The following is a 144,179-nucleotide window of genomic DNA, read 5'->3' as shown; positions in this document are numbered from 1 at the left end:
ATTTATATTTACTAAGTCTTTTGTGAAATCGTTTGGGTGTCTTAATTAAATTTCTCCATAGCCCAAGACCTTATCTGTTATTATTAGGCCATTACTTGAGTATCTATTGTCCTTTTTGATTTTTTACTTTTCCAAAGTTATTATATGTATAAAGATTTTAGCACTCTCACGTTAAATAATGTATTATATATGTACGCACGTATTTCTCACGTTTAGTACACTGATTTTTTTCAAAAATTTCAATAAGACCCAAAATTCACATATATACACATAATAACATATTATATACATAATTCTAACATATTATTGAATAAAAATAATATGTATTTAAAAAAAATCTCAATCTCCCTAATTGTTTTTAAAAAAAAATAGTATAGCCGTTCGGCTATATAGCGTTTTAAATTTTTAATATAAATAGTGCAGCAGCCCGGCTGTACTATTTGACACGTGGCGCATAAGAATTAGGAGGTGCAAAAACCGTATAGCCGGCCGGCTATACTAGATTCCTCCCGAATTTTCTTTAAGAAATAGTACAGCCGTTCGGCCATATGCGACTTTGCTCCCAATTTGTTTTCAATATAGTATAGCCGGCCGGGTTTACTTTTTTGACAAGTGGCACCGATTCTTTGTGCGCGTCCCTTTTTAATAGATAAATAGTATAGCCGTTCGGCTATACTATTTAGGAAGAAAATTTAATCTGGGACAGATTTTTTTTCTTTTTTTTTCATTTTTAAATATAAAAGAATAAGTTTATTTAGTTTTGTTTTTTGGCCTTCTTCTTTAATTAAACATATGTAATTGAGCAATGTCTTAGCCTTTTTGAATTACTTTAATTAGTGCTTATATTTTAATTATTATTTAATATAAAAAATTAAAGAAAAAGTCCACCAAATAATTAATTTATATTTACTAAGTCTTTTGTGAAATCGTTTGGGTGTCTTAATTAAATTTCTCCATAGCCCAAGACCTTATCTGTTATTATTAGGCCATTACTTGAGTATCTATTGTCTCTTTTTGATTTTTTACTTTTCAAAGTTATTACCCGTATAAAGATTTTAGCATTCTCACGTTTAATAATGTATGATATACGTATGCACGTATTTCACATGTTTAGTACACTGATTTTTTTCAAAAATTTCAATAAGACCCAAAATTCACATATTATACACATAATTCTAACATATTATTGAATAAAAGTAATATGTATTTAAAAAAAATCTCAATCTCCCTAATTGTTTTTAAAAAATAGTATAGCCGTTCGGCTATAAGCGTTTTAAATTTTTTAAATATAAATAGTGCAGCAGCCCGGCTGTACTATTTGACACGTGGCGCATAGGCATTATGGGGTGTAAAAACCGTAAGCCGACCGGCTATATAATTCCTCCTGAATTTTCTTTAAGAAATAGTATAGCCGTGCGGCTATACGCCTTTCTCCCAATTTGTTTTCAAAATAGTATAGCCGGCCGGGTTTACTTTTTTGACAAGTGGCACCGATTCTTTGTGCGCGTCCCTTTTTAATAGATAAATAGTATAGCCGTGTCGGCTATACTATTTTAGAAGAAAATTTAATCTGGGACAGGTTTTTTTTTTTTTTTTTCATTTTTAAATATAAAAGAATAAGTTTATTTAGTTTTGTTTTTTGGCCTTCTTCTTTAATTAAACATATGTAATTGAGCAATGTCTTAGCGTTTTTGAATTACTTTAATTAGTCTTATATTTTAATTATTATTTAATATAAAAAATTAAAGAAAAAGTCCACCAAATAATTAATTTATATTTATTAAGTCTTTTGTGAAATCGTTTGGGTGTCTTAATTAAATTTCTCCATAGCCCAAAGATCTTATCTGTTATTATTAGGCCATTACTTGAGTATCTATTGTCCCTTTTTGATTTTTTACTTTTTCAAAGTTATTACCCGTATAAAGATTTTAGCACTCTCACGTTAAATAATGTATTATATACGTACGCACGTATTTCCCACGTTTAGTACACTGATTTTTTTCAAAAATTTCAATAAGACCCAAAATTCACATATTATACACATAATTCTAACATATTATTGAATAAAAGTAATATGTATTTAAAAAAAATCTCAATCTCCCTAATTGTTTTTAAAAAATAGTATAGCCGTTCGGCTATAAAGCGTTTTAAAATTTTTTTAAATATAAATAGTGCAGCAGCCCGGCTGTACTATTTGACACGTGGCGCATAGGCATTATGGGGGGTGTAACCGTAAACCGTATAATTCCTCCTGAATTTTCTTTAAGAAATAGTATAGCCGTGCGGCTATACGCCTTTCTCCCAATTTGTTTTCAAAATAGTATAGCCGGCCGGGTTTACTTTTTTGACAAGTGGCACCGATTCTTTGTGCGCGTCCCTTTTTAATAGATAAATAGTATAGCCGTGCGGCTATACTATTTAAGAAGAAAATTTAATCTTGTACTGGTTTTTTTTTTTTTTTTCATTTTTAAAGTATAAAAGAATAAGTTTATTTAGTTTTGTTTGTTGGCCTTCTTCTTTAATTAAACATATGTAATTGAGCAATGTCTTAGACGTTTTTGAATTACTTTAATTAGTGCTTATATTTTAATTATTATTTAATATAAAAAATTAAAGAAAAAGTCCACCAAATAATTAATTTATATTTATTAAGTCTTTTGTGAAATCGTTTGGGTGTCTTAATTAAATTTTCTCCATAGCCCAAGACCTTATCTGTTATTATTAGGCCATTACTTGAGTATCTATTGTCCCTTTTTGATTTTTTACTTTTCCAAAGTTATTACCCGTATAAAGATTTTAGCACTCTTTACTTTTTCAAAGTTATTACCCGTATAAATAGTATTGTCCCTTCTCTGTTATTATATGTACGCACGTATTTCTCATGTTTAGTACACTGATTTTTTACAAAAATTTCAATAAGACACAAAATTCACATATTATACACATAATTCTAAGCAAGTCAAGGTGCAAATGTACTCCGCCTCTATTATTGGTGCGCCCGGACAAAAAATTATCAGTATGCATCTAAACAGAACTTACGACAAATGTATAAACTAGAAAAGATGCTTTGAAGAACCCACATGATACAACAATGCCAAAATACCAATTATTATTATTATTATTATTATTATTTTATGGATGGATTATACAACTACATTATATATGATATATAAGAGGTATATAATTAGTAGGCATTTTAATTAATTATTAATTCATTCTATATAGATATATATTATCTTATTTTGAAGAAAAAGAAAACGTTAAAAACTGACGCACATGAAGGCCAGGGACCAAAACTGTACAACCCAGGCTCAGATAGCACAAAGGAAAGCATTCATATTAAAGCCAACCAGAAGAAAGCAACAACGCCAAAGACAGCCAACACACCTTTTAATAATTTAAGGTAAGATGTATTTTAGTATCATATAATAATTTCACGAGGCTGTATTTCAGTATTATATAATAATGTTACATTAATTGTTATTAATGTAATTTAAAGAGAGAGGATATCATGTGATGATGTAAAATTAAAAAAAGTTTCCTATGAAAAATTGTAAGAAATTATAAGTAAAAAGAAATATATCTATAGCCTAATTAATTAAGGGTAGGTACAAAATGTTTCATTTTTTATACAAAGAAACAACCTCTCGTATGCTAATGCCATCTTTCTTGCAGTAAACATGGAATTTGCATATTCTCGGCATGCCATTCCTCTTTGGGCAGCCCTTTTTGACCCTTCCTTCACACCCAATTCCAAAGCCTCCAACAACGACTCTACGTTTGGCGAAAACATAAAGCCAAACTCATCATCCACAACAATCGTACCTTTGATGCTTGGAAACCTTGACGCCATAACCGGCTTCCCGCTCATCATCGCCTCCATGAGAGTCAGATCGAGACCCTGCGGTCGCAGCGTCGGATTCACAAAAATATCGATGCCGTTGTAAAACGCATGTAACTTAGATGGACTCATAGACCCAAGAACTAGAACTTGAGGTCCCAAATCCTTATACCTTTGCTCCCATGGCCCCGAACCGGCCACGACCAAATACACATTCGGGTACTTTTGGATTAGCTTGGAGAATGCTTCATAAAGTATAGGATGGCCCTTGTCCTTCACCAATCTACCAGCCACTCCAAACACCAAACTCACATTTTTCGATATGCCGATCAACGACCTAAACTCTTGGCCAAGTTTTTTATCTACGCTAAAGTCAGCTTCATTGACACCATTAACAATCACATGGACTCTTTTATTTGGTATTTGGTACACATCCCTTAGCATCTCCCCACAGCTATCACTTATAGCAACATGATGGGCATAGTTATGGAAGAACCTTATCTCATTCAACACCTTTGGCACAACCCCTTGAATGCTTCTGTTGAAATCTGGGGAGATAGGCTCTGTAGGCTTACGTGTCAAGTCTTGGAATATGCTTGAGTGCAGGCTCTCTAGAGCAATCCCATGCCATGACACCGCCAGGTTTGGTAGGTTCCGGGCCAGCCAATGGGGAAGCGCCACGCTTTCGGAGTGAACCACATCGAATTTTTCACGCTGGTCTTCTTCCAGAAACTGCTCCCATGCTTTGTTGTAACGCCAGCGGCCGGGCTCGCCCTCGTGGAAGTGGATGTGTGGGGATGATGAGCTAGTGCTTCCTTGTTGAGTCTCGAGTTTGAGCTCTTGAGGGAGGACTGGGGAGGTGAACACGTGGACTTGGTGGCCGAGGAGAGAGAGGGCTGTGTGTAAAGTGTGAGCATGGCGTTCCATGCCGCCTGGGACCGTGCCGACAGGCCATTTCCTCGAGAACACGGCGATCTTGAGGGAGACCGGTCGAGGACGGTCCAGAGGGAAGGAGAGGCGGTTCCAGGAGAACTCCGCGGTTCGAAGATCGCCGGACCAAGGGCTGGGAGGGGTGGAGTAAGTGGTGCAGTGAGAAGTTGTGGTGGGTGTGTGGAGGAGAAAAAGGGCAGGGATGGTGAAGAGGACAATGAAGAAGAGGGTGGTGCAAAGATTTGATTGGGAAGAGGAAATGAGTTTCTTGGGTTTGATAATGTTAGAGGCCATATTTTGTTGGGAATTGAGTGGGGGAAAGGGGGAAATTGGGGGGGTGGGGGGGTTAGGTTTCGGTAGATCGATGTTTGGTTCCTGTGTTTTGAATTTTACAATTTGTACTGCTGTATGGGAAAGTGGGGGAGGTGCCCACGCACTGAAGCAAGTGCGTCGACTAGTTGGAATTTCTTTGAGTGCGTTTCCCACGCCCCTTTTCTAAAAAAAAAAAGAATATTCATGTGCCATATGCATTTCTTGTGACTTCTTTTAAGGGTTTGACTGAATTATAAATTAAATTCTCCCGCAATAATGAAAATGAGACAAATTCTATTTGCGTGGGGCAGTGAGGAAAACTGAAGCTTGTTTTATACGAGAGTTACATAATGAGTCAGAAACAATGATAGATTTACAGAAAGACAAATGTTTTACATAATGAGTTGGGAATTGTGACGGATTTATAAAGGGACAAACATGACTGAGCGAGGATAGTTTCAAATGAAAAGTTCTGGAGTCCAAATAAAATTGGCCGAGGCATAGAGAGAAGACCTGTCACATGTGTTGTGGTTTGGTTGCGTTTGACTTAGAAGACTTTAAGTAGACGTATCTGCATGTGGACTTTGACTTAGGGGAGGCGTCACATAACTCTAAGTCAGGTTTTTGGGTGATTTGTGAGGCACGCATTTGATTTTAATCCAATCCAAGCACATTGGACTTTTTGAGTCCCATGCTTAATTCCTTTCACTTTTGTTAATGTTAGTCAACCATATAATATTTTGCTTTGCAACGAAGCAGTTACCCCTTTGCTTTCCCTTTGTATATCCAGCCAATTCCAAGGTACGTATATAGATGTGTATCCGTTTGTAAATAATGATCACATGCTGCTTCTTATACTTGAATAAATATTTTGGATTTTCCATTCATGTCAACTACCATTTAGGTCATACGTACTGTGAATGATTTCACTGCTACTCTTCTGTAAAATAAAAAATTTTTTTAAAAATAAAAAAACGAAATTATGGTCATAAAATAAAACGTATACCGTGAATAATTTCACTACTAATCTTATAAAAACAAATAAATCTAAATATTTGATGGGATTGAAAGAAAAATAAATCTCACTTTTTGAGGTAGTGATTTCAGCTGTGTGATCTTCCTATGAGATTCTACCTATTGAAAGAAAAGTTGAATTTCTTAATAGCTCAACATGCAATATGCTATAAGTCAAAAGACAATTGTTGTTGGTGTGAGCCATAATTTAGGGATTTTATGATCCTTGATTTTCTTGTGTAATTCATGTTACCTAATTAGAATAATTACTTCATTAGGATTCTTTGTAATTAGCTAATTACTTTTCCTTGTAGGAAAAGTCAATTGTACTTGTGTATACAGTGGCGTTGCCAGATTTTTATGTGTTGGGTGGCCAACATATAAACCAAATAAGAAATTAAAAAATTTCAAATTTTCAACGTTAACAATGTTTGGAAAAATAAAAGGCAAAAAATAATTGTTTATTTCAATTAGGTGTCAAAATAACACTTGTCGTTCTTTCACATCTCGAAAACCATCTATGATTGAGTCAATGATAAACTTTTCTACAATTTCCCTTTCGATGTACATAATCAAAGAGTCTGTGAGAAATTTGTCTTCCATCTTGTTATGAAGCCTAGTTTTTACTATACACATAGCAAAAAATAATCGCTCTTCAGTTGCAATAGAAACATGAAGAGTAAGCACAAGCACAACCACTCTATAAACAAGTGGATATGTCATTGATCTTCTAGTCGTTACCATCCATTAAGATAGATCAGAAATTGTTGACAAGTTTTTGAACTCTGGAAGTCGAAGGATGTCACTCTCAAAATGTTGAAGTTGTCTTCTCAAACCTATCTTCGTATGATCTTCGAAGTCTTGGGGGTAGAACTTATATACCAATTGACAAATATCATCAATTCCTAAAAGATTTATTCACTTCATGGGGATCCAAAGTCGACCCCAAAATAAGCAGCTATGTTGTTTGATCACTAAATTAGATATTTAATTCTTGGAGTTGAGAATCTATTGCAAGATTAAAAAAAAAAATAGGGAAATAGCTCAAAATGCCACCCTTTTTATAATTTTAACTGAAAATACACCCTTCCCCAATTTTTTTGCAACTATCACCTATAAATATATACTAGCCCCAACGCATGTGCCAATTGGTTTTCTTTTCTTTTTTTATATTTTATTTTTAGAATTAAGAAAAGATAACATGGGTAGTTATGTTCCATAAAAGTAGGACCTATTATCTGATTTGTTTTTAATTTTTAATTTTTTTAAGTATGAAAACATGTGAATTTACCATATTATCCTCATTTAATTAATAATTTCAATTCTTAATGTTTGAATTAACCAAGGGCATTTTCTAGTATTTTGAATGTTTCACGATTCTCTGCCTTTTGCTTTATATATATATATATATATATTTATTGTCCACTTATTGCACACATATATCACTTATGCTGAAATTTTGTTTTCTGCGCATCTTTTGTGAAATTGTTTGAGTGTCTTAAATTAAATTTCTCCATAGCCCAAGACCTTATCCGTTATTATTTGGCCATCACTCAAGTATCTATTGTCCTTAATTTTCCAAATTTATAAAGATTTTACTTTTCCAAAGGCCCATCTTTTGATTAATATATATATATATATATATATAATTAACCATTGACCCAACTAATTAGGCATTTACCTAAAAGGCCATACCTCACAAACCACTCAATTGGGCCACTTGCATAGCCAATACAAACTATTCTATTTCCAAGAGTAAGTCTTATAAAGACCTCCAAGAAACTCTAGTATTCCAATGTGAGAACTCAAACATGTTTGCAATGCCTATCAAAACTAACAAAACTAAATTACGTTACTGCACACATTATTTTTCGTAGAGAATTGTTGTTCTGGTTGGTAAAGAGATTGCAAAATCACCATCTTGCATTTTTGTTACAAGTAGGTAGAATGAAAAACCTTGAATTTCTCACCCAAATTTCCTCAATTCTCAAGAAACAGGACCACTTGGTCGTGGTATAATTACTAAAACTTATGATTTTCCTTCTTCCTTTCATGGCAGAATACAAAGAGCTCAAATCTGATCAGTCCCGAAACTTATGTCGATTCTACCCTGGCAGAATACAAAGAGCATTAAGGGTAATATTGACGTTTCATATTGACTAGATTTCAGATTCGTTGTACATCCAACGGTCCAAAACTCATCCCCATAGCCAAAGGCCCATTCAACCGTTGGATCTGATCGGCAGCTGCAATGAAAGAATGAAAATTTAATCTTGTAGCAAAATGCAACAAAGTTGAAATTTGAGGCAGCTGAAAGCACAAATCTTTCAATAATGAAACAAACCATCATAGGAAAATATTCAATTTCTTTATGAAATAATTATATTGTTGGGTTGGGATGGGAAAGAAAAGAAATCAAGGTTTTGGGTATTTAGTAAATGTATAATTGCATTTGCCAATGTGTATACAAATTTTGTCTGGTTATGTGTTTTAATGTTTTGAATTGGTGGAATTGTAAGGTATATATGGACTTGTTGGAGTTGATAATTGATATTTTAATCTGTCATTGTAGTTTTGGGGGAAGTTTCAGTTGGGGAGAGCTATTTCTGGGGAATTTGGGGAAGAAAAATCTAAATTTCATTATGATTGGGATCAGCCAATTGACAGTGTTGAAGACTGTTGGCCTCTTTAGGTCAACTGGTGTGTGTCATCCACATAGTTTGTTTAATAAATCTGCATTTCTTAAGAAAGAAAAAGACAATGTTAGGCTTTTGGCCTGTAAATGATTTAGCTGTCAATATCATTATTCTGTTGCCTCTTTTCATAAGAAGCTTCTTATTTCTAGTAGTTTTGTTTCAAAATTATGATTTCCATCTGCACTATGCAGGTTATTATGAAGGCTTAAACATTTGACAGCATGGGAAGAAAAATCTACATGCAATCCAAGTGCATATCTCACCACTGCCTCCCTGGGATGTGACTAGAACAAAATTTCAAACTTTTGGTAGCAATACCCTCTGCAAACCTTTGAAGGTATTTAAGAAAAATCTACATGCAATCCGAACTTTCCATTTACTTGAAAAATCTACATGCAATCCAAGTGCATATCTCACCACATAATGTTTGCTTACCAGCCATCAGTCTTCTACCACCAGTTTGGAGTGTCCATGGCCAAATTAGGGAATGTTCAAGTCCTCACCGAGCAAAACGAAGGCGAAATTCGAACCAATTGCAATTTTGTCAACTCTTATTAAGTGACCTTTTAATTCTAATGACAAGCAGCCTCAAATCCTCACCTTGTTTTTTTTTTTGCTTAACCATATGATATCTTTGAAATTGTTGTTGTTTTTGAACGTTTATGTACCACCTTACAGGTTACAGCTAACAAAGCTGGCTTGATATGATATGGAATTTACTTGTTGACTCATGTTCAACCTTTCTTGCCTCTCTAAAAATTGAGTTACATATAGTTTTTGCACCCAAAGCCCTCAATCAATGGACAGAAAATGGGCCTATGAGAAAGGAAATCTTCTCTCTCAAGCCCCTTCTTCTCTTTTACTTTCCCTTCATCTATTAGCTGGGTAGTGGTGAAAGGTCACTGTTGTGAGAAACTTTATGGATCTGAAAAATCATATAAGGGCCTGGTATTAATTGAAACACCGTCGTGGTCGTGGACCTAAAATGATATATGAAAAGAATATTTTGAGACCTTTATCTGCCTCAAGCGTTAGCATCTCTGACTCATACTCTGTGGGCTCTATTTTGTCTTCTTTTCAAGGAACTAGGTTTTTCCAAAGGTTTTGTAGGTTTTAGACAAAAAGGTCAAAAAAACTGTCACTTTTTGGAGCAAACTCTCTCTTTAAATCTAATCTTACTTATTCACACTGTTATAAGACATCAATGTATATCTAAATAAAATTGCAAAAAAGCTACTACTGTAATAGTTTGGAGTAATTACTCATTCATCTTTTGTTCTTCCTTTTAAATATTTTTCCCCTCTCTCCTCCAAAAACAAAATATTATATATCTTCATAAAATTAATATGTTTCAAGGTCATATTAACATCTAATTTTGTAAGTTTATCAAAAAAGATAAAAGAGATTACCTCTTATTAATTCTAATCTTAATCACACTATAAGACATACAAATATCTAAATAAAATTTAAAGCAGACAGGAGCTACTGTGTAATGGTTTGGGTAATTGTTCATTCAGGTATTTATATACTTAGGTTTGAGTTCATTTGGAGAATCATCAAACATGTAGTAGTACATTTACATAATGTTTGAGTAATTCATATTATAAAACAAAATTGATATTGTTGAAAAACTAAATATTCTGCAAATAAATTTCATGATGGTGATGCTTTCTTTAGTCGCAAGCAATTTTTACCTTGTCAAATTATATTTTTCAGTTTGAAGTCAAAAGTCAAATATACAAAAATTATACATATATATATATATAGATATAATTTTTTTTAATTATTGTTTTACTTGATCCCTGAAAAACCTAGAATTATATAGAGTGAGCTTTGCTCTTTTAACAATGTTTCGATTAATCTTGGGAAGCCCAAAAACAAATATCATAATTTTATTTTTCATTAAAAAAAAGAATTTTCTTTATTTTCTTTTTATTATTGTTTTAAATCTTTTTATTTTTGCCAGATATTGCTATAAATCTTTGAATCGGGTGTAGCATTTATTTATCTTTTAGGTCAAAAAACCCATTTAAATTTAAATATTATAAGAATTATTTTTTAGTACGATACAGAACCAAACATGGGTCTTCACTATTTTTACAATCCAGCTTCTTAGTGCTCGTTTGGTATTACTTATTTGGGGCAAAAATCACTTTCTTCAAAAATTTTGCTACAAAACCTGTTTGGTAAAGAGAGAGAAATCTGCATTTTATGAGAAATTTGCTTATGCGGAAAGCGGAATGAGAACCGGTGGCGTTTAATGAAATTTTCTAAAATGCCAACAATATCCTTATCAATTTAAACAAATTACATCAATTATCCTTCATTTTCTTTCTTACATACCTGCACGATTTACCTCTCCCCGCAAGCTCTTTTCAGAATTTCAAGGAGAAAACTATCCAATTTGATTACTTATTAAATTTTCTCAAACCCTCGAATATAATTAGGTAAAGAGATTCTATTTAAACTCCTACATCTTTCCATTTGCAAAACAGACTGCCCACAAAAACAAAAACCAGAAAAATATGATTCGGATGATGAAAGGAACTCAAACTGTTTTTGGCAAACTCAGAAAAAGCTCTGTATTATGTATAGCAGAGGAACCTGGAAGAAGAATGATATGTCATCTGGAAGAATAAAAAAGCTGAGGATTGTTCAGCCCAATCTCGATCCAAAGAATTTTAGGCATTTTCTATTTCTTTTTTTAAAATTTATTTATTAAGGGAGAGAGGAAGGAAGATCAGAGACGTTGCCAATGATGAATACATTTGAGAAACAAAAGCGCATTTGAGGCTGGTCAATAGATAATAGAAGCTTCAAGAATATTTGAGGTGGCAAACGTGCAGTACAAATAAGTTCACAACTTGTTATTTGTTTACCTTTATTATTTTATAGTTCAAATATTTTTGAGGTGTGTAATATTTTTTTGGTACAAGCTTTGCATAAATTAAAGTGAAAATATTTTCTTTACTAAATAGTTAAATAAAAAGTTATTTTCAGTATAATGTCTATTTTAGTCATTATACATAACTATAATGCTTTTATATCGTAGTTTACCAAACGCTCAGAAAACTGATTTTTGTACCCACATCACTTCTAGCATATAGTTTACCAAACACTCAATTGCTTTAATTCACAGATGATTTCTATTATAGTAAATTGAAAGTGATTTTTTTAACAGTACAGCAATGCCAAACTTGACGCATCACCAAATGTAGGTTAATACTTAATCTAGTTTAGGCCAATCCGAGCTAATCCGAGACAGTCTCAGGATTTAGTCCAGTCCATGAAAGTCCGCCGTGCCAAAGGACCCCTTATTAGTTTGGATAGAGATTGTACCTTTTCCTTTTGTCTCTACCAGTGCTCCATTTCCCAATTTTACTTGGGATTTACGAACTTGTCTATGTTGGAGAAGATGCTTTCATCTCCAATCATGAGGTTACTACAGTCGCCATCAATATACCATTTTTTGTTGTTTCCTTTTGATGTGGCTTGAGGAGCATAAAACACATGCTCAATTTTCTTACTTTCTTGTGAGTAATTGGCTTCATAGTTCTTGGTATGACAGTCTTTTTCTATGTGCCCAAATTTGTTACAAGACATTTGGGCTTGCCACGGAACCAACAATATTTTTCTAGGTGGTTTGTATTTTTACACACCCTGTAGGGAGGATAGTTTTTCCTCTCTTTCATTTCATTTTTTTTAAAATTTCCCTAATAAGATTGGATTTATAATCTTCTCTGCTAGAACTTTCTCCAATTTTTTTTCCCTTCTTTAGTATTCTGAGACCTTAAATTAAGTTTTGATTGAAAGGCGCTTTCAACTGAATTTTCATTTCGCCTACTCAATCTTTTATCATGCTTCCTTTGCAGTTGTGGCTCCCATAATCCTTGGAAAAGTCATATCATGCAAGGCATATAAGGCCCTGGCTAGTGGTAGACATGATGAAGGACTTGAGTGAACCAACTCCCAAGGTTGATCGGAACAAGCTCTGATACCACTGTTAGTCTATGGGAGAAGAGGTTTGTGACACGTTAGGGTTAATCTGAATATCAGGGATTACTTTGTATTACACTGAGTACGTAAGCAGAGAACTAAATATCGATAATTTCGCCGATATTTCGGCAAAATTATCATTTTTTTGGGGCAGCGATATTTTAGCACATTTCCATCTATATATCGTCAATTTATCGATAATTTCGCCGATATTTAAGTTACAATATTTTCGTTCAATTGTCAGTGGCAAATGGTCAATATATCGCGATATTATTGATAATATTGCGATAATATGGCGATATGAACTTTCAAAAATTAAACGCTGAAAACTCACTCACGCTCGCACATAGTGGGGTTCGAACCCCTCTCCACTCCGAAATCAGTAGCCACTTAACCACCACGCTGGTCATAACTTTGTGATTATAAACTATGGAATCTAGTATATAAAATACTTGCGAGCTGTTTTTCAAAATAGAAATTAACATAATTACTTATTGTTTTATATTGTTGATCAGTTACTTAATTACTAAATATAATTTATTTATTTTCTATTTAATCCATTTAATGTTATTGATTATTTTATTATTCATTATAAGTACTTACATTACTAAATTCTCCTTCCAATTGTTGCTTAATTACTTAAGTCTCTATAATCATTTTCATTTTTTACTATTTAATTCTTCCTTGGATAAATTTATTTATGTTCGTAGTTAATTTTCAATCTTCACTATTATTTTTTAAGCATGGTAAAGTGCCTAATTTTCATGAAAAATCAAATTGGTTTACATCTTTAATTATTTTTCAATTTTTGATAAACAATAAATATAAAAACGCGTACCATGTCCAGTATATAACGTGAAATAAATTGTTGCTTAATCACTTAAATCTCTATAATCATTTTCTTTATTTCCTATTTAATTCTTCCTTAGATAAATTTATTTATGTTCTTAGTTAATTTTCAATCTTCACTATTATTTTTTAAGCATGGTAGAGTGCCTAAATTTCATGACAAATCAAGTTGGTTCACATCTTTAATTATTTTTCAATTTTTGATAAAATAATAAATATAACAATGTGTACAATGTCCAATGAATAACGTGAAATAAGGTTACTTGTGTATCTTATCATGCAATTTATAAAGTGTAAAATATTTTACTAAAAAATGATAAATAAATTACTAAGGGATGTTTAATTCTCTTTCATTAATTACTCCAAATTTTCTAAGTCACAGAGTTTGTCAGTTCGCAATATAATCAACTTAAATCACTCAAACCCACTATGCAATGCATTTCCTTCCAATTTTTTGTGTCAAAATGATAGATGATTGACTAAATAAACTTCTTCTAAAGTTTCATTAAAAATTTCCATGTATTTATCACAATTTCCATGGGTTTTATCCAATTTTTATTGATATCGATATTTTCCCGATATTTCCATCGATATTTCTGTATTTTTGAACTACCGATATTTCCAAAACTATCGATATTTAAGACATTGTACGTAAGTGAGGTCTCTTGGGTTGTATCTATTTGTAGGGGTTCACACACGTCTAGTTTTAACATCAAAGAAAGCTAAAAATAGCAGGTTAATGAAGTACTTTCCAAACTGTATGGGATGCTTCCTTGATACATATCTAACGGATGGTTTCCGTAAATGACTTTTTGAATTAAAATTTAGAGAAGAGTTAAAAACTCTCAACTTCAACTATGCTTCATGTTCATCTCCTAAAATAAGTAGAAAAGCGTTGTTATATGGAAGGGTCAGTTTAAGATATAAGGGATAAGGGAAAAGATATGTATTATCTTTAATCTTGCTAACACATCATCCGGCATTTAGATAAGGTTGATATCTTTCTTAGCCAGGCAAGAAGTTAGAAATTATCATTAGTGGCTTTGCTCAAGAAATCGAGGGGTTCCAAGACCACAAAGATATATAATATAAGGCATAAATAATATTAGCCATGCTCAATTCGAGTACCATTTATATGTGTTGTATTATTCATAGTAGGAAGATTAATACATCCCCATAGCCCATAGCCACTTGTTAATAATCCAACACTTAAGTTGCACCTCTCTAGATTGGACCAATAGCCATCAATTCACGCCTACGCATATGCATTTCCCATTAATACATTTGAGGGTTCCCGATTGACATAGGAAATTAATTTTGTCGCAGTCCTTCTGACTGGAACATGGTCTTTCATTTTCAGTTGTCTGGGCGGAGCCGTCACTATTTGGTATTTTGCATTCGCACTTCCCATTAACACATTTGAGGGTTCCCGATCGACATAGGAAGTTAATTTTGTCGCAGTCCTTCTGACTGGAACATGATCTTTCATTTTCAGTTGTCTGGGTGGAGCCATCACTATTTGGTATTTTGCATTCGCACTTCCCATTAACACATTTGAGGGTTCCCGATCGACATAGGAAATTAATTTTGTCGCAGTCCTTCTGACTGGAACATGATTTTTCATTTTCAGTTGTCTGGGCGGAGCCATCACTATTTGGTATTTTGCATTCGCACAAGTTGTCAATGCAAATCTTTTTAAACTCTCTTGAGTAACAGGGAAACGTTTCGCAGTCAGCGGCAGTAGAGCATCTTCGCTTAATCACCATGGCTTCTGAGAAGAATGGTACACCTGCCCCCCAAAAAACAAAATATAATCGATTAGAGACCTTATATAATACAGTGTTCTGCTACAACAAGATATATATGAAGAAAAAAAACTCACAAGATGCAATGACCAAGAAGACGATGAAAATAGCTGCCTTAGATGTTGCCTTCTCCATGTCTGATTTTGATTTTGTCACCTGAGATGGATGGATGTGAATCGTGATGATCAACTTCTCCAAGGTTTTCGTTTTGCGCTATAGTAAGAAGCCCCTTGGGCTATATTTATACTATAGGCGTGTCGACATTTGTGGTAGTTTTAACGCCAGAGAAATCTAATATGTAATTTTTTCAAACTTTATGGAAATAATATGAAATTTCCAGATAATACAGTCCAACTTTTGGCTTTGATAATATGGATTATCTTTAATCTTGTTAACTAATCAAGAAATATAGCATCCCTTAATAGGCATTTCTGTATAAGTAGAGTGCAATGAACCCCACACTAATACATATGAACATATACAACATTAATGAGCTTGATATAATCTTTTTAAAATTTTTTTTTTTTTTAATTAAATTGTTGCCAGGTAGGATGTTAGAAATTCTGATTATGTAGCCTTGTGCCTTTATTGTCAGGCATTGCCCAAATCAAGACATTCGATAGTTCCTAAAGTTCATGGAATTCCTGTGCAATCAGCCGAATTGGAACATTGATCCTCATTTGGATGTGCAGGTCCAGTATTTGAGAGTAGGCATTCGCAATAGTTGTCACAACAAATCTTTGTGGATCAACCACATGGAAACGTTTTGCAGTCGGCGTTTGAAGAACATTTTTGAGCATTCATCCTGGCTTCTGCTCTCCTGCTACACCTGACAAAAAATATATATTAGGTTATATTTGGAGACTTTTAATTATGTAAAACAAAAAATGTGGTGCTAAGAGATACTAATTACAAGTGAGAAAGCAAAAAGATATATTTTGCATTTTATCCTCATTTTTCCTTCAATAAAGTTCAAGACGTGGTGTTCCAATAATCACAAACATATATATATATATATATATAGTTCCCTTCTATTGAGGGATTCCTCAAATAATTATTTGAGAGACGCCATTTAGGGTACCCTACAAATTTTTTCCCAATGATCCAAACCATCTATTTTTTAGGTTTTCATTCATAGATCATCCTTACAAAAAATTAGACAAATCGGAAACCGTTTCGACATTCAATTGTGTCTTACAAAATCAATGAACACGGTGCTTCAAGAAAGTACTAAAATTTCAATAACTTAAATGAGTTGTCACGCCCCAGACCCGGGGGTCGGTGGAAATCCCGCGCTCAGTGCGTGAGAAAGTAAAAATTAAAATAAAATAAAAAGAAAGCCTAAACAGGGTTTAAAATAAACTTTTCTTATAAAAATAGCTCCCAAAATGTTACAAATTTACAAGAAATAAATAAAGTTCTATCACTATTATCTAATTCAGCCTCAACTGATTTAGTTCTTGTCTTGCCCACTAAATCATCTGAAAAGTTAAATAGGGTGAGGGGTGAGCAACCACAGCTCAGTAAGGACATGAGACCTTACCACAGTAGATTGATATAACTAAATTAAATGACATGCAATCACATAACCAAAAGATACTTCCCACTACCCTCTTTTCCGTACTTTCTTTATCAACCCAAGAATTCTAGCTATCACCGATAACGTATGATCATGTCAATATTAATAATGATAATTAACAACACTTAAACACCTAATATCAATACTAATCAAAAATAATATCATGCATAAATATAGAGCTCACAAAATTTAATTAAATCAATCTTATGTAAAGGCTCCCAAGAAATCCCTACCTCGTTTTCAAAGCTAATTCCAAATTTAAGAAAATACACAAGCTGTGACCTCTACTTTTCCAGGAACTATATCACCACTAGCTCTCTTCTCTCTCTCTCTCTCTCTCTCTCTCCCAAGAAATCTTACTTTGCATGCAATGTGTAACCTCAATTAATACACAAGGTTTGTGAAAAGATTCAACAGATAGGCCTATTTATACTAGAAGAAGTCGGTTCCTACTAGCTTCTTATTGGTGTAATAACTAAAGCAACTATTAAACAATTAAAAGATATCTTGAGTACTTATTCTCCGGAATCGAACCTACTTATTCTCCAAGGAAATACAAATATCTACTATATTTAAAGACTAAGTATTTGCATGTGTGTGCATGTGTCAATAGGATGAATTTGGACTAGCCACCTTAAGTTAAAATGAGTTCCTACGTGTTGCTGTACCAAAATTCTATTACTAAGAATGCATGTAAAACCTCCACGTACTAACTCCAAGTCATGGGTTGTTGATAAGGAAAAAGTAGCTTGATAAAACACAAACTACACGTCCACTTTAGAGCTAGTTAATACATATAAGTATATAAAGCACCCAATAACCATGCAATGGCATCTCAAGCAATAATAAATAAATATATAATTTAAATAAACTTTTTTTTTTATTTCAAAAGAACATATATATATATATATATATATATAATAGAATAATATATATAACTATTGAAATGGTATTATAAAAGTAAAACAACTATCAATATACTTTTCCTTCTTACTAAGCTAATTACTTAAAAATATATAATAACATTTATTTTTCTTTATTTAACATTTAAGAAAACGGACTCTCACAATCTACCCTTCTTAAAGAAATTTCGTGCTCGAAATTTAAAAAGTAAAACTTACTGGAATCAGAGAAAAATTTATGGGCACTTCTTATGCATTTCAGTTTCTAATTCCTATGTAGCTTCCTTTGTATTCCCATGTACCCAAAGAACTTTGACCAATGGTATTGTTTTCGTATGTAACACTTGTTCCTTGTGTTCCAAATTATGTACTGGTTTTTCCTCAAATGACAGTTCTTCATCTAAATTGAGCTCTCCCCAATCTAGAACATGGGTTGGATCAGGCTCATACTTCCGAAGCATAGAAACATGGAAAACATTATGTATATTCGAAAGTTGAGGTGGTAATGCTAGCTTATAAGCTACTTCACCAATCCTTTCTAGGATTTCAAATGGTCCAATAAATCTTGGTACTAATTTTCCAGTCTTTCCAAACCTTGTTACTCCTCTTCGTGGTGAGAGTTTAAGAAATACATAATCTCCTACATTAAAACTTAATGGTTTCCTTCTTCGGTCAGCTTAGTTCTTTTGTTGACTTGAGCAGTTAAAAGACTTTGCTTGATAAGTTTAATCTTTTCAGTTGTCTCATGTACCAAATCAGGTCCTAGCAACACAGTTTCTCCTACTTCAGTCTAACATATAGGTGACCGACAGGGTCTTCCATATAAAGCTTCATAAGGTGCCATTTGAATACTAGATTGATAACTGTTGTTGTAGGCGAATTCTGCCAACACCAAATGATCTTCCCAACTTCCCCCAAAATCTAGAATACAGGCTCTCAACATGTCCTCTAAAATTTGAATGCTTCTCTCTGACTGTCCATCAGTTTGGGGATGAAAAGCAGTACTAAAATTTAGTTGCGTACCCAACGCTTTTTGTAAACTTCCCCAAAATTTGGAAGTAAACTTGGAATCTCTATCTGATACAATCAAAATAGGAATTTCATGTAATCTTACTATCTCTCGAATGCAAAGCTTGCGAAGACTTTCAGTGGAATATGTTGTTTTGACCGGTAGGAAATGTGCAAATTTGTTTAAACGATCCACTATAACCCATACTGCACACAAGTCCTTTTGGAGATTTAGGTAAACCTATAACAAAATCCATAGTTATATGACCTCATTTCCATTCTACTACTGGTAATGGTTGTAATGAACCTGATGGTTTCTGATGTTTAGCTTTCACTTCTGACATGTAAGATACTTTGGTACAAATTTTTCTATATCTCCCTTCATGCGCTCCACCAAAAGTTAAGTTTCAGGTCATGATACATCTTTGTCCCTTCAGGATGAATTGTATAAGACGAATGATGTCCTCATTTCAAAACTTCCTTTCTTAGACCAGAAATTTCTTATACATACAATCTAAATATCTTAATCTACTATCTGTGTGGACATTCCATCCATGTGGTGTTTCTCCAGTTATAATCTTAGTTCGAATGTCTTTAGACATAGAATCAGATTCTTATGCCTGTTGATTAATAGGACCAACAATGATAACAAAATCCTGAGTTTTGAGTTGCCTCAAATGATCTTGGATTTTGATACCAAGAACAAGAGGGGAAAAAAATCTTTGGCGTTTACTACTTTGTCTCCCGTTACGATTCTTAGGTTCCAAAATTCTCTTAGAACTAAGTATCCTTTGTTCAATTGTTAAGGCACGATCAACAACTTTAGCATACTTCTTCAACTTAAAAAGTTCCATTTCTCCTTGACCTCCAGTCTCAAATTTCTTTGCTTTTGTAAACTCGTCAGGAATCATGTAAGGAGCAAAATGCACCAGTTCTTCAAACTTAGCTTGATATTATCCCACAGTCATATCACCTTGATAAGGATTAGTAATTCACGTACCTTCATGGATTTCATTGTTTCAGAAAAATATTTCTCCAGAAATATTATCTCATGGGCAACCCAAGTTGCATTCTCAACATCAGCCATAGCCAAGACAGATTCCAACTAAAGATAAGCTTGTCCTTCCAAATAGGTAGAAGCAATGGCCACTCTCAGATTTCTAGGAACTCTTCGTTCATTCATCTTTCTCCTCATTTTTCTTAACCATACTTCTGCTGCCATAGGGTTTGGATCACCCTTAAACATAGGTGGCCGTGTCTACGAAATTTTCCTTGAATCCTCTTTAGTTCATCGTCCTAAGTTTCCTAATGGGGCTCATAGTTATTTGGATTTGTTTCGAGAATAGCATAGGTCATATCCTGAATGGTTAGTATTACCCTCATACTACCATTTTCATCATTGTCATGTTGCCTACACTTATCCATAAAAATAAGTGTGCCCCTGAAAATCTATTGACTTACTTCATCAGTTCTAGCTTATTTTGTAGTAATATCATGCCACAGTTCCCAAGGTTATCTAATCCCTAAAGCTCTGATACCATTTTGTCACGCCCCGGACCCGGGGGTCGGTGGAAATCCTGCGCCCGGTGCATAAGAAAGTAAAAATTAAAATAAAATAAAAAGAAAGCCTAAACAGGGTTTAAAATAAACTTCTCTTATAAAAATAGCTCCCAAAATGTTACAACTTTACAAGAAATAAATAAAGTTCTATCACTATCATCTAATTCAGCCTCAACCAGTTTAGTCCTTGTCTTGCCCACTAAATCGTCTGAAAAGTTAAATAGGGTAAGGGGTGAGCAACCACAGCTCAGTAGGGACATGAGACCTTACCACAGTAGATTGATATAACTAAATTAAATGACATGCAATCACATAACCAAATATCACACTAATAATAATAATACTAATAATAATGCATGAATGCTCTTCAATTCTACTCCCGTTAATTCATATAACTGGACAAGCAGACCTGCACGTCCCATACCATGCTTATACCACTTGGTCCCGAATGCCCATTTACATGAACTAACACCCATTTCAAGCATTCCATAATTCCTCTTTTGTTAGTCATCTTGTCTCACTCCCTTTCGCCAGTCCCGAATCACCCAATAAAAATCATGTGCACTGTGGGATCCCGAGGCCTGGTACTGCCAAGAGTTAGACTCAATTACACAAAAGATACTTCCCACTACCCTCTTTTCCGTACTTTCTTTATCAACCCAAGAATTCTAGCTATCACTGATAACGTATGATCATGTCAATATTAATAATGATAATTAACAACACTTAAACACCCAATATCAATAATAATAAAAAATAACATCATGCATAAATATAGAGCTCACAAAATTTAATTAAATCAATCTTATGTAAAGGCTCCCAAGAAATCCCTACCTCGTTTTCAAGGCTAATTCCAAATTTAAGAAAATACACAAGTTGTGACCTCTACTCTTCCAGGAACTATATCACCACTAGCTCTCTCTCTCTCTCTCTCTCTCTCTCTCTCTCCCCAAGAACTCTTACTTTGCATGCAATGTGTAACCTCAATTAACACACAAGGTTTGTGAAAAGATTCAACAGATAGGCCTATTTATACTAGAAGAAGTCGGTTCCTACTAGCTTCTTATTGGTGTAATAACTAAAGCAACTATTAAACAATTAAAAGATATCTTGCGTACTTATTCTCCAAGGAATCGAACCTACTTATTCTCCAAGGAAATACAAATATTTACTATATTTAAAGACTAAGTATTTGCATGTGTGTGCATGTGTCAATAGGATGAATTTGGACTAGCCACCTTAAGTTAACATGAGTTTCTACGTGTTGCTCTACCAAAATTCTATTACTAAGAATGCATGTAAAACCTCCACGTACTAACTCCAAGTCATGGGTTGTTGATAAGGAAAAAGTAGCTTGATGAAACACAAACTACACGTCCACTTTAGAGCTAGTTAATACATATAAGTATATAAAGCACCTAATAACCATGCAATGGCATCTCAAGAAATAATAAATAAATATATAATTTAAATAAACTTTTTTTTTATTTCAAAAGAACATATATATATAATAGAATAATATATATAACTATTGAAATGGTATTATAAAAGTAAAACAACTATAAATATACTTTTCCTTCTTACTAAGCTAATTACTTAAAAATATATAATAACATTTATTTTTCTTTATTCAACATTTAAGAAAACAGACTCTCACATGAGTGGTCAAATGATATCGGATTCAAGTAATTTTTTGTAGGGATAATCTTTGAATGACCATCTATTTTTTAGGTCTTCATTCATAGATCCAATTGTGTCTTGTAGAGATAATTTTTGTAGAGATAATCTTCAAGGATTATCTATGCAAAAAATTACTTGAATCCGATATTATTTGACCACTCATTTGAGTTATTGAAATTTTAGTACTTTCTTGAAGCACCGTGTTCATTGATTTTGAAGGACACAATTAGATGATGAAACAATTTATGATTTGTTTAATTTTTTGCAAGGATGATCTATGAATGCAGACTTAAAAAATAGATAGTTTGGATCGTTCCCTAAAAGGTATCCCCTACGAATTTTAGGGTCCCCTATGAATTTTTTTCAATGATCCAAATCATTATTTTTCACATCTTTCATAGATCATCCTTGCAAAAAAAATCATGAAAATCATTAAGGCATATAATTGAGACCAAGAAAATCAATGAATATATAATACTTCAAGATAGTACATAAATTTCAATAATTTAATTGAGTGGTCAAATGATATCGGATACAAGTGATTTTTTGTAAAGATGATATTTGAATGAATATTTAAAAAATAAACGGTTTGAATTAGTGAAATATAATGCGTTGCGGGCCTTACAAAGGTGTCTTTCAAATAAGGGATCTCTTAACGGAAGCTCTCTATATATATAAGGGATCCCTCAAACATGCGTATTATTGAAATATTTTGTTAATCATTTTGTAAAGAAATATTATAGAGCCACTTTTGGATGAGATTTATTTAGATTGGTGACAGCGCTGCGACATGGATATATATATCGATCGAGGCATATGCATTTTCCATCTTGACAAATAACTGTTCTTGAAACACATGATGCTTTAACATCTTAGCAATCAACGGATGCAGAGCAAGTGTGGTACTTTTTGGATGAAAAAGAGGTTTAACGTTGACTTTGGTGATTAGAATCAATTGGATCCAAGCATGTGCATTTGTGGCCAAAACAAATAACTGTTTTTGAAACACATGAAGTTTTGTCACAATCCTGGTTAGTAGAACATTGTTTCCCTTCTGCTCCTGTTGAGAATAATGTTACACCTGCAAATTAACATTGTTTAAAAAAAAAAAATCACTAGTCAATATTATGTAAATCTAATAAAAATATTTGTATGAGTCCAGTGGGAGAACTGAAGTAGTGAGAAAAATTTGCGAACGAGGTCTATCCCAATGGAAAAAGGTATTAACTTGCTGACTAATGGTCTCATATTCAAACCCCTATGGTACCTTGGTAGTGTGTGTGTGTTTGTGTGAGAGTGAAATCACCCTTCCCCTTCCTAACTCTGGAAAAAAAAAAAGAAAAAAAAAAGTTGTGAGGAAAACTCACAAGTTGCAATGACCAAGAGGACAACCCAAATAGTATTAGCCTTCTTCATATTTTTATGATTTGTGTGGACCTGCTGAATTTCCAAGTTTTTTTTGCATTACAAGTGAGCACTTTTGGGCCATATTTATAAGGGTTGCATGTGCAGATTAACGCAAGAGAAGTATGTAAACTTTAATTAAATTTCAAATTATTTGGGATATCTTCTTGATGCATGTGTGATTTGATTTGGTTTGTGGTTTAGTTTGTAAATTTCGTTAAATTAATAAAAGTGATTCCTTATGTAGTATAATCAACAAGGAAATTATTTCGTCAAATTAATAAATGAGATTCCTTAGGTATAGTCAATAAGAAATTTTTTTAGTAAGCCCCTTCCAAAAAGAAAGATTTAAAAAAAAAAAATTTAATCTAGAATGGAAAATATTTGAATTTTTTATTTTACCTAACTAAATAGGTATTGTTCCCAAAATTCCATTACAATGAGATTTTAGGTAGGGAAAAACACAAACTTAGCATAACTATGCAACCACTCCATTATCATCATGGCCGCTGATGTCGTTGATCAATGCCTAATACCAATGAAACGATTTTCACAGCACAGTAATGTCAAACTAGCTCTTAGTATAAAATTATATCTCTATATTTTATTAATTTTTTGTGTTTATTGTTCTTGCAAATAAAATATATATCTTCAAGATAAGGAAAAAGACTTTGAAATGCATTTGTTTTGATCTAGTATGAAAGTTTATTGTTTTAAATCTTTCTTATTGGAAGGGGCTTACTAAAATTAAGGAAATGAAATATATAAAAATAGCCAATCTCGCCCGTTAATTTTTTTTCACAATTTTATCCAATTTTTTGTCAATGTTATGAGTAAATTTGTAATTTTAAGATTACTTAAACATTATTTGACCCCCAAAAAAAAATTTATTTGACCCCTCCAAAAAAAAACATAATAGTAAAAGAAAAAAAAAGTTCAAAGAAAATGAGCAAAAGAGGAAATAAAAACCCCACCTGAAGCCCCCTCTTCCTTTTATTTTCTCTCTTTCTACCGCTCTTGCTTTCCCAAGCTTAACCTCCTATTAGAGATTCACTTAAGTTTGAATTCGATGATTTGTATTAAGACATAATCATAATATTTATACACGAGATGGATGCTTGGCCTCCAAGCATATTCCTAGTTTGTAGAACTACGTATAATTACACAAGATTCTTCAACCAAATTCCGAAGTGTGAGTTTCCTGAATTGGTGCAGCATTTGGGTTAGTCTTTAGACAATTGCGACTTGTGGCTAAGGTTGAGAATACCAATCGGCAGATGACAGTCTTTCTCTATTATCCCCCTGAAAGCTTATGCATGTAGGTGGAAAAGTTGGGAGATGCTTACAGGATGGTTTAGGTATGGTCCCCAAAGAGAGAGAGAGAGAGAGAGAGAGAGAGAGAGAGAGAGAGAGAGAGAGAGAAGAGATAGGGAGAAAGATAGCAGAAGGGGACAAATTGATGTGCGTTGCACGGTTGATTGTTACCTTTATAGACCAACCATGTCACAATTAAAAGATGATAATTTCGTGAAGCTTAGGAACCAGTTGTGAAAATAACCTAACTTTGCATTTTTCCACTTGGGGGTTCCTAATTGGTTTAGAATTGAAGAGAAGCTAGTTGGTTTTTGGATTTTGGCACAATAAATTTGCAAGTTGTTGCTTTTTGAGTAAGTGGTTAAAAGGATTAACAATGGACTTCCTAAACCATCTCCTTAGATAAAATTTAGGGAGAAAATGAGAAAACCCATCTCCAATTATGCTCTCTATCGAACTACTAATAGATGGACCCTATGTTTATTATGTAGAGGTTCTTAAGTTTTTGGTCACCATTGACATCACCAGATACCAAAAAAAGTTTGGTCACCCAATTCGTCGCTAATCACATTTTTTCTTGTAGTGCTAATTGACTTAGTATTTAAAGTAAGGTCCCTTCACTAGTAGGTACACTGTTTTATGGTATACTCATTAGAGCTATGCAAGTACTGAAAAGTGAGGAAAACCATATTGTGCCGCGTCAGATATTTAGGATAACTGTTGCTTCACAAGTTGGTGTCTTATGTTTATGATATTGTTATGGGACTTACAAACAATTCTCTTAAATACTGACATTTAAAAGGAAACTATTAAAAATTTCACACGTCTGCAAAAATCTACACAACTCTCGAAGAGCGAAGATTCTACAAGATGGATGAGGAATCAATTTGGGTTTAAATTTAAAGTAGCAAAATATCCTCATGAAACCAGTAATATTGTGGACTATGATGGCTAAACAATAGCCACATAAACAGTGTAAAAAAGGAATGTCAGCACATGGAAAGTGAAGAAAGAAAAACTTTCTAGTAAAAGCCATAACACTTGGGAGTATGGCGACAAGTAACCTTGCCTATAAATAGGCATCCAAGCATTCATTTAAGAGTGGATTAGCCAAGTGCTAATCATCATCAACCACCAAGGTGGCCAATAGCCACATAGAGGCCAATAGCCTTGTTCTATAGAACAAAGAGTTGAGTGGTCAGTGGGTACATGAGTGAAGGACCAATAGCCTATAATTCTCCCTACACAAAGACATGTACAAGTCTCCTCCAAATGTAAGAAAACATTTTGTTTAAACTATTGCCTTATACTTGTATGATTCTATCCTTCAGCGAAATTCTATAGTAAGGGTGCCATATATGAAGCTTTTTATGTAGACTCCACCTAAACCCCTTCAACTACAGGCCCAACAATGATATCAGAGCAACACTAATTTCAACAAAAAAACAACTTGTAGATCACCAATTGTGTAAACAAAACTTGGGAGACCATACATTTCATTGGATAAGCTCAAGTTAGTAATCATTAGGTAAATGCGTGCGTAGAGGAAACAAGTACAATACAATAAAGAAAGAAAACATAAATAAAGAAATAAAGAAGAAGAAGAGCGAGGATATGCTTGCAAGGCTGACCTGAAAAATAAAGAAAGAATCAGCAGCCTTGTCTTCATTATATATTTCTCATCATCAAATGCACAACCTAGCTCAGCTTGGTTTTTGTATTTTCAGGTGGAAAAGGCGCAGGGCCGTTGGACTTGTTCGAGTTCACATATAAATACATATATATAATTAACTGCTCTCGACAATAGGCTTACGTTTACGGTTGTTTAATGGAGTAGGAAGATGGACGACTCTCCAATCCTATATACATCACTCACCACTATGTATTTTAATTAAATAATTCCCTTTTTCTAATACACAAATTATATTCGGAGATTTAAATGGAATACAAGATAAAGCGAATATGAAACTATTTGGGACCACACCTCTAATTAAGACACACATTACCCATATAACTGGCTTTTATTTGGGTGTGGTGTGGGTGACGAGTTTATATTTTTATTTTATCAATCGAGATGAGTGATTTGAATCTGGTAGCTCTTCTTCTAAGATAAAGAATAAAAAAATAAAAAAATGAAAATAATAAATGAAAGTAATAGCCAACTATCTTTTAAAAATAATAAAATATTCATTTGACATCTCGCATTTGGGATGTCAAAAATAACATCTTAACATCCAGCCTTCATTCCACATCAGCTTTGACACATCAGTTGGAGTGATGTGAGATGTTATTTTTAGCCGTTAAATGTCCATGTGACACTTTTGACACATCGGTTGTAGATGCTCTAACATTGAAAAAAGGAGTATCATTAGACTAAAAAGGGGTAAACACATCTTACATAAAATATGTGGTCATGTATAGCATGTAATTAATATGAAACATATTTAACATTTACCTTTCTATAAAGTTCAAAAAAGATTTACTTCAGTACAGGAATATCTTCTCACGTTTTGCATGAAGACACTACGTTGAAGACAAAATGACAACCAAAGATAACGTTAAAGAAGCAGATTTATATTGCATACGAAATATACATACCCCATTTAGTAGAGTGGTTAGAGCAGTTGAAGAAAGACTGTCTCCTTCTTTCTCTCTTTAGCTTTTAAAATAAGAAACCATGGTTGTTCGGGTATTAATTCTTGTATCCAATGCCAACCCACTACCCAATTCTCCAACCCCTCTTTCCCTAATTCATCTCTCTCCTCCAATAATGAGACAGCAGCACTCAAAGTCTTGGAGACCCTTCACAGCAAACTGCTGTTCAGCTGAAGATCAAACCATCTTTGGCAACTTCAGCAGGTGCAGGCCATCTAGGTCAGATTTTTCCAAGGATGTCGCTCAGTTACCGTCTTTTCGAAGGTTGTCTTTCTCCGATCTCAGCCGTTCTTCGTCGTTGCGCATCAACGACGATCTTGCGCAATCTTTCGGGTCTGACTTGTACGATTTTCAACTGAGTGAGCTGCGTGGTGTGACTCAGAATTTTTCGGTGAATTTTTTGCTCGGAGAAGGTGGGTTTGGAACTGTGCATAAGGGTTACGTTGATGAGAATTTGAGGCAAGGTTTGAAGGCTCAGGCTGTTGCTGTTAAGCTCCTGGACATTGAAGGCCTGCAAGGACACCGCGAATGGCTAGTAAGGATTTTTAAAATTTTAATCTTATTATTTTCTGTCATGACGGGTTTATTTTCGATGCTTACTAGTTTCTAAATACTAAATAATGGGATTATTATTATTATTTTACTATTATTATAAAAATGAGTTTTGACGAACTTTTGTAATTAGATTATATTTTGATTTTACTAACTTTCGACCGAAAAAAAAAAAAAACAACCAAACACGTGCTAGTATGTGGTAGAGCTACTCTTAAGTCAGGAATGGCCTTGACTCTCTCCTCATCTTTTTGACGTCTCTCCTCAACTACACTAATGGCCCCACTAAATCAAGTTTTTATATTTTTAATTTTTTATATAAATGATAGTCTAATTCTTCTAACTTAATTTAATTTATAGAGAGAGAAACTTGAACTTGAGTGCAAGGGGATCCTTGCTCTTATAGTAAGTGAAAGCTCTCTCGAAAAGAGCAGCGGAAGGAAAGTTCTTCCTTTCTTCCTGTCTCTAGCATCTAACAACCTAAAGAGAAGGTCACTTCCCTGACAAATTGACTTAACTCACATTTGCTAAATCAAGTTAAACATTAATAAGAGCTTAGAAATATTTTACTCCAATATCTAACGTTTGCCTAGTTATATTTTTGTTGTACTAGTATTTTCTATTTCATCCCCTAGCTCGTGTCCAGTGACATTTGCCAAAAACTCAAAAGGAAGTTTTCAAAGTTAAGTTGGGTTAGTTTTTTTGACACCACTGCACAAAGGTGACCGGTCAATTTGACAATTTCTGTACACTCCAGTTTCGGAAATATTACAATTTTTTTTTTAACCTATCTAAAAGTAAAACACGCACAAGAATGTTGGAAGATTGACCAATTTGTTCATAATTGCTCGCTTCTTGCAGGCAGAGGTGATATTTCTTGGACAGCTGAGGCACCCCCACTTGGTGAAATTAATTGGCTACTGTTGCGAGGACGAGGAAAGGCTTCTTGTTTATGAGTTCATGCCCAGAGGCAGCTTAGAGAATCACTTATTCAAAAGTGCGTAGATTAGATAGAGCAATATTTTTGCTTTTTTTGGTAGCTGCATGCTTCTAATTATCTAATATGAGTGCAGGGCTTTCAATATCATTGCCATGGTCAACAAGACTAAAGATTGCAATAGGAGCAGCCAAAGGCCTTGCCTTCTTACATGGGGCTGAGAAGCCTGTCATATATCGGGATTTCAAAACTTCAAATGTCTTGCTAGATTCCGTATATCTCTCTCTCTCTCTCTCTCTCTCTCTCTCTCTCTCAGCTCCTTCCCTTTCAATCTATCCTACTTTGCATTTCCAGAAATTTAACTATAATTATATATGCCCCCGTCAATCTGTATTGGTAGGACTTCACAGCAAAACTGTCAGATTTTGGACTTGCAAAGATGGGACCTGAAGGATCAGAAACGCATGTCACAACAAGAGTAATGGGTACCTATGGATATGCTGCTCCTGAATACGTCTCAACAGGTAGCTAGCATTTAAAGTCAAGGACAATGCCGCTTTACAACCTTTTCTTTGACAACATTTTTGTTCACTACCACCATGTTAATAGTCTTTGTATCAGTTTAAGTTTTGACATTGATATAGCCGATAGATGTAATCACACTAATACAATGACAATTAACATGGTGGTAATACTCACGATGATCAGCTGGTGACATAGTATGTTAAAACTCGGTTTCCACAATATACATGGTTGATTTTTCAATTGAATGTGTTTATATCAAGTGCAACATAGATTTTGAGAAGAAAAAAAAAAGTTGGGCTATTAAGTATTTTCCTTTAAGTAAAAAAGTTTGATGATTTACACAGAAACAAAAAATGATGGTTAAATTTAATGCATTTACATTTGAATGACATTGTTTCAGGGCAATTGACAACAAAATGTGACATTTACAGCTTTGGGGTAGTGCTACTTGAATTGCTAACAGGAAGAAGAGCAATGGACAAATCAAGACCAAAGAGTGAGCAAAATCTGATTGATTGGGCAAAACCATGCCTGTCTAGCACTCGGAGGTTACGCTATGTTATGGATCCAAGGCTTTCCGGCCAATATTCTGTTAAGGGAGCAAGGGAGATTGCCCATCTGGCATTACAATGCATAAGTTTGAGCCCCAAGGACAGGCCTAGAATGCCAACCATTATCGAAACTCTTGAAAGCTTGCAGCATTTAAAGGACATGGCTGTAACTTGTGGGCATTGGCCAGCATCACAAAAATCTAGTAGAAATGGGGTTTTTGCTAAAGCTAAAAATGATGGTAAAGTTGGGAGTATCAGGAAATCTTCTCCAGCTGCAGCTGCAAATCAGAAATAATCTTGAGGATATCTCGAATGAAAGCTATATATGTCAAGTGTAATATGGAAAGTGTGCCAAAATTGTAAGTTGAAAAGATACATTTGAAATCCGACGCATGTCAAGGTGCCAATGTAAATACATAAATGGGATTAGGATCATTGTATCCTTATGGAGGTTTTGAAATGTCAACCATGTACTTAAAAAACAGAGCTCAAAGAGCATGGGGTTCGTAACTCATGAAGTGGTTAAGAGTATTTTGCACTGGAGGTCTTAATAGTTCTATCAGAGACGGACTCATTCACAGACAGTCCAAGTGTCTTTATTTTTTTAGCCTATAGTAGTACCCCCAGCTCACCCAAGCTAACCCCACACACCCTCTTGTGTAGAAAACATTCCTTAGCCAACCCCTACCAGCACGCAGAGAAAAAAAAAACATGAAGAAAGAGCCAATCACCCATGCCCTTCAAGGCTTAATTAAAGGAAATCAAGTTAATTTTCAATTATTAATCTTTTTTTTTCTCTCAATTCGTTGATGTTGAAATTTGGGGAATTTTTAGAGTTTATGAAGTATCAATTAGGGATTTGTAATTTTTTATTTAAAAAAAAATTCTTTGTAGTTGTTTTTGGCTTGGCCAAAACATTTGATTGTACAGGTGTTGTAATTAAAAATAAATAAATGAAAGTAGGTCAGCCCCTTATAGTGCCCTAAAATTCCAATATATTTTTAATTGTAATCATTCATGTTTTACGCTATAAAGCCTTAATCCTAAGAACTTCTACATTTCTAATTATTTTGTTTAATTAGTACGAGTTTATTTTTTTAGTTGGTTAGTATGAGTTTTTGTTTTGGTTAATTAATATAGGTTTTTTATTTTATTTTATAGGATATTTCCTATTGAGAGGGGCGATAATATACAAAACTCACACACACAACATGAATGCTAGGACTCGAACTCAGGATCTTGCTTGGTGAAGCAATTACTCAAAACCACTACACTAGTGGGTCATTTGCATGTTTTGTGTTTTTAAAGCAATTGGAAATCTATTGGATTTTAATTAACCTCAATTTGCTTCCATTAAGAAAGTTAGGTTAGTATCTCGAGTCACTCTACTCTCGCTAGCGAGGAGAGTAAAACCGTCTAGGGTTCTTTGGGAAGATTTTAATTAACCTCAATTTGCTTCCATTAAGAAAGTTGTTTGACTCTTTTGTTTAGTCAATCACATGGGTGATACTCTTTCCTACCTAGGGTTTTCTTTAGGAAGGTTTTAACGAGACCGCCATTAACATGCTAGTTTATACCATGTAATGTTTCATGTAGGTTTAATGAAATACTATCTTTTCTCAAAAAAGAAAGAAAGAAAGAAACAATTGGAAATATGTACACACTGACTCCAATGATCATGTTCCTCCCTCCAAGGCTTTTACGTAAGGTAAATCTAGCTCACCTCAGTTTGAAATCTTGGGTCCGTACCTAATTTGAAGGTTCTGGTTGCTGAGAAGTTTCATTACGGGAAGGAAGTCTAGTTTCTGCTAAAAAACTCTGTCCAACTGTTGAAGAGTGGAGTAAGCTTTCTTCCTACCTTTGAGCAAGCTGGCTTATAAAAATGGTTGTCAGAATGCCTCCATAGACCTTGCTAAACACAGGTCTCAATGTAGTTCTCAAAATTTCGAGCTCAAACAACTCAGGATCAAAGCCCGTGATATGGAACTTCAAATCTTGAAGCTTCAGGTGAAATTTAAAAGAATCAGGGCTAAGGAATAAGACATTCAAGTGAGCCGGAGCTCTGAATTGAAGGCGGCATGGGAACTTCAGAAACAGCTTAGCTCTGCTCAACCTGGCTTGGAGGAAGCTGAAACTACTGTCCTCAAGGGTTCCAAACTGAAATTTGATGTATTTGCCAAATGCCAATACTTGAAAGGCATATTATCCAGTCTATCTCTACAATATTGAAAACCATAAATTGGTCTGCATTGTTCTGATGAGGAATACAAGATACAATTCTCAGTTGTTATTTAAAACTCCATTTACTCATAACTCTTTACATGACAAACCATTCGTTAGTTAGCCTTCAGTCTTCTTTACGTTTGATGTTGAAAGATACAAGAATAGATCTTTTGGCGTCCAACAAATCATATCAAACACTGGATTTCAGTTTCTTAACTATAAATTTGTTAATCTAAGTTTCTTATTGCCCGAGTATCGATTCCTCTTTTTGTTGCAGAAAACTTTCCTACTCTTACGGGGTTTGAATCAAAAGAATTAATATTAACATTTTTTCATATTAACATGCAAGATGCTTATGACCTAAATTTATTAGTTTTCTAATGTATTTGTTTGTTTCCTAGATTCTCTAGTTTTCCAATTACTAGTAGGATTTCTACTTTTCCAGATTTCTATATTTCTAGTAAGTTTCCTATTTTATTTGGGTTAGAATTAGCCAGGGATTTTTATCCTATTATTTCTAGGTTTTAGTTTGCTATAAATAACCAAAAAAGACTCTAAATTGAAATATTATATTGATTGGATAGTACCAGTTGTCTACAATCTGTGAACTAACAGTTGGAATTTCACCTAACCGTAAAAATCCAGCAAGGAAAGTTATGGCTTTTGGAAAGGAGGACCTTGATTTGGTGTTGGTCCCAAGTGGATTGCTAATCATGTTTCTCTATCACATCATCCTTCTCTACAGATATCTTCATCTCCCTCACACCACAGCCATTGGCTTTGAGAACAATGACAAAAGAGCTTGGGTTGAAAGAATTATGCAGGATGATAAAAGAGATATTGGCACAGTCCTCAGTGTGATTTCATCCAACATATCAGCAGTAACTTTTTTGTGTTCCGTCTCCTTAAGTCTCAGTTCTCTCATTGGAACTTGGCTTGTAAGTAGTTCCAGCCATGAAGTCTTTACGAGCGAATTAATCTACGGCAACGTCAACCCCTCAATCCTTACCATCAAGTACATAAGCCTCTTAACTTGTCTTCTTCTAGCCTTTGCATGCTTTGTTCAATCAGCAAGGCACTTTGTTCATGCAAACTATCTGATAAGCACACCAGACCGTAATATTCCGGCTTCGTACGTGGAGCTGGCAGTTATAAGAGGAGGTGATTTCTGGTCACTTGGGCTTAGAGCACTCTATTTTGCTCTAACTCTGCTTCTGTGGTTTTTTGGTCCAATACCAATGTTTATGTCCTCCTTGGTTTTGGTCATATTCCTCCATTACATGGACACAAACACCAGACCTTTTCATGACCACCAGCTTCCGGGAAGGCAGCTGGTTAAAGAGGTTGGTCAGAGAATCACAGAGGTGGCTGTGAACATTCATCAGCATGAAGAAACAATTGAAACTACAGAGAATACCACCACTAGGGGTGGGCATTGGAACCAGAAAACCGGAACACCAAACCGAAACGAAACGAATAAAAAAAAGGGGAAAAGAAACCGGCTGACTAAAAAAGTCAACAAATTGACACCAAATCAGACCGGACCGATTTGAATGGGTTCCGGTTCCAATTTTATATGTTACAGGACCGGACCGGTTATATTAATTAATTATTTATTTATTTTAAAATATCATATACTTAAGCCTAATTCCACTTAACCCAAATAAAAAGCCCAACTTTAAAACCCATGTACCTTTTATTTTCAAAGCCCATTCTAATCACACTTAAACTCTCTCTATTTTTTTCCCTTTCTTTTTTCTTCTCAAAGAGCTACTCTCTTTTTGGTCAGCTTTTTCTTTTTGTCCTTCTCTCTCCTACTTCCCCATTTCTTTTCTTTCTCTATTCTTTCTTCTCTCTTTTCCCTTTCCCATTTCTTTTCTTTTCCTCCTCTTCTTTTTGGTCTTCTTTTTCTTTTTGTCATTCTCTGATCTCTCTCTCCCCCTTCCCCTATTCTTCATTCCTTCTTCTCTCTCTCTTTCCCGTTTCTTTTTCTTTTCTTCCTCTCCCTTTTCTTTTTTTATTTCTTCTTCTTCTTCTCTACGACTCTCTCTCTCTCTCTCTCTCTCTCTCTCTCTCTCTCCCTCTTTCCTTTACTTTCCTTTCTTCCGTTCCCTTTTCTTTTCTTCTTTTTTCTTCTTCTTCTTCTCTACGACTTCACTCTCTCTTTGCCCTTTGTTTTTCTTCTTCTCTGTAACTTCACTCTCTCTCTCTCTCTCTCCCTCTTTTCCTTTACTTTCCTTTCTTCCGTTCCCTTTTCTTTTCTTCTTTTTTCTTCTTCTTCTTCTTCTCTGCGACTTCACTCTCTCTTTGCCCTTTTTTTTCTTCTTCTCTGTAACTTCACTCTCTCTCTCTCTCTCTCTCTCTCTCTCTCTCTCTCTCTCTCTGATCTGATGAAGAGGATGAAAGGAGTTCTTGCTATGGAGCCTTCTTCATATGTTGGTAACGAAGATCCTAGGACTAGATTCAAGCATCAAAGTCTCATGCAAGGAGAACTCTGGTGTTGTATTTTTTTAGTAAATTTAGGTTTTAGCCATAAAAAAACTTTCACTTTTGGAAAAAGCCAAAACTTTTTCAAAAAAGACAGAAAAACCTCTCAACTTTCCAATCAAAGACATACAAATGTAAAGGATTCCTTAGAAAATCCAAAAATAAATAAGGGCAATTTTGTCCATTTTGGCTTCTTTTAAAAAATTTCTCTCTCCTTTTGCTTTTTCAGTCTCCCTATTGTTTTTTTGGTGGTTTCATTAGATCTGGTGTTGTATTCAAATTTTTTTTTTTTGGTGAGTTTCATTAGATCTGATTGTTTAGGGTTATTTTTATGTCGAGCCATTTGAGAATATGGAAGGAAAAAACGAATATTTTTTAGTAGAAAAGTAAGAATTGTTTAACCAAATTTATGTTTTTTTTTCCTTATTGTCTACTGTGCCTGTGACTTGTTAGAGAACCGATTCAAACTGGAAAACCGAACCGAAATAACTGTAGGCTTGATCCGGTTTCTCTCCTGCTTTTTAAAATCGGACCAAAACGGATCGGATGAATAGTACCGGTTTCGATTCCGGTTCCGATGTGAGCTGCGAACCAAACGAACCGGACCGCGCCCACCCCTAACCACCACAACTAATCCCATGAAATCAGTCGATCCCCCAATATCTGTATTGACAGACTTTATATCACAAGATCAGCAATATATTAGCTAAAGATTGATTTGTAGTTTATTCTGACATATATAAGATTAATGCTACTTACCTGTATTGCTTATTTTCTGTAAATAGACTTGAGAAAGTCTACCTCCTGTACATGATATATACGGCTGTAATACAGAGACCAAAATCATCTTGGTTAGTTCAATTGCTCTATACTTCTATCTCTCATCTTCCTGTTGGAATTAATGCACTTCCTTCATTCTCTAGAATATCTCTATTTATTGCAGCAGTTATAGCTGTCCTTAATTAATTTGGTAGAGTTCCTATGCAATGTGTTTTAGGTTCTCTAGGATAAATTCTCTAGAATATTTGTTCTTTTTAAAAAGCCTTTGAGCTTATCATTGTAAACAGAAGCTAAGTGAATCGGAATACAACGAGCTCTGCTGAAGCAACTCATATTTCCAGCACCTCATATTCCATCACAAAACCAACAACTGGTATTCCATCACAAAACCAACACTTCCTTCTTCCTTCTTGAGTCTGTTTTCTCAATGAGTTGGATTGGAAGCACCAAATTTTTTAATGTGAAATTGTAAATGCAATTACGTATGCATGTTAATGTGGAGTTGTTGGATAGTAGGAACCCTAGAGAAAGGTAATTTGAATCAAAAAACGAATGTAATAGAGTTACAAAGACTAGAAATTAGAATATTAACTTGATTTTTTTTCCAGTCTAGGGTCAAAATTTTGGTTTCTAAATTGAAATTTTACCTCAAGTTTTTCAATTCCAGGACTTCATGTAACCTTGAGATTAAACCCGAAAAGGAAAGCAAACAAATTCTACGTTGCAGGGCACATAAAAAAATTGGAAGTTAATGCATTTATGATCAATGAAATTTGATCCAATTCTACAAACTTGAGGCTCAAGAAATTAATAATTCACTTTCATTTACAGCCACAGCTGAGGCGGGCCACTTTTGATCATTATCTGACCTCTTGAAGTCGTGGCAAGATAACATCACAACCGTTGTGACAGACGAAACAAACATGGGCACAGGTCCAAAAAACCATAGCAGAAAATTAAGAGCAAATTATAGAGCTCTAAGCCCAGGTGACCAAAATTCACTTCCCCTTTCAACTGATCTCTTAGCTTTTCTCACATCAGCTTTAGAAGTAGCTCCTGGAGTGCTTAGCAGGTAGTTTGAATGGACAAGGTGCCTGGCTGATTCGACAAAGCATGAAAAAGCCAGGCGAAAACAGGTCAAGAGGCAAATGTACTCTGCCTCTATTATTGGTGAGTCCGGACAAAAAATTATCAGTATTCATCTAAACAGAACTTACGACAAATGTATAAACTAGAAAAGATGCTTTGAAGAACCCACATGTCACAACAATGCCAAAATACCAATTATTATTATTATTATTATTATTATTTTATGAATGGTTATACAACTACATTATATATGATATATAAGAGGTATATAATTAGTAGGCAAGCTAATTAATTATTAATTCATTCTATATAGATATATATTATCTTATTTTGAAGAAAAAGAAAACGTTAAAAACTGACGCACATGAAGGCCAGGGACCAAAACTGTACAACCCACGCTCAGATAGCACAAAGGAAAGCATTCATATTAAAGCCAACCAGAAGAAAGCAACAACGCCAAAGACAGCCAACGCACCTTTTAATAATTTAAGGTAAGACGTATTCCAGTATCATATAATAATTTCTCGTGGCCAAGTTTTTGATCTTCGCTAAAGTCAGCTTCATTGACACCATTAACAATCACATGGACTCTTTTATTTGGTATTTGGTACACATCCCTTAGCATCTCCCCACAGCTATCACTTATAGCAACATGATGGGGGTAGTTATGGAAGAACCTTATCGGCACAGTCCCAGGAGGCATGGAACCACACTCTACACACAGCCCTCTCTCTCCTCGGTCACCAAGTCCATGTGTTCACCTCCCCAGTCCTCCCCCAAGAGCTCAAACTCGAGACTCAACAAGGAAGCACTAGCTCATCATCCCCACACATCCACTTCCACGAGGGCGAGCCCGGCCGCTGGCGTTACAACAAAGCATGGAAGCAGTTTTTGGAAGAAAACCAGCGTGAAAAATTCGATGTGGTTCACTCCGAAAGCGTGGCGCTTCCCTATTGGCTGGCCCGGAACCTACCAAACCTCATGGGATTGCTCTAGAGAGCCTGCACTCAGGCATATTCCAAGACTTGACACGTAAGCGTACCGAGCCTATCTCCCCAGATTTCAACAGAAGCATTCAAGGGGTTGTGCCAAAGGTGTTGAATGAGATAAGGTTCTTCCATAACTATGCCCATCATGTTGCTATAAGTGATAGCTGTGGGGAGATGCTAAGGGATGTGTACCAAATACCAAATAAAAGAGTCCATGTGATTGTTAATGGTGTCAATGAAGCTGACTTTAGCGAAGATCAAAAACTTGGCCAAGAGTTTAGGTCGTTGATCGGCATATCGAAAAATGTGAGTTTGGTGTTTGGAGTGGCTGGTAGACCGTAGATTGGTGAAGGACAAGGGCCATCCTATACTTTATGAAAAAGGGCAGGGATGGTGAAGAGGACAATGAAGAAGAGGGTGGTGCAAAGATTTGATTAGGAAGAGGAAATGGGTTTCTTGGGTTTGATAATGTTAGAGGCCATATTTTGTTGGGAATTGAGTGGGGGAAAGGGAGAAAATGGAGGTGGGGATTAGGTTTTGGTAGATCGATGTTTGGTTCATGTGTTTTGAATTTTATAATGAGATTTTCTATTTAAACCTCACTCTTCTCTTAGTCCACCTCATGTTCTAAGTTCACCCCAACTTTTAATTTAAATTTTCACAATTTCTAAGAAAACCCCACTATTTTCCCAAACTACCCTTAAATACACCCCAAACTGAAAAAAATAAGAACTAAAAGAGATTTTCTATTTAAACCCCACAATTTTCTTTGTTCCTAGTAAAAAAACACAAACAAATGAAACCCCAAATCTGAAATTTAATACTTTCTAGAGAAAGAGAACAGCTTTACCTCTCTCCAAGAACTGTAACTGGAATTCTAACATTTGGATATTGTTGAGTTGAGAACTTGAGAGAGAGAGAGAGAGAGAGAGAGAGAGTTTGTAAACAGGAAGTTCGAAGGAGGTTTCTAAAACTTAATATGAAGAGTGGTGGGATGTGTGTATAGATATACTAGGGTTAATTATTAAGTTGGATGACATTTTTTGTCTTTTTACACAATTATAAAACTTATAGCTTAATAATTTAAGTATTAGAGCGAACAAAAAGAAATGCAGGGTTTAAATAGAAAATCTCTTTTATAACTTGTATCGTTGTATGGGAACGTGGGGGAGGTGCCCATGCACTGAAGCAAGTGCGTCGACTAGTTGGAATTTCTTTGAGTGCGTTTCTCACGTCCCTTTCTGAGAAAAAAGAATATTCCTGTGCCATATGCATTTGTTTTGACTTGTTTTAAGGGTTTGACTGAATTATAAATTAGATTCTCCAGCAATAATGAAAAGGAGACAAATTCTATTTCCGTGGGTGGGGGGCAGTGAGGAAAATTGGAGCTTATTTTATATGAGAGTTACATAATGAGTACATAATGAGTCAGGAACAATGACGGATTTACAGAGACAAACGTTTTACATAATGAGTTGGGAATTGTGACGGATCTATAAAGGGACAAACATGACCGAGTGAGGATAGTTTCAAATGCAAAAACATATTAGAATGAAAAGTTTTGGGGTCCAAATAAAATTGGCTTAGGCATAGAGAGAAGACTTGTCACATGCAGTGGCGGACCTGTGCAGGCGCAAGGAGGTGCACCTGCACTTCCGGTCGCCGTAAAACTCTATAGAAGCTGCTGAAGTTGCACCTCTGCTCATACACGGAAGGTGTTCGATGAAATGTGCAAATGAAGGGCTGCTGTGCTGCTGCGACTTCTCTTTTTAAAAAAACTGCCTGGCCAAAACGACGTCGTTTTGAACCGGGAGCTGTTTTTTTGAAAAAAAAAAAACCTAGCCATTCGTGGATAAGGGTTTAAAGAAAACAAACCTGGCCATTCGTGGGCCATTTGTTCATGGTCATGGATAAGCCAATTTAAATAAGGGTTTAAAAAAAGATAAAAAAGGGGAAACTGTTGGGCATTCGTGGGCTTCTATTCTAAGGGGCTTATATAATTCCTACCTAGGTTTTAATTGAAACTTCTCTTATTCAATTGGGTTTTGAAAATTCCTTATTTAAGTGGGATTGAAAATTCTCTTTATAAAAAACCAATTTAACATCACCCAAAGTGTGTGTGCATCACAAGAGTCCTGTGTTTTTTTTTCTTCTTGAGTACGCTAATACAAAGTAAGTCGGATGCATATTTTTTATTTTTTATTTTTTTGTGGAGCTTTTAACTTTTAAGAATTGCACCTCCGTTGAAAAATTCATGGATCCGCCGCTGGTCACATGTGTTGTGGATTATTACCCCACACTCATTCGATATTTTCTCCTGGTTGTTGGATTGGTACGATCTGACCTATTATCATAGATCAATCCCAAACCTAACGGATCATTCCTTTTTCGGATATACGAAGTATATGGTTTCACTAAGGCCATCCCCAATGGTTGAGGCTCTAAATATGGTGCATAGGGCTCCATTTAGAGCTCCAATGGAATATTATGGGCTCTAAAGGTATCTTTCTCACAATGGGGGCTCTATATATAGGGCTCTATAAGTATTTGTTTATGATGTAATTTATTCTACGCATTAATTTTTGTTGTTGTTAACTTATGTTATTTTAATGTATGTTTATGCTATATTAGTTTTTTTTTTTACGAGCATTTCTACTAAAAAAATTCAAAATTTGGAAAATATTAAAAAGACAAAATTTGGAAGTAAACACAATAAAATATAAATTCCTAATGTTTCAAATTTGTACTTAAAAAAAAGGAAGCATATTTAAATCTAGAAACATAGAACAATTGAAGTATGTCCATGAAAGAAAAAAAAATGAAAGCAAAGAGGGGTGAAAAAAGAAGAAGAATTGAAACAGTAAACATAAGGGGAAAAGAAGGACCGTTGCAACAAAAAAAGTAATTTTTAATACTTTTCAATATGTAGGGCCTGTTGGTTTTTCATGCTTTTGCATATTCAGTTTTTCAAAATGTGGGGCCCATTGGGGCTCTAAGGCTCTATACAAGTCCACAGATTTATCATTATCTCCTGCCAGTTTCATGATATAGAGCCCAAAAATTCTTCAATTAAGGATGCCTTTTGCACTTGGTGGGCTCCATGTAGAGCCCAATTTAAGGGTCCCATTCGGGATGGCCTAAGTAGACGCATCTGCATGTGGACTTTGACTTAGGGGAGGCGTCACGTTAGTCCAAGTCAAGTTTTTGGGTGATTTGTGAGGCACGTATTTGATTTAAATCCAAGCACATTGGACTTTTTGAGTCCCCTGCTTAATTCCTTTCACTTTTGTTAATGATAGTCAACCATATAATATTTTGGATAGTCACGTTACCCTTTTGCTTTCCGTTTGTATATCCAGCCAAATCCAAGGTATGTATATAGATGTGTCGTAAATAATGATCACATGTTGCTTCTTATACTTGAATAAATATTTTGGATTTTCCATTCATGTTAACTACCATTCAAGTCATACGTACAGTGAATGATTTCACTGCTACTCTTCTGTTAATTTTTTTTTAAATAAAAAAAAATGCAATTATGGTCATAAAATAAAACATACCGTGAATAATTTCACTACTAATCTTATAAAAACAAATAAATCTAAATATTTGATGGGATTGAAAGGAAAAATAAATCTCACTTTTTGAGGTAGTGATTTCAACTGTGTGATCTTCCTATGACATTCTACCTACTAAAAGAAAAGTTGAATTTCTTAATAGCTCAACATGCAATATGCTCTAAGTCAAAAGACAATTGTTGTTGGTGCAAGCCTAATTCATGGATTTCATGATCCTTGATTTCCTAGTGTAATTCACATTATCTAATTAGAATAATTACCTCGTTAGGATTCCTTGTAGGAAAAGTCAATTGTACTTGTGTATATAGTGGCGAAAATGTTTGGAAAAATAAAAGGCAAAAAATAATTGTTTATTCAATTAGGTGTCAAAATAACACTTGTCGTTCTTTCACATCTCGAAAACCATCTATGATTGAGTCAATGATAAACTTTTATGCAACAATCCTTTGGTCTCGCAATTGCACCTAGTAGGTTGCCTACGCACCCTTAACAAGGGATCAAGCCATACATAGTTCTTTCTATTTTTATATTGCACTTATGTATCTCGTCAATTGTTATTGTCCATTGTGATGGCAAATCAATCTAAGTTCCCATGTTAGCGATATGCTAAATAACATTCATATGCTATACTCGTATAGAAATCGAACAGGCATATTTATATTTAAATCAGTTAAAGCATTGAAAAATCAATATTTCACTTCCACCTAGGTATACCCATCATATAACCGTCAATTTCTTAATTTCCATCAATTCCCACAGTATACCATCAATTCCCATAGTATATTTCACTTCCACCTCCAATTTATGATCCGAAAGTTCCTATGGGTTCAACAAGGTTTAATAAACATGTCCTGCTAGTTTGGTCAGAATCGAACGGTCGGATTGCTTACGATCACGCGATCGGATGGTTATTGTTTATCCTAAACTTTAAGTAGTTGAATCAGAACATCCAAGGCTCCGATTCACGATCCACGAATTCCTACCCGATCCTAGAAATGCATAGACCAACATACATTAAAATAGAGTCAATCCAATGGTCCGAACATATCAAACTTGGAAACGCCTAATATGCAATATCTGACCGACGATCAAACGATGTCCAAATTCATATCAGAGCATACCGTCGTGTCGGGACAACAAATGGATGATTTTAGGACCCAAGGACAGGTAGAAAAGTGGCCCACTCATCGCCACATGCGCGGGCAGCCGTGGGTGTCCAAAAAGTCAAAGGTTGGTCAAGACTTATACCTACATGATCACCACATAGAGTGGAGCAACTATTGTTCTCGGACCTACCCCAAAAAGTCAACGGAAGTGGCTGAAATCAGAGGCCGAAACACAGAAATTTCTCTTATCCAACACAACCAACAGCTAGAGAACCTTGAGATGTTGAGAAAGCATACATGGATCCACGGAAATGGTGACCGGAAGTGAGAATGAGCTCCCGAAAATTTTCAGAAAAACTGTCGGAACCAGCCCTATTGTGGTTGATTCCGGTGATATCAGCGGCAGATCGAGGATGAGGAGGGGCGGGGTTGATAGAGGGAAGTGAGTTGGTTCATTTGAGACTGGTCTTGCCTAAAACGATTTCCTGAGTTGGGAGATCATAGATCATAATTTCTTCGTTACAACTCCGATTTGAGCCCATTACGTTTCTACGGACTCATCTCGATGTGCTCTACGCAACAGTATAACTGAAATTCCCAAATTCTCTCCCAAATGAAAAGTCAATATTTTAAACCATTAAAATATTCTGGGGTAAAATAGTCTTTTACTTGAATAAATTAATAATTAAAATTTTATTTAGGACCAGGTTATTACAATGTAACTAAGCAATTATTAGGAATTTGAAAAAAGGAAATTTGAACAAAGGAAATTGGGGAAAGTACGAAATTTGCCACAAAGGAAATTGGAACATAGGAAAAAGGATATTAGGCAAATACGAAATAGGAAAATTGGAAAATTGGAAACCAATTGAAATGGAAAAAATGGGAAATAGGATTATTACCATACTAGACAAATTGAATAAGTTGGTACATTTCCCAAATTAGGCAAATTCTTTAAATACAAAAATTGGGAAAACCAGGAAATTGGGAAATTTGAAATTAAATATATAGGAAAAAAATGAAACTTTGGGTAGATACGAAAATTCCCACATAGAAATTGGAACATAGAAAAATTAAATTAGGAAAATATGACATAGGCAAATGAGAAAATAGGAGGAAAATAGGAAAATAGGAAAATTAGAATATTGGAATATTGGAAAATTGGAAAATTGGAAAAATGGAAATAGGAAAAAAGGAAACTTGGAAAATTGGAAAATTGGAAAATAGGACACTTGGAAAATAGGATTATGGAAATAGGAAAAATGGAAACTTGGAAAATTGGAAAATTGGATATAGGAAAAAAGGAAAATTGGATAATTGGATAATAGGAAAATTGGAAAATTGGAAATAGGAGAAAAGGACACTTGGAAAATAGGGAAATAGTAAAATTGGAAAATGGAAAAAAGGACACTTGGGAAATTTTGAAAATTGGAAAAAAATTTCCAATTGGACAATGGGAATATTGGAAAATTGGAAACGAATTGAAATTGCAAAAATGGGAAATAAGAAAATTACCATATTGGACATTTTGAATTAGTTGGTCAATTAGGCAAATTAGGCAAATTATTTAAATTATAAAATGGGAAAATTACCAAATTCGGAAAATCCAAAGTAGAAATATATTACAAAAAGTCATATAGCCAATTGGGTAATAACTCCCACCCAATACTATCCGGCCATAGACTCCCGCCAGTGAATCAGCCAATTACTCCCCCCAATCCCTCTAGGAGAAAACTTCCACATTAACTCCTGCGTGCACCATTACCTTCCCCACTGATTTCACTAACTTCGTGTTTAGTCCCACTTTTCTCCAGTTAAGTCTTGCACCAGCCTACAATAAATATCCAAAACCATGGACTATAACCTCACACCAAACCCAACGATTTCAATTACTAAAGGAAGGGAGACTACACACAAGCCAAGTCACCCAATTCACTGACTGTAGACTTGGTCTATGGCATGCAGCAATGTCGAGGCAATACCATGTTTTGGAAAAATCTCTATGCATACATAATTTCAAAAATTTTGGAGGGCCAAGCTAGGTTGGGTGTCATAAAAAAGTGCACAATTCACTCTCATTATCATGCCTGCATGCATCTCCTCCATATAAAGGGTATGAAAGTAAAAATAGAAACTGCCCTTGCCATTGCAATTATGGTAACAAATATGACGAAATGGCCCAGTTGAAGCAACAACAAGTGGAAATCGGATTCGAACTATTTCGTAAGTTTGCAAAAATAGTGGATTCAAAAGGAAACTGGGACAACATCACTGTGGGTGGGGTCATGAATTTCATGGGTTCCGGTTGCCGCAATTGAAGAGTATGCAACTTCGAATGTGTCAATAGCAGGAAACTTGTGACACTTTAATATGACTTTGGACATTGTAAAATGTAGTGGAAACAACATGTAAAATGGAACTATGAGGTGGCCTCTTTTTGTAATATGTAACTATGGGGTGCCTCTTGTTGTATTATGTAAGTTTTGAAATTGGATTTTATGGAATTATGATGCCTCTTTTTGTATTTGTGCATATATAGTTTATCCGTGTCCAATTCAGTGGCGATATAGCGGCAATAACTCCACAATAAACATGCATATAATGGCAATATGATGTCAATAAGAGTACTATAGAGTTACAATACGATCCTATTGCAGTAGGTATTGCATCAGACTATTTTTTAAATTATTTGGTCCAACAAAATTACAAATAAATAAACAAAAATTTAATTAAAAATTAGAAAATGGATGAGTTATACATTCCTTAAAAGACATATGGCCAACATTACACACCTTCAATATGGACTCTATATATACAATTCATGCCTTGCATCACCATCACATCCCCCCCTAAATTACAGAAACATGACACTAGAAAACCTCATGCTCCTTCCTCTGCTTGGGCGGTGGGATACCCTGCAACTCCATAACATAATTGGTAGGGGAGAGCAGTTCCGGGAAGACGCAACTTTCTCATGCATCATGACCCAACTTAATAGGGTTAGAGCCATTGGAAGACATATATGTTCATGGCGTTCATGATGCTCAACAACTCATCCATGTCCTTCGAGACATACAACCATTTATTGCCATTAATCACACTCGGTTACCTGTGAAACTCATTGTCATTGATTCCATTGCTGCATTTCACAAGGAGATTAATAATTTCCCCTATCAAAGGAACCACTGGCAACATCCTTGCAAACCTAAGGACTGAGTTTATTGATTCCGCAATATTTTTTGTCATTACATTGTAGCGGTGTCCATCCATGTGAGCTCTAGACTACTTATGTAACCCTACCTGTTCAAGATATTGAGCAACATGTTCCTTTCTCTTGATCTTGGGAAATTGACAATCAAATTTAGCAATGGAATAAGATTTCACAGCCTTTTCAAAGTTCATAAGTATTTGACCACGCCTTTTCAACTTGCAAGTGCGCCTCATGTTCCCCTTCATATGATAAAAGCATATGCCATGTTGCACTGTTGAAAAAACTTTGTTCCACACATTCTCTATGCTAACATTGCGATCAGAATTGATAACAAGATTGGGACACTCACCAATAGCTTCATGAAGTTTAGTGAAAAACCAATGTCATGATGCATTCATCTCCAAAACCCCGATCCGAAAAGCAAGAGGATATATATTTCAACTACCATCAAATGCATTTGCTACAAACATAACACCCTTGTACTTGGATTTTAAATGAGTGGCATCCACGGCTACCACTAGTCGCATGGAAGAACGAAACCTTTTAATACATACACCAACTGTCATAAATAAATACACAAAGTGATTGTTCTCATCAGTTTGGATGTGTGTCTTTGTGCCGGGATTCATACGCTCCAATTCATAGCAATAGGCTGGAAGGATATAATAAGCCTTCTCTGCTGATCCTCTAATGGACAATAGAGCTAACTCCTTTGCTTTCCAAGCTTTCGAATAATGGATGGTCAAACCAAAGTTGTGTTTCACATCTCTCATTATGTCACTTGGTGTGTATATTGTCCAAGAATTCTTCAACTTCTTTTTAAATGAAGTGGCTACAAGTGTTGCGGTTGCTTGACGATGGTTGTTATTTACAAACCTCAAATCACATTCATGGACAGCTGTACATCTCACAATCATGAAGTTGTATGCTCTAATTCTCGATGCTCCGACCTGCCATGGGCATGGACGTTGACAACAAACCACAAGCAACCTCTTAGTGCAAGAGAATTGCACCTTAAATTCAAAGTGGCCTCTCAATGCCGTCAACTGTAACTCGGTCAACAATGCTCCCTTACTAGTGAAAATTTGCCCAACTGTAATTTTTGGATTCCAATCACTTCGTGAATACCATGTGTCCAAATATGCTTCAACATCATTTACATCGGCCATATTGTACCGGTTCTATTCATCAATTTGACTCAAATAATATTCTTGAGTGGGTTCAGATTCTCCTCCTAAACACATTATTGGCAATTGGGAAGATGTGTTCAAGTGGCCGAAAATAGGAGGGGCGGAGTACACTGACATTTCATTTCTTTCAGTACCATTATCACCACCATGCATCTCCTCACCTCGCTAAAATCAATCATGTCCATAAAATCTGTCCCAACATCACCTCCCACATCAGCGACATTTGTATTATTCCGAGTTACTGCATTGCTTTCATTGCTGTTGTGATATGCATTCTATCAACTACATCATTTGACAGTCCTTTATCTTCTATACTCATGAGTAAGGGAGCTAGTTTTGAAGGTGTTACCTCACAATTGTACTTCATAAAAAATTTGACATCATCATCATCCTTAATCTTTACATGCTTTCACTCATTCGATGACACCAAAACTAAGAACTTTAAGCATACCTTGTCTTCCTTGCTGTTTGTATTACCAATCTGATGCACATGATCCAACAGTTCAGCAAATGTGATGGTCCGTGGAACTATTAAGCCTTTTGAGTCACCCATTCGTATTTGCACATCTTCTTTGAAGTTAATTTTCTATTGTAGCAAACTAGAATAACAATTGTCTCCATTTCTAACCATGACAAAACAACATTTCATGAACACAATACAACCACAATAACCAGGCGATACAATGCCAATATAACAGCAACATAACAGCAATACGACAGCAAAATAACAGGAACACAACAGCAATACAACACTAACATGACAGAGAACAAGGATTCATCACAATCACACTATAGAAATCTACTACATGAAATGGAAAATCCCAAGTTTCAAGATTAACATATCCAAAATCTAAATGCAATTGGTAAAAATCTAGATGGATGAGCATGAAGATTAAAAAAACCTAACCGAAAGCAATGAAAGCCAAAAACAATTTAACAGAAACCCAAGCAATCAAAATAATACCAATTTCACAAAATCCCACAGATATTAAGAAAATAACCATCAACACTACCTATTCGAGGTCGACGATCCAGTAGATCTTCAAGGTTGCAAGTAGCTATCCATAAGACAAACCTAAAAGATGGGGTTCAGGGAAGGTTCCGTGATTCAAAAGAGAGAGCGGAGAGAGAGAGAGAGAGAGAGAGAGAGAGAGAGAGAGAGAGCGAACACAGAGAAAGTGAATTGGGAGTTGAGCGAGCTGAGAGAGAACTACATTTCAGCAAAAGTGATATGTGTGTGAAAATAGGATAATAAATATATATTTATAGGTGATATGTGCAAAAAAATTGGGGAGGGGTGGTATTTTCAGTTAAAATTATAAAAAAAAGGTGGCATTTAGAGCTATTTCCCTAAAAAATATATATCATGTAATAATGCTTAATCATAAAATCATCTTGTTGATGGCAAGTTCGACCTCTTCTTGCAACATAATGAGCATTCATATCTTGGATATCTATGTTACGTGCTTCATAAAAAGAATTCACATTGGTAAGCAAAGAATCCCATCCATCATCTCTTAATTCTTGGATGAGTGCTTTAGTGGAAGAAACAAGATTTATATACATGATTTATTGGGATTGACAATGCAAAGCTTGACAAAGATAATTAGAGTTGAGAATAAGTAGTTCTGTTATCAATTTATTAATTAGAACTGTGCATGTTGTACTAAACATATTTACCAAGCTAGTAATTGATTTCAAATGAGAACCCCAACGAGTATCACCAGCACGTTGTAAAGTGGCAATTTGGTTCATTCCTTTCCCAGTCTCGAGCTCATCAATTGCAATCATGTGCTCAATTTCAGCAGTTTGAGCATTTTTTAAGTTCATCATTACGCTTGCATGAAGCACTAACAATATTGACAATAAAAGTAACGCAGATACTTCCGAATTTCACCTTAAGATGCGATATGCTGCCAAAACTTTCATAACGTCCTCTAGAAGATTCAGAATCATGTACTGTAAAATGCTCCATAAACTAGACTTCCACATACTTCCAATGGTGTATGGGTCATTAGCTAGGTTTTCTTGAGCACGTATAGTCTGATCTATGAAGTTGACAGATCTGCAGACATAGTTTTGAGCTATCTTGACTCCAAAATGCATTATATGAGTCCTAAAGCTTAATACATTGACATCAAGATAAACGAGGGTTAAAAGCATAAGTTTCATCCAAAATATATAGCAAAAGATAAGCCAGGATAGTACAAAATGATATGTAATTATGCACTGATTAGTGACATATTATTATTTAACTAAAAAAGAAATTTAAATCAACTCAAAAATAGCCTAAACATAATCAAATTAAAGCTCCAAAATGAAATTAATTCAATTCAACAATTTAATTAACCCTAAACATATCAAATCAATTTAATTTAACCCTAAACTCCATCAAATTCAACTCAAAAACAGCCAGACATAATCACATTAAAGCTCCAAAACAGAATCAATTCAATTCAACATTTTAAAACCCTAAAACCGACAAATTCAATTCAATTCAACATTTTAAAACCCTAAACATATCAATTAACAAAACAAAATTGCTTGATTTAACCCCAAAATCAAAAACCTAATTCAAAGTTCAAACCCTCAATTTTAGAAATTAGGGTTGGGTAAAAAATTTACCTGAGGAGGAGGAGGAGATTGTGATGAAGAGAGTCCACTGATAAACTCCAAATCGATGTCACTTGAGGATGACATGACTCAACAGAGAGATGAGATGAGACAAAGAGAGAGACCGAGATGAGACCAGAGAGAGACTAAGATGATGAGAGGGTAAACGAGGTTGAGAAAGGCAATGATGAGTGACCTGAGAAAGGTGGCGAGGTTGACTAAGAGAGAGACGCAGCAAGGTTGGTTGATTGAGAGAAAGAGAGTCAATGAGGTTGAGAGAGGCTGTGGAGGTTTTTGCGAAGGATTTTAGAGAGAGAAGTGAGACCCATCGAGTCTGAGAGAGAGAGAGATGAGATGAGTGAGATTGATCTGACAACTAGGATTTATCGAAAATAATAAATCCTAACCGTTAGATTCATCTAAAGGTTGTTAGTTAATATAAAACAATCATAAATATTTAATTAAATATATTTGTGGTATTGCGGTATACTTCAATATTTGGATTTGCATAACCACATCGACAACAGTGCATTAGTCGGCCCAAAAAACCTCACATTGTGGTCAGTTTTCACGACATTACAGTTTAGTTGCAGTGAAATTATGGTCAGTATTTGAGATATCCCGGTAGAAAATGCTAGCCCTAATTAACAGTATGTGTGTGAGAAACCTCCCTTCCTAACTTTGGCAAAACAAAACAAAAACTAACATTTGTTCGGTGTCATTAATAATATTGAAATCTTGTCCCTTTATAATATAAACGTCTATTTACATTAAATAAGTTTCATAATAATTTTGAAATATGGTCCCTTTTTTTAAAAAATTCTTATGTGTTATTTATCCTCATTTGTGATTTTTATTATTTTATTTAAATGATAATTGTTATATCATTTTACCCTCACTATATTATTTTGTTGTCTCTTATTACCTTATTTAATCAAAGATATTTTTTGGGCTTTTTCATTTTTCATTGTTTGGCATTATATATATATATATATATATATATATATATATTAAATTTTTGGATATAGAAGGTCATTTCTTATATATTTTTATTTTATTTGTCCTTTTAAAATGAAGTAGTTGTGTTTTGAATTTCTTTCTTTCTCAAATGAGGATAACTTTGGGTGGTTTTAAATTTTACCATAAACTCATCTTCTTCATTATAATTAGTAGAGTTAATTAGACTTTCCACCCCTATATTTTGGGGGCTGTAATTGTTTAGTCCATATAATTTAGAATTTCTATAAAGAACCTTGAAGTTAAAATTGTTACACTACTCGCCCCTTCGTCCAATATATCAAGTTAACCTATATGTATTGTTACAGAGCACTCAGACGTCAGTTTAATGATGTATGAATTAACGAATATCATATGGACAAAAACTAAGAATTTTTATTAAAAAGAAAACTTCACGGCTTCTAGAGATACAGAGAAGGATAAAAACTGGCCCACATGGCAACACTATGAGGTACATTTAAGCAAAATATGAGCTTAGTAATGGCCGGTTTGAGATTGATGTCACTTTTTAATATAATTTATCTCTTAGTTAATCATACATGTGAAATACATCGTTAAAGTATTCCTTCATGAATATTCTACAAATACTCCCTCAATAATACATGGACCACAAGCTGCCTCATTGATTGATTCTCTGTTGACAATCCAATATGTTTTCTCCCTCTAAAATTTAGAGAAGAAAACCTAATTAATGCTTTATCTTTTGCCTCCAAACAGCAAGCTATAATAATTCTATTAGTAGAGTTGCGTCGAACGGTTATGTTCAAAATGGTCATAGGCGTGTCTGGTTCTTAAGAATAAAAGCACACTTGAAGCCAGCCCCAGAACCGAAATGCATGCCCACCACACAAAGGTTAGGAAATAGCAGTCCCTCCCCATGCACACTACTGAATCACTAAAAGTTAAGATGCTCAGGCCAGAGCTAGCGTTTGAATCATAAACTATTGCGGCAAGAAGCCCGTAGACGAGTGAACCGATTGGTATGTTTGTAATGACGATGTTGTGGTTGACGCCTACCCTGTTTGGCCCAAACAACTCTGACGTGATGGAAACAGCGGCAGCGAAAATGAATCCGGAGCTCAATCCGATTAGTGCAGTGCCGGTGTGCAAAGCAAGGCTCCCACCTGAGGAAGCAAGCAACATGAAAGCAATTGGGGTAGGCAAAAGTGCAATCGCCAGCCACCCTGTCCTTGCAAAGTAAAGCTTCCTGTAAAATTTTGGTGACAATATTTTGTTAGCCTAGTTGATCAACATGTAAAAATCACACAAGCTTGTAGAAATGAACATATCCCTTCGGATTGTCTTTTCAAACAAACTATTAATTACACATTCGGATTACTTACGCACGTATGTAGTCCGGTGCAGCTGAGAGCAGTCGGCCAAAGAAGGAGAAGGATGAATAAAGCGTGACAAGTGTTGTGGTATTGGAGCTCTGTCCTAGTGATTGAGCTATCTGCCCCAGATTGTTACTGTACACAAGACCAATAGTGCCCCCACAAAAATATGCAACGTAGTATAGCCAAAAATCCAACCTTCGTACAAGCGCTCGTGCTGTGTGGTCTTCCCCAAGCATTGCCAACTGATTCTTGCCCACAATTGCCCCACAACACCCTGCGCTCTGATATCCACTCTTCTGTCTAAATGACAAAGTTGTAGTAGGGCCATCATTATTGTTCAAGACTTGAGCAACCGATCCATTCCCATAATTAATACTGTTCTCACGCGTAAGAAGCTCTTTATGAAGCTCGAGGTCATCAACATCAACAAGAACAAAGCCCGAGCCTTCAAGGCGGATGCTAGAATGAATAGCACGACGAAACCAGTCACGAGCGTAGACAATGCCAGGGATAAATAGAGGGAAAATGAGTAGGAAAATGGCTCCTCCTAAGAAGAGACGAGCTGTTGCTGTATCATATGAGGTTGAACCAAAGAGAAGAAGGTAAATTCCAGTTAGAACAGCCAAGATATTCAAAAGGAGAAAGATGAGGGAGTCGCGGCGAACTCCATCAGGTGGAAGAGGGTCTAGGGAGGGTTGGCGGAGAATCGGGATCAAGGCGGCTACAGAAGTGAGAAGGGGGATAACAGCATTCAATATGAGAAATAAGGAAGTAGAGGATGAATCAATTGCATCAGCAGCAAGGTTGTACAAGGCTGCACTTACACCATTGAAGCTTACTGTGAGTGATATTGCTAAAGGTTGATTGGCTGGGAAGTTCCGAATGCATAGAACGAAACACACAGTGTTGAACCAACAGATGCTACACCCAGCCAACAAACACAGAAGAAACATCTGCGTGAAATTCAAACATACAAAACAAAAACAAGATAAGTTAGCTACACCCATGAAAAAGAATAAAAAATGACAGTAAAGCTATGGATCTTCCACACATGCAAGGTTTCAAAGTTTGGTATGAGGATTCGTTGTCAAAGAGATGGAGCACCAAACAGGTTTGTTGATTATAATTGTGTGGTTTAGATGTCAAGACCATGTCATCAAAATAGATTCAATGTCAATGAAAGATAATTACATTCTAGGTCATCACTAGAATTAGAATCATCAATCAACTGCGAACAAAAAAAATTCCAAGATCTGAATTTTAACATGGAGAAAGAAACTTTAGGACTTAGTAATTTCTTATTGATTTTGTCTGTAACGAAAAATTCCAACATAAAAACGATTACATGCTCAACAACAAAAACAAAAACCATTTGGTATACATTATTATTGATCTTCACCTGACAGTAGTGTAAATGTTGAATCCTAACTCTCAATCAATTGCTCTAAATAACAGAAAAACAGAATTTAGGCTGGAATTGTCTTCTCAATAATTTCTTAAGCAATTAAAAAAATAATTTGCACTGATATAGATGAGTGTCGAGAGACCTATGATCGACTAATACTAACCAATATACATTTGGAAATATCCATGATTCATAATAACGAGTTAAATGATTGTTAAAAGTATCCCACGTCGAAGGATAAAAGTTTAGCTTAAGAGCTAAAAGATGTTGAAAACCTTCGCCTATTGTCACACGATTTTTGGACGGATATTCAAATTCTAATATTAATAGCCAATTGAATTCAAATTTTGTTGTCCAACATATTATTGTCCCTCAAGAGAATAAAAAATGACAAAGTATATTGTGTAATTTTTTTTCATCAACAAGGGGAAATTGAACTTAAGTACGAAATAACCAACTAGTTAGTAGTGCTTTTAAGCTGTTTTATCCCATTTTATTTTGATCTATTTGGACATGCGTGCCCGTAATTTCTGCTTGTAAACTTAGCTCCAAACGAAAAATAAAAACAAAAACAAAAATAGTGAAGGCCAAATGCAAAGATAAGGCAAGGAAAGGTGAGGAAAATTGACGAGTCTAAGAAGTTACCAAGTAAGCTCGTTCCAACAAGTCTGGTCATCATATTCAATGTGTTATTGTACAAATAAATATCAAGGCCCAAATTGAAAGCAGATTTTGGATTGAAAGCAGATATTTTAAAGGAAGCTTCTTCCAAGTTCCAACCAACTTTATTTTGGTCTCACATGGAAAAAATTTCATGCTAAATTCCGAATTTGAAATTTTGGAGAAAGATAAAACAAAACCAACTTTGTTCATCATGTAAAAGCCACCAAATAATTTTTAATATAAAATAATATTTCGTAAATTTAATGTTCCTCCAAACCAAAAGTACAAAAACACATAATATTAGGCCCTTTTTGGAAAGAGTTAATTGGGGTCCACTTGATACTGATAGCCACCAAAAAGTCACTTGATACTAGTGAGATGGCCCTCTAGTGGGGCCCGACCTCAGAATTATGGAGATCTATCTATCAACGATGACTATGCCTTTTTCCTGGAACAGTATGTCCTATTAATAAATTTGAAAGAATCTAGCTATAAAATAAATAAATAAATTATCCAATAAGAAAAAGAAAGAAAAGGTTGGGTCACGGTTTTTTTTCTTTTCTTTTTCCTTTGCTTTTGTTTGCCTAACCAATTTAACTCTGAAAAGAAGAAAACATTTAAGGAAAAAAGTAACAGAAAATCTCTATTTTGGAGGAGAGAGGGGTTTGGGTTAGTTGAACTCTAACCACAAACAGAGCAACATGAAACTGGCAACAAAATAGCATGAATTTGCATCAAACACAGAAAACCCATAACAGAATTAAGAATTAAAGGAAGGAAAACAATGTAATGAAATCCCAATTAACCAAACAACACAAACAGCATGGCAATGGGATAGAATGTTGTAGAAATTAGAGAGAGAGAGAGAGAGAGAGAGAGAAGATGAATAAAATTACCAGGAAATAAGGCAAGGAAATGATTTGCCGAATGACAAGCCACTGAATGCCATAGCCAACGAAGCCCATGAAGGCAGCAATGAAAAGCACAACCCACAAAGGAAAATACATCAAAGCCAGCCCAGAAGACCATCCCAACACCTTCCCCAAATCAGAGGCAGTCGCCAAATAATTCAGCTGCACCTGAGAAATCCCCAGCACAGATTTCAACGACGAAGAATACGACGAGAAATCGAAATTCGTCCCTGTAAACGCCTGAATCCAAATTGTCACCACCAAAATCATCCATTTTCTCGACTGCCCCGCCATCACAAATATTATCGCTCTCACAATCTGGTGGCTCCGCCTCTTAAAAAGATCAGCTGCGGAGGAAACGGCGACGTTTCGCCGCGAATAAGAACACAACGGGCTCTGCTGCTTGCTTCAGTTTGTGCTGTTAAATGGTTTGCGTCTCTCGGTCTCTCTACGTGGCCTCATTTATAAACCAATGATCCCCGCATATCGCTTTGCTGGGGGCCACGCAATATTGTCGCTTTTGTAATAATGATGCTGACGTTCGCTCCTCCATCTTTTGTTATGTTTGTTTTGTGTTGTTTTTTTTGTTTCGACCAGATTCAATATTTGTTGGGGGGAGGGGAGGGGAGGAGGAGGAAAAAAACACAAAGGAAGGATTTGAACCCCTCCTATTTTACTCCAACACCTTAACCATCATATATCACTTATGTTTTAGTGATAATATGCTAAAATATTTATATTTATATGGGTGGCATGTTAACAATTACATGCAAAACTATTTTGGAGATTTATCATTTGATGAATACTCTTCACAATACACTTACTCTACACATAGAGATGATGAAGATAATGAAAAATTTGAACCTCATAGGAACTCTATGTGGTACTAAGTCACTCATGTATCTTACCATGCAATGTATAGAGTAAAACATTGTAGTAAATCATTATATATAAATGATTATGGTGTGTTTAATTTCTTTTTCATTAATTACTACATACTTTCTACACTCACAGTGTTTGCTAGCTCGCTGTATAATCAACTTAAATAAGTTAAATCCATCATTTAATGCATTTCCTTCTTTTTGATAAATTAATAGATAATTGACTAAATAAACATTCTCCAAAGTTTCAATAAAAATTTCCAAGTTTTTCTTACAATTTCCGTGGTTTTTATTCAATTTTTATCGATATCGATAATATCCCGATATTTCCATATTTTTGGACTACCAACATTTCCGATATCATCGATATTTTAGACCATGATTTCTATTAATGATGAGGCTATCATTCGTGGTAACTTGGCGGCATGTGATAATGTGATATAGCATCCAAGGGCGGGAGACCACTTGGCTTCGATGAGGATCGCTAGTCGACTCGTTACGTTGGTCTGGTTGAAACCGCCACGTAACAGTATTCATCTATGACTTATTTTTGGCGAGCATATAAAAAACTACGAGATATAATATAAGAGTTTGTAGTTGAAGTGATTAAGAGCATTGACTCGTGCACTCGAGATTTTAAGTTAAATTCCCTTCTTCTTTCATATAGCTGATAAAAAAAAATTATAGCTATTAACTGATTAGATAACATAATTAGTATGTCATAAACCTAAAATATAGTATTAATAAATAGGGCTTCTTAGATCTAGGTCCAAAACTACTAGTTGTTATTGGGTTTAGCCACGCGATGTAGGTCCTTTGACATTTATTACTTTTTTGTTGTGTTGATTTTACCCTTTGGGGTAAATAAGGAAAACACATTGAAAATCTAAATTTAATGCATTATTTCCTTGTAATTGAATTTCAGAATTTAAATTTTGAATTCTTTCCTTGATAATATTTACCTAATATGTGGATAAAATACAATGTAATCAATGAAAAGTAAAGTCTCACATATTATACCAATCGATTAGACAAGCACTCACATGAAATTATGTCCTCGACATACAAGTAAATAATGTTATTATTAGCAACGAAAAAACATTTAGTGATAAATAATGTTACCTGTAAGTTAGGAACATAAATTAGAAGACTACCTATAAGTTAGGAATATAATTTAGAAGACTACCTATAAGTCATATACCAAAAATAGACAAATAAAATTGTATGTTACCTATAAAAAAATAAAAATAAAAAGTACATAAAATACTATTACACATTGTCGAAAATAAGAAAAAACATATATATATATATATATATATACCTATGCAATAGGGAATAGGATAACATACCTACACCATAGGATAATATATCTACAAGAGTATATAATATGCCTCTACCATTGGATGACCAAAAAAAAAAAATTGTTACCTAAACTCATGTGCATAAACTAAAACACCTACTATTCATCAAGTGAGCATAGAAAAACATACATATGTTACTTTACCTACATAATAAGGTAAAGTTAGGTACCTACAAAATGCCATAAGCATATAAAAAAAAAATTAGATTAAAAAAGAAAATATGATATACCTATTCTGATGGGAAAAAAAAAAACCCAACAAAGACAACGTTGTGTTAGTATTAGTACAAGCTAAATTAACCCATATAATAGGTATAATATGGAATGGACCAATTCTCTGCCACCTAGAAGAAGAAGATAGATACATTAACATAGCAAAAAATATATGAAGAAAAAAGAAGAAGAAGAATATGTATATTAACATAGCAAAAAATAGATGAAGAAAAGATGAAGATGGAGAACTAAGAAGAATGAAGAAGAAGAAGAATATGTATATTAACATAGCAAAAAATAGATGGAGAACAAAGAAGAAGGAAGAAGAACAAGAAAGAATAAAATGGAGACAAAGAGCAAGACAGAAAAACGTCCAATGGTTATGGGATTTATTAACCTATGTATGTCTCTCTATTAAAATTATAATAAAATCTCGTCATTATTGTACTATAAATTAATTTCTACACAATTTATACTTCAATGACATAATAGGAATAACTAGATAATTCAAAATAATAATAATAATAGATCTATATTAGAAAATTCAAAAAATGAATGTAATTCTATTTGGCAGAAAAGTCAAAGGACTTATATCAACTACAGCAAATGCAAGGATTAATCCCAACTTATATTCTCAATTTTGGACTTATCCCAAATTTCTATAATAAATAAATAGACGTATTAATATAACTTAAGTAAATTAATAATAACACATAACACTATGTATGGGTGTACGTAAATTCGAAACCAATGCAATTTAGTTAATTTGCATCTGATCCAATATAGATTCAATTGTGATTTTTTCAATCCGGTCCAAACATATTAGATGTTTAAATCCAATCTGATCCGATCCAATTGATGTTGGATTGGATTAGATTGGATTATCAGTTTTGATAATAGAAAAAGACAATAATGAAATATTAAATGTTTAATATAATCAAACATATTAATAGACATAAATGTAAAATATAAATGGAATATTAGAGAAAAATACCTACAAGAGCAAAATAAGTATAAAACTAACTAGACTGGACTGGATTGGATCCGTCATCCGATCCGATCATGTTGATTTTGAAAATTACGGATCAGATCCAATCCAAACACCAAATCTTCGAAACAGATTAAAATTGCATTGGATTGGATTGAAATAGTCAATTTGAGTGAATTGGGTTAGATCTTGTACACCCCAAACACTATGATCGTGACCCCCAAAAAATTTATAATTTTCTTGATCATATAAGGAGGGGTTTTTGGTTGTGGGCCATTGTATAAATATTCTCACTTGTTTCAGGAGAAGAATGAGGATCACAATATCAGAATATATCAATCAATTAATTAATTAATAGTCGGAATAATAGGTTGAAGGCCATTCTGTGGTTCCTATTCCAACCTAAGAAGCAAGCTTAGGTCACGATCTGTTAGACTTGAGACCATATGCACGTGCATGCATTAGGAATTTCGTATTGAGATTTAGGTAGTCATTACCTCCCTTAAGTCTGCCCTCGAGGTTAACTACTCGTATGCAGAGGCGGCCCATGAGGTGTGCAAGGTGTGCGACCGCACAGGGCCCCCAAAATTTTGGAGCCTCCAAATTTTTCCAAGTCAACCCATTAAATTAACTAAAACATGAAAATAAAAATGAAATATTAAACATCACCCCACAACATCACATGTAAGGCACCAAAACCAAAATTGAATTGAATATTAATTATCAACAAATTCTACGACTTAGAGAGTAGATGCCCTAATTTAATTCATTTTCCTCTTCCCAACTCTCACGCTGCAACTCTTCTTTTTATTTATTTATTATGATTTGAAACCTGTGTTTTCCTCTTCGTAACTCTCAAACTGCAAAACCATTCTAATATTCTTTTCTCTTTCAGTAAGTCTTTCTCACTCTTCTCCATCAAAATAAAGCCATTTCTCTTCAGTACTAGTGTATCACCCTCTTCCATCAAATTTTGGATTGTAAAAACCCAAGCTTTAGCCCTTTCCCCAAAATCACAGTTCTTTTCTCTCTTCCTTATTCACATGAGAATTCACCAAGCATTGAAATTGGAAAATCAATTTATCAGCTCTATGATTTGGAAGGGTGACTAAAGAAATTTTTCTGGGAAGCTCTTTTCGAATGTGTTCTTCCCTTGTCAGAAATTTTTGTTTCTATATGGAATTTTTTTCCTACTTGTATATATAGGGCCTCAACATCCATATTTGCACAGGGCCTTCAAAATCAATGGACTGGCTCTGCTCGTATGCACATGCAAACACTCAAGATACATTGAGGAGCACTTCCAAAAATTTCTTTTGAAGGGGAAAGAAACAAATTAATTTCCTCATCACTGTTGTATTTGGTTGTGCCTTTCTGGAATATTGGAACATGATCTTATAATACCTTTCAATAAATCCAAGGATTCACAATCTCGAACATGATTAATCTGAAAAAACACATAATTTAGGTATAATTATAATTACATATGTACAAGAGCTGCATACACATGTACAGATTTACTCCTAGCCCTGTACGTGGAAAAATAACACGCTTTTATTTTATTAGAAGCGTGTGACATCCTTCTCATCTCATACAATTTGTGGTAGATTGAATGGTTGGTTACAATGGTGGTGCTTAAAATCTTTTAAAAGATCTTGGTGATATAGCTACATGAAATCCTAATAAAACTATTTGTAGGGCTATATTTTTCATCTATCTTTCAAACGGTGGAAGTTAAATCCACTTCATTAGTAACATTTGCTTGGAGGTTTTGTGGGCCTCAATTTGGCATCTCCTCTAGTCATTTGTCATATAAGACAGAGATGCTTTTATTATCGAGAACTCAAGAAAAATAAAAATAAAAATTCAAAGTCCATAAGAATCACAAGAAATGATATCCGATCGATTTTCAATTCTTTACCTCTTTTGGCGCAGTACTAATGAATGTTGATAAGATGTATCTGTCTTTGTTTCTTGTTGTACTCAAGTCGGAAACGCAGGGTTATAAACATCTCACCAAAGGTTTCTTATCCTCCTACGCGAAGGGATTTGCTTCACACAGCATCCACCAATCCTACCCTCATCACCACTTGCCAAATAGTTCAAGGACTTTTTGGACCAACGTATCGGATTTTCTGAATACTTTCTTTCGAATGTTTTCTTTTCAATTTCATATCACATTTGAAGATTTCCCCATTTCATAATTTTATAAGTTGTGTCCAAAACTTATATTAATAATATCAAACCATAATATATTATTACTGTTGAGAGAGAGTATTGTTCTACATCAAGAAATGGAACTTGAGTTTCTCGTCTCGTATTTTCAACTAATTTTGTGTTGAATTGTTCTAAATCTAGCTATGTAACGGTGCGTATCAAAGTCATGTTATCCACTTGTTTTGCTTGAGTGACTCTACACACAATAGTGAAAAAATCTTATAGCTTTTTTCATGCCCTAGTTAATTTTAGATTGAATGCTCTCTAATTCTATGAATGATCACAAATCAATCTAGCTGGCCGGTTTTTATTAACATATGTTATTCCTTTTTTGTTTTAAACAAGATGGGGGAAAAAAAAGCTTAATCATGTGTAGTTGATCAACCTTTAGAATCCAAGCTTTGTCGAAGAGAGACATGTTGGCAGGTACTGAATTATTTGTCTTAATTTGCAAGATTGAAGAATCAATTCCACAAACTTGTTCTTGAAATTGGTACTTAGGTGACGAGGGGTAAATTTAAAAGATATTCAACCAAGAACGCAGCAAACTTCACACACTCTAGACCTTGACCAAATACTCTTATGACTAGTCAACTGTCATATATGAATTATACCAAACAATAACATACACATAGCACACCAAGATGTACCTGCAAGCCTAGAGAATTACTAGTGACAACCTAGGCACTCAGAAGGACCCGTCAATCTAGGCATCCCATGTGCTAGCAACAACTATGGTGAAAGTGTGTGAAGACCAAAGCAGAATCAAGCAAACACCAAACAGCAGAAAAAGATGACTAGTCAACTGCACAAACCCAGATGACTAGTCAACTGTCAAGAACACAAACCCAGAAAATTTACAGAGTTGGAAACCAGAAACTGTTTACCCAGAAACCCACCATTGGGAAAAACTGGGGGTCATCAACCGACCAGGCAATCCACTAAGTAGAAAAAGATTCTTACAAAGGAACACAAGCAAGCTCAAGAAAAACCTAGATCTATTTAGGAAGATGAGCTATACCTCCTTTGTGCAATCTTCTTCTCCAACTTAGCAAAGCTTGAAGCTCAGTTCTTCATGGCAATGGCAGCTCCTTCTCCAGCTCGTTCATCCCATGGCACTAGCTTGCAAGCTCCAACACAAACCGAAACCAATTTGGATTCAAAGGAGAATGACCAATTTCTTCAAGAAACCATACTCTTGAAGAAATCAATCTTGAATCTGACCTAGATATAAATGATAGAATGATTGAAGTAGCTAGATGCAGATTTGTGTTTCAAATGCAGTTTTTCAAAAGAAATCAATTGGAAAAACTCATAGATGAAATAAGATGGTTCTCTCGAGGAAGAAGAAGCGAAAGATGGCAAGCCAAACTTTCCAAAACTTCCACCCAAAAGAGACAGCCCCAAATGACCAAAATCGTGGCCTTTACAGCCAAAAAATTCGTTAGGTAAGAAAGCCACAGATGGCAAGAGAGAGAAAGAGGAATAGGACAAACAGTTTGTTATCCAGCTGGAAATCCAACAGAGCAAGGATGACTAGTCATCTGAGAAAGCGGATGACTAGTCATCTGAGAAACGGATGACTAGTCATCAGTTTTATGAAGACTGTTTTATGAAATGATATGCAATGCACAATACCTTTGTCAAATTGCATGAACCTCCATACAGCAGAAGTTAGAGAAGAGCACCAAGAAAGGTTTTCCTTAATCTAAACTTGAGCTTGATAAATAACAACACACATCCTATTACAAAGTTGTCAAGGGAAGCCAAAAGAAAATAGTAAAAACCATACATTAACAATCTCCCCCTTTTTGGCTTTCCTTGACAACACACTCTCTAAAAACACTCAACCCAAAACTGAGACTAAGGAGATGATGGAGTGAAGGTACCTGCAAGAACAACCAATCTTCCAGGCACAAAAACAAGCATATTATCACAGAATTTTTAAAACAATATGCGATGTGGGGTTGAGAGTGTTCTCCCCCTTGTTGATAAGGAAAGTGCAAAAAGGCAGAGAGATAGAAACAACATACAAAGGAATTAACCACAAAAGGATAGGCAGATATGAACAAGGTTAACAACACATAACATAGATTGATGACGATCAAATAATGATTATTCAAAATAAGATGTAACATAGATTGATGACTAGTCAAATACAGTTGTTCAAAACAAGACAGAACAACTCCCTATCAAAATGCACTGACTACCCACAATGTGATTACAAAACAACTCCCCCTATCAACATGCACAACCGCTGTCCATTACTCTTCCTAAAGCAAAACACCCCTTTAGAAAACATACTCCCCTTGAGTATCATATAACATAAAGGACATAACCTTTGACGTACTGATTCAGCAAACTTTCCATAAATAGCCAACAAACACAAAAGTGCATCAAGCTAAAAAGAATAAGAAATGGAGCACAAGTTGTAAGGAATCATACCTAAAGCAATTAAAATCAAGTGGCTGAATTGAATTTCAACGTGTACACATTACACATAAAGAAACTCCCCTAAAAAGACAAAGTTTAAGCAACATATTTATCAAAACAAGGGACAACCAATGAATTTTTCTTTACACAACGTAGTGCAAAATCAAGACAAAGCACCAAGATTTCAAAATTTAAGGCATCAATCATTGTCAAATTTGAAGAAAGCACCAAGCAAGATGAACCCTAAATTTTTGCTCAAAATTGAGGACATGTGAGAAAGAGCACAAGAAATAAGTCTCTAGGTTGTCCAAAAAAAAAACCCAACACAGCTTTCCAAAAAGCACAAGAAGAAGAGAGTGGACTAATGAAACTGATTAGTCACGCATGTCTAAATTTGAGGTGGCATCAAAAGACCAACAACCTCATAGACATAGCCAAGAACAAAAGAGAGCAAATCAATCGAGATAAGGCTTAGAAAGACAATATTGATGTATGAAAATGATAAAAACAACCAGCAAGAATGTTGCCAAAACACATGCATCTCAAAGAAACTCCCTCAACAAAATAAATTAGCCAACAATCCAAAACTCATATAGCACAGCAAACTCGTAAGGATTTCAAGAATTATGTTAGGCTAAATCATTGAACGTTGGAACACAACTTATTAAGATGATTGGTCATAGACCAACGTGGCATCATCCAAACACGATCATACATAAACACAATACCAATGTTCGAACATAAGGTGTAAATGAGACAATGAGCGCCTTTGTGCTTTGTTTCATAACCAATGGTCTTTCTTAGAGAGTGAAAATTAATTTCACCAAAAGGCACAAGAAACCTATTAAGCAGATGACTAGTCAATCATAATCAGTGGGAGCATAAGTTGACTAGTCAACCAAGGCAATATCATAACAAGCATAACTGGATGACTAGTCAACCACAATCAGCATGAGCATATGTTGACTAGTCAACACAAGCAATAACATAACAAGCAGCAATTTTAGTATCGACCCTGAAGAAGACATGATTTTGGTTTTAAAACCACAAACATGAACTAGCAAATATATCAAGTGATCAACGATGTATTAGCTATTATAGCCTAGTCCAAGTCTTCAAGCACAGTAAGTAAGAAAGAGAGAGGATAACCCCATGTGCAAACAAAACAATTGCAACTAACTCTGATAGATAGAATATGAATTAGATTTCATGCTCAGAGATAAGGCAAGATGGACAGAGGAGGTTCAGAGCCAAAAGAAAAACACAAGAGATGAAGAAATATCACTCTTGGAGAGACAAGTATATAATGAACCTTCAAGACAAAGTCAAAGCATAGATTCAACCTATTTGATTTTCATCACTCAATCTGGCCATTTATTATGTTTGTTATTTGCACATCCCAGACTTAAGTGCTTGAGTGGCCCAATTTTGCGGCTCTTGCTCTAGATTCTTCAATCATATCACCTTATACCTTCCTAGAGTCGTGACTACATTGGTCACACTTCCCTTTTTAATTATTTTTTTAACAAATTGCCTAAGAGAGTGAGATAAGATAGGAGATTATAACAATGATTGTCCACAATGTATCACAACACTTGTCTCACCAATAGGACGTAAAAACACAAAAAAAAATGTCATCTAATGGCTCCAAACTAGAAGGGGGGAATTATGCACAAATCAGGCAAAGCATAAAATGATTCAAACTTCACACCATCAGAAATCAGAAGAAACAGATGTTTTTGACATTTGCACACCAAGTAAACAAAAATTTATATTTGACTAGTAGATGACTAGTCAACAGTTCTGCAATGTGCTGAAGATAAGGAACAGACAAGCTAATCAATCAATTGAGCAAAGGCCAATGGACTACCTAAGTGTGACATGTTTCTGAAAGTCCAAGGCCTTGGTAAGTATATCTGCTAGCTGTTTCTCAGAGGGAACAAATTCCAAAGATAGAATTTTGTCTTCCACAAGATCTCTAATAAAATGGTGCTTAATATCTATATGCTTAGTCCTAGAGCATTGAACAGGATTTTTAGAAATATCTATGGCACTCATGTTGTCACAATAGATTAGAAAGCATGATTGAGCAAGACCATAGTCTTCCAACATTTATCTCATCCAAAGGAGTTGAGTGCAACAACTCCCAGCTGCAACATACTCTGCTTCAGTAGTGGATAAGGAGATAGAGTTCTGTTTTTTGCTATGCAAAGCAACTAGGTTGTTGCCTACATAAAAGACCTCCCCGGAAGTGCTTTTCCTATCATCACTACAACCTGTCCAATCGGCATCACTATACCCAATAAGATTGACACAAGTGTCATAGGTATACCACAACCCAAACTCAAAAGTTCTACTCACATATTTTATGATTCTTTTGACAGCAAACAAATGAGACTCTTTGGGATCACTTTGGAACCTAGCACAAAACCCTTACACTATAGGAAATGTCAGGTCTTCTTGCAGTCAAGTAGAGAAGGCTTCCTATCATGCTTCTATAGAGAGTTTTCAACAAAGACAGATGAGCTGGGATTCTGAGAATAATTATGACAAGTTGACAGGTCAACTGGAACATAATTGTCAAGAGTTGACTGGTCAACCGATTTGCTAAAGGTTGACAGGTCAACCACTAGATCCAAACCTGAAGATTCTCCCTCAAGCATAGAAGATAAAAGACCATCCTCATCTAATGCCATCTCAGTAGAGGCAGCAAAGTCATCAATATTGACATGATGGTTTCGGACCTATAATTGTATACTCTAGAGGCTCGGCTTGAAGTGGAATACCCAAGAAAAAATCTGTTGTCACTTTTAAAGTCAAACTTAGCAAGGTGTTCCCAATTTCTTAAGATAAAACATGCGCTACCAAAGACTCTAAAATAAGACACATTGGGTTTCTTACCTTTCCAGAGCACATAGGGAGTTTGTTTGGCACCATACCTCAAAAACTCCCTGTCTGAGATGCAACAAGCTGTATTTACAGCTTTACCTCAAAAATATTTAGCAAAATTTTTGCTATTGAGCATCATCCTAACCATCTCAACAAGAACTCTATATTTTTTTTTTTATAACACCATTTTGCTGAGGTGTAATAGGTACAGAGAACTCATGCTTAATTCCCATCTCCTCACAAAATTTCAGAAACTGAGAATTCTCGAACTCAAAACCATGATCTGTTCTAATTCTAACGAAAGGCAGATGACTAGTCATCTTAACTTTTTGTAAAAAGTGGCATACAGATTTAAACCTGTGAAAGGTTTCTGATTTTTCAAGCAAGAATAAGACCCAAATAAACCCAAAGAAGTCATCTACAATTGCTAGGATGTATTCCTTGCCAACAAGGAAAGAGGTTTGGACAAGATCAACAAGATAAATGTGAACAAGTTCAAAAGAACATGAAATTTTGTTGATCACCCAAGATTCAAAGCACTGTGAGAGAGATGATTGAAAGACATGCATGCAATGACCATATTTTAAAAAAAAATTAAAACAAATGAATCCTAATCAAACAAAAGAACAAGGTGCAAATGCATGACAATGTATCTAGACTCCATGAAGCACACACAAACAAGAGAATGGTCTAGATACATAAGATGAAGAAACTAGTCACCAACATGAGGAAGAACATGGTCTTCCTTCTTGATCCAAACTTGCTTTACTTTTGAGACTTCATGAGGCAAAGAGAACACTGTAGGAATTTTGACAACTTTATAAAGAAGATCATTCACTTGAGTTTGAAGTGAGTCATCATTTACTTTCTTGAAATGAACAAAAGGTTTTTGCTCAAAATTCCTAAGCTCAAAACACTTTGGTCTAATGTGTCCTAATGTGCCACAATGATGGCATATAGGAATGAACCTTTTTGGTTGTTGAAAACCAAATTTTGCAAGTGAAAAATGTTTATCTCTTGTACAAATAACAGATTTTGCAAGCTCACATGTTTTAAGAGATGAAATATGGTTCTTAAAGCCATTTGCATCGGTTGCTCTAGACACATTCCTTAGAGCATTACACCTAGGTCGAATATGACCTTTCACACCACAATGGTAACAAGTAGGAATGAATCTTTGAGTCCTAGTTGGCTCTAAAACATCAAACTTTGTATTTGACTCCTTGACAAATGTGGTCAAATGAGGAGGGGCATATGAACTAGAACAACCATAACCAAAAGCAATTTTGTCTCCATGAACCTTACCCATATTCAACATTTTATCCACCTTTTTAGCCCCTATGGTAAGCTTGATCACCATGTCATTTGCCTCATTTATCTGAGTCAACAAATTCTTGTTGGAGGCATGGAAAACCAAGTTGTTTTCCTTGAGCACATTCAATTGGTTTGAAATGTCATTTTTAATGACAATCAATGAATCCTTTTCACTCTTCAAGGTCTCAATATTTTCACTCAATTCATTATTTGCTTCTTTAAAAGTGCAATTAAGAATTTCCAGGTTCTTTACCTTCCTTTCAAGTAGGAAATTTCTTTCCTTAAGCTTGGAAGTTTCAGTAAAAAGGACATCATACTTTTCACACATATCCAGTATGACTGTCATCCTGTATGACTGTCATCCTGCTTCGTATGATGGTCATCTGCCTATCATCTCCAGACACAGATTCATTTTTTGAATCAGATTTTCCTTCCTTAACTACATGAACTCTAGCAATGCTAGAGTTATGAACAGAACCAACAAGGGCAAAATTATTTGTCTCTTCAAAAGATGAAGTGATATAGTTATTGGAATCAACACTATCACTATCACTCCATTGTGCACTAATTGACTCTTCTCTCCCATTAGACTCTATCATGTGGTTATTTGCACATTCCACATCAGTGTGACCAGCACCACCACATAGATAGCACTTTACAAGACCCTTCAAACTTTTGTCCTCCCTAAAGCCATAAGAGTCCAAAAAATTCATCTCCTTAAAAACATTGTCTTGAGACACACATGTAGACGAGCTAAGAAGATTTTGACAATTCCTAGTGACTTTGGTTTTACCTTTGACAACCCTTCTATATTTCTGAACAAACAAGGCAAGCTCATCATGAATGCAAGGAGCAATTTGGTCCATTTTTATGTTTGCAAACCTAATACCAATTAGCACCCAAAGGATCTCTCTATTTATATTAAGAGTGGTGCTCTGATACCAATTGAAATTGGTACTTAGGTGACGAGGGGTAAATTTAAAAGATATTCAACCAAGAACGCATGCAAACTTCACACACTCTAGACCTTGACCAAATACTCTTATGACTAGTCAACTGACATATATGAATTATACCAAACAATAACATACACAGAGCACACCAAGATGTACCTGCAAGCCTAGAGAATTACTAGTGACAACCTAGGCACTAGAAGGACCCGTCAATCTAGGCATCCCATGTGCTAGCAACAACTATGGTGAAAGTGTGTGAAGACCAAAAAGCAGAATCAAGCAAACACCAAACAAAAGATGACTAGTCAATCGCACCCAGATGACTAGTCAACTGACTACTAAGTTCAAGCTGTCAAGAACACACAAACCCAGAAAATTTCACGAGTTGGAAAAGGCAGTGCTTAAACCCACCCACCATTAGGAAAAGCGGGGTCAGCTGGGGTCATTGGGGGCAAGCACCACTATCCACTAGTAGAAGAAAGATTCTTACAAAGGAACACAAGCAAGCTCAAGAAAAACCTAGATCTGGGAAGATGAGCTATACCTCCTTTGTGCAATCTTCTTCTCCAACTTAGCAAAGCTTGAAGCTCCGTCTTCATGGCAATGGCAGCTCCTTCTCCAGCTCGTTCATCCCATGGCACTAGCTTGCAAGCTCCAACACAAACCAAACCAATTTGGATTCAAAGGAGAATGACCAATTTCTTCAAGAAACCATACTCTTGAAGAAATCAATCTTGAATCTGACCTAGATATAAATGATAGAATGATTGAAGTAGCTAGATGCAGATTTGTGTTTCAAATGCAGTTTTTCAAAAAGAAATCAATTGGAAAAACTCATAGATGAAATAAGATGGTTCTCTCGAGGAAGAAGAAGCGAAAGATGGCAAGCCAAACTTTCCAAAACTTCCACCCAAAAGAGACCCCAAATGACTAAAATCGTGGCCTTTACACCAAAAAATTCGTTAGGTCGAAAAGCCACAGATGGCAGCTGAGAGAGAGAAAGAGGAATAGGACAAAAGCAGTTTGTTATCCAGCTGAAATCCAAACGAGCAAGGATGACTAGTCATCGAGAAACGGATGACTAGTCATCGAGAAACAGATGACTAGTCATCAGCTTTATGAAGACTGTTTTATGAAATGATATGCAATGCACAATACCTTTGTCAAATTGCATGAACCTCCATACATGCAGAAGTTAGAGAAGAGCACCAAGAAAGGTTTTCCTTAATCTAAACTTGAGCTTGATAAATAACAACACACATCCTATTACAAAGTTGTCAAGGGAAGCCAAAAGAAAATAGTAAAAACCATACATTAACAGTTCTCATTCATTACCTCCAATCCAAATCAGCTGCCAAAACATAATTAATACAAAAAATAAAAATAAAAATCTTCGGAAGCACATGCATGTTAATGTTCCAAGCATTCAAGTTTTGTCAATATATTTGGATGTTACATCGATCTCTCCTTGCTTCAGGGGCGGAACTAGTTCGTAGCCTTTAAAAAAAATAAAAATAGACTATATGTATTCTAATGTGATTTACCCCATCAAAATTTAGTAGTTCACCAAATGCAGCCTAGTAATTCATTGCCCACTCAACTTTATAGGTCTATAATAATTGTATATTAATTTGTTTGCTCAATTGAGAGACATAATCCCTTCGTAAACATTCACGACTTTGACTCTTTACATTTTTCATATGCAATAACAAAATATTTCACTTCTCTCAAGGATCGTAGAGCATAACTTGAATAGGTACAATTTAAATTATGTTGTTGAACATATTTTTATTTTGTTAATGTTTTTTTATGTTGTATTTTAATATATATATATATATATATTTTTTGTTTCATTATGTCTTAAAAAATTCATACTTCCGCCTTGCTTGGTTCTTGGAATTTCTTCAAGATTTATGTTTTCGGGTATATACGGACAAGGCAATATTACGTGGACCACGATGATGCATGGGCTATTGTTCTGGCGGCGCTGAGAAAATAAATATATTCTTGGACCATGTTGCAATAATTAATGGAAGTTGCCAGAACCAACAAGCCAGGAGTTTCCCAGAAATATGTATTCGATTTGGGGGATTGGTTTTATTGCTTTTCATTAGAGTTCAACCTTAAATTTGGCACGGCAAATTGGAAACATGGACACATCATCAAAGATCATGGGTCACTTAATTATACAATTAACCTGGCTGCTCAGCCACGCATGATATATATGCCAAAGCCCCACAGCGCATGCAGTAATGGCAAAGATGACACAACTTTTTTTTCTTCTTCAAGATATATGAGTTCTTAGAGTTTGTATAGAAAAATACACTTGCATTTAGTCCCATATTAGAAGGGAGTTGTTTCCTTCCATGGTTTATAAGCACCAACACTTTAGAAATACTAAATAGAGTATGGCCTAGCAATAGTTGGGCCTCATCATGGTTTGAGCTTAGATTATATATGGTTTGACGGATTATATATGGTTTGAGCTCTGTTGATTTAATTAATAATTTATTTTTATTAATTAAAAATTCATTTTTTCAGATAAAACCAAAATCTGAAATTCGAATCAGATAAACAGTTAACATAATTGTTGGATGAAGAGGTGTCAGACCTCTATATATTGACAATACGTTCGAACCAGATAGACACTTTTGAACAGCATTATCATTCTCACATTTTTAACACTTCCTCATAGAATTCATAACTGTTCGCCATAAATCAAAGCCATTGTGTTTAGGCTTTGATTAAGATAGTTTAATCGTGGACGGACTCTATCGAACTACAAGCACAAGGGTAGAGGAGAAATACTGTCTAAAGGACACTACAACTCTGCAAGACTTTATCTACAATTCAAGTCAGTATTCTACAATTTATATTATTGTTGTATTGATTCAATTATATTTATATAAAATATATTTCGTTTGTTATTATTATTATGTTATTTTGGCTTTATACTGATTGTTCTACAACATGATTGGGGAAAAAAGTTAGTGCAAATCTTTATTAGTTTCGGAGGAATTGAATTGAGAAGGAATATAATTTGAATTCTCAATGAAGCTGTTTATTACACTAACTAGAATTGGGGTAGGAATGGTATTGACTCCCTATAAATTGTTTACTAAATTCCCCTTAATCAAAATTGAAACCAGTTTGATTACTAAAATGCGATTATTCTCAATAAATTATTTTATACGTAAATTTTTGTTGGATTCAAATGACTGAGAAATTTGAAATTTTAGAAATTGTGTGAGGATTTAATGGGTAAAAAAGATGAATTTCTAATGGGTTAGTTCTCTAAGAAATAGAATATACCACCTCACACCTAAGAGTCCCATTCCTTCAAAATCAAGAATTTTATGTGGGCTCCACTTGCATATTTCATCCTTTCTGGGACAAGAGAGATTATGGGACTTTTTATGGGGATCCCAGTTAGAGCACGAAAGTCTTCCACCCGATTCCAAATTGCCCGTCTACGCCATGTTTCCTTTCTTGCCACAATAAGAGCAGCTGCAAATTTATACTTGTAGTGTTAACACATGTGAATAATGCATGCATGATAAATTAATGCTAGGGTTTTACCATGGGCAGCAGCAGCAATTGGTACTGGCGTAGATGTGGAAAATATAAAAGAGCGACCCCTTGATTGTATGAGCTGCTTCCACTTTTTGCTGTATTAAAAGATGAAGAGATCAAACATGCAACTATAAACCCTAAATCTCACAATTTGTATTGTTGCTACAAATCAAGGGAAAATAAAGCAAGAATATATAATTACCTGCATGCAATGAATCCGCCTTGGCAACCAACAGCTTTACTCAAAGAGCATTTCAAATCTGCCTTGATATTGTCGGGGCCAAGACAACCCAAATTCTGCACAAGAAGCCGTATAAAAAATGTGATAAATTGGGGCTTAATTGTGCTAAAAAATTTAAGGACTTCTTAGATCTATATTCAAAATGATTAGTTGTAATTAGGCTGAGTCCTTCTCGTTTTAGTTTTAGATGCAGGTCCTTTGACTTTTATTTATTTATTTGGTGTTGATTTTACCCTTTTGAAGTAAATAAGGAAACACATTGAAAATCCAAATTTAATGCATTATTTCATTGTAATTGAATTTCAGAATTTAAAATTTGAATTCTTTCCTTGTGAATATTTACCTAATATATGGATAAAATACAATTTAATCAATAAAAGTAAAGACCCACATATTATACTAATCGATGAGGCAATCACCTACATAAAATTATGTACCTATGCATCAAGTAAACACCCAAATATTGAAAACACAAAATGTTTAATACTTATCTAGTTGATTCGTGGTGTGACATCCTTCACACTCACTGCCTTTGGTGGATATAACGATCCCCTAGCCCAAGCCAAACGGTTAATTGGTGAGATAGGCAATAGAAATGGATCTTGGGCTTCTCATCTCATACAATTATGGTAGATTGAATGGTTGGTTACAATGTTGCTATGTAACGGTCCGGATCAAATTCATGTTATCCACTTATTTTGCTCGAGTGACTCTACACTCAGTAGTGAAAAAATCTTATAGCTTTTTCATGCCCAAGTTAATTTTAGATTGAATGCTCTCTAATTCTATGAATGATCACAAATCAATCTAGCTGGCCATTTTTTAAACATATGTTATACCTTTTCTTTTTTATTAACATGTGTAGTTGATCAACCTTTAGAATCCAAGCTTTGTCGAAGAGAGACATGTTGGCAGGTACTGAATTATTTGTCTTAATTTGCAAGATCGAAGAATCAATTCCACAAACTTGTTCTCATTCATTACCTCCAATCCAAATCAGCTGCCAAAACATAATTAATACAAAAAATAAAAATAAAAATCTTCGGAAGCACATGCATGTTAATGTTCCAAGCATTCAAGTTTTGTCAATATATTTGGATGTTACATCGATCTCTCCTTGCTTCAGGGGCGGAACTAGTTCGTAGCCTTTAAAAAAAATAAAAATAGACTATATGTATTCTAATGTGATTTACCCCATCAAAATTTAGTAGTTCACCAAATGCAGCCTAGTAATTCATTGCCCACTCAACTTTATAGGTCTATAATAATTGTATATTAATTTGTTTACTCAATTGAGAGACATAATCCCTTCGTAAACATTCACGACTTTAACTCTTTACATTTTTCATATGCAATAACAAAATATTTCACTTCTCTCAAGGATCGTAGAGCATAACTTGAATAGGTACAATTTAAATTATGTTGTTGAACATATTTTTATTTTGTTAATGTTTTTCTATGTTGTATTTTAATATATATATATATATATATATATATATTTTGGTTTCATAATGTCTTAAAAAATTCATACTTCCGCCTTGCTTGGTTCTTGGAATTTCTTCAAGATTTATGTTTTCGGGTATATACGGACAAGGCAATATTACGTGGACCACGATGATGCATGGGCTATTGTTCTGGCGGCGCTGAGAAAATAAATATATTCTTGGACCATGTTGCAATAATTAATGGAAGTTGCCAGAACCAACTAGCCAGGAGTTTCCCAGAAATATGTATTCGATTTGGGGGATTGGTTTTATTGCTTTTCATTAGAGTTCAACCTTAAATTTGGCACGGCAAATTGGAAACATGGACACATCATCAAAGATCATGGGTCACTTAATTATACAATTAACCTGGCTGCTCAGCCACGCATGATATATATGCCAAAGCCCCACAGCGCATGCAGTAATGCCAAAGATGACACAACTTTTTTTTCTTCTTCAAGATATATGAGTTCTTAGAGTTTGTATAGAAAAATACACTTGCATTTAGTTCCATATTAGAAGGGAGTTGTTTCCTTCCATGGTTTAGGGCCTTTCCATCCATGAGCCTAGCCCAAGGCTAGGGGGGAAAAAAAAAATTGTGTTCAGTGAGCAGCCGGGCCGGGTGTGGGACCCACCAACTCGGGCAGGCGACCGGCCAGTCAAACTTCTGTTGCCGACGTCATCGCTCGATACACTCTGATGCTCGCTACTACGATCCGCATCTGATCTGCTCTGATTTGATTTTTTCCTTGTTGCCACGTGGCGTCATCCGGACTCTCCGATCGATTTTTTCCTCCAATCAACGTCGAGCAATTTTTGCAATAAAATACTGGAAAAATTGAATTTTTTTAAAAATATCCAAAAATTAATGAATTTTTTTCTATAAATACCAGCCAATTTTTTAAAATTTATTTGAAATTTGAAATTGAAAATTTTATCCGATTATGAGATATGAATAGTATTGACATGTAGGAACCCTAAAATCTAATCCTAAAATATTATCCGAATTAATTATTGAGGTAAAAAAAATTGTGAATAAAACAAAAAAATAATAGTAACGCCCTTAGCAAGGGCAATGGGTGGAACACACAAAATTTTGATTTGCAAGGATAACCACTATTCACGTGAATAGTAAGTGCCCTAACTCCCCTTGCCATTAAGGGCAAATGGGTGGAGTAGCTCTTATAAGCACAAACACTTTAGAAATACTAAATAGAGTATGGGCCTAACGGAGGCATAGTTGGGCCTCATCATGGTTTGAGCTTGGATTATATATGGTTTGAGCTCTGTTGATTTAATTAATAATTCATTTTTATTAATTAAAAATTCATTTTTTCAGATAAAACCAAAATCTGAAATTCGAATCAGATAAACAGTTAACATAATTGTTGGATGAAGAGGTGTCAGACCTCTATATATTGACAATACGTTCAAACCAGATAGACACTTTTGAACAGCATTATCATTCTCACATTTTTAACACTTCCTCATAGAATTCATACCACTGTTCGCCAGAAATCAAAGCCATTGTGTTTAGGCTTTGATTAAGATAGTTTAATCCTGGTGGACGGACTCCTATCGAACTACAAGCACAAGGGTAGAGGAGAAATACTGTCTAAAGGACACTACAACTCTGTAGGACTTTATCTACAATTCAAGTTAGTATTCTACAATTTATATTATTGTTGTATTGATTCAATTATATTTATATAAAATATATTTCGTTTGTTATTATTATTATGTTATTTTGGCTTTATACTGATTGTTCTACAACATGATTGGGGAAAAAAGTTAGTGCAAATCTTTATTAGTTTCCGGAGGAATTGAATTGAGAAGGAATATAATTTGAATTCTCAATGAAGCTGTTTATTAAACTAACTAGAATTGGGGTAGGAATGGTATTGACTCCCTATAAATTGTTTACTAAATTCCCCTTAATCAAAATTGAAACCAGTTTGATTACTAAAATGCGATTATTCTCAATAAATTATTTTATACGTAAATTTTGTTGGATTCAAATGACTGAGAAATTTGAAATTTTAGAAATTATGTGAGGATTTAATGGGTAAAAAAGATGAATTTCTAATGAGTTAGTTCTCTAAGAAATAGAATATACCACCTCACACCTAAGAGTCCCATTCCTTCAAAATCAAGAGTTTTATGTGGGCTCCACCTGCATATTTCATCCTTTAAATGAAGTAAACACGAGTAGTCCGTAATCAGAATTTAATTACTGATTAATAAGCATGCCATAAAATATTAAGATCATAACAATCGATGGTATGTACCACTTGTACAAAATAGGGCGTATTAAGAGGGTATATATGACAAGTTCAATTTACTGCCAAACAAGTCAAGGAAGGCTTCATTGATAGTCCATACTGATTACATCAAAGCACACCTAATCATATATATAGACCAACATACACAAATAACTCAATAAGAGAAAATGGATATTATCCTATAAGCTTAGCGTCTAGAATATCTGCTAAATCCGTTTTATTTTTGCACATAGCTTATGGATCACAAAGAGCCCAAAGTACTTACAAACACAATCCAATAATATAAGGATAATATCTATAAGCTTAGCTTCTAGACTATCTGCTAGAGCCGTCTTATTTTTACACATAGCTTATGGATCACAAAAAGCCCAAAGTACTTACAAACACAATTCAATAACAAAAGGATAATATCTATAAGCTTAGCTTCTAGACTATCTGCTAGAGCTGTCTTATTTTTACACATAGCTTATGGATCATGAAGAGCTCAAAGTACTTACAATACAATCCAATAACATAAGGATAACATCTATAAGCTTAGCTTCTAGAATATATGCTAGAGCCGTCTTATTTTTACACATAGCTTATGGATCACAAAGATCCCAAAGTACTTACAAACACAATCCAATAACATAAGGATAATATCTATAAGCTTAGCTTCTAGACTATCTGCTAGAGCCATCTTATTTTTACACATAGCTTATAGACAAAGTTTATTTTTGCTACATCAATTCTTGAAAATTGATGCAACGGGAGAGTGCATCCACGAGCTTCTCAATATCGTGCCTTGTGTGCATTGCACTCAATGTCACTCGTAGCCTGAGCACAAAAATATAAAAATATAAATGAAGATGTAAGTTTAGAAAGTTATAGGTTTCAATTCCCCAACTCAAGTGACCGCTAATGAAGAATTGCAACAAACCTGCATGAGTTGGGTGGCACTGTTGGGGGCCTGATTGCAGTGACATGGAAACCGTATTTTAATAAACTCCTGTTCATCGTCAATTGACGATTCAGTTAGATATATGCAGTTGTAGTATGATCGATCTCTAAATTAATCACACATAAAAAAGATAATAGAGAGGGAAAGAAACAAAACTGGCTAGCTTGTAGAGCCTTCTCTTCGCTCCCTACGACAAGAGAGATTATGGGACTTTTTATGGGGATCCCAGTTAGAGCACGAAAGTCTTCCACCCGATTCCAAATTGCCCGTCTACGCCATGTTTCCTTTCTTGCCACAATAAGAGCAGCTGCAAATTTATACCTGTAGTGTTAACACATGTGAATAATGCATGCATGATAAATTAATGCTAGGGTTTTACCATGGGCAGCAGCAGCAATTGGTACTGGCGTAGCTGTGGAAAATATAAAAGAGCGACCCCTTGATTGTATGAGCTGCTTCCACTTTTTGCTGTATTAAGATCAAACGTGCAACTATAAACCCTAAATCTCACAATTTGTATTGTTGCTACAAATCAAGGGAAAATAAAGCAAGAATATATATTTACCTGCATGCAATGAATCCGCCTTGGCAACCAACAGCTTTACTCAAAGTGCCAACACATATATCAACATCTCTTTCACAGTTGAATTCCTCAGCCACTCCTCCGCCATTTTTTCCAAAAATCAGTGTACCATGAGCCTGAATAAAAATGTAGGTTTAGGATTTTTAATATCTTATACCTATATAAAGAGCATTTCAAATCCGCCTTGATGTTGTCGGGGCCAAGACAACCCAAATTCTGCACAAGAAGCCGTATAAAAAATGTGATAAATTGGGGCTTAATTGTGCTAAAAAATTTAAGGACTTCTTAGATCTAGATCCAAAATGATTAGTTGTCATTAGGCTAAGTCCTTCTTGTTTTAGTTTTAGATGCAGGTTCTTTGACTTTTATTTATTTATTTGGTGTTGATTTTACCCTTTTGAAGTAAATAAGGAAACACATTGAAAATCCAAATTTAATGCATTATTTCATTGTAATTGAATTTCAGAATTTAAAATTTGAATTCTTTCCTTGTGAATATTTACCTAATATATGGATAAAATACAATTTAATCAATAAAAGTAAAGACCCACATATTATACTAATCGATGAGGCAATCACCTACATAAAATTATGTACCTATGCATCAAGTAAACACCCAAATATTGAAAACACAAAATGTTTAATACTTATCTAGTTGATTCGTGGTGTTTAAGCATAGCAACAAATAAAAAACATGAGAAAAACAATATAAACAAGAGAAATATTGATGATGTTTTTATGTACCTAATATATGGGTACTATGAGCAAATGTGCTTTATATTAATATATGTATATATATATATGTGTGTGTGTGTGTGTAGAATTTGAAAATATTTTTACTCACAACTTAAACCCAAGATGTACCCCAACTATCCTTCTTAACACTTGACATGTGTCCAAAGATCTAACCATAGTTAACTCTTTGCCTTGTATTTGCGGAACTATGGTTATACTCATGGACACGTGTCAAGTATTGAGAAGGGTGGTGATGGTAAACAATAAGAAAGAAAGCCAACAATTTTTTTGAGTTAAAAGAAGAATAAAAAAAAAAGACAACGTTAATATACAAAATCATGGATCCAATTTTTTCCTGTAATTATCACATAAATTACAGTTACCCGATTTAAGGCATAAAGGGCAACATTTTGGAACAAAAAATGATTTAAAATAAAAATAAAAAGATTACATCAGAAAATATTTAAAAAGGAATGTAATCCTATGTGGCACAAAAGTCAAAGAACTTGCATCAAAGTCACCAACTCCAAGGATTAAACCAACTTCTCAGTATGAATTTGGATCTATATCAACTTTTCTATTATAATTATACTCTTTTGAAAAACAAAACAAAAAAAATGTTTTTTTTAGAGCCAATAACAATTCACTTATTAATTCTCCCTCTCTCTCCATCTCCTTGACAACTTTGTTATATGGATGGGGCCTTAAGGTGCAATTCTCCCACCCCTTGCTCAAATACGTATAAGAAACGCCTTTTCTGCACGTGCATTAACACGTGTGAAAGGCTGATATAAATTAAGTAGATCAACCAATTCAAGATGATCCAACAACTCTACATGTAAGTGTACAAGTAGTAGTTACCCTTTTTAAAATAAAATAAAAATTTAAATGAGTAGTTGTTACTTTAAATTGAGTAATCATAATGAGTCAAAAAGAAAAAGAAAAACTGAACATGTCCTGCAGTTGCCGATAAAAGTAGGAGACAACCACCTTCAATATTTTAAGCCTTTTAGATATATTTTTTTTAATAAAATAATTATAAAACTCAGTTTTTTAAATTAAAAGGAGAACAAGAGAATGACAAAAAAAAACTCCAAATGGAACACACGCGGGTGCCATAGGGGATACTATATATTAAATTAAACAGTTATGTGGGTCTCTTAATGCGTAAAAACGCTTACATGAAATGAGGATAGCACTATTTTGTTATCCCAAGTCAATCACGGAATACTACGTATGATAGCTTTTTTGTGTGGCAAACTATAATTGGCCCGGAATAACAAAACAGAGCTATTCCAATTTCATACAAGTTTTTTTGCTTAATGTGGGCCAACTTTCTTGATGGATTGCCCTAGAGGACTTACATCATCAATAACTAACAAAAATTCATGCTCTTTGCGTAGCTTCACAAGCTCAACCATTGGTGCAACGTCTCCGTCCATACTAAACACACTGTAATAAGAAAATTGCAACTCATAAGAAAGAGAGCAAAAAAAAAAATCAAAATAGAAACACTATATCTTAACCAGAAATTGATTCGAACTGAAATGACATTATAGAAAGCATCACTAACCTATCAGTCACGACCACTTTCTTCATAATTTTGCAACTTGATCTATCAAAGCACAAATGCAATGCTAAGCTATGAAAAAAAATGAAGTATATATATCTAATTATAAGAAGAGGCAAACGAAGATTAAAAGAGATGTTTAAGACTTACAACAAGGCATCAAGGTGATTCATGTCACAATGTCTATAGACGAATATCTGTACAGACTTTTGCTTGTCAGCAATACGAATACCATCAATTATTGACGCATGGTTCAGTGCATCAGAAAAAATGGCAATCTTTTCATCAGGTGAAGGTGTTTTGCCAGAAGCCAAGAGAGTGCCAACAGATCCCAAAGCTACCATTAAGGACGTATTGGCTGCAAATCCCGTTGGGCAAAGAAGACAATCCTGGAGGATACATTGTAAACAAGATATATTGCATCATTTTCAACTGAATATACCTAAAACATCACGTGAGTAGCACATGACTAAGAGAATGAAAGCGGTATTTTATATTATATATAAGTCCACTACTTGAGAAAGTAAAAGGTTAGCAGCTCATACCTCTTTCTCCTTCAAGTCTGCCACGCATGACTCGAGCAACCTATGGTAATCAGTATATCCACAGATTAAAGCAGAACTCCTTGGGCCCATTCCGTGTTCTAGGGCAACCTGGTTGAATATATATAATTATATTATTATTGCATGGTTTTCAAAAGTGATAGTAAACAGTAAATGAAAGATACAATCTTCGCAGAAGTTGGTAGTGTCATCAAGAGAACCTTAGCTGCCGCTTTTCCAATAGTAGGATGTGAACCCAAGCCCAAATAATCATTCGTAGAAAATAGTAGCAGCTTTTTGAAACTCTGGATACCATCATCGTCTCCTATAAAATTCAAGAAACGTGACTCGTAACTTCAAAATTGAAAGAAAGAAAAAAAATTCTAAAACAAGTGAGAAATGGTTGAACTGAACCCTGCCTGAACTGGGAATGTCATGGACCCATTTTTGGAATGTGGCTTCAGTAATTTGAACCTGCACAGCGGATCGATCCCATGGTTGCAGTTCATCGAACACATTGAATTCATCTTCAATAGGTTTTTGGGCTTCTAGAGCTGGTGCACTATGGAGGTGAATGGGTCTGAGAGATCCAACGAGTTGCAGGTGTTGGAGTTTCTGAAGAGCCTCTTCAACCCAATGATCCCACGACCTCATCATCTCAAGTTGGGCAAATTCAAAACAGAGAAGGGAAGATTGAAATATTGGAGAGTAGAGTAGTGCCTTTAGCTCTACATTCGGATGTAAGCACATTAAACCAATATATACTACTTGAAGAACCAACTGTTCCTCCCAATCCTCAATTTTAAAATAAAGATAATTTTTTTCGTGACATAATTAGAATAATTAAGCGAGCTTCATCTCTCTCTCTCTCTCTCTCTCTCGTCGAAAGACAAATTACTATGTTGTTTTAACAATCATTGATTAACGTGTTGTAATTGTTGTCGTGCTTGTATCATTTTATCGTAATGTACTTAGTTAGTTATATTTGAACTAATTGAGATTAGAAAACATGCTGCTCATATATATGAACTAGTTCTATGTGGACAATTTTTGTTGACCTTTCCAATTTTGCTTGTTTCCTAGAGAGGAGAATGATCTTTGCTAAAGAGGATAGAGAGAAATTAGTGCAAGATGTGTGCAAGATGTGCGTGAGATGTGTGTGTGATATATTGAAATAGACATTATTGCACTTGAGATCTTCAAATACCCTTCTTCTTCCGGGTATTAGATAGATAGACGGTTTCTAAGGCAGGTTGGAGCTGATGGTAGAGTAAATTTTTTATTATTTAATTGTTTTTTTATAAAAATAATTGAATAGTCGACACTTTTACACAGTAATCCTATGACTCAAGAATCCTGGGATCCGCCACTAATGACAGTTAAAACAACAAAGTAATATGTCTTTCCACAAGTGAGAGAGAGAGAGAGATATGTCCGAAATTGAAAAACTCTGTAATAGCTTTAACCCAAAAAAAAAAAAACTCTGTAATAAAAACGAAAGGGAATGGGAGAGAAACTATAAAGTCTTTGAAATTTAAGTTTGACTAACAACAATCACGAAGCTTGCTTAATTATTCTAATTATGTCAAGAAAAGTTTTTCTTTATTTAAAAATTGAGGATTGGGAAGACTAGGGACGATCTCATGAACAAGCTAACCTGCCCAGGAAACTTGGTTTTTTTGTTTTTTTTGACTAAATTAATACCCTACTCTAGGCAATCCAAATAAATTGATTAGTTGTTGAAATTGACTTTGGTGTTCTTGCTTGTATGAATTATCAATTGGGGATTTTGATAAATTGATTAGTTGCTGACATGTTGATTGAAGATGTGATAAAGGCCTAGTTTCTTATTTACAATTGATGATGTTTTCTGGATTTTGATAAGATATTTAACTATTTAAGTATGTTGTTCTAGCATTTTGAGAGGTAAGACTCATTATATGTTCCCGGTGTATTTTTTTTATCATTAATAAAATTCACTAGTACTGTCGAGTTTTCAATAAATTTGTATGTAAGGAAAATTTAGCCAATAACATTTTCAAATCATGAGGCCATCCCTGCTTAGTTATATTTGAACTAGTTGAGCTTAGAAAACATTCTACTCATATATGAACTAGTTCTATGTGGACAATTTTTGTTGACATTTCCAACTTTGCTTGCTTCTTAGAGACAAGAATGAGCATAGTTCAAGCAAAGTTGGATTGTTGCCTTCAGCTCTAATTTGGAAGTAGCACGCTTTCTTATATATATGCACACATATATGAGATCCGAAAAACTTTGTAACTTTCTTGACTCTACTTTGCTAAAGTATTTATTAGGATACGTTTTTTCTCAACTACCCTTTTGATTAATGATTCAAGGGCGGAACCAGCCACGACAAAGGTGGGCTGTAGCCCAAGTAGCTTTTGAAGTTGAAAGAAAAACCTATATCTATATTGGCCCACAACAACAAGTCTGCTTCTTTTTGGGGAGTTTTTGAAGAAAAATCCTGTATGGCCCCATATGTGATTCTTGAAGGCTTTTCTAATTTTATTTTCTGTTATTTTAAACCAATGACTGACATCCACGTGTAGATTATAAACGTGTAAGCTACATTTTTGATTTATTGCTTCCTTCTTTTTGTTTAAAAGAAATATTAAATTTTAAGCTAAAACTTTTAGCTAACCCACCTATTAAAAAATTCATGATTCCACCCTTGTAATGGTTGTCATTGTTTTCGAGATTGTATAGTTTTGCCCAAATATTAGTTCCATTTGAACTAGTTGGGATGAGAAAACATGCTACTCATATGTGAACTCGTTCTATTCAGACAATTTTGTTGAATTTTCTTACTTTCTTTGTTTATTGGAAGAAAGAATAGGAAAGTTAGATCGTTCCCTTCAACTTTAAATTCATAAGTAGCACGGCTTTTAATATAGTATATGAGATGTGGATAACTTTGTCGACTCTGCTTGTTAATGTGTTTCTTAAGCTACATGTTTTCTCAACTATACTTAATTAATGTGTTGTTATTGTTTTCGGGTTTGTATTATTTTGCTCAAACACACTTAGTTACATTTGAAGTAGTTGAGATAAGAAAACATACTACTCGTATATGAATCCGTTTTATGTGAACAAGTTTGTTGACTTTTCCTACTTTGTTTGCTTCTTAGCAGAAATAATGGGAGAAATTGGACTGTTGCCTTCAGCTTTAAATTAACAAGTAGCACACCTTTTTATGCATGCATACACACCCATATGAAATGTGGACAATGTCGTTATCCTACTGTGGAATATGAATTTTGGCATCCGATCACAAAGTGACACGTAAATAAGGGAAGATTTCTTGGGTCAAATAATTGTGCTAATTAAATTTGATTTAATTAAGAAATTATCTTTGATTTAAGATAAGAACGTCTCTTTAAATTAATGATCTGATTCCTAGCAAATTTCCTTGATCTTATCCTATCATTCCATTTAAAGAAAAGATAATTCCCTTCTATATGGGAATTATCTCTACAAACCCTAGCAAATAAGGAGTCTCTATATAAAGATGGCCACACACCACATATGAGCTAGCTCTTAAATCCTTTTCTACCTCGAAAAACCCTAGAGAAATCTCTCTCTCTCTCTCGTCCTCAAGCCACTCTCTCTTTTCTCTCTCACGGCCACGCGCCACCCCTTTTTTTCTCACCTGAAGAGAAAGCTCCATCCTTTCAGTATTTTTGCATCTTTCAAAAACCATTTAATTGACTTAGGCATCGAATGGCCTTTGGCCAACACCCCCCGGCTATGCTTCATTGACTGAATCTATTTTACAGGGATCGAGAACGAAGAAGCTCGAGTGAAGAAGAGGATCTTTTCTGAGTATTCCCCAAGATTATTTGTACAAATACCTACTTTGATAATGTTGAAATTGAAGGAAAAAAAAATCACAAAAAAGAAAAGAAAAAAAGAAGAAGATATTTGTTCAAAAAATTTTGTGGGATTGAACAAGTATCAAAAATGTTGTAAGCAAGTTTGAAACATTAAAAAGGGTGGGTCTAATCCCCACGCATATATTCATTTGTTTCCAACACAAATTGAAATATCAAAGAAATTGAGTTGGCTTTAGTTTCATGACATAGAAAGGTGTTGCTTTAGATATCAACATCATTTCAAACTCTCCATTCAATAGCCTATTAAAAGGCATGACAACTTAAGTAAAAAAGAAGGCGCCGCAGGAACAAAGAAGAGGAGCAAGCACGCAAGAGGAGCATCGGCATAGAGGAGGACCCGTTGTCAGAAGAAGGTAACCTCACTGTTTCATCGAATGCTTCTGGGCACCTCAATTCGCAATTAACCCAAGAGGATTCCTGGCTATGATGACTTCTGTCATCATAAATAAAGTTAGAAATCTCTCTATGGCAAGGCTCTGCTCAAAGACTTCCAAGGTTGCATTCAGCATCTAGTACAATCAATCTATAGGAGCAAATATTTTGGCCTCTAATCACAAGGCTCCACGTGGATAGGAAGCATATCTCCTAGGTTAATTAATTGAACCCTATTTATTTGGTAAATTAATTGATGTTAAAAATAGGGGTAAGATAATATCACAAATTAAGATATTATCCTAGTTTGGAAACATCGATCAAATCCCTAACAGACTCAATCTCTATAATTTGGGGAAGGAATAAATTCCTTCATAATAGGAATTATTCTTTGAAAAACTATAGATGTCTAGAGCTCTATAAATACATGGTTTCATTTAATACACAAGGTAATTCTAAACCTAATCCCAAAACCCTATGAAAATACCCGAAATTCTCCACACACACACACTCTCTCTCTCTCTCCTACTTGACGACAGTATCACTGCCACAAGCCACACCTATCTCCATATTTTCATTCATTGCTTTAGCCACCCAATTCTCCCCGTAGAGAAAACTCCGTACCCATTTTTAGCTATTGTTTCTCCTAGATACAATCGACCTAACTTAGGCATCGAAGGGCCTTTTGGCCAACACCCCCTGGGTGTGGTCTATTACTCCGGTATTTTTTACGGTGAGAGAGAGAGAAAGAAGTTCAAAGGGAGAAGGATCTTCAAGCGAATATTCTCTTGAGAGAATATTTGCACAAACACGATCCATGGGGATTCTTGGCTATGATGATTTCAATCATCATACATTAAGTCAAGAATCTACTCCAAGAAGTACCTCCTCCTCCACAACATCTAGTCACTGATTCACAGCCAAGATGATTTCAATCATCATAAGATCAAGTCCTGATATGCTTCGAGGTACGGCTCCCTCAGATGTTTCCAAGATGTGCTCAACATCCAATTCACAAGCACTTCGTAAAGATTGCTTGTCATGATGGGCTTGTAAGATTTTCCATGTATTTTGTGAGTTTGCCTTTTCATTATTATGAGGTGTCATATAAAAAATAGATAGAGTTATAATTAAATTAAGATATTATGAGACTTCTTTTTTGATTGTTACATTGGGAGGAAAGAAACCCCTTGGGGTTTCAAACCTGGGTGTCAAGGGGAAGGGGGAGAGACCATTGTGGTACTTGCTCTTAACATTGTGAGACTTTTATTTAGATAATGAGTGAATGGAACAATTGTTGCAAGAGGTGGATATCATTCATTATCTACATGTTTTGGCTAGCTATTGTCTCTTAATAGGTGAGTCAGTTGTAAAGCAACTTATATAAAATGCTTGGTCTCTGGTCTCATATTCATACGTTCATATTATGTATGCTTGTCCTATTGTAAGCCTTGAAATTTTGGAATACTGAGAGGAGAAGATCGTCTTGTATATTTGATTATGGCTAATTCAAGTAAGTCTTATCTCTAATCATTCTTTGGTTCAATTGTCTTTCTAAGTTAAGATGTGGTTTAAGTGCTCAACTGGTTTAGAAATATTTCATACAGTAAACTCTTACATGTGGTATCAAAGCAGTCAATTTAGTCTTAAACTCATTTATTTTGGTTAAAGTTTATCAAAATTGTGTCGTTTATGATTAGAGTTTATTTATTTATTTTTAAAGATTCTTTTATGATATGTTAATGATTATCCTTGGGATTTTATATCATTTATTTCGATGCACTTATGATGCTAGCTGATTATTCAATTCGATCAGTAAACATTAGGAATCATATTCTGTCCCAATTGATTTGTCTGATGGTTTTTTTTTATTTATGAATTTTGTTGATTTAATTTAATTAACAAGATTATTATATTAGGTTGATTTTGGGATTGGATGGGCAAACTGCCAACGTGGTTTATCTGATCCTTTGCTATTTAAAATCAATTTTGACGCTCAGTTTGTAGTTTATAAGCATTAATAGGTCGATTTTCTTTCAAAGAAGTTGTCTACTGGGTTTGACTATAAACTAATGTTTAGTGAGTCATGGAAAATTTGGTTAGTATTTGCACTAATTCTTGTGTTTTATGCTTGGTTATGCAAATTTTTTGATAGTTCATTACATTTATAGAGTGATTTCTTGCCCAAAGGTGTGATCAGTTTCTATAACTTAAGTATGACTAAAGCATTTAGATTCAGTTTTAGTCACAATTGTTGTGAACTTCGACGCTTATGTTATGTTTCTATAATTAATGGCAGGTTTCAATATGTTAAACCTTATTAACATTGAGAAACTAAATGGGACCAATTTCAAGACATGGAAGTAAAAGATTGACCTGAATTTGGGATCACTTGAGTTCACCATAGCTTTTAAGGAGCCTGAGCCAGCACCCTTGGTTGATGTCAGTAGTCAAGAAGAAAAGGATGCTTTTAAGTAGTAGGAGAGAGCAAATGATCTGTCTTTTCTTATAATGCAAAATTCAATGGAAGAGAACATCAGAGGTGGCATTCCAAGCTGTGATCCTGCCAAGGATCATATGGCAGTTGTGGAGGAAAAGTTTAAGAGGTCTGACAAGGCTGAATCTAGTTCTTATCTTACCACTCTCACTTCAACCAAATTTGATGGAGCTGGAAGCATAATAGAGCATCTCCTCAAACTTGGTAATGTGGCAAACAAACTCAACAATCTAAATTTGCAAATTACTGATCAATTCCTTGTTCATGTGGCTCTCAATTCCTTGTCTTCCGATTATGAGCAAGTAAAGATCAACTACAATACCCAAAAAGAGACTTGGACTGTCAATGAACTTATTGCTATTTGCTATCAAGAGGAGGAGAGATTGAAAAAGGGCAAACGTGAAGTTGTCAATTTGGTTCATTCTGTGAAAGGAAAGAAAGTAGCTACTGTCAATAAGTTTGGAAATCCCAATTAGACGACTGGTGCAACTAAAACAGGTTCAAATTCCAATTGAAAGAAAAATGCTAATAACTATGTCGTGCCTGCTCAAAACTCTATTGCTACCACTACTTCTTGTCTTAAACTTAACAAAGAAAATTTGTAGGGATTCAAAAACCAGAAGAAGCAAAATGGAGAGATCTACAAAGTCTTTATTAAAAATGGAGCAAAAGTAGAAGTAAAGTATGTTGGTGTTGTTAAGTTAAAGTTGTTATTTGGTTTTATTTTAGTCTTGAACAATGTTCTTTATGTATCTTCAATGAGAAGGAATTTACTTTCAGTTTCAAAGCTTGTTAAGGATGGTTTTTCTTATAATGGTGATGATGAAAGTATTCGTATTTTTCATAAAAATCAGTTTGATAAATTACTTGGTTATGCTTTTCTTAATGGTGACTTGTGGCAGATTCAATGTAGTTGATTCTATTATATGGTGTCTTTCATGAAAAGCATAACCAAGTAATTTATTGATGGTGTATTTCCTTTTTACTGCTTGTGTATTATATAGTTGGGAGTATGGAGTTTTTGCATTGCCTTCTTATTGTCATCGTATTCCGTCCCTATTGCAATTATATTGCCGTCATATCACCTTTTTTCTGAAGTATGTCTTGGAAATAAAATTATATAGTTGGGAGTATAGAGTTTTTGTATTGCCTTCTTATTGTTGTCGTGCTACCTCCGGATTGCTATTCTAAATCGTCGTCGTATCATTTTTTTTTTCAAGTCTTTCTTGGAAATTTTTTGCTGGGTTTCAAACAAATAAATGCTTCTTTTTCAAACAAAAATTTAAAGTTGATTAATGTCAACCATTTCAAAAACAAATATCACAAATTGGGTTTGCAAACCTGTTGGTGGTGCTTGTGGTGGCTAATGATGTGGATGAGGAAGATGAGTTTTTGGACTCATGAAAAGAACATGGAGAATTGGGAATTAGGGCTGGGAATTAGTGAGAGAGAAGAGATGCAGAACTGGGGTTTCATCTTAGATAGAGCATAACAGAGAAGAGAAGAAGAAGTAAAGAAGAAAGCAATTTGGGGTGTCATCTCAAAGAAAGCATAGTAGAAGAAGAAAGCAAAATTTAGAGAGAGCAGAGACCAATTTCAAACAACAAAAAATTGATAAAAAGGTGATACGGGACCAACAGGTACCTTTTATAGAGGGTGTTTTTGAATGAGTTTCAAAAAGAGAGCATTATTGAATAAAACATTGGAGATGGGGACAAAGTTACCTATTTCTCAATTTTTTCTCAGTGACCAAATTGAATTTTCGTGTCAAACTCAGTGACCAAAAAAGTATTTAACAGTTTTTTTTATGGGTGCTAATTTTCCCACTCCCCTTTTGTCCACTTACATTCTCTTCTATTTTTTAATCAATTTTGTTCTTTCTCTTTTCTATTATATTGAAAATGGAGTACAAGTAGGAAAATTAAGTATAAAAAAATATAAAAGTACAGTAAAAAGAAATTAATGCAGAGTAAGGGTTTATTAGGAAAGAGAAAGAACAAAAAAGAATAAAATTGATTAAAAAAATATAAAACAAAAACAAAAAGGAGTGTAAATGAACAAAAGGGAAATGAGAAAATCAGCTCCATTTTTCATATGGAAAAATAGGTCCTAAAATTTTAGAAAACCATGAAAAAAGAAAATCATGAAGTTAATAATAGGAAAATCAAATCTTAGAGAAATTCCAAATTTGAGACCTCATGTAGCATAATTAGGCCAACCAGTACTCTTTTATATTTTGTCTTATGTAATTCCCTACATACATATTCATGAGATAGTTAGAAAATCACATAGCAAAGTACGGATTAATTGACAACTAAAGTCTAAAGTTGAGATGGGCGGTGGTGATGGGCTGAAAAATGGTGTCAGATTCCAAAGCAGCTGCTAATTCAGGCCACAAGATAGAAGACACAGTCCATGAGCCATCCCCCTTTGCACTTGACCTTTGGTTCATGTAAGCCACTCCAATCCTTTCTATTGTGGAACAAACAGTCCCAAGCACTGGGCTCCCAAACCCAAAGTCCAGCTCAGCAACAGGAAACTTTCTTCCTGATGACAAAACAAGTGCTGGGCCTCCTTGTCCCAACACAACTTTGGACAGCATAAGCCCAGGCCTATGGCACTCAATCCAGTCAATCAAGTCCAGAAAATGTTCCTCATTTGTTACCTTTGAAATTGCCTCACCAACGATACTAGCCACATCTGATATTGAACCTTGCTTCAAATCCCCCACACTTGCCTCTCCAAAAGCCAAAGACAGAACATTCCCAATGTAATTTGACATGGGATTTATCTGGTTTTCTTTCTTGTGCATCCTAGACCGTCCATCTACTAACCAACCCATCTTGCATATTCCATGGGATTTTGTATCAATGGCAGTGACCATAGTTTTCCATATATAAGCTGAGACTGACTCAATTTTTGTTCTCTTCTTACCATTTCTTGATGCAAGACTCTGCAGATGTTTAATGCTCGAATCTTCGATGTAATAAAGGCGCTTAATCAAGGTTTTGGCTGTTGGGATATTCATGATCTCTTCCATGGTGCACTTGACAAAACTCTGGTCCAAGGAAGAGTGATAGCTAGGAGGGCAGCGTGCACGAAGGTGCAGGTTTCTCCGGTGATCCGGCACACATGAAACAGGCTTCTTTCGCGCTATTTCAGACCATGAGAGAAGAAAGTTACCAAAGCTAGTGGCATCCCCAAGTGCATGGTCAAAAGTGAACGTAACTGAAACGCCTCCACATGTATATAACGTGACTTGAACTTGAAAGGGGAAGTCGGGGCTTATGGAGGCCAGCTTATTGCTTTGAAGAGATTGATCAAGATCGTAGAAATTTAGTTTTTTCAAAGGAATGTTGGCATGAGCTTCCACAACTAGGACACCGGAGTTGTCACACATGATTTCGGGCTCGTTCGTATGCTGGTTTGGAACGATTCGACCAGCGAATGGGTAGTAAGAGTTGAGAGTACTGGCAAGGGAGGTATTGAGGGACTCAATGATGGAGGAGAAGTCGGTGGCAGCGTGAAGATCATGTGGTTCGTTGGGATAGAAATAGAAGTATGAGACTGGAAACCGGCCAGAGAGCAAGTCAAGGTTTGAGAGACTCAGGATATGAGGGTGATCCACCATTGGATTTGTAGGTTTGACAATAAATTTTGTGGTGAAATTCACCTCAAAATCAGCCTCTGCTCCCATTACAAAATATTTTAGCTGGGTTGCTTTTGAAACAACTCTCTCTCTCTCTCTCTCTCTCTCTCTCTCTCTCTCTCTCTATGGCAATGAATAAATCCCTCCTCATCAGCACATTTATAGCTTGTAATGGAGACAAGCATGACCCAATGTTGCTAGGATCCTACCAAAAGATCCATCAACATAACCTATAATACGTCACGGGCTATAATTATTTTGGAAATAACAAAATAACCGAAGTTGACACAGGTTTACTGTTTTCTTTTTCCTTTTTACATACGATAAAGATTTAAACTAAAGATCTACCATTTTCCCACCCTACATATTATTGTATGACTTGTTTTGTTTTCATTAACTTTCTTCCGCACTTGAATGAATTTCCATGGAACAATTTTCCCCTTATTCAATATCACTTATACGAAATAGAATGAAAAAATATATATATATTTATTTATTGGTGATCCAAAATTTCTAGTCGATAGAACTATGAATTCCTAATTTATAGGAATAAAGGAACGAGAGGAATTTTAAGACAATTAGAGAAACAAAAGGAAGAAGTTAAGGAACTGCTTTGAGTTCTGCTTTTAGAATTGCTTGTTTCATTTCAATGAATAACTTACATATTTATACAAGGTTCGGTTGCTAAAATTAACTAAACTAAAATAGTAAATTATTTTAAGCCATAAAGAATGAATGGCCTAAAATCTTACTTAATTTGAAACCATTAACTTTTTATAGTTTATAACAATTCGTTATAAACCATTAGTTTTTATGGTTTTAAATAATTTAATAATATAATATAATATAATTAATTATAATTATATTATATTATGTTTATTTTTGTTGGTAGATCCTTCTGGATCAATTGGAGTTCGTGTTAATGTACATATGATGTATTATAGATTGTGGTTAAGTTTATGAAGCAGCTGACATGCACAAGCTTAAAAGAGGCAAAATCGAGTTTTTGAAATTTTGAGTTTTAGTGTTCGTTTTGAGCCTATAATGTTACGTTTTGAAGTATTTAAAGTACTTTGTTATGTCGAGAGCAGATACCACAGAGATGGCCTCCCTCTTCCTCCTTACTTGACACCTAGGTTCGAAACTCAATGAATTTCTTTCCTCTCAATGTAACCAAAAAAATAAAAAAAAGTACTTTGTTACGTTGGGCGCTTTTTGGCAGGAGCAAGTCAAATCCCGAGTGGGGATTAATCTCACCCTTCTAGTGTGGGGACACCTCGTGCTATTTACAAAAAAATAATAAAAATAAAAATAAAAAAAGAGAGTATTTCAAGTAATCTTAGTCGTTTGTTCTGGACTGTCACAATTGGCATGGGCTATGATTAGGGATTGTCTTGGATTGGCTTGGCTTGGCTTAAGTTGGATAACACTTATCTTGTGTTTGGTATATGATTGGTTTGGACTAAATTTAAATATATTAAAATATTAATAAGCACTTTTTTGAAACATTAAAAACTAATTAAAAATAACAAAAAGATTAGAAAAACACCAAAAAAAAATTTATAAAATAAATAAAATTCCTTTCCTCCTCTGCCCAGCAAAGAACCCAAGCCGCCATCACCCTTTCCTACCCTCAAATTCGACATCATCTCAAAAATCCCTTCCCCAAATCCCAAAAAACTCAGGTTTCGTTCTTTTCTTAGCCAAAATTGAACATTTATGATCTTTTTTGTTTTACAAATGTTTTTTTCTTTGGATTTCCAGAGAGGGGTAGAAAGGAAGTTGAGGGAGAGGGGAACATTGATGTTACTGGGGTGGGGGAAGACTGGGACAATGATGCAGTGAGTTTGTGTGGTGTTTTTTTCTTTGAATTTCAAACGGTTTATGGCTTATTGGGACGATGATGCAATGGGTATTGTGGGAGCAAATAAATCCCACGTCCAATTAGAAGGCTGAAAAAGAGATTAACCTTAGAAATATATTATATAAACTATAAATCAGGTTTAATAATATATTTAATGGGGAAGTTACTCATTTAAATTGAGGGAATCAAATCAAATTATTCAAGAAATGAATAATTCTCTTTTCCCTCCTTAAATGGAAAAAGAAGAGGTTACAAAGATGGAAGGATATTTAAACAAGAGGAGAAGACAAAGAAGGTAATTCTAAACTCTTCCTAATTCGGAAAAATCCCTAAAATTACTCTCTCTCTCTCTCTCTCTCTCTCTCTCTCTCTAGCTGAAATCCTCCTCTACTCTCATACTTGTGGCTGACCAGCTCAGGCTATCGATACCTCTCTTACCTACTAGGCTCCCAAGCCACATATTCACCCATATAGAAATATCTCCATTCTTTTAGTATTATTTGCATTTTCTCAGACCATATTATTGACTTTGGCATAGGAGAGCCCTTTTAATCATCATAATTCTCTTATTGTTTAATTCAAATATAATTAGAAATAAATCACTCTAATATTTAATAGATTAACTTGAACCATGTTGGAACAATACTCTATTTACTACTATACTAATTTGAGCGATATTATCCACTTGCAATTAATCACATCAGTAAGCCATTATACTTAGCTTCTCAACTTCTAACAACGAAGTAGAGTACTAGGAATTGCTTGTTGAACTGTGCTTAGTAAAAGAATTGTCCATCAAAAGGTTAGCCATCTATGTAAACTCCCAGCTTATCACTAATCACGCCTAACGGGTGTACATGGAAAAATACCCAAGAATAATCCAATACCTCAGCAAGGTTCAAGAACTTTTGAAAGAATTTTCGACCTTCACTATCCAGCAAGTTCCCCGGGCAGAGAACAGTCATGCGATAAGTGGCAAGCCTAGAATCAAGCACTACACACCCAGTTCAGGAGCTCAATCCGGTTGGGCACCTTGATCAGCCAAGTATTTAAGAGGCAAAGCAGACAGACTTGATGCAGATCAATGAGGATCCCAACTGGCAAGACCTTATCATCGACTACTTGGTAAATGAAAATTTGCCAAAGGAGAAGTATGAGGCTACAAATATCTAGCAGAACGCCTTAAGATACTATGTGCAAGACAACAAGCTTGTTAGTAAATCATATATTGGGCCTCATCTCACATGCATAAAGTACCCTCAAACTCTTAAGGTGCTCTTCAAGATTCATGATGGCGAATGTGGAAATCACTCTAGGGGCAGGTCACTCGCCCAGAAAACCCTAAGCATAGGCTACTTTTAGCCTACCATGCGCCCCGATTCCCTGGAGTATATTATAAGATGTGATCAATGCCAACGATATAAGCTAGTTCCTGGTTTACCAGAAAAAGTGTACCACCCACAAAACAACCCATGACCATTCATGCAATGGGCTATTGACTTAGTGGGTCAATTGCTACCGACACCTGTCAAGAAAGAAATGATGATTGTTGTCACCGACTACTTTACTAAATGGATTCTTTTCTCTACTAAAGAATCTGATGTGGAACAATTCATCTGGAAGAATATCATCTGCCTCTTTGGCTGTCCACAGTCTCTGTCATCGACAACAGATCACAGTTCATTAGCAAGTAGATCACTGGATTCTTCGCAAAGTATGATATAAAGCAATACTTATCAACTCTGAGATATCTGCAAGGCAACAATCAAACACAGGTCTCCAAAAAATTTGTGACCGCCTTTGCCTGAAGAAGAGATTGGAAGGTGCCGAGGGAAAATGGGTAGACAAGTTTCCCAGAGTACTATGGGCTTATCGCAGATCCACTAGCAAAAATCCATTTTCCTTAGCCTTCATAAGTGAGACAATCATTCCTCCTCATATCACTCCTTAAATGGATAACATTGATCAGAAATGCGAGTAGATAAAGATTAACCTTGACTTGCTTGAAGAGGAATGAGAAAAGGTCATTGTACGAGTTGCAGCTTATTAGTGGCAATTAATGTCCTACTACAACAAAAAAGCGACTTCGTCCCGAGCGGATGACTAAGTCCACTCCATTTCAATTCGAAGAAAGTTTTTCATTCAAGGAAATGTTCAAGAAATATTCACTCCTCAGTGAGCACAGCACCCTACTGAAGAGAATTCAAACCAGCGGCTACTTGATCCTTCAAGTCGGTCATGTGGTCAACAAATCACAAAAATACAAATTCGAGAAGGCCAACTTTGAACATTTGTCCCCCTCAGCAGGAGATGACACCATTTCCGTAAGGGTGGGTAAAAACTTCATGCCCTAGGAGATGCACAAGGTCGAGCATATGGTAACTCATTTGGTGGCTAATTAACCTATTAACTCAGCCACGCGGTTAGCAAATCGCAAAAAAGGTGAATTCGAAGGTCTCATATAAGAGGCAACTCAACGCTTCGGCTATAGTTATCTAACCAAGCTGCCATTAGGTCCACATAAGAGGCAACTCAACACTTTGACTATAGTTGTCCAACTAAGAGGCCAGTAGGTCCACCTGAGAGACAACTCAATGCTTCGACTATAATTGTCCAATGAAGTGGCTAGCGAGGTCCACGTAAGAGGCAACCCAACGCTCCGGCTATAGTTGTCTAACCAAGCGACTAGCAGGTCCACGTAAGAGACAACTCAACGCTCCAGCTATAGTTGTCCAACCAAGTGGCAGCAGGTCCACGTAAGAGGCAACTCATGCTCGGCTATAGTTGTCCAGCGAAGTGGCCGAACAGGTCCACGTAAGAGACAACTCAGCGCTCGGCTATAGTTGTCCAACCAAGCGGCCAGCAAGTCCACCTAAGCGACGATGCACGGCTCTAACTATTCCTATCCAACCAAGCGACCAGCATGTCCACCTAAGCAATAGTGCATAACTTTGGCTATTGCTGCCTAACCAAGCGGCCGATAGGTCCACGAAAGCGATAGTGCATAGCTCGGTTATTGCTCCCCAAGCAAGCGGCCAACAGTCCATCAAGCGACAACATACATCTTCGGCTATAGTTGCCCACCCAAGCGGCCAACAGGTCCACTTTAGCGACAACCTTCGATTCAAGCATCAGCATGCCACACATTGAGTCAACAGACTCACATTCAAAGCGCAAGCAAACCACTCAGGAAGTTAGGAAGCCAAAAACTCAACAAAGAACAGGCTATCAACATATCCATAAGTTCAAATATATTAACAAGCGGCCAACATACCCAAGTTCAGAAGAACATATATTGTAGTCAACCGACACCAATGCTTAAAGAAGAATAAAGCTACAAAGAAGAAAATGTCTTCATCTACTTTGAGACTTTAGCAAGAGACTCCTCCTTGTTGACATCCTCTTCGGCTCCAATCTCATCAGACGCATTCTCTTCAACTCCAACCCCATCGGCTCTCTACTCGTCAGCTACATTCTCCTCAACCACATGCTTGTCGACTTCATGCACATATGCTACCTGCTCCTCAGTCGGATTTATGTTTGTGATGGTATCCTATTCACCTTAAGCAGAAAACTCTCCTCAACCGCATCCTCGTCGGCTCCAGCCTTATCACTATCTGCTCCTTGTCTGCATCTATGTTTTTTATGGTATCCTACTCACCTTAAGCAGGAAACTTCTCAAGGAAAACAAAAAACAAAAAACAAAAAGGCAGCTCAACCCTTTTATCACTAATAAGGTAGAATGCAGTATCTCATTCCCTCAGGAACATACTTCCCTTTTCCAGACAAGCGGGCTAAAGACTCATCCCTTCCATCGAGTTGATCATCCGAGCTAGTATCATGATGTTTCCATCTTTCAACATCTCTAGCTAGGGGCAGAACACCTTCATGCATTCATGGCTTGGCGAACTTTAGCCATGTCTTACACAAGATCAAATCTTTTACTAATCTCGTCAACTGCAAGCAGAAGACAGAAGTTAGTTAGTCATAAGAATTCACATATAATAAAACTATTGGATATGTGAGTAAAGCAAAGCAGCAGTTCAAGACATACCATAGCAAAACATTGCACCGGTCGGCTAACTCAATAGCTACTTGATCTAAACCAGCCTCAACATAGCATAGATGCTCGGCCAATCCAACGATTGGCCCCAACTCAAAGAAGGAATCTCAAAAGCCTCTTCCAAACAGGAGCCCAACTTTCAAAAGTAACTCAACTGCAATTGGAAAGCCCCACAAGTATTTCACATCTCCTACATGCCCCATACGTGACATGCAGAAGCTGGGGGGCATTTGTGGAAGTAAATAAATCCAACGTCCAATCAAAAGGTGCCATATGGAAAAGAGGTTGACCCTAGAATTATATTGTTTAAACTAATAAATAAGGTTTAATAACATATTTAATAAGGAAGTTACCTATTTAAGTTGAGGGAATAAATTCCATAAATTCCCTCAATCAAATTATTCAAGAAATGAATAATTCTCTTTAAAGAGAATTATTCCCTCCTTAAATGGAAAAAAAGAGATTACAGAGACAAAAGGATATTTAAACAGAAGGAGAAGACAAAGAAGGTAATTCTAAACTCTTCCTAACTCGGAAAAATCCCTAACATTACTTTCTCTTTCTCTCTCTCTCTCTCTCTAGACGAAATTATCCCCTGCTCTCATACTCGTGGTGACCAGCATTTCAGGTGTCGCCACCTCTCTTACCTTCTCGGCTCCCAATCCACATATCTCTCCTGTAGAGAAATATCTTCATCCTTTCTTTATTATCATCTTCCCATACCATATTACTGACTTAGGCATCGAAGGGCCATTGGTCACCACCACAATTGTGGTTCTCCGTTGACTGCCATTTATCTTACAAGGAATCTAGCAGGGGAACGTATGAGAGAGAATAATGATTCACAAATATTCTCCCTGGATAAATTTGTACAAACAGGTACGGCAGATATGGTGAATCTATGTTGTGGCTGGAGGAGAGAGAAAGCAATGGTGGTGGGTAGGTATGTTGGCTCTTGGTGGTTGTTGGTTATGGCTGGTTGCAGGTGGTGTTGTTGGTTGAGGGAAAGGGCACATTGATGCTGCAAGAGACATCGCTCGCTAGCGAAGGGCTCGGGACAATTTGTCCCCCCTTTCCACACAGGCTTCCGTAAGAACACCTAAGAGGTGTTTTTGGTGGGACCCAGTATTAGTAATCCCATTTAAGATTTGAACCATGTGAAACAAACATGCGATTATTTTGGCCAAGGCTGTCCAAGCCAAGCCCTTATAACAAACAGGCCCTTAGAGGTTTCTCTCAACTTTTGAAGTATGTTAAGTGATTTTAGAAGTTTCTCTCAACTCTCTTTTATTTTTGGTTTATATGGAAGCAATATTTGAGAAAGGGGAACCGAACTTAAGACCTCAAGTGTAGAGATAAATGCTTTTTAACCATTTTAGTTACAAGCCCTTTGCGGATTTCAGCTTACTTATTGTAGGGTTTACCCTTGTTTTTCTTTTCGTGTTACATTGCATCAATGTATACACTTAATCCATCTATCCTACATGAACTTGGCATAAGTGCTCACGTAATCAACTTAATTTGAGGGACACCGACAATGCTTTAAAGGTTGCACTCACATGAATGATTTTTTTTTTCTTGTATATGCCACTTGAATAAATTATGGCAAATAGTCACTTTTGGTCCTTGTAGTTTGCCACTTTTATCACTTTGGTCCATGTCGTTTTAAGTTTGTCAATTTTTTCCTGTTGTTTCAATTTGAAGCAATTCAAGGACAATTCTCAATTTCTATCTTTGTTTTAGACAATTTGAAGCAATCAAATCAAGGACAATTCTCAATTTCTTTTAAAATCAAATTTTTTAAACTCCTGTTAGTTGTAGAGGGGCAATTCGGTTCATAAATTATTAAAAATTAATTCATTTTAAAAATAAATATTAAAGACAAATATAAAAAATTAAAATCTTAAAATTGGAAAGAAATTTTTTTTCCCACCGCATAGGGCATCGTCTTGTCCATGACGATGGAAAAAAAACAAAATAATAATAATAATAATAATAATAATAATAATTCCCCACAGCCTTGTCCATCAAACCTTGAGCATCGTCAGGGTCCAAGACTCCATCGTCGGAACTCCAACTAACCACCAAAATTCATCACACCGCCGCCTCCCTCCCTTTCTCTCCACCTCCTTCCTCCCTCTCTTTCTCTCCCCCCAAAATTTATCAAGACACCCCATCCAAAAACGCAGCCCCCTCCTCCTCCGACAAACCCAACCATCACCTCCTTCCTTATATATATATATATATATATATATCTCTCTCTCTCTCTCTCTCTCTCTCTCGCATCTAGACTGAGTGGGGATGGATCTGTGGGTTCCGGTGGGCGAAGAACTTGGCGACGAACACGATGGCGTGGCCTTGACGAAGACGGTGATGAGGCCTTGGCAACGAAGATGAAGATGACGAATCTAGTGTGGGGCTTGTCGGATCTGAAGAGAGGGAGGTTGGCTGGGGATGGGGGTGGGCGCGGTGCGCGGGTTGGTCCAGGTTTCGTATATTCCGAGCGAAGGGGTGGGCTGGATATATGGTTGGGGTGGGAATGGGTGTCGGGTTTGGAGGGATGAGGGCTGGGCAAGGCTGGTTGTCTATCTCTCTATGAATCTCCCTCTCTCTCTTTCTCTGGGCGAGGCTGGGGTTTGACCGGTAGACGGCGGTTGGCTAGGTGGTGGTCGGTGGATGGTGGTTTTTGGGCATTGCTGGGTTGGGGTGACGGCGAAGGGGTGGGGTTGGGAGGGGAGAGGGGTTAGCTTTTATTTTTTAATTTTTTTAATATATATTTTTATTATTTATTTTTAAAAGGAATGCTTTTTTTTTTAAAATAATTTATAGACCGAATTTTCCCTCTACAACTAACAGGAGTTTATTAAAAAAAAAAAAAGATAGAAATTGAGGATTGTCTTTAAATTGCTTCAAATTGAAATCAGAGGAACAAAATTGACCAAATTGAATCGATAGGAACCAAAATAATAAAAATGGCAAACTACAAGGACCGAAAGTGACTTTTTACCATAAATTATAGCTATTATTTGGTCCAACTTGGACATGGCTCTACTCTGGGATTTACTGTAATAATATAATGCAACTTTTGTATAGCCCTTGGCAGCTTCCAATAGAAAGATTCGATCACATTTACTGAAGAAAAAACAATAGTTTGTGTTTGGTGATGATGATGAGTAGGTGAAAGAACACATTTGAGCCCTCAAGTTTGGCGGGCAGCATGATAATGAAGAGAAGATTTATCAACACCACAATGCGATATGGTTGTAAAATAGACAATCATAAAAGAAGTCTCAGAATGCACCGAACTTTGCTGGAAGCTGATGTGAGGGTCATCACAAGGACATATTTAATTGTAAGGAAATGTACCAGATTCCATATCTTGTATTCCCCATTAGCTGGTGTGAGGGTCAAAATTTCTCATCATAACTAGCCTACCCATTTCGACGGTATTTCCAATATAGGCAAATATGATTTGGTCAAGCATGTCATAGTTCCATAATTTTTGGGGGACCTTTGCTTGCTTGCTAGCCCACTTCCAATATATCATAGCTTATGCTCCATTACAAAAGAAGATGTGGTTGTATATCTAAGTGCTCGTCACCATAAATAAATGTGTTGAGACTTGAAAGGCATCACCATGCATCTTGTCAAGGCATGTTCACTAAAATGCCACTTGTATTTGTGGTGGAATCCACGTTGATTAGGATGAAATATAAATTCAAAAGTTCCTTTCTTGTAAGAGTGGTCGGACGGATGATATGATTCTAAAAGTGTCCACAGAAAAAACACATCAAAAGTTCCTTTATTGTAAGAGTGGTCGGACGGTTGACCTGATCCTAAATGTCTCCACGGAAAAAACACATCCCACTCTACACGAGTGGCTTATTTACAACTCACATTCAAATGTGCATGCCAATTAGGAAAATCATCATATGACCTATCTCATCCATGTCTGGTAAGCGGTACCTGTGGAGAGATTCTTTCATTTCGACTTTCATTTTTCTTTTTTTTGTTTTTTTTTTTTCTTCTTGTTCTTTGGTTACGTGGCTGAAGATAATCTTTTGTTACTTGATTTCTTTTTTTGCTTGTTGGTTTTCATAGTTTATCATAGTTTTATTGCACAGGATGAGCTTGCAAGGATGCCAAGGCACTTTCCTCAACCTCACGCCAAGCAGTAGCCTTTGATCTTAATCAATCAATCCTCGATCCAGTTCTTGATTTTGTCTGTGTCTTTTTCTTTTTCTCCCCCTTTTCTGGTGCTGGGAATGGGTTATATTTCATCTGGTAAGAATCATGTGAAGTCAGATTTCATATGATAAACACGACATGAAACTTAGGACTTGGGCACAACCACACTTAGTGGAATAGTTTCATAAAAATGAATACACAATTAGGACAGCAAAGCGTGGTCCAATTCTTCACATTCACTTCATACCACTAATCAATTTTACCAATCTCTTGGCCTCCCAACTCTTATGCCTAGTCCAACCCCGGGAAGCACCATTGCAGAAAGTTCACCAAACTAGCATCATGCAGAGAAAGAGTGATGATGAATTATACATCATCACCCGATTCACTGCAACATCGATATTTCGGTCACCAGCATAACAGTTTGAACCATGTTAAGCTGGAAAGTGATGAAGAATACGTGAAGGGAAAAAAGAGCAAGTTTAAGGGACGATTCGAGGCACAACAAGATGTCTGCCAGTTAGGGTTTCGGTACCTGACATCTTGTTTTAGCTACATCTTAAGGAAAGCAAGAGCATTTTACAACGAGTTCGCTGTGATGCATTATTTGATGGTGATGATAGTAAAAGGGCACTGGGATATGATGAAGTCATGTTGGTGGATCCTTATTTTGTCAATCCCAGTTACTCCTTTCACCTTCTTGGATGTCAATTAATAAGTCATGAGCATCTATTGCACGCATGAAGAATTAAAAATTGATGAGAACCTACCTATGGAAAAATGGTGTGTGTTTTTTTTCCCTTTTCTATATCTACTGGAGTTTTACGTACTAATTCTGTAATTAATAATTAGTGAAGACTTATAATGTTCATGATGTTGTACATGTGATATCCATTCAACTCCTCAGTATTATATATGTACTTTTTTCTTAATTACGAAAAGTGGGGAGTTTATAATTGCTTTTTTTCTTCTTCTCAATTTGGAGAAGTTAACCCAAAATTATGCTGCTAATGTGAGGAATTTGTAGCTCCAGTCCAATAGAGTATTTACCTCACATCCAAGATCAGAGTAAAAGACAATTTAAAAACCCATGATTAAAGGCTAAAGGCAATGAAAATTACAAGTTATATAGGTGTTTATAAATTTGAGTAGGCAGAGTGTACAAGTGATAGATAATGTGTTGATATGAAGTGTCACAGTCTTTACCTTTTGAGACAAGGACAATACTTCTTACATGTTCTGTTCAATATTTCTTCGGTAACGATTTCCAAACGAAAAAAAGGTTTATTCGACAAAGGTGTTTTCAACCAGAAAAATATTTGAAGCAAATGTATCATTTCATAACTTAGATAACGCTTTCACCCAAACATTTGCCTAAAAATAATGTTTAACTCAAGGCAAATATTAAAAACATCTGTTATTTTATTATTTATTTGTCCACAATAATTATTTGATAACATAAAATTTGTTTACCCCTTAAATTTCCTCGACTTTTCAACAATTTTGTCGAGTCTAAACTCACCTCTTCCAATGGTAACAATACGGCACTGTAAACAAAATCTTATGCGTCAATTTGCAAAAATAAAACAAAACTTGAGGAAGCAAATGTTTCTTTCCCTATCTGGATATCTCAAATTCAACACCAATTGGTAAGTGATCGCTTGGGTGACTGAAGTTTGGTAATCCACCATCAAGATCAGACGAGCCTGGTTCCGGAAGCTCAAGAAAACTGACTGGTCTTATGCAGTCAGAAGGGGAAAAGAATATATAATCAAGTGTACCAGTGAAACCAGGAGTGTAATTTGTAAATGGTGGTTCACCTCGTGTAGTAGCATATGCGCTGCACAAGGGAATAGGTAGATCTACAAAATCTATCGAGGGTGCAGATGAAGAGTTGCCAGAAATAAGGTACTGGTAAACCTGGAATGTTCAAAATGTTAGAACTAGTGGAAGTATTCGAGGTCATTGAAGTAAAATATTTTCTAAGCGACCCAGCTACTTGCCGGCAACTTTAGCTCAGCTTGCAAATCTTTTGCATGTATACTTTTAGGAGCTCTGTACAGATAAGGTAGTACATCTCCACAAACAATTTGTACATTCTTATTTTATCTTTACTCACACTCGCATCAATTTATCTTTTTATTTTATGTGTACCCCATGCAGGCATGCATCACCACCTGCCTGAAAGGGCCAAGGATAAAACCTAAAAAATTTGAAATTATTCACACAAAGCACATGCAATAGGCAACGCAAAGAGCCAAACTTCGGGCAAGTTTTTACTCTCATATTAATCCATGTCAATATTGTTACTCATGAGTGCTGCTATTTCCACCCACATGTCCTACTTTCTCAATCTCCCCATGTTCCCACCCCCTATGGTAAATGACTAAAACCCAAAGGATCTGAACTAAACCAATTCAAACAAAACCAAGCCATAGGCAAAAGGAAGAGGAAACTGGGTAAATTGAAAGAAGTTTAAGGGCGTCAAACCTTATCCCCTGGAGTTGAATTGAAGTCACCAGATAAAATTAATGAAGGACTGCAGTCAAATCTCTGGGATACCAATGTTTTAAATTGAGCTAAGCGCGATAGAAGATATTTAGCTTGAGCAAGCTTAACGTCAGCCCAGTCTGGATCCCTGAAGCATAAACATCAATACTCTTTACAATTTGAACCAATAAAAAATATTAAATCCACGCTTATAGGCCAAGATGCATAAACACAACACCACGTAATATAGCAGGAAACAAATAAAAAAGAATAAACCACTTTTACCAGTAAAGGTGTGTGTTTGCCACAATAACAACATGATTAGAAGGATTTTTAAGCTTGAACACTGCCATAATTCCAACACAATCACGCTTCAGTCTGACACGAGGATCATCAGGGTCTCCCTGATCCAGGGCGCTTTGTAATGTTGAACCTGAAGACAGAGTGAAGAAACTTTACCGGAAACCAGATTGTAGCCATCAATGATCAATAATACTGTGGAAAAATCCGTAACCGGACAAAAGGAAGCTGTGATTAAAAGCACCCAAAGAAACACATGAACATGGAAAGTGATCGAATTTAAAAATAATGAGTAAGTAATACAAGTTACCAATTTTGGGTCCATCGTCTTTGTTTTCGATAGCTTCTTTGTTATTTGGTTTATCATCACCAAGTCCATTTCCCTCTAGAATTGAGTCTACAAGATCGTTGTATTCTATTTTCTCCTCTAACAGCAACTCTGCCCTGAAGGACGAAGAACATTTAAACAAGCACAATTAAGATAGTTTTAGATTCAAATTTGAATACGTAACACAAAGCTGAGAAGTTTAAAATAGCTAGAGAGGAATAATGTAAATTTGTCACAATATCTATCTCCCATTGCTAGGGACAATGTTAAAAGTTTTGACATTCAAATAATTGAGCATTAGTATCGACTACTACATGAGACCATGACATTGACATTGTAGGTGAGCCCAATAGGGGATAAATATGACTTGCCTAATATTTCTTTAACTTTTTTCAAGAACCCTAATATTTCTTTTCACTTAACCTAACTCTTGTATTTCTTAATCTACTACTTCCCTGCTAGGCTTAGCCCCTCCTTCTTTTGGATTAACCCTTTTTTTTTGGACATGAAACAAAAGTTTTTTAGAATCAGAACAGTTAAAATTTTCATGGATGAGGTATCCACTAAATACAAAGAGACAATGTGATCAAGCTAACGTACAATAAAAACCATAACATCTAGATAAACATCTTTCCAATCTTCAAAATTGGCAAAAAAAATATGGAATTTCCCAAGATTCTAAAGAAAAGGAAGCCCAAAATGAAGTACAAAACCTAGTTTATCAAATTCAACCTATGCCCTTCGCCTTTAAAATCTTAAAAATCCTTTCAGTCCTTTCCTACCACACTACCCAGAATACAGCCGGTACCTCATAATTTCATACCACCTTAGCCTTCTTTCCACCCCAAAAGCAGTGTGCCTTTCAGAAAAGAGAGCTTCAAAGAAATAAATTGTCCACAGTTTCCCTCCTCCTTTGCACATGATACAAACGGGAAGAAGACAAACATTCATCATTGAATCAAGTTACAAGTGTTCGCCCTACCATGACCTTTAATCCAACCAAGGGCACATAGGAGTCACATAAATTAAACCTTCCAAATCATAGAATAGGGTTGAAACGAAAAAATAGATGGATTATCAAATAACTCCTTGAAATAACATTTACAAGAAAAACTCCCGAAGAATCCAACATCCATCTCATCCTATCTGGACTAGAGGGCTGCAAAATAACAGTTTCCAATGAAATTAGAACAGAAGTGACCTACCCAATGTCAGATCCACTCAAGTTTCGTGAAAGCCTAAACCTCCACTTAAAGGAAGCGAAGAGCTGACCATTCTAGATATGTCAAAACTATGGTGTATGGACAATCTGTAAAGACACAAAAAAGTTATCAACAGAGTATCCACAACCCAACTCTCTTCTCAAAATCTGACCCTCCATTATCCACCCCAAAATGGCAGCAAGACACAAAAGAGTCTAAACCTTGGTCAGTGTCTTTCAAGGGGCAGTGAAATGAAACTCTTAGCGGTGCAAGTCTACAAAGAATACTTTCCATCTTCCTTCTTTGGCGCTGCTATTGGGTTAGAATTGTCCATTCTCTTACTAATGACAGCATGTCATATGAAAACCTTATCCAACAGAAATTTCCTTAATTATTTACCAAGTAACACCTTATTTCTATTTTACCAAATTGGCAACTCCCAAACCGCCCTTCTCTTTAACCGGAAACACTAGCTCCAACTAAGTCATTCTTCTTCCCCTAATCAAAACCTTCCCAAAAAGGTCCTCATCAATTGCTCTATTCAACTGGCCAATAGAGAGATAATAGGTTAGCAAACTGCTTAAAACTGAATGAATCAAAGTTAACCTACCTCTCTTGAGAGAAATGCTTTCTCCAATCTCTTTTCCACTTTCTTCACCACCAGATCCCAAAAATTACCTACCCATGGATTAAAGTGGAAGCCCCAAGTATTTCAAACACCAACTCCCCAATCCACTACCCAACGAATTGGCTAAATCAACCACTTTACTTTCTTGAGTATTCATCCCAGCAATTGAAGACTAGGCCTTGTTATTATCCAGCCCCGATTACAAACAAATTGTCCTATTTTTCTTGATGGCATATCTAGTTAAAAAGTATTTGATTCATACATTTTGGACTGGAAAAAGGAATCAATTAAAACATACATGTCGTGCTTATAAAAAATTCCACATCCATCACGCTTTTGCCCACTTCTCTGAATATAAGAACTATAATAGCCATTGCTCTCCATATTTCCTTTGTAAAAGCTGTCGTACTCATCAACTTCCTGGAAATAATTTTATATTGTTCAAAACAACAGGTTATATATGGGATAGCAAGTATTTAAACTCAAAACAGACAGCCATCAGGAAGGAATGTTAACTTCCCAGTCTAAAAAAGAAAACTTAAAATACAATAGCAAAGGCAAGAAAAACAAACCTGCAGGCAGAGAAAGTCAGCTCCAAGGTTCTTGAGAACACTCAAAATTGCCTGTGAGCGAGCTTTCCACCTATAACAAACATATTTCCAAACATAATATTACCAGTTCAGATTACAGTAAACCCTTAAGGATAAGTATAAAATCTGAACGATAAGAAGTATACATTAACTTTAAATACTTTCAAGCGAGTGTTGTACCAAATACATTGTGACGAATGTCATAACTTAGTCAAATATTTAACTTTCTTGTAATTTTGCGGTTTATTGGTTGCACTTAGATGGCCATCTCGTCTATCTTTCTCACAACTCTTTTTTTATTTATTATTTATTACGTTTCCTATTCAAAAAGAAAAGAAAGTCTATCTAATTTTCTTGTGTAGTCTGTCTAGTAATAAGATCAATCATAAGACCAAACTCATTATTTAACAGGATCAAATGCACTTACATGTGAAAGACTTTTATATGCGTGGAAGAAAAAATTTCCAAAAAAGACTCCTTGGACTTTGCCGAATGGGCACATATATTACCAAGCCATCAAAAGATAATTGCAATCTGAAGTTAATTAATGTAAAAAAAATGTAAAAACCATGTAGTAGTTATATGCAGCGTTCAAACATACCATATGAGCAAGCAAAAACATACATCTAGTTGTTGTATGCATAAAACGATACCCAAATTCTATCTTACACATGGGTCTAAGTTCCTTAGCAGGAAAGATTTTGAGCTATGTATCACTATGACCCAATATTATTATAATATCATGCCAATACAATAACTACTAATGAAAGGTATTCATATCAATTTTAGAAAACAATAGAGCAACTTATACAAAAAATACTTAAGTTATGATTTCTACCTCAGACAAGGGGATGGAGAGTGTGGAAACAAGGAACTCTTTACATATACCTACACATACCAAAAATAAGTACAGGAATTGTTAAACTTAAATTATCAAAATATGAGAACAGAAATCAACATATGACGGTTAACATTCACAGGGGATTTAAATTCCCGACATGGAATCTGTAGGGTGTTTCTGCATCAAAAACAAATTATGCCAAAAGACAGGATAAGAGAATTACTAGAACCAAGGACGAGAAAATGAAATGAAATTTACAATAAAACATAAACATATCATTTTGACAAGGAATAATGAGAACATAAAATATTCATCAAAGTTTGTCAAACAAATGCACTATGACATACATAATAAAGCCAACACTACAATTTATATCACGGTAAAGATAATTTGGGCTATTATGAGTTTACTGGGTCCCCACCTATCTATGCTCTGTTCTTGGTGGAAGATTATTTTGAGATTACTGAATCCAGAAGCATAATTAGTTAAGTTAGTTAAGTTTTCTGGCTCTATATTTTCTTTCCATTCGGGCCTTCTGCCCCAATCATCAACAAAAAGAACATAAATTATGTCCCACACACACACAACATTGCATACAATCAATACCATTTGTTCGCATTCATTCCATTGTTGATCAAATTAGAACATAGAAAGTTAGAGAATAAAAATAAAAATAAGAGCTGACTTGAGAATGAGAAAATTTTAAATTTTCAGTTTTCCTACCTCTCTAGTACTGTGAAGCAAATGTTATTTGTTTATAGGGTAAACCATGTAGGAACAAGGCGGCATAGAAAGCTAAAAAGAAGAGCTGAATTCAGTTGTTTTGTTATACGTAACTTCCATTTATTTAAATAAAGATAATTATTCTCATTATCCAGTACTTTGTGTGACACAATGGATTGTCGAATACCAATTCATATGACAAGTACCAAAAGGAACAAACAATAACAAAATGAATTGGGCACAAAATGGGAAATTAAGTGAGACGAGTGAATGCCATAGCCATACCTGAGCCAAAATGTTATACGACACAAGACTAAACCTGATACCTGCAATATCACATCATAGAATTCATGCTTACTGAATTTCTTTTGCACCATAAAACACAATGGCCAAAAGAAACAAACTCAAAAATAATCAGATATAAACAAATTAAGAGCATAAGTAAATACCATCAGGTTTACTTATCGAATGGATGGTACTCTCTTCCACAGAAACAAATTTTGGGAATTTTGGTGATGGGGCTGTTGAGCTCATTCTGCTCAAAACACTCCTGCGAAAAATTACAAATTACTAAAATGGAAAGAGAAAACAAGAAGAAGCTAAAACTGAGCCATCGTTCTCTGAGTCTCTGACGAGCATTACGTAGTCTGAGTACTTGTGGGAGAGGGAATGGGTAGGCGGGAAACCACAGGAAAAGCTCTTAGCATTGATAGAGAGGTTGAGAATTATGCGGACTAGGTGTTTGTTATAAGGCGGAAGAGGGAATAGGGACTAAAATAAAGATAGTACAAGCGGCAAGGGGGCGAAATGGGACTTGGGACTAAAATAAAAATAGTACTTGGGAAAGGATTTCAACAGTTTTTAGTTAGGAAAATGCTAGAGACACCAACTTTGGGCACCAATTCTCTAATAGAGCATGGCTCTTCCTATTAGAGAATGGTTCAGTTGCCTTCAGTTAACACTAGCAAAGGTGCTCGTGCAAGGCAGCAGGTTTTGAAATTGCATGAAATGTGTATAAAGTTGTCAAAATACGTAGGGAACATATCACTATTTATATGTACATTGAGATCTAAATAGTGGCATCATGCTCAGTTTAGCAAGTTTAAGTTACAAAAAAAATTAATAAGATGTTCTATGTGATGCTTGTTATGTTAAAATATTGGGTTTGTTTTTATTGAGATCTAAACAATGCCATCAAGCTCAATTTGGCAAGTTTAAATTACAAAAAATAAAGTGAAATAGCTCAAAATGCCACCCTTTTTTTATAATTTTAACTGAAAATACCACCTATTCCCAATTTTTTTCCAACTATCACCTATAAATATATATTAATTGTCCTATTTTCGCACACATATCACTTTTGCTGAAAGTAGTTCTCTCTCAGCTCGCTCAACTCCTATTCACTCTCTTTGTGTTCATCTCTCTCTCTCTCTCTCTCTCTCTCTCTCTCTCTTCTGAATAACGAAACCCTCATTGAACCCCATCTTTTAGGTATGTCTTCTAAATAGCTGCTTGCAACCTTGAAGCTCTACTGGATCGTCGACCTCAAATAGGTAGTGTTGATGGTTATTTTCTTAATATCTATGGGATTCTGTGAAATTGGTTTTATTTTGATTGCTTGGGTTTTTGTTAAATTGGTTTTGGCTTTAATTGCTTTCGGTTAGGTTTTTTGAATCTTCATGCTCATCCATTTGGGTTTTTACCAATTGCATTTAGATTCTGGATATGTTAATCTTGAAACTTGGGATTTTCCATTTCATGTAGTAGATTTCTATAGTGTGATTGTGATGAATCCTTGTTCTCTGATGTGAGTGTTGTATTGCTGTTGTGTTCTTGTTATTTTGCTATTATATTGTTGTTACATTGCCAATGTATTGCCTGATTATTGTGGTTGTATTGTGTTCATGAAATGTTGTTTTGTAATGGTCAAAAATGAAGACGATTGTTATTCTGGTTTGTTACAATGGAAAATGAGTAACCTCAAAGAAGATGTACAAATACGAAGGGAGTGACTCAAAAGGCTTAATAGTTCCACGTACCATCACATTTGCTGAACAATTGGATTGTGTGCATCAAATTGGTAATATAAACAGCAGGAAAGACAATGTTTGCTTAAAGTTCTCAGTTTTGGTGGCCTGGAATGAGTGGAAGCACATAAAGATTGAGGACGATGATGATGTCAAATTTTTTATGAAGTACAATTGTGAGGTAACACCTTCAAAACTAGCTCCCTTACGCGTGAGTATAGAAGACAAAGAACTGACAAATGATGTAATTGATAGTATGCATATCACAACAGATAGTAGTCGGATGGGTTGTTCTTCAATTGCCATTATTGAAAGCAATGAAGTAACTCAGAATAATACAAATGTCGCTGATGTGAGAGGTGATGTTGGGACAGATTTTATGGACATGATTGATTTTGAGGTAGAAGATGCATGGTGGTGACAATAGTACTGAAAAACTCTAGACAATTTAGAGTCTTTCTGAAGTGTCTTTATTCATCGAGAATTACCCATTATATACCCAGAATACAAGTTAATTAGGAAAGAACACATTCAGCCCCTGTACATATACATGTATCTAATTATAGCTAACCTACCACATATACATGTATCTAATACATGTATTTTGCTAACCTACCACATATACATGTATCTAATTAATGGAATCTGCTGGCATTTAAATCTGAACACATCTGCTTGAACATATCTGCCAAACTACCAATAATGCGCAAAATTTGCTTTCAATTAGAGAACTCTAAGTTCAAAATGATGTATAACTACAAAATAACAAGACCAGGTACTTTGTAATTTTTCGTCTGTAATTGGTATATTCTGCACGGCAGTTGCATTTACTTACAATAGCATAAATTAAATAACTTTAAATACATAACCAAAAATCCAACAAAAAAAGGGCTATCTAAAACAAATTGTCTTCAAAACATTATAGGTTACAACGTAAAATATAGAATATAAAGATCAGTCTCAACAAGTCTCATCCAATAGGAGACACATTGAACACCTGAACACCTACACAAAGCATAAAATAAAAATCATTATTCTCAACTGGGTTACAAAATGCAATATAGAATGTGAATCCTATGTATTACTCTCATATAAAAAATTCAATCATAAGTATTACTCTAACATCAAGAACATATTTGATGGATATAATTATTACATGAATATGATTATTATGAAAAACAACACTATGAACATATGATCCATTGAAAATCAGATTCAACGAGAGAGGTATTTCAATAATTTATTGAACTAAACTCCCCTAAAATATATTCAAATTGGAAAGATATCCTTATATATGAACTAAACTACCCTAAAACAGAGCCTTAACCAATATGAATGTCAAACAGAGAATGAAAAATCATTTCTTGACACATCTTACACAAAATAGAAAGAATATCAAAGAGGTTATCCTAAGGCTTATACAAAAGCCAGGAAACATAAACAAGAAAAACCTGAAGCATGCAAAGCGTAAGAGACAGAAAACAGTGAAAAAAACAATAAAAGTTCAAACATTAAAAAGCAACAAGAATTACATAAGCAATTGCATAATGTTATTGCAAACTTAATAGTAATGCAATTGACAGACAGAACTAAACTAAATTCAACACAAGAAATGCAATCACTTCAACTTGGCCTTTAATTGATTTCTAACAGATTTACTTTTTTTGAGACTACCGGAATTAAACATGAGTTGTGTTATTATTTAGATAGTATGATGCAGGGCAGCGGCTAAAGGCAGCTGTCCAGCGACCCAAACATACCCAAAATACAGAGAATAGAAGGATAAAGCAGTAGAATCGAAGTTGGAACGAAGATAATTGATAGGGCAAAATCCCAACAGAAACTCTATAGACTAACGTCTGAAATTATATTCATCAACAAAACTAAATACAAGAGTCTCTAAATAGCCTATTTATACTAGAATACACCAGCCTAGAATTCCTATTCCTAGTTTAATAAGAAATCCTAATTGACAAAGGAAATTAAAACCTAAACAGGAAAATAAACCAAATCCTAGTAAGAATAGAGTAATAAAATAACCTATTAATTTAATATAACCTTAGCCTTATAGCCCACTTAGATTGGAAAATCTAATAGAGCGGGTTGGGAAGAATTCTCCTCGAATTCCAATCGTTTGGTGAAAACCGCCTAGACATAACCTCCTCTTAGATAAGTTGTCCATAGACTTTGGCCTTGATATTGAACCTTCCCACACCAAAGAAATAGATATTTAGAATATTTGATCCTTCTGGAACAGTACCAGATATCTTCTGCCAAACTCTCAGCCCAAAAACTCTTCTAAAAACCAGTATAACAAGGTATGACGTTCTTGGTAGAAAATTAAAAGAATCAACCCCAAGAAAATCAGCATACTCATAAGTTCACTTGAAGGAATTCAATCTCCAACAATTCCCCCAAGAATTTCTTGAATTACCTTTCCTTCAAAATTGTGTTGCTTCAAAAGAATGATTCACTGCCTTCAAAGAGGTTACCTTGTCAGAAGCTTTCTCAATTCCCAAACAAACTTCACAATCCAAACAACAGTCAAACACGGGAGGGTCTTTAAATTTAGGGTATTGTCATCTTCTAATTTATTTGAAGCCCCCTCAACATCCTTCTTAAACTATACACAAACGCCACCTTCTTGCTCTCAATGTCAAACTCATGGCAGAATCCTTCTTCAAGCGACTGCAAATCCACTTTCTCCCATCCTTATAGAATGAATAGGTGTTAGCTTTAGTAGAATGCATGCATCGTGTCTTTGTCAAACAACCATGGTCTTCCCAATAAGATATGACAGGAACAACATAAACATTACCAATAGTAAATTTAACCAAAACCTTGAAGTGATTGGTACTTCGCTTCCCTTTCGAAACCATGCAACCTTGTAGGGATTAGGATGCTTCTCAATGCAAACCGCCTCCTTTGAAATAATGTTTTCACTACTTCCTCCATCAAAAATCACGTTGCACACCTTTTCCCCACAAAGGACTCGTGTTCGGAATATATTATGTCAGAAAACAGTTGTCATCACTCGCCTTACCAACAAAATTCTCCTTCAACTGGTAAGAGATCAATAACTTCCTCTTCGTTGCCATAAACATAAAAGTTGTATTCTTCTTTGTGGACAAGCGTAAGATTTATGCCCCGCCTCTCCGCAATTGAAAATCGAGCTTGTGAAGTACTTCCAGCCTTGGAATTCTTGACATTACATTTGGAGGATGAAATTGTGTTGTTTCCTTCCCCTTTTCACTCTTATTAGCACCCAAGTTCCTACCACCTATTCGGGTACTTGGATTGGCTTCTTCATCACTTTGCGAACCCGTGTCTGGGTGGCTGGAAACTGCTCTCTTTCCACCACGACGCGGTAGTCTTCGCTCTGCCATTAAAGCATATTGTATCTTCAAGGTTAACGCAATTTAACGAGATGTCATCTGTTCATTAGTCTCATTCAAACCAACTCGAATTGAGTCTGATGTATATTCTTCAACAGACATGCAATTGCTCATATAACTCCATGGTATAATCAGCAGGTAAAAACTGTTCATACGATCCCATGTGTTGATGTGAAGCGCGGTACTCTTCAATTTAAGCTTTACAAACAACACCTTGCGATCTTCTGCCATAGGCTTCCATTCAAAATAATTCTCTACTTGCCTCCCAATCCAAATAATCTTCAACATAATGAAATCAACAACTTCAATTTTAATTCCTCCACCATTCAAATCCAACGCACGAACCAACCGCTCTTCCAATCCACCTCGATGACCACCACCATGGTTTCCAGCTTCATGAAAAAGGTTGTCGACGTCCGTTTCGTCTTCATAACTAAACTAGGGTCCGCGGTTGCGTTCCGGAATCTCCATATACATCCGCGCGTTCCTGTCTGGAGGGCTTGCACCGCTCTCGACAAAATACGCCGCATCTCAGCCATCATGTGTTGGGCTTGGTTCCCTCGTGACCCAACGTCCAACTGTGGAGCAAGGCTAGGCTTTACCAATTTGATTAAAGGCAGCTGTCCAGCGACCCAAACATACCCAAAATCTAACAGTAGATCGAATTGAACATTGAGTTCTAGGGCAAAATCCCAACAGAAACTTTATAGACTAACGTCTGAAATTATATTCATCAACAAAACTAAATACAAGAGTCTCTAAATAGCCTATTTATACTAGAATACACCAGCCTAGAATTCCTATTCCTAGTTTAATAAGAAATCCTAATTGACAAAGGAAATAAAACCTAAACAGGAAAATAAACCAAATCCTAGTAAGAATAGGAAAACAAGTAATAAAATAACCTATTAATTTAATATAACTAAAACTTAGCCTTATTGGCTGATGCCCACTTAGATTAGGAAAATCTAATAGATGCTCCTGCATCATAGTACACACATACATCACAAACTACAACACAATTTCTGCTCTTATTTTTGCCAGTCAGTGACACTATTTATGGTCTTAATAGCATAATGCACCACACATCAAAAACTTGTGTTTTCTGAAACAATTGCACTATAAGTTTCTGCTCTTGTTCACGCATGGAAGAAGACAATAACTCAAACAAAATCCTACATGCAAGCATTTGTTTTGTGCTAGTACAAGCAGCAGCCCCAAATAAATTCACTCATTATCCATATCATAGACAAGTACAAGCCACCAAAATCACCACCAAACTTATTATTAACGATATGAAAAATATGAATGGAAATTTCAACATTCAATATGAACTTGAGGAGCGCCATTCATATTCAACACAAAGAAAAATAATATCAATGGAAATTTCAAAAATTATGAAAAATATTTATTCCCAGGCATAAATCGTATAATATGAATGATAAGTAACAAGTTCCAGAACTTCAAACTGGCCTGCCAAAAAATGGAAGTTTAAATATAAAATTGCATACCAAGCGGATGTTGAGAGCAAATCCAACTAATAATAAAGTAAACTTGGAATGCCAAAAAAATTCAACAAAAAACCTGAACAAAATAAAACCCAGAAAATATTAGGCTAAACAAGAAATGGAAGATAATAAAAAAGAAATATGAAACAAAACCAAGGAAAATAATTGTTGCTGAGGGATGGGGTTTTCAGTGAATCTTAAATCTGTGATGAGATGGAGTTTAAGATTCGAATATACAGTCAGACCAAAAAAAAAAAAAAAAAAGATTCGAATATACAGCAGTAAGACATTATACATGGGTTGAGATTGAAGATGCCGCACACAGTTTGCATCAAACCTTTGTTACTGTCGAGAGAGAGGAGAGCTTATCAATCTGTGAGATAGGTTGTTTGTTGGTCGCTGTCGACAAAGTGATAAAAGAGCGGGAGCCTTTTTGTTTATGAAAAAAAATCTTAAATGAGATGAGGGATTAGGGTTGAGATGGAGAGATGCTATAGCGTAGAAAGGCCCAAGAGAAAACCTATTACCTTGACCTGTTATAGCAGGTTCTCTTCTATTTATTTTTACAAATCAATTGGCATGTGCACTACACATGCTTCAGCAAGGACAAATGGCGCACCCATGCGCCAGTTGCACTATAGAAGGTGCCTATAAAAGAAGGATTTTTTAAAGCATACAGAAGAAAGATTTTTAATTATTAATTTTTCATTATATATATATATATATTTAATTAAACAAGTAATTACATTATTTTATTATATATTTCATTCAATTTAAATAAAAAAGTAGACTATTTACATGACACATCATTACTTGTTGTAAAAAGACTAAAATATCCATGACATGTCTTCAAAATTGACAGAGTTATTAACGAAGATAACGGTATGGGATAAAGTAGAACATGAAATCACAGTCAAGGGGGATTAAATATGTCACTTCAACTTTCGAGGGGTAAAGTGAGATTTAACTGAAGTTCAGGGGCACTATAGTAAATAATCCTGAAGTAAATGTAAGGTTTGCAAGACTGTTATCAAACTCCATTTCTCGGGAACTTGAGAAAACTTTTACAATTGGGATAAATAAATTCAAGAAGAAATAGTGCTTTAGAAAGCACCAAATCTGCATTATTACAAGCCAAGACCACCAGCCAATCTTAGGCGAATTAAAATTAGCGTGTCCCCAATAATGGTAATATAACCTGCACAACACATTGTTTTCAGAATTTTGGTAATAGAACATCCATTCAATATACAAATAGGTGGACAAGGAATAATGATAGCAGGACATCGAACTTTATAGCCTTCACCAGCTTCTGATAAACAATTTTCTTACTTTTTTAACTACCATGCATGAAGCAACAGATTTAAACAGAACATAGTGGGGTACAAAATGAAGTGGTCAGTGGTAAATATACCCTATATTCTTGGTGTCTAGTTAGCAGAATAGATGTATGAAACGTATAACTGAAAAGCAAAACTCACTTGGTTGTCCTGAAGATGGATGGCAAACACTGCCCTACGAGGACCACGATCAATATATATCTACTTTTCATTTACAAAGAATCAGTTTTTAACAAAAAGATCATAACTCTTCTCCTCTCCATAGAGCCGCCTGAGAATGAAAAAGCGGGGAAGATTGTACAATTAGTTAACTAAAAGAAAGACTCTTTCCCAGAGAACTTAACACAACACACGGGTTTATATTGCTGATAGTGATACAGAACAGAAAAAGCATAAAAATACTCATAGAATTTCTAGTTTCAGTAATCATCACAAACCCTAGGGAATATTACATGGAAAAAAGTGATCCAGGTCCAGGGTTAGGGATCGTGCAAGCAGTGAACAGAGATGAACTTATAGAATGGGTAGTGTCAGTGCATAAGCAATCTAAACCACACTTACGCTAAATCTACCAAGGAATCTGATTTTATCACAGCCTTTCCTTCTGGGAGTTCAAGGGAAGAATGATGCATTATCATTTCCTTCAGTGTGTGCTTTGTGCTTTTAATATCATTATCCCATAAGATACTCTGCAGTCAAAAGTACAAAAACAGGTTACATGCCTAGTTCCAGTCTCTCATGATAAAAGTGTGAATGTGGATACACTGACCTACTATTATAATAAATAAAAATGCACTGTAGAAGATTTTCAAATATGTCTGAGTTGAAAACATGAAATTGACTCTCATGCCATGAGTTGAAAACATGAAATTGACTCTCATGCCACTTGGGGAAAATGACCAATATCTTATTCTATGACGCACAACTGAAAAAATAAAATCACTAGGAGAAGCTTACCTTCCTAACATATTCTCTCTTCACGTCTTCCCATGGTAATTTTCCCTTCGGACAGAAAATTGAAGCATTCCAAAGTGCTCCTCTTGCAACCATCACAGATGAGGTACCTTTAGAAATTGCGTGCATCATTAATACATTCAAAGCACACACAAATACCCATATAATATGTATACATAATCTTAAATTCCATTTGGAATGCAAGATTTCAAATTTAAGAAGCTTATTTAAATTGTGTGAGCATAATCTTAACACTGCATAAAAGGTTGCATTGCATAGGACGAAACAGAGGAAATACGTGGATTCAATTGAAACTAGTCATTTCAAATTCATAACATAACATTATATGTAGTCATTTCGAAGAAACTATATTTAGTATATTTAGGGTTCTTCTAACCATAGTAAGCTTATTGCCAAAATCCAAATCTATTCTATTAAACCCTAGATCCAAATTGAGCCTTGCTAGATTTTTTTCCATTTAACGGGAACATATTTTGTGATTTTTACCATTTTAATGACACACAATGTTACATTCATTGCCTGGTCCCATGAAGCGGGCTTCTAACATATTTATCTGACAGTGTGATATGGTCCTAAAGAAATTCTATTATCAAAAGATTATTTAAAGATTGTATTACTGCTACCTGTAGCAACTTTAATACGCTGAAAATCGTCATACTCAAAAACATCGCCATTTGCTATAACTGGAATGGATAGTGATGCTACAACATCAGCAATCTCACTCCACTTAGCCGGATCTCGCGGCCTATCTGGAACTTTTCTGCATTTTATTGAGAAGAAAAGCATCAGACCGAACTTCATGCAATTGAGACAAATAGATTGATATTATTTCACTATTACAAAGACATAGTGGGACCATCCCACTTTAAAGAAATATAATGGGATGAAAATATTTATCCTTATATTTGAAGTGACTCAATATGTAGCATGAAAAACCTATCAAGATGCATTTGACTCATAGGGATTCCAATTTAAACTTATCTATACCCTATTGCTTTGCAATGTTAAACTTATCTGTCAGTTGTTTTCCATTCTTTATAATGTAACATTGCAAGGCAATAGGGTATAGATACGTAGTTCCATTTGTTTAAAATTGACATATAGCCAACTTTGAAGCTGGTTTTTCCCCCTCAGTTGATACTTTTATAGCATCCTATGCAAATAAGATTTCTTTTTCATGACAGTTGAACCTACAGTTTTCAAAAAGCAGAATTAGGGTAGGGCATAGGTGTCCTCGTTTGATTTCACTCCCAACAAATTCTACAGTTGGTAGTTCCACTTCCTGACCTATTCAGTCTTGACAGTTCTCTTCACTTGCGGCAGCAGTGTCTGATCCGCAGATTACCATTGGTGTTGAAACCAATGGCTTTCCAAATACAGGACTAAAGTTGGTGTCATTGTCTTAATGATGGCTCCCAAAATTACCATGCTTCACATTTCTTATTCCTCCCATGCTCTCAAATATTGGTACTCACCTCGTCTTGTGTTCTTTTTCTAAGGTAATTTTTGTTTTGGCCCAATGTTCACTAAGCTGTTACAACTCAACACCTTATCTCTTTTTATGATTATCATCATACTCTAATAAACCTCTTTCTGACTAAAATCCAATTCAAGATTTACGTTGACAGCCTTTATACAGGACAGCATGGCAGGTTTAAATCTTGGGACCTAAGAGTACTTTTCTTTTCTTTTTTTAATACAAAAGTTAGGATTTACGGGGGTAACAACAACAGGGTTCTAGGGGTGTTAGCAGAACCTGAACTAACACATAACCAGGGGTAAGAATAGCTAGTTTTGAACTAGGGTTCTATTAGGGTTGCTTTTGGTTTGTTATCTTATGGTTTGATAGAAAATGGGGTTAGAATGTCGTACATCCAGCTGTGAGAGGGAACCCATTACATCCATTTACATAGATTCCATCTTCAACTACAGTTGAGTGAGGGGCTAAATTAAAATGATAACATAGCATGCTAAGCGCAACTTTACCAATAGGATATATTAGAGATCACCTTCCATGGACAGCCAGAGCAGAAACTCCAGTTTTTTCAATTCGCCTGGCCAATTCCACAGTATCCTGAGATGATTTTAGTAGTCGAATCTTACAAGTCACTGGTATACTCATGTTCCTCCTTAATGTAGTCAAAATCTGAACAGAACGGAAAAAAGTGAGTTAGGAATCAACTGCAAACACTCTTGGATGGAATAAAAAGTATCTTCGGGGAAACAAGATTGTATACATCATGAATAAGATCTGGTTTAGTCAACAACGCGGCACCCATTCCTCCACTCACAGAAAATGACTTTGGACAACCCATGTTTATATCCACTGCTGCAACATCTTTACACCTAAAAGGAAAAAGGTCAATAAGTATATAAGATACTGTTGAGACGAGCGCATGTGTTACATTGAGATGGATACAGACCCATATCACATACTTGGGTGTTTTGTCCAAATTGAGTAAGAAGATCAGATTGGGGCATGAGATGAAACAGATACACAACAGGTTCAGCCAGGAAGAGTAGATACCAGACCACCATTCTATGCATGAACCCAAACAAAGATAAAGCCACATTTTCAAAACAAGTTGTCTGCCTAAACCTGATTCTTTCAAAGAAAAGAGATTTAAGGGTTGATTCAATTACAGCCAATCTTTAATGGGTTACAGTTAAAAACAACTTATCTATGATCCAACATTGCACGATATATGTGGAAGAAAAAAATAAATAAAAGGTGAAAATTTAAAGGAAAAAACTTAGGAACATGTAGTAAACATACCTAAACTTAGCAAAACTTATTCAAATCACTAAATGCTTTAACCTATTAATTTATAGGCTTGTATGCAATTGTTCGCGTATTCACCCATGTACTTCTGAGTTTTGCGCTTCCTACAGAAGCAATAAGTGGTTCAAAATGAACCCCAAGCTCAAATAGTGAATACAAGACCACAGGAGCATATTGTCTTCCCACACATCCCATGATCCTGATGACTTCGATAAAAACCATATTGATCACCTTGAGCTCTCACAATCAATAGAAGCAAGAGTATCAACTTAAAGTTGCAATCCACTAACTATATCAATTAATTTATGTTACTTTTTAAGATAAAATCGACCAATCTCAAAAAATTACGAACTTCACAACAAAAGGAGAACAATGGAATGCAACAGCAATCAACTTACACCATCTGAGCAGCCGTGAGAGCCCTTACAGCATCAGAAGTACCCATTTGAAACACTACTCGATCTTTTTCCTCATCACAAGTCCTGAAAACGACACTTCCTGTCCCCTTCTCCACAAAATCAATGGACCCTATTTTCTCTGAGCAACGAGCACACAAAAATTTCATAAAGCTTGTCAAAAAATGAAGTACCCCACAAGCAATATACACCAAATTATCTGCTTCCGTAACTCTCCAGGACAAATATTAACAAAATTTACAGAAATTTATAACCAAAACCATGAATCAATAACTTGTAGCAAAAAAATAAAATGTACCATTTAATCTGCGGTCGCATTTGACAAGTTTATGATCGATAATTTCCTCACCGTAGGTTATATCCGCACCATATTCAGCAGCCAGTAATCTAAATGGCAGCGTCCCCTAACCAGATTAAGAAATTTACAAGTAAATAGCATGAATTAAACAGTACTTAGAAGTTAATTTTGTATTAAAACCCAAGATAAAAATAGAAAAGAAAGAAACGACGGCAGCTAGAAGGGTTTGTGGGAGAAGTACAAGTAGGTACTCACAATGCGAACCATGGGAGCAAGGACGAGTTTGTTCTCGTACTCCATCTTCGTCGGCCTGGTCAGTTTGGATGATCTGGCCTTGACCTGCTCCTATTTTCGGGGGAATCCACAATACACCCGACCAATTTTTATTTTTTATTTTTTCGGTCAAGACCAAATTTGATTAGTGCACCGTTTACGCACCACAACACCAATGTCTCAATTTTAATAATATTTTTATATTTAAAAGAACATTTAGAAGGGCTTAAACAAATAGACGTGAAAATATTTCGAACTTATGTCTTTTTTACCAACCAAAAAAAAAAAAAAAAATTTATGTCCTTTCTGTAATACTAGCCTCTCATGGTGCACTTCTGCTTCGTTTTTAATAGAAAAATTAGGTATTAATGATAAAAATCCTCATTAATGAAGATTTGATATCTATAATATTTTTGTTTGGATTTTGATGCATAGGAATCAAATTTTATTTTGGATTTACATCAAAAGAGGCCCAAATTCGTTAGCCCAGTTTAAATTAATCATTGAAAAACATTTGTGTCCTTTTTTTATTTTTAATTACGTGCACTATGCCGCGCATAGCAATAGTTTCTTAATTTAATGGTGCATATTTTTCTAGACGCACATTTTAAAACTAGAACCATAACAAGAGAACAACGCCCAACATAGAAAAATTGAACACAAACAAGACTTCAAGATCTGATCATAGAAACAACAACGAAACATAAAAGAAACTCCAATCTGATCACAAAAAAAAGAATTAAACCAAATCAATGAATCGCTCAAATAGGGAAACAAATTGAACAAAAATCAAAACCTACAGTCAAATTGAACAAAAATCAAAACCTACAGTCGATGCCTCAAATCACATCAAAACACATGAAGGATAGCAATCACGAAACGCATGAAGGATAGCAATCACGAAATGCATGAAGGATCTAGCTAGCCATAATGAAAATTAGGGGTGGTTGCGGTTCGGTAACGAATTTTACTCAAACCGCAAACCGACCGACTATTTGCGGTTTGGTGATTGAAAAAAAATTTCACATTGCGTGAATCGGTCTCAATTAGCGGTTTAGTTCTCAAGCATTCACAAAAATATAAATTCACAACCTAAATAAATAAATACACAACCTCAATTTCTCAAATATATATAAATTCACAATCTCTTCAACTTCTCAAGCATTCACAACCTAAGAAAATTAAAGTTACAATTCCAAGCATTCCAATTAAAGTTAAACTTCTCAAGCATTCAATTCCAAATCCTTTAAAGTTATAAACCAAAAGGAAAATGCAAAGTAAAATGAATTAAAGTTACAACAAAAAAGAAAAATCCAATTCAAAGTTAATTAAAGTTACAAACTAAAAGGAAAATGTAATGCACCAATGTTACAAACTAAAGTTACAAACTCAAGTGTTGGTGGTGAGTGGATTTGAAGAACCCCGTTGTGTTGTTTGAGCACCAATGTTATCTACAAATAAAACAACATAGTTTAGTACATTTTATTATAAGAAGAAGCATAAATAACATTAGCATAAATAAACTAATTACTTACAAGTTGTCAAATGTTCCATTTCCTTGTAAAATTCAACTTTATCATCCGTGTAGCTAGGATAGTTTTGAAAATCAAATCACCGCAAATGCGGTTCATGCAAAGGTTTCATTGTAAATTGTCGGTTGGTTTTTGCGGTTTTTCAATTTTTCGGTTTAAAATGCCACCCCTAATGAAAATCAGAGAACGAAGAAAAGACCAGGGCGAAATAATAGAGAGCGCTTGAACAGAAACAAATATGAGGGCACAACATTGAAAAAAGAAAAATGCGAGCTAAATAGTGAAGAGGGTAAAAACGTAATTTAAAATACTAATTAAACATACCCTAAAGCCCTTGACAAGGCCCATTGACTTCAAGCTAAGAAAACTTTAAAAACATTTGATTTAAGTCCAAACCACCATTAAACCACTTGCAAATTATGTTTGTTTAATAATCTAATGTTAATGTTAGCCCTCAGCAGACAGCACAAGACTAAAGCAATTGAATTTTATGCAAATAATCTTATATGCTCAAGAAGCTTCTTTGGAACAAATCATAGGCAATCAGATAAAAGCTATACTTATATGAATAATCAACCCAATCCTAGTACTGAAAAGAAGAAAAGGAAATAATATTCTAGGTTGGGCATTTAGAACAGAGATCATTATCAAACAGTTTGCTACATTCCTTCAGCACTTTACAGCTGCCTACTCTAAAGTACCGAGGGTTTTTTCTTCGGGTAACCATATAATATCAACTCCTTCGCTGTCAAAATTTGGTCAAAACTAACAACTTACAGAATCCATGGAACCATAAAACTCACAAACTCAGGCAAATGCCACCTCAAAAAATGTTTCCCTCGTCTTGTTTTCCTCATGTATGAAACCACTCGACTCCCATAATAGGCTTAAAAACCACCTAATCCGTCAACCATGGCACTTGAAACTGTCCCAAGTTTACTGCTGCTGCTCATATATCTGCATATAAGTCTCAGAAAGGGCAACCATCTGGGGAAGAGTTTCTGAAACATGAAGATCCTGCATCTCATACCTGAAAACATTTCCAGATGTTAGCCCATACATACAGTTGCATTTCTCTTAGTTTACATTTATGCCAATAAGTATGGAATAGACTTACCATAATTCTTCTGACTTTCTCTGTACAAATGCCCTGTATGAACCTTCACCAGGTTTGCCATCATGAACAATGTTGGCAATCAAATCATACTTTGAATGCAATCTCTCATTCTCTTTTGGGGTTGGCAAGGGGATGTAGTCTTTCAATTCAAGGTTCTTCACAGGAAAGTTGACTGCAATAGGAATTACATCAGTTGGCAAAAGGTTGCACTTGATCAGGCAAGGATCCATGGCCTTAAATGATTATCCAAATGAAAATAACTCCAGAAACATGTAATCTCACCTAAAGTCGGATTCTTTTCCACAAAGAAGTTGTTCTTGGTAAATCGCCGCATGTGGAGAATAAGATACTGTGGTAATCGGGTGACTCGATACCTCATCCTTGCTATGCAAGGTCGGACCACTTCAATCACAGTCTCCCCATCAAATTTCTTCAAGATGTTGAACAGTGGGACCTAAACCATTACACACAAACTTTAAAAAATAATATTAAAACATTTTTAAAACAAAACTCAAAAAGAATTCTCATCATCAATTCTCTCTTCCCCACATACCATTTCTGGAATAAGGTGTAGTGATAGCATAGGTGTGCTATGAACATTTAAAAAGCGCACAATGCGAGACTGATGAGACATGAATAAAGTAAAGGGCATGCTTTGGCATCATTCAGGGCTCAGTTTAATATTCAAGAAAAATGGAGAACCAAATTGCTTGGCACAAAGAACAGTTGCTGTATTTCTAATTTGCAATTAGAACTTGAGTAACTATATACGTTATAGAACAGGAGCACAAAGACAGACTGAACCCCCATATTTAGATAATAAAAAATCAACTAGCCTCTATACAGACCAATGAAAATAAGGAATATATCCATCTTAACAGTCTACAAAGATATATAAATTACAGACTCCGCAAAGCAATCTAGTTACCTGGTCCACAAGTTGCGAACATAGAGGCAATGTATGTAATTGAAGCAAATTCCAACATGTTTTTATTCAGAAACATAAACATGGAAATTATGAGAAAGACATTAAAACCAATATAAAAAAAGGCAATTAAAGAATGAACTTCCAACACACTACTAAGACATAGGTACCTGGGGTATGATGTTTTTCTCCATAACATCTTTGAAAAGGGGTGGTGGGGGCAAATCCAATCCAAGCATTAAGAAAGGCATTTTGTAAGTTTCCTTGACAATGCCATTATTTTCAGTCACAACATCTGTATTCTGGTCATCACCATTTTCTTTCTTCTCAATACCTTTCTTAGGAATCTCCTTCACAACCTCCAGTTCCCCCTATCAGCACAGAACATTATATTTAGTCTAAAAAATACTGCAAGTTCAGTTGCAGCAACAGCAATACATTATAAAACGAACAAAGTAGATAAAGAATAAGAAAGAAAACCTGAAAGCACTCGTAGATGATGCTACTATCTTTCTTTGAAGTTCTAAGATCTGCATGCAGTGTATTAAGCAGCCATGACATGAATTCAACAGGGTCAGATTGCGCTCCTATTCGAAACCGTTTCTTACTGGCTTTCATAACTGCCTGCAGGAACTCATGCGGACTCACCTGTAGACATTAAAGATTTGACACATGTCCACTTTCATTCTTAACAACAATAACTAGAGACAAAAATATGGAGTCAACAAGGTCAAACCTGTCCTTTGAAGTTCCGTGCATGCCATATCTTTCTAGTGAGCTCCCCAAATCGATGAACAAGCGGAGACTTGCAATGTTGATAATTCTTAGGGATGAGGAAAAAGTTTCTTAGTGGAGTGACTCTCATTAAAGATTGAATTGTGACATTGACAAAATCAGTCTCCTTAATGTTATTGAGCCCCACCTGTTTTTTGAAAATTAAGAAAACAGAGGTAACAATAATTAGGACCCAAAATTAACACCTCGCTAGATATTGTTAAGACGTAAGTTGTTATGGAAGTGTATCCATCAGAGAGATCAATCACAAAATACGTCACCCTTGCACACATGAAAAGACAGTACTTAATGTGGTTCAACATAGGTTTGTCTAACCTTACATATGAGAGAGAATCTAACGGAACATAGAGAATTACAAAGATGTGAGAGTACTGCAGTAAACCAAAAACCACATTAGGTAAGGACTGAAATCATGCTTACTGGTTCTTTCTATACTCCATACAAGTCTATCAAAACTGTGAAACAACTCTATCGTAAGTCTAATTGTTGGCTAGCCACATTATAGATTCATAATAGCTCATTACTTATTTGGCAAGGAATAAAAATTCTTCTATCCCGAGTAACTTAAATGGGAACTCTAAAGTATTGAACAAGCACCAATTAGGAATTTGAAACATAATATCGAACTCATATGAATTGACAACAGCAGCAATAGAAGCATATATGGAATCTTGTGCAAGTGAGAACAAAAATCAGTACCATTCCAGGAAGGTAATCAGAACCATCAAGTGCCCTAGACCATTGCTTGTTTTTGTCAATCTGCTCAACTTGTTCCTCAGTAAACCTATATATAAAGAACCAAATGAATTCAAATCCTTTGTTTGCACATGCATACTTAAAAGGATACCCAAGGAAGGCTAGAAATTTAAAAAAAAAAAATACAAATCAAACCTCGGGTTCAGGACATGTCTAATGTCATCCAATGACGGGTCACTGATTTCATATCCATCGGGAAGGCAATAAACTTTCTCTGTTCGAAGATTGATATAAACATGGTGTCCAGCTTCAAGGCTATGAGTATATGCATGGGACTTCTTCCCTCTTCCTTGGTAATACTTCCCACAAACTAAACATGCATACACATTCAAATTTGACAGAGACAGAGAACAAAATTTTTCAAAATCAAAATCCAAAACCTGGACAAAGCAAAATCAAGCAATAGGTATCAATACAGTAGATGCTTTTGCAAGGATAATATACAGACAAGCTGGAATGCCATATTGTAACAACTTAGAATAGTAATATACCTGGCGATTAACAGCGTCAAGATATGGACAATCCTTCCTGACCTCAATTTCACGGCCCCGCCTGTAAAGTCCTTGTCCAAGATCATCAATATCATCTTCTTCTTCAATTTCAACCCCACTTTTTAGATCCCTTTGATTATCACCACCATCCCCTCTATAGTCATTAACAGGTGGCCTTCTATAGTTGTCCTCGTCATCCTCGTCGCCATAATTAAAACCAGGAAGAAGGAAGCCTTCAGAAGCAGGTGAAGGTGGTGAAGAGGAAGGAGATGAATGCCCATTCCGTTTTTGCCTCTTTGGGTCAGATTCAAACCCTTCCGCATTCACTCTAACACTATCTTCATGTTCCCTCTTAGAGGTCATAATACCTGAGCCCGTCACTCAATTCTTCAAACGATTCTCAAATTAGGGAAGAATCTCGGAAACCCTAGAAGCATATAACTCAGAAGTCAATAGAAAGACATAAAACAGTTCTAAAGTAGAAACCTGTAAAAGATAACAAATGCAAGAAAATAGTATACTGAAAGAAAACTTAGTTATTATATTCCGAGTTTTAAGAGCAAGAAAATAGCATAATGCTCCGTTTGGTTACCGAGAAAATGCGGGAAAATGAAAGAGATAAACAGTGTAAGATTATGTGTGTCAGGATTTTGCTTCGTTTTCTGGTCCGAAATAATTTGAAGCTATCTTGGAAATAGCTCGTGATTTGAAAATGCACAAAAAATGAGCTCGGTGAAGGATGTAGGATTACCTGGAAGAGAGAGTCATATGAGACCAAGGAAGGAAGGCTTATCAAAGAAACAGATTGGTCCATTATCACCAAAAAACTAACATTAATCAACAAAAACAGAAACTAAAGAATAAAAACATCCATAAGTAAATCATCCATACTAAAAACAGAAACTAAAAATTAAAAACAGCACCTAAACAAGCCATTAGAACCTAAAAACAGAAACTAATGAATAAAAACAGCCATAAGTAAATCATCCATACTGGAAACTGAAGGGAAAAATTAAAAACAGCCCCTAAACTAAAAAACAGGAAGAAAAAAAAAAGGAAACTAAAAAAAATTAATGAATAAAAGTGGTCGATCATTAGAAATCTTCATATACATGTACACACATACACAATGTTTCTTGAAATCTTTCTTCGCTTTTTACCAATTTTTACTTTAGCAAAGCATGCATCCCTGCTAACAATTCATCTACTTGCAGATGCCACTATACACAGAACAGAAGGCTAATTGGGATTCTTCAAGCATTCGAAAAAAACTTTTATGTGATATATATGCGCATGCACTGTGATAGAAATTGGGATTCTCTCTTCTTTTACGTATCGTTTTGGTTGCTTTTATGATATCTTTTGTTAACATTTCTCCAGGTTTGAAATGGTATTCCACTCTGATAGAAATTCAAAGGCTAGGGTTTGGACAAGAAAGAAAACAATTATAGCTGCCACTGATGAGGCCTGCTCTGCCGTAATCACTCGAAACTTTTTTCAGTGGAATAGAAGTATAACATTTATCTATATTTTTTTATCTTCTCTGCCCAACAAATTCAGGCTATTGAGAGAGAACCCTAATTCACAACCCCGATTTCATTCCACACAGAACCGTAATTACATCTTCAAAAATCATAAGGAAGAGACTCTTATCAAAGAGAGAGTGAACTGCTCTGCCTCTGAGATAGAGCTGAGAGAGGATGGATATGAGAGATAGTTAGAGGCAGAGGCCGGGTATCAAATTGGGCTGAGATGAGACGAGATGGAACTCACCTGAAATTGAGACAGGCGACGGCGAGAGGCTGTGAGAGGAGGAAGTGGAGCGGCGATGGCGATGGAAGAATTGGAGGCGCGCGGTTGTGACACAGTTTTTATATAAAAAATTGCCAAAATTTGCCCCACTTTCAAAAATGTCAATAAATTTTGGCTATTTTTGATAAAAACATGTTACGAGAGGAGTTTATACGAGAAACTGCATGATTAGGATCTGGTCTTTTATTTTGAAAAACAAATTGATTTCATTGATCCCAAATATTCCAGCAAGTTGCAAAAATCACACCACTTGATGGCACTAGAATTCTTAATAGCAATGAATAAAGTTGTGGCTTATTCTACTTCTTTCAGTCTTCAAATGCTTACCAACTAGCTATTAACAAGTTTGTTAAAAAGGGTCACAAGTTTGGTTGAAATTGCAAAAGTGAAACCAACATTTTTTTTTGGGGGGATAATTGTCGAAATGTCACCTGAACTTACACATTTGATTTTGTCATTTTTCAAAATCCAGTGATTTGTCATCAACACTATTCAATTTTCCATTTTTAAGGATATTTTAGTCTTTTTATTTTCACAAAATAAAAAAGAGAAAAAGAAACTTCTCTCTCTCCCACCCCAACCCCACCCATCCCCAAAACACATCGAACAGGACAGGAAACCCCCCTCTCTCTCTCTCTCTCTCTCTCTCTCTCTCTCTCTCTCTAACCATGTATAATAATTTTTTTTATAATAAATTTTCCATTTTTAAAATACCCTTGAAAATTGAAAAGACTAAAATACCCTTAAAAATATATGGAAAATTGGATAGTGTTATAGTCAAATAACAAATCATGGATTTTGAAAAATTAAAGTGACATTTCTCTTAAATTTTTCTTTAAAGTTTTCTTTAAAGCGACAAATTGAAATTAAAGTATAAGTTCATGTGACATGTCTACAAAAATCCTTTTTTATTGGACATTTTACTACCATTTGTGGCTCGGGCCTTATCTAACATTATGTACGAGGCTTACATGTTAGATGACCCAACGTAAGACAGCTAACTGAGTTGATCCAACGGTTAAGAGATAGAACCTCAAATATAAGGCCCACACTATAGAAATTCTTGTAGTAAAGGGAGAACGTTGATCAAAGTTCAAAAATAGGAAGCACATTCCAAGTGACCTCAAACTTAATGAGAATGTGATCTGTCCAAACCTTACCAAAATCAGGAAACAGCGGGAATGCACAGAATTTCGGATACAACAATGGGGCCTCTGACTAAGCATATTAACAGAATTCATCGGAGAAAGGAAACAGCTCTCTCTCTCTCTCTCCCTCCACTCCCCTCGCCCTCTGGCTGGAGGTGTTGCTGATTGCAAGTAGTTCAGTCCGTTTCTACTAACGTTCAGTATTACATTTGACAATGAGAACAATTAATGGCGGGCAGCAACGATGATACAAGCAGATAAGGACTGAACTTCCTAAAAAATGATACACGAAAACACTGCCTCCGCGGAAAGCTTCACTCCTCAATTGTCCATTCACAGAGAAGAAGAGTGAAAAACCACTACCTTAGTTCTCTGCAGGCAACACATCAGATCTACAGATATCCCTGCGACATAGTGGGCATACCCTGCATACCGGATACACATTAGCAATTTCCAGTATAAGTAGCACCAAAATATTAATACAAACCTAAAATGTCAACAACAAGAGGCATTGATATTTCAGGCATAAAGAAATTGAAATTAATTAAATGAACACTTCATAAAATAAAAAATCTTTCTATGGCAGTTCATATATTCTACAGTTACTTAACGTATCAATTTCCAATTCTTGGTCATTGAGATTAGCATTTTCATGACTTGAGCTTATGCTGTCATGGTTAAATTAGTTAGATCAGTTAGCTTATTACTTAGTAGCCATATTAGTTAGAGGGGTGGCCGGACAAAATGAATGGATTGTCTGAATAATAGCAACGGTGTATAACAATATCCATTGCAGAAATAGAATACAATCCTGATGCATCCTTTGGAAGAGTTTACATTATTGTTAGGCCAAAAAGGAAAACTGGCAGCTGCGACAAATATGAGCATCAACAAGAAAGAATTGAGAGGATTTGATATTTATTGGGGAAACAATGGAGCTAAGTGTTGCATTAGTTGCGAAAAACAACCTGACAAGCAGTGGCAGTGAGATACACAGTACTTGAGTTTCGGACAAAAAGATTTGAGTGACGGGTTCAAGTAGAGCTCAGAGAGGGAAATGGAGAAGTAAATCAAGGCAAGAACTTCTTGCCAATTATACAAGGAACATATGAAAGTGAAAAACCAATTAATAGTAGAAAGGAAAGAAGAAAGAGATGTTGAGAATGTTGAAGACTTATAGCTGTTGCCAGTTTGCTTAGATGATAGAGCTTGTGCATGCTGAGAATTCCCAGCAGTGAAAATGATGTCATAACCAAGTCCTTGCTGATACTCACCACCAGTACTTTCCTTCTATTCATTTAACGAAGTATACTTCAAAGCTCAAATCTCAAATACCCTTTCACTATTTAATTATAAGTACACAGAAAAAAGGTTTATTTTAAAAGAGCACCAAGGGAGCACAATCCAACTGAGTTCCATCGCTCCTTAAAATAATATTTCCCCCAATGACAAGCCGTTCAGGCCACATGACATTCCAAATTATGATTTGGGTGAGGCATCCCATAAGTAGCATCTAGGTAATACGTATTAAAGAAGTGCAAACTCCTATGTGACACTAAGAGAAAAAAGCAAATGTAAAATTCGATGGCACAAGTGCATGTACACATACTTATGAAATCTGTTCTAGTAAACATTCATGTTTGCAAGAACTTCTCGTTGATCCGTTCTAGCAAACATTCTGCTGGCAAAGAATATACTTGTTGAAACTATACAGACTTTAAAAAGAGGTAAATATTACAATTAAGAATAAACTTTAAAAACAAAATATTAATATTTCCAATACCTGGAACAAGACAAATTTAACTTCATTCCAAAGTTCCTATTAATAAATAAATTCATACTACACAACAACACAACATACAGTTCATAAAAATTCCCAAAATATAGCTGTGTTGAAAAAGGAAACTATTTTTTTGCACTGCATGAACGAGCCAAAAGACATGCACAGTTAAGGGGGGATAAGGTGGAATAGATCACTATTTAGCAGAAGACAAAAGTGGAAAGTTACTGGTCGGGTGATCACATTGAAAAATAATAATAATAAATTCCATTCTAGTAACGGAAAGGAATTTATACCTATGCAATTTCTTTTATTACATTGAGACTTGAACCTAGGACCTAAACATTTGCCCACCCTCCCCAATGACACTTGAGCTAAACCTCTTAGGCATGATATGCAGTCATACATCTGTCTGGTTTAATTCCAACTTATTATGAACCACCATTTTCCAACTTCAAGTTTATGTCACTGGTACTAGCATGTTTCAGGATCACGAAGTGCCAACTACCATACGAAAGCTACTAAACAAGCAAACAGACAGTGGACAAATTTTATACAGTGATTACTATTTTGAAATTTTCCAAGCCAGAACATATAAAATTTTATTGCAATAACACTCGCCATACTATCTTATTGTAGTCAATAAAGTGTATGTGCCCGTGTTTAAATAAGTCATATTAGACGATTTGAAAGAAGCAAGTTCATTCCAAACCTGTGAATCTCCTTGAGCCACTTGTCAATACAAGTTTTATGAAATTCATGATGGCAAGGCAGTACTCGCATTATGTCTCCTTCTTCGTACTCCACAAGGCATATGTAGCATCTGTTAGATTAAAGGATACACAAAGCAAAAGTTATTAAGATACTGCGATATTAAAGAGATGTAACTTACAATCTTTTTCCCAACCAAAATAATATATTTTGGAAAATAAAGACATTGCAACCATGTTATAGTCAGCCCACAAAAATGGTCCTTCTAAAGACTTCCATTTGTTTACCAAGAGAAATAAAGTACCAACAACAAAACAAGAATCATTAAATTCTAAATGTAATACAAAGGATGCAAGTTTATATAACATCCACATGCTACACGTGCTACTAAAAAATTGTCAGTACCAATTCCTAAACACGAATAATGTTTATTAAATTAGAGCTGAATAAAGAAAGATACAGATATGGTCTTAACCTAAAATGTATAAACCATTGTAATAGGACAATAAACTCATATAAAAGCCAAAAACATGTACCTAAAATGGCCCGAACTGGGAAAATAATATATATATATATATATTTTTTTCAAAAGGAGTAAACTTTATTCTCTTATTAACTACCAATATGAAAATTTATGTTTAAATACTCTAATATGTTGTGGCAACATGGAGTGATGACTATGATATGAAAAGCCAAAAGTATGTATCTAAAAATGGCCAGAATTGGGAAAATAAAATATTTTTTTCAAAGGAATAAGCTTTAAACTCTTATTAATTAAAAAAACAAAAAACAAAAATCTATGTATAAAACTCTAATATTTTGTCCAGTGCCTATAGCAAGTAAAGGAACAATTTCCCTAAGCTAAACATTCTTTTGCATCTGTAAAGAAATTGCTTGTAAAATAGACACTTTTGAAAAGTCACTGGCTGCTGAGAACATCATAAAAGCGCAAGGCAGATTAATTCTTGTAATCTGGAACAATACTGAATTAGGTCAGTCACCTCCTTCAGAGATACACAGTGAACTGAATGTCGAACATTAGATAGACTTGGATACTTACTGTGCAGCCTCCTCATACTGATGCTTTTGCAACTTGGAAAACAATTTGACAGGCAAAGATTCCACAACTTCAGTAGGAGCGGGAACAGATCCAATTGACGATACAGAAGGTCGAGAGGATAAAACCACAGATTGCTGGTGAATTTCATCCAGAACCTAATTAAATTACATAGAAACGGTTCAACTTATATAATTAATCAGGAAACTGGCTGACAAAAAGGTAATTGCATATCAACATTACCTCAAACAAAGCCTCAGCTAACATAACTATTCTTGATATGCTAGCCCTAGCACTATTGTCATCATTTGGACGGGCATCTCGGCTACTCGTACGACATGTACAACGACCCGTTCGCTGTTGACCAGATAAGATACAAGATCTCTCATGTCCAGACACGTTTTCAAAGCGGCTCCCTAATCTCTGAAGTGCACGAACCTACAAAATTTGCATGGGAATCAGTAAACCAAATAAGTTACATAAGGAAGTTCAGTAAATTATAAAATTTATATTGAAAAGTAAAAGGCATGAGAAAACGTCTCAAGAACAGATGGTTTTTTATAGAAGGAATAAATTTATGCTGTCACTTTTAGCAGAGTTCTGGACAAGTTATACCCAAACTAATCACCAGGAACAACGGACATAGTAATGTCTATAGAAAGGCAGCCAACTGGTTGGCAACCCTATACCACTATTCATGTATTGGTCAACTGGATTTGCAATAAGGGTAAGGTGGAAAATTTAATATAAAAAAATTGATTGTGTGAAAAGGATGTATCGGTCAACTGCCATTCATTGTTCTATAATCTCACCCAAAGCATAAAAAATAACAGTGTGAAACAGATACAAACCTGAGATCGTATTCTTCTCCTCCGCTCTAGGAAATTTGATCTGTGTTCAAGTAGATCATGATATCTAGCTTCTCTTGGTCTTGATGTTTCCACCTCATAGTCTTGGATGCTAAACAATGAACTAGACATATTGGATGGAGGATAACCAGACCCATTTTCAAAATTTACAGCATTGCCTTCAGGTGCCATTGTTCTTGTATCATCGCCTTGATTTGTATCTCTCACTTCTCCTTCTTGTTGCAAAGAAGAAAATGTTAAATCAGATAATGATGATCGACGAAGTACCCTGTCACGAAGTCTTCCAACACTTAAAGTTCTACTGAAACGAACATTCCGTTCAACAGGTTCCCGAGCACCTGGGCGTCTTTCAGAAGGTCTAGTTCTGTTGCTCCCTGTTTCATTATGATTTCTCGGAGAACACAAGTTTACACCAACCCCAATTATTGTACCGTTAGCATTTCTACCAACATCGTGTCTAGAAGAATTTGTCTGGTTATCTTGCAAGTTGTCAGAAAAACCACATCCCAGAGTATTTAATCCTATATTGTCAGAAGTCTCTTCATAAAAATGTGTTGCGCTCCTATTCATCTGTGACTGTGGAAGGTCACTGGCTTCTTGGCTTTCATCTCTATTTACAAAACTTCTAGCAGGTCTTGAATGCAGATGAAGTTCATCTTCGTTGTTCGGTATTGTGAGACTTGTTGGAGATAGAGGATTGGATGACCCTAAACTGGTTGCCCGACTTAATCTGAAGCTTACATTACCTGGAATGAAACTAAAACGAGAAAGGAAACGACTTGAAGGGTTCAAAGATGGAGCAGCAGCTTGGGCAGAGCTGCTACCAGCTCTGGAGGCAGTATCAGTGATACTAGCCTGACCCCATTCATTGAGCTGAACATTTGAAGATATACACGGAATTTCATCAGGTTGTTCAACGTTAACCTTTCTGAAACACTCAACCTTCGCATCATCTGGCTCTGTGTCATTCAAACTTGCACATGGAGCATTATTTCTAGTTTCTTTGTTCTGATGACCACATACCTAAAGCATGAGTTACACACTTCAGTTCCTTAAATAATTTTTGGCCAATTAACTGCACACCAGCAATATAAATAAATAAAAGTTTTAAATAACAACCTATCAGAAACATTCACCATATACATATGTTTGGTAGAGGAGAAAAAGTGAAGTCTAGTATCAGAAACATAGAAGCAACCATAGACAAAGAAAGTTCCAAGTGACGAGGCATATACTGCATCAACTTTTTATTATAAAGAAATATTATAGCCCAAACAATGGGAACTCCCCAGATAAAAAGCCTTAACATACACAGGACAAGGGGTTACCGGTTTTTGTGAGCCTGCAGTCACAAGAGTTATTCATGGGATCTCGTGGATAAATATCAAAGTTGGAAAAGTACGATGTGATTTTGTAATGTACAGGATAACCTATGTGTACGGAAGGCAGGCCCATCTTTGCAAAACATCTTTTGTGAGAAAACTTTCCTTAGTACACGTAAATATTAGGATTCGAGAGATAGCTGGATTTCATTCCAGTAGCCACCTTTCACAAAGCAGTCTTTGACAAGATAGCTACAATGTTTTTTAGGAAGAAACTTCTACATGTGGAACATTCATTCAATTAGGTCTGCACAGGAACTGAAGCAATATAACCAATGTTTCACAACAAGAATCCTCCTTTCTTTCCTATCTTTTCACTACACACCAAACATTAAAAAGAAAATGCAACTCTCCCATCTTCTTTTCGATCTTTGAAACTCCTATACCAACCTCGACACTAAATGTTTTAATTGAGAAGCATACAATTCAAAAAATTTGAAAAAAAAGTTGACTTGTACTCTTCAAAAGAACTCTCAGGGAGCAAAGTACCAAACAAACAAAACAGAGATTTGGGACCCAAAAATATATTATTGAATTAAAACAGCGGCAAAAAATTTATCTCTTTAAATATTACTTCACCAACTGATAATCTGATACCCGTTACAACAAACATAAATTAAAGAGGAAATAAGTATTCATTAAAAAAAAAAATTATCTTTTTGTTACTAAAGTCTATTGGCCGCATTTCACAAATAAAATTAAATAAACCCGAAATTATACCAACCAATTTTCCACATTGATGCTCAAAACCAAAGAGAAATAATGAAGAACTTGAAATGAACGGATAAAATGGAAATTAAAGCAAAAGGAGAGGGACCTTGTCGTCATTGTCGCTGTCGTGGGATCGAGATGTGGTTCCCAGACAAGACGACTTGAGCACTCTGCTGAATTTAGATTTGGATCGACGCCTCCGACCATTGCCACCAAACGACGACGTTGAAGAAGAAAATGAAGACGCCGTCGCTTTGCTCCCACCCGATCCCATCTCCCTCCTTCCTGGCTCTACCCACCCCTCCAAATCCAATGCCCTTAGTACTTCACCCTCAAAATGTGATTCAAATTACAGTACGAACCACACATTTGAGATCTGGATACATGGAGCGGGAGAAGCTGCAGCAGCAGGAATATCTGGTTTCCAATCACATTTACATTTGGAAAATAAAAGCAATAATTTTGAGACCAAGTAACTTACTTGCAGTTGCAGAGAGAGGAGAGAGAGATCGCAGATGCGGAAATGGGATGAAGGCCTTTTACAGGCTTTTAAGTTTTAAGCCAAAGCAACTTGTTTTATGTTTATGTTTAAAGTCGAAGTAAATTTGTGTCTGTTAGTCTTGGACTCTTTTTGAGAGGACGACATGAGAGCAGAAAGAGTGGCGTTCCCTCTGCCTACTTTTGTGCGATTCAAAATTGGTTTTTGGGCAACTGGATACTACTTGTTAGGCTTGGGCCAACTCCGACTTCTTTCAATCCAGAACAGGCCGAGACTGCAACTTTGGGCCATATACTGAATAATAATTTTTTACAAGCTTGTTGATATTGATGTCCTAATTTTTCACTAGCCTAACGAGAAAAGTCTTTGACTTACATACTAGTAGTCTCAAATTGAATCTATACGACAATGACTTAAGTAGTGTGTGTGTGAGGCAATCCTCATCCCTTGTAGTTTAGACTTGTATTAAAAGTAAAAATACTGACCAAAGGAGACTTAAGACCATCCAACAAAAATGGAGTCTGACTCTCAGAGTGCTATTCTTGCAGCTGAGGGTAGTAAGATCAACCGAAATGCTTGGGAACTTTTTCCCATTCTTAATGAAATCAGGAACTTTGGATCCCGGTTCTCTCATATAGGTTTGTTCATTTGTCTTAATAAAATTTGTTTCTTAAAAAAAAAATTACTTGATTGTTTAGTTTGATTAATTCATGCTTAGAATTATGGAACGATAAGAGGCAAGTAATAGAAAATTATCTTTTAGCATTATTTTCATCTTAAAAAAAATATCGAATTTTTACACTAAGACCCCTTGGGATAACAATCCTGGATCCGCCACTGCTCCAGGGTGAACCATTTTCATTCAAATTGGATGCATTGCATCTTATAAGCCTTCTTTTAAGCAACCTTAGTACCTATAACAGAATTTTGATGGCATTGAGTGGTTGGCTCTGCTACCTCATACCAAAGCTTCAGATGGCCCTAATGTTCTATCCAAAGCTCTCCTTCTTTGCTGGCAGATCTGGGAAGCTAGAAACAATTATATTTTTAAAGATATTGTGCCGCACCCAGCTAGAGCCCTTCTTATGGCTGGGCGCCTCAGGTTGGATTACTAGAAAATTAATTCATGCCTCCTCAGAAGTCCAATGGGTTAATTAACATAAAGTGGACAGCCTCCACCTCTGGACTGGATTAAAGTAAATTTTGATGGTTCGGTGCGTGGTAATTTGGCTGCAACTGGTTTTGTGATTCGTGACTAGAATGGTAATGTTCGGTTAGCTGGTGCTAAAAACTCAGGTCAAGTGTCAATTACAGTTGCGGAGTGTTTAGCTCTTCGGGATGGCCTGGCCTATGCCATTCATAATGGTTGGAGGAAGATCCTGGTGGAAGGCGATTCAAAGCTTATCATTGATTGTGTCAACAATGTGGTTTCGGTTCCTTGGAGCATCAGTCTCCTTGTGCAAGACATTCGAGTGCTGAGTTCTTATTGCGAAGAGATTTCTTTTCAGCACATCTTTCGGGAGGCTGATTTTACTACAGATGTTGTTGCTAGTTTAGGCCATAATCTTGCCCCTTCCCGGCTGTGGGATCATGGGCTTCCTCTAAGTTGTTTGGTTCCATTTTATTTTAGACTTGGTGGGGCCTGCGTGCCCACGCGGTTTCCGGTTGTGGTTTATTTTCGTTTTCCTTATATATATAAAATATATAAAATAAAATAAAATAAAAGCACGTTATGATTAGAAGAGTAATTTCTTTCATGATGTTGTGACAACTCTGGTGTGATCATTATTATCATCTCTGGGCTTGTTGAACTAAATGATGCCAATATCATGTACCATACATTGTTTGTAACTTGAATTAAAACATAAGCAGAAATTATATTCCCAAGTCCTATAACATAGCAGTCGGATTTCAAACAAGCATGGTAAACTTAAAAAAGGCTGGTGATAAAAGCATCATTGATTTGAACACGCATAAAGAATTTTCAAGGTTCCAGAGTGAAAAGTGTTGCCTAATTGATGCATTCTTCGATTTTCACAAGAATATTTCAGTGACAATATGGTTATTATAAGGGTATTCCCTACACTACTTGCTTTATGAGGTGGTGCATATGGGAAAGCCATCATGTCCTAAGACTCTTTTTTCGGGAGGGAATGTCCAAGGGGTTGTTGAATCAATTGATGCTGGTATTATTTCTAACCTGTGTTGCATCGTTACTGGGGTTGAGCATGGCAGTCTGAGCATGTATAAGAAAGGTACACGGAGTATTTACGGTCACAAAATATTTGAGCTTCATTGCACCATCAGCTGTTTGAAACCACAGATGCATGAACAGCCTGATTTTGTCAGCAGGAACTGTATTAGCTTTTGTTGCCTCAATGTCAATCCGATTACATCCTATTTGGCATTACATTTCCCTAAATTTGGTCTAAGTAATTATTCGGCACAAAACCGGCAATCAAGATAAGCCTTTCAGTTGTAATGCAGAAATGCAGTGTGGTGTCTTCGGACCAGAACTCAATTATCTTAGTTCCAACTTCACTTTATCCATCTATTTTCTGTGTTGTTTATCGCTGGGATTCCGTTTCTACTGTGTGGTTTGGCACTGTTTTAGCCGCTGGACAGCAGCTTATCACTACTGCCCCGCATCAGTAAGCATAATGATAAAATTATTATAATTATTGTGGCAACATAATAGTGGCAAGTGATGAAAAACAAAACAGAATAATTAATCAAGACATATTCAAGGTGCCAGAGAATATCACACTAAAAACTTACACTATCTTTTTGACAAAGTTACAGATTCTTTCGAGTTAATTGCCACGCAAACTGATCAACAGCCACCATAGCACGAGATGCTGAGCCAATAGAACCATCGTACCTGCATGAATGAATTATAATTCACAACAAATTATCACAAATCTCTTGAAAAATATACATTATTTGAGTTTCACATTCTGTACATATTACAGTCACATCCCAAACCTCATTTCAGTGCTTAAAGTAAAAATTACAGCCGGTAAGTGCTTACAATGCAACCAAGAGAAATGCTGCTGTATGCATAACGATAGCGCCTTCACCAGTAGATTTTGATGTGTTCATGCACCTTGCACAGAACCAATTCTCATGAATTGATGTCACTATATCTGTCATAATAATTAGATCTAGTAAAACTCACCACAATTAGATCTCAAAGCATAAATCACTGTAGATGGGATCTGAAGGATGCAATTAGGAGCCGTAAAATTATTTTTTTTTTTTTTTAAAAGACGCGTATAGAAGCAAATCAGTCCTAAGATGCATATATGAGCAGTTCTCATGAACTGATGCAACATCTATCATAATATGTGCAACCTTTTTTGCATTTCTGCAGCAGTTTTCTGTTGTCGTCAAAAGCTCATTTATTGTAGTGAAAGAACACTTATTGTCAAGATATTGAAAACCTGCTGTAAAATTTCATGATCTAAACTGAAAGACAACTTTACAGGATTCAGTAGTACCATATAAGGCCACTTTAAATCCCTAAAAAATGTAATAAGGAATACAAAACCATATGCCCCTCCAAATCCTCCAGTTAAACAGACAGTTATTACTTATTAAACACAGTAATTGTGGTAATTGCAGCCACATTAAGAACTTACATTGGTTTGGTCCAATAATGAAGCTCTCAGTCTGGAGCTTGTCACATTTGATGAAATCAATGAATTGACTCAATTCGATGGGATTCACTTTTATCCCTTCTTCTTCTGCGCTGCATGTATACAATCAAGCCTTCAGGTACAGTGCTTCCAAACAGAACAAAATGATAAGCATCATACATTTAAGTAAAATTTTCTCTTGGCCAAATCAAACAGAAAGCAACTATAGATGTAAGGATTACTGTTCCCTATCATTATTTCTGAAAGAAGGTACACATACAAAACATGACAGGCAAACTTGAATGTAAGCATATTGACATGCAAGCCCAGTTTTTTAAGCATTCAACAATATGTATTGAGTTTTAGTCTGAACTCCAAATTGATGCAACTCTTGGTAGACTGGTTTACGTGGATCCCAAGCATATAAAACACGAAAAGGCAACATTTTTACTTTAAAATTAGGATTTTATATCAGAATTTAAAACACTATTAAACACTTTGGGGAAAATTTTAACCTAAATAGCCAAATAATAATGATAATAATAATAATAACAAATGTATATATCTAAAATAAAAATTCACAACTCTTGGAAAACTCCACTAGAGAGTAGACTGTTTGACAACTATACTGCACAGCTTGATACCAACTATCAAGAAGATCAGTACTATTGCTTAATTCACTTTTCATCTGCAGTTGATGAACTTAAGAACAATGATATTTATCTTCCTTAATTTTCCCTTGTTTAATAGTTCACTCATCATCAGCCCCAATCTCAGGCTTTTCCCGATATTCAATTGGTATCACTGCCTGTCATGAGAAGTTCTAATCCTTGCAATTCCTCTTCAAAACTCAAAACTTCCATTAAGACTCTTCTTTGTGTTATGAAAATTCAAATTTATACCCCCAAATACATCTAGAAGCATCTAAAATACATCCATGAGAAGAGAACCGTAGCATCTTGATATATATGTAAAAAAAAGTAACATGTACAGCAAAACCTATTTGCACATATCAACTTCCAATTTGACTGCTAACCACAGGCACCATCAAACGAAATTTCCCAATGAATTTCTCCATACATATATGCATATAGGAAATAGGCCATATAAAAAGTTCTATGAGGGATATTTTTTTCGATTAATCCATGACATTTGAACTTATAAATGTAATAATGGATACAAGTAGCAAAGCTGAATTTGTCCTAGTGTATTCACATATCTTTTTGGTTTTCCTTGAAAATAAAAAATGGGCAGGTGTAGCAAATGAATTAATGGTGAAGAAGGGAAAAAGAACAAAAAGATTGACTCATTGGTGCTGAAGAAGGTACGATGATCAAGCTAACAAGTCAACTTAAATCAATCTAAAATTTTACAACATGACATAATGTCTGTACCTATTGAGTGGTCCAAAAGTATAGACCTGAAACAAGCCTATGGCTCAAACATCATATATATCTCAAAGATAAAACCTAAATTGGGGTTGAAGGGAATATGAAGCACGGTTGTCGAAAACCACTTTGACATCTAGACTACAGAGGAAAGAAAGCAATTTTCCTGAAAGCTACGAAGACAAAGGTTCCTGAAAGTATAATGCCAACTTTGTGAAAGGTTAACACATATAGCATGACACTCACATTGAGAGAGAAGGATGGAATCGAATTGCAGAATGATAACATTACAAATTCTCCCCTCAAATATCACATATCTTATGTTAATTCATCTATATTAGAAACACCAAACAAGATGCTTTTAACCTGATCCTTCCAGAATAGGTCACCCACTTATCAAAGTCATCAAAAGCTGGGCTTTATTAGTGTAATATATTAAAGAAAGTAAAGAAAAGTTGCAGTGGTAATAATCAACCCCTGCTCATGACACTAGCAAAAGTTTTACTAAACACATCCTAAAACTAGCCCCCAATAAAGAGTCCAATATTTGAACCAAATAAAACCATTTCAGTTAATCATATTGTCCTCTCCTTCTATAGCCAGCCCCTTTCCACTTTTATTTTATAAAGATAATTCATAAACTGAAGATTCAACTATAAATACAAAATTTGAAATAAATTGTACACAAGCATCAATTAATCTCTGGAATTGGATGAACAATTTGGACTTGTAACCTTTAAATTGAACCCATCAGAAAGACGCATTATACTACAATCTTGCTTGAACATAGGTCCATTGCCAAAACCCAAAAACAAAAAATATTAAAGGGGCGCATGAGTTTGAATTTGAATCTGACTTACATAGTAGACAACAAGCGAGACGGACCAGTTGGGTCATAGTTGATCAATATAGCTGCTTTTAATGGCTTATCTGCAACATTTCAATTGCATGAAAACCAAAATATACAGACTTATCGGGAACATATGCACAGACAGGCGAGGCTCTGCAGGCGGCACTCACCAGAGCCGATATTGGGAGAAGCCCACTTGTCCCAAGCTTTATGTACAAAACCCCAATCCATTTCGTCAACTTGGAATGATCGTAAAACTCTGATGCTCTCCTGCTCTGTGGTTATGTTGGAGCATCACCAACAGTAGTAGCAAATAAAACTCTTCAAATTGAAGTTTGTTCACCTACTTGAATAATTTTTGCTCAAATAGATTCTTCAATTCAATTAATATAATATCATAGGAAAAATATAAAAAATATGAAAACATGTGAAAAATATCTATGTATTTATTATACGAAAAGAAAAAAATACATGTCAATAACATTTTTGGGAGATTTTATTGGCACCCCATTATTTGCTCTTTGCACCTCATACTAATTTTAAACATGAATAACTTATTTTATCCTTATACATAATTATCGTTAGGACAAAAAAAAATTAAAATTAAAGATTCAAAATTGCTCACTACACCCCACATATGTTTCATGCAACCCTAGTTTGACTTTTTTCTCAAACCATCACATTCTTACAACTCTAACAAGATTTATATGTTTATATTGGTGAAAAAATATCTTGTATTTATTTCATGAATGGTGAGATTGAAGTTAGAGAGGCTTCAAATGAGGTATGAGTTTATTTTTTGGCATTTTGCAAAGTTTAGTATTTCATGATGGTTGTTGGTTGCGTTCAGCATATCATTACCAAACTCGATAGGTAAATTCGATGGGATGCCACCGAAACATTGCACCTATTTCGGTTGTGTTTGACCGATCATGAACTTAATATGAGGTGGAGATCCACCGTAACATGGAACGTTGTTCAGTTTATTATAGAAATTTTACCTGCATTGGCAACGAACCGAAATTATTTATTTATTTTTTTAGTAACTTATTGTCGACTACAAATTTAATGCAAGCTATTTTGATCTTACTCCTCATTGAAAGAACAAAAACAAGGTGACACCCCTACTGAAGGCAACAGTGTGGGAACAAAATGTGTAATGGATTATAGTGACTAATTCACAATTATTCGATAATTATTTTGAGTTTTTTTTTTTTTTTGTCTGAAATCCTTTTTAGTATCATTAACGTGACATTAATGTTTCAAATTTTATCTTTAAAATAACATGACTTTTATGTATAGATATTCAATGGTAGAGATGCATTACTTAGATGGGTTCGTGCACAAGGAAGAATGAATAATATTGTCATTATAATTAAAAGGTCTGATTATGGAGGTGAGGGCAAAATGAGACCTCAAGTAATACTTGCTTGTGAGAGGACTCGGTAACTATAAGTCTTGCAAAGTCTAGTGAGACAACTGATATAAGGTCGGATGCAAATAGTGATATGAAAAAATGCATGTCAATAACATTTTGGGTGATTTTATTGGCACCCCATTATTTACTCTTTGCACCCCATACAAATATTAAACATAACATAACCTATTTTACCCTTGTACATAATTACCGTTAAGGATAAAAAAAAAATTTAAAATAAAAATTAAATTTACTCACTACACTCACACATATGTTCCTTGCAACCCTAATTAGACTTTTTTCTCAAACCATCATGTTCCTTCAACCCTAACGAGGTTTATACGCTTATATTGATGAAAAAATATCTTGTATTTATTCATGAATGATGAGACTGAAGTTAGAGAGGCTTCGAATGAGATATGAGTTTATTTTTTGGAGTTTTTCAAGTTTAGGATTTCACGATGGTCGTTGGTTGCATTCAGCTCACCAGTACCGAACACAATAAGTAAATTCGGAGGGATGCCACCGAAACATTATTAGCGAGATCCTAATGTAATTAGGAGATTTACTTCCTAGTATCTTAGGATTCTATTTCTTTTCTTTTTGTATAGATATTATGTAATTAGGACTTTATCTTATTTCCTAGTATAACCCTACTAGGGTTTGTAACCTTGTATTATAAATACCTTCTTTTGGAGAATGAAATACAACTTGAAAATATTATACCC

The 144,179-nt window shown here is 35.3% G+C and overlaps 11 protein-coding genes and 1 pseudogene across 22 annotated transcripts; 3 read left to right on the top strand and 9 right to left on the bottom strand.

Moving 5' to 3' along the window:
- Positions 1 to 27,579: 27,579 nt before the first annotated feature.
- LOC103336706 (Protein kinase superfamily protein) lies at positions 27,580 to 30,648 on the top strand. Its single transcript, XM_008239807.2, has 5 exons — positions 27,580 to 28,080; positions 28,959 to 29,094; positions 29,171 to 29,307; positions 29,435 to 29,558; positions 29,960 to 30,648. The coding sequence occupies exons 1-5, from the start codon at positions 27,661 to 27,663 to the stop codon at positions 30,403 to 30,405; spliced, it is 1,263 nt and encodes a 420-aa protein (XP_008238029.2). The 5' UTR covers positions 27,580 to 27,660; the 3' UTR covers positions 30,406 to 30,648.
- Positions 30,649 to 32,989: 2,341 nt separating this feature from the next.
- On the top strand, positions 32,990 to 33,886 carry LOC148915518 (uncharacterized). The gene has a single exon (XM_089041935.1). The coding sequence runs from the start codon at positions 32,990 to 32,992 to the stop codon at positions 33,884 to 33,886; it is 897 nt and encodes a 298-aa protein (XP_088898061.1).
- Positions 33,887 to 35,250: 1,364 nt separating this feature from the next.
- Positions 35,251 to 46,742, bottom strand: LOC148915517 (uncharacterized). Its single transcript, XM_089041934.1, has 4 exons — positions 46,019 to 46,742; positions 45,663 to 45,928; positions 35,580 to 35,643; positions 35,251 to 35,483 (listed from the first exon to the last, which is right to left on the bottom strand). The coding sequence occupies exons 1-4, from the start codon at positions 46,740 to 46,742 to the stop codon at positions 35,251 to 35,253; spliced, it is 1,287 nt and encodes a 428-aa protein (XP_088898060.1).
- Positions 46,743 to 50,748: 4,006 nt separating this feature from the next.
- On the bottom strand, positions 50,749 to 55,146 carry LOC103336705 (protein NUCLEAR FUSION DEFECTIVE 4-like). The gene is made up of 3 exons (XM_008239805.3): positions 54,695 to 55,146; positions 51,737 to 52,683; positions 50,749 to 51,600 (listed from the first exon to the last, which is right to left on the bottom strand). The coding sequence occupies exons 1-3, from the start codon at positions 55,001 to 55,003 to the stop codon at positions 51,129 to 51,131; spliced, it is 1,728 nt and encodes a 575-aa protein (XP_008238027.2). The 5' UTR covers positions 55,004 to 55,146; the 3' UTR covers positions 50,749 to 51,128.
- Positions 55,147 to 75,871: 20,725 nt separating this feature from the next.
- Positions 75,872 to 80,251, bottom strand: LOC103336704 (8-amino-7-oxononanoate synthase-like). The gene is made up of 10 exons (XM_008239804.2): positions 80,129 to 80,251; positions 79,911 to 80,018; positions 79,516 to 79,754; positions 79,369 to 79,410; positions 79,160 to 79,247; positions 77,043 to 77,176; positions 76,857 to 76,945; positions 76,634 to 76,784; positions 76,457 to 76,525; positions 75,872 to 76,353 (listed from the first exon to the last, which is right to left on the bottom strand). The coding sequence occupies exons 2-10, from the start codon at positions 79,998 to 80,000 to the stop codon at positions 76,257 to 76,259; spliced, it is 999 nt and encodes a 332-aa protein (XP_008238026.2). The 5' UTR covers positions 80,001 to 80,018; positions 80,129 to 80,251; the 3' UTR covers positions 75,872 to 76,256.
- Positions 80,252 to 86,488: 6,237 nt separating this feature from the next.
- LOC148915516 (uncharacterized) lies at positions 86,489 to 87,169 on the top strand (annotated as a pseudogene).
- Positions 87,170 to 88,894: 1,725 nt separating this feature from the next.
- Positions 88,895 to 90,425, bottom strand: LOC103336758 (HXXXD-type acyl-transferase family protein). The gene has a single exon (XM_008239857.3). It carries the CDS (start codon positions 90,388 to 90,390, stop codon positions 89,008 to 89,010), a length of 1,383 nt encoding a protein of 460 aa, XP_008238079.2. The 5' UTR covers positions 90,391 to 90,425; the 3' UTR covers positions 88,895 to 89,007.
- Positions 90,426 to 100,261: 9,836 nt separating this feature from the next.
- LOC103336757 (DNAse I-like superfamily protein) lies at positions 100,262 to 108,397 on the bottom strand. 2 transcript variants are annotated; one of them, XM_089055745.1, is made up of 10 exons: positions 108,202 to 108,397; positions 108,009 to 108,109; positions 107,845 to 107,885; positions 106,834 to 106,883; positions 105,978 to 106,047; positions 105,704 to 105,825; positions 103,558 to 103,691; positions 103,233 to 103,380; positions 102,948 to 103,095; positions 100,262 to 100,550 (listed from the first exon to the last, which is right to left on the bottom strand). In XM_089055745.1, the coding sequence occupies exons 1-10, from the start codon at positions 108,264 to 108,266 to the stop codon at positions 100,461 to 100,463; spliced, it is 969 nt and encodes a 322-aa protein (XP_088911871.1). In that variant the 5' UTR covers positions 108,267 to 108,397; the 3' UTR covers positions 100,262 to 100,460. The 2 variants fall into 2 exon arrangements, with proteins under 2 accessions (XP_088911871.1, XP_088911870.1); XM_089055744.1 differs by lacking the exon at positions 100,262 to 100,550 and adding an exon at positions 101,860 to 102,377 and having other exon boundaries at positions 108,202 to 108,394.
- Positions 108,398 to 110,312: 1,915 nt separating this feature from the next.
- Positions 110,313 to 120,770, bottom strand: LOC103336703 (Aldolase-type TIM barrel family protein). Of its 7 annotated transcripts, none has more exons than XM_089041662.1 (10): positions 120,556 to 120,759; positions 120,301 to 120,406; positions 119,985 to 120,123; positions 119,042 to 119,150; positions 118,814 to 118,950; positions 117,428 to 117,564; positions 116,787 to 116,893; positions 116,391 to 116,518; positions 115,971 to 116,100; positions 110,313 to 110,583 (listed from the first exon to the last, which is right to left on the bottom strand). In XM_089041662.1, exons 1-9 carry the CDS (start codon positions 120,598 to 120,600, stop codon positions 116,052 to 116,054), a joined length of 957 nt encoding a protein of 318 aa, XP_088897788.1. In that variant the 5' UTR covers positions 120,601 to 120,759; the 3' UTR covers positions 110,313 to 110,583; positions 115,971 to 116,051. The 7 variants fall into 7 exon arrangements, with proteins under 7 accessions (XP_088897788.1, XP_088897790.1, XP_088897793.1 ...); XM_089041663.1 differs by lacking the exon at positions 110,313 to 110,583 and adding an exon at positions 115,452 to 115,690 and having other exon boundaries at positions 115,956 to 116,100; positions 120,556 to 120,761; XM_008239799.2 differs by lacking the exon at positions 110,313 to 110,583 and adding an exon at positions 115,452 to 115,687 and having other exon boundaries at positions 120,556 to 120,760.
- Positions 120,771 to 122,641: 1,871 nt separating this feature from the next.
- Positions 122,642 to 128,177, bottom strand: LOC103336756 (uncharacterized). Of its 3 annotated transcripts, none has more exons than XM_089041753.1 (10): positions 126,941 to 128,177; positions 126,190 to 126,616; positions 125,834 to 126,078; positions 125,642 to 125,726; positions 124,884 to 125,069; positions 124,628 to 124,795; positions 124,318 to 124,518; positions 123,505 to 123,676; positions 123,223 to 123,394; positions 122,642 to 123,135 (listed from the first exon to the last, which is right to left on the bottom strand). In XM_089041753.1, exons 2-10 carry the CDS (start codon positions 126,550 to 126,552, stop codon positions 123,042 to 123,044), a joined length of 1,686 nt encoding a protein of 561 aa, XP_088897879.1. In that variant the 5' UTR covers positions 126,553 to 126,616; positions 126,941 to 128,177; the 3' UTR covers positions 122,642 to 123,041. The 3 variants fall into 3 exon arrangements, with proteins under 3 accessions (XP_088897879.1, XP_016651419.2, XP_088897878.1); XM_016795933.2 differs by having other exon boundaries at positions 127,963 to 128,177; XM_089041752.1 differs by having other exon boundaries at positions 126,190 to 127,879; positions 127,963 to 128,176.
- Positions 128,178 to 129,089: 912 nt separating this feature from the next.
- Positions 129,090 to 136,337, bottom strand: LOC103336702 (RING/U-box superfamily protein). Its single transcript, XM_089055743.1, has 7 exons — positions 136,141 to 136,337; positions 135,766 to 136,058; positions 133,549 to 134,589; positions 132,941 to 133,135; positions 132,701 to 132,855; positions 131,642 to 131,752; positions 129,090 to 129,574 (listed from the first exon to the last, which is right to left on the bottom strand). Exons 2-7 carry the CDS (start codon positions 135,931 to 135,933, stop codon positions 129,514 to 129,516), a joined length of 1,731 nt encoding a protein of 576 aa, XP_088911869.1. The 5' UTR covers positions 135,934 to 136,058; positions 136,141 to 136,337; the 3' UTR covers positions 129,090 to 129,513.
- Positions 136,338 to 138,016: 1,679 nt separating this feature from the next.
- LOC103336700 (Profilin family protein) lies at positions 138,017 to 142,374 on the bottom strand. 3 transcript variants are annotated; one of them, XM_008239796.2, is made up of 6 exons: positions 142,205 to 142,374; positions 142,045 to 142,114; positions 139,800 to 139,909; positions 139,190 to 139,304; positions 138,937 to 139,039; positions 138,017 to 138,494 (listed from the first exon to the last, which is right to left on the bottom strand). In XM_008239796.2, exons 1-5 carry the CDS (start codon positions 142,263 to 142,265, stop codon positions 138,955 to 138,957), a joined length of 441 nt encoding a protein of 146 aa, XP_008238018.1. In that variant the 5' UTR covers positions 142,266 to 142,374; the 3' UTR covers positions 138,017 to 138,494; positions 138,937 to 138,954. The 3 variants fall into 3 exon arrangements, with proteins under 3 accessions (XP_008238018.1, XP_008238019.1, XP_008238017.1); XM_008239797.3 differs by lacking the exon at positions 138,017 to 138,494 and adding an exon at positions 138,655 to 138,796; XM_008239795.3 differs by lacking the exon at positions 138,017 to 138,494 and having other exon boundaries at positions 138,869 to 139,039.
- Positions 142,375 to 144,179: the final 1,805 nt, after the last annotated feature.

This window comes from Prunus mume, linkage group LG7 (genome assembly GCF_029339155.1).
Source record: "Prunus mume cultivar Tortuosa linkage group LG7, ASM2933915v1, whole genome shotgun sequence".
NCBI lineage: Eukaryota > Viridiplantae > Streptophyta > Magnoliopsida > Rosales > Rosaceae > Prunus > Prunus mume.
The sequence above is the reverse complement of the archived record's forward strand: the minus strand, read 5'-3'. Positions and strand labels throughout refer to the sequence as shown.

Bases quoted from the DNA above. Each gene is read 5' to 3' on its own strand.
- LOC103336706 (XM_008239807.2), top strand. From the start codon at position 27,661: ATGAGACAGCAGCACTCAAAGTCTTGGAGACCCTTCACAGCAAACTGC. The intron at 28,081-28,958 runs GTAAGGATTTTT...CGCTTCTTGCAG, and splicing joins AAGGACACCGCGAATGGCTA to GCAGAGGTGATATTTCTTGG. The intron at 29,095-29,170 runs GTGCGTAGATTA...ATATGAGTGCAG, and splicing joins AGAGAATCACTTATTCAAAA to GGCTTTCAATATCATTGCCA.
- LOC148915518 (XM_089041935.1), top strand. From the start codon at position 32,990: ATGGCTTTTGGAAAGGAGGACCTTGATTTGGTGTTGGTCCCAAGTGGA.
- LOC148915517 (XM_089041934.1), bottom strand. From the start codon at position 46,742: ATGGCCGATGTAAATGATGTTGAAGCATATTTGGACACATGGTATTCA. The intron at 35,644-45,662 runs GTAGGGTTACAT...TCTGTATTACAG, and splicing joins TTGCTCAATATCTTGAACAG to CCGTATATATCATGTACAGG. The intron at 35,484-35,579 runs GTAAGTAGCATT...CTGTCAATACAG, and splicing joins ACAGAAAATAAGCAATACAG to ATATTGGGGGATCGACTGAT.
- LOC103336705 (XM_008239805.3), bottom strand. From the start codon at position 55,003: ATGGCGGGGCAGTCGAGAAAATGGATGATTTTGGTGGTGACAATTTGG. The intron at 52,684-54,694 runs GTAATTTTATTC...AATTTCACGCAG, and splicing joins TTTCCTTGCCTTATTTCCTG to ATGTTTCTTCTGTGTTTGTT. The intron at 51,601-51,736 runs GTAAGTAATCCG...AAAATTTTACAG, and splicing joins GCACCGGACTACATACGTGC to GAAGCTTTACTTTGCAAGGA.
- LOC103336704 (XM_008239804.2), bottom strand. From the start codon at position 80,000: ATGGGCCCAAGGAGTTCTGCTTTAATCTGTGGATATACTGATTACCAT. The intron at 79,248-79,368 runs GTTAGTGATGCT...TTCTTATTACAG, and splicing joins AAAGTGGTCGTGACTGATAG to TGTGTTTAGTATGGACGGAG. The intron at 76,946-77,042 runs GTAAATATATAT...ATCTTAATACAG, and splicing joins GGCGGATTCATTGCATGCAG to CAAAAAGTGGAAGCAGCTCA.
- LOC103336758 (XM_008239857.3), bottom strand. From the start codon at position 90,390: ATGGGAGCAGAGGCTGATTTTGAGGTGAATTTCACCACAAAATTTATT.
- LOC103336757 (XM_089055744.1), bottom strand. From the start codon at position 108,266: ATGCTAAGAGCTTTTCCTGTGGTTTCCCGCCTACCCATTCCCTCTCCC. The intron at 106,884-107,844 runs GTATGGCTATGG...TGGTATGTGTAG, and splicing joins CGTATAACATTTTGGCTCAG to GTATATGTAAAGAGTTCCTT. The intron at 103,692-105,703 runs GTATGTTTTAAT...TTCGTCCTTCAG, and splicing joins ATTTTTTATAAGCACGACAT to GGCAGAGTTGCTGTTAGAGG.
- LOC103336703 (XM_089041663.1), bottom strand. From the start codon at position 120,600: ATGGAGTACGAGAACAAACTCGTCCTTGCTCCCATGGTTCGCATT. The intron at 120,407-120,555 runs GTGAGTACCTAC...TAATCTGGTTAG, and splicing joins TTGCTCCCATGGTTCGCATT to GGGACGCTGCCATTTAGATT. The intron at 116,519-116,786 runs GTAAGCTTCTCC...TTTTGACTGCAG, and splicing joins AGAGAGAATATGTTAGGAAG to AGTATCTTATGGGATAATGA.
- LOC103336756 (XM_089041753.1), bottom strand. From the start codon at position 126,552: ATGACCTCTAAGAGGGAACATGAAGATAGTGTTAGAGTGAATGCGGAA. The intron at 126,079-126,189 runs GTATATTACTAT...TGCTTTGTCCAG, and splicing joins TTGACGCTGTTAATCGCCAG to GTTTTGGATTTTGATTTTGA. The intron at 123,677-124,317 runs GTACCTATGTCT...GTAATGGTTTAG, and splicing joins AGAAAAACATCATACCCCAG to GTCCCACTGTTCAACATCTT.
- LOC103336702 (XM_089055743.1), bottom strand. From the start codon at position 135,933: ATGGGATCGGGTGGGAGCAAAGCGACGGCGTCTTCATTTTCTTCTTCA. The intron at 134,590-135,765 runs GTCCCTCTCCTT...CTCATGCTTTAG, and splicing joins ACAGCGACAATGACGACAAG to GTATGTGGTCATCAGAACAA. The intron at 131,753-132,700 runs GTAAGTATCCAA...TTAATCTAACAG, and splicing joins CAGTATGAGGAGGCTGCACA to ATGCTACATATGCCTTGTGG.
- LOC103336700 (XM_008239796.2), bottom strand. From the start codon at position 142,265: ATGGATTGGGGTTTTGTACATAAAGCTTGGGACAAGTGGGCTTCTCCC. The intron at 139,910-142,044 runs GTAAGTCAGATT...GTATACATGCAG, and splicing joins TCTCGCTTGTTGTCTACTAT to CGCAGAAGAAGAAGGGATAA. The intron at 139,040-139,189 runs GTAAGCACTTAC...TCATTCATGCAG, and splicing joins GCATTTCTCTTGGTTGCATT to GTACGATGGTTCTATTGGCT.